Here is a 144,179-nt window from a genome sequence, read left to right as displayed (position 1 = left end):
TAGCCTGCGATAGCGGCTGCTACGCGCACTGCATCACTCTCACCATTTCCCACAGGCAGTGGCGATCCTAGAGTGATTTACTCCCCGGGCAAAAGCCCCTGCTGGCGCCCCCCCCCCGGCCCAACCTGACAACCACCTCCCACCCACCACCTAAGAAAACACTAACTTTGTCCAGAACACACACGACCTCATACACAAACTCACAACAGCTATTTTCAAGAACAAATTTCCAGTTGTAATGACTAGTGCAATAAAAAATACAAAGATAAACAATAAAAGATAAACAATAAACAAAAAGACTCAATGACTTCGCATTACAGCTATCCACAGCTATTTAAGAAAGCACAACTGCACTACAGCACCACCCGATGGTCAAAATATTGCACAAGTCAGTCAGTTTTACCAACAGAGTGCACAATGAATTATCATAGAGTACCATTCACCATTATTATTAACAAGAAGACTTAAACCTCCATTAAAGCCGCACCATATAAATAACAAAAGAAGCTAAACAGTTAATTACAATTACAGAATAACATGAAGTGACAAAAGATCTAAAAATACTATACATTAAAGTGGCAAAAATGGTAAAATGCAATCGTATCATAAATAAATGAACTAACGACAGAAGAGGTAAATCCTATACATATTACTGTGCACATAAGAAATAACAAACACTATTGTGTATCATAAATAACAAGAAGTAACAAATGAAGAAGTTAACACTCTTTAAAGTGGCAAAAATGGCAAACCACTATAATTTGTCATAAATAAGACGTGCAAAAGAAGTAAGAGGAAAACAGTCTATATACATTTAAGTGGCAATTATATTCAGGATGCAAAAGTGAAAGCACAACCTAAAAGTTGGCTTTTCTGGCCTTCCTGGATGCAAATTCTTCCACAATGTCTTCATATGAGATTTGTTCCCCTAAGGCGTGGTTTATGCTGATCACAGCAAGGCCACTGAACCGTTCCTGTGACATTGTAGACCTTAGGTACAGTGGTGCTTGAAAGTTTGTGAACCCTTTAGAATTTTCTATATTTCTGCATAAATATGACCTAAAACATCATCAGATTTTCACACAAGTCCTAAAAGTAGATAAAGAGAACCCAGTTAAACAAATGAGCCAAAAATATTATCCTTGGTCATTTATTTATTGAGGAAAATGATCCAATATTACATATCTGTGAGTGGCAAAAGTATGTGAACCTCTAGGATTAGCAGTTAATTTGAAGGTGAAATTAGATTCAGGTGTTTTCACTCAAGGGGATGACAATCAGGTGTGAGTGGGCACCCTGTTTTATTTAAAGAACAGGGATCTATCAAAGTCTGATCTTCACAACACGTTTGTGGAAGTGTATCATGGCACGAACAAAGGAGATTCCTGAGGACCTCAGAAAAAGCGTTGTTGATGCTCATCAGGCTGGAAAAGGTTACAAAACCATCTCTAAAGAGTTTGGACTCCACCAATCCACAGTCAGACAGACTGTGTACAAATGGAAGAAATTCAAGACCATTGCTACTCTCCCCAGGAGTGGTCGACCAGCAAAGATCACTCCAAGAGCAAGGTATGTAATAGTCGGTGAGGTCACAAAGGACTCCAGGGTAACTTCTAAGCAACTGAAGGCCTCTCTCACATTAGCTAAGGTTAATGTTCATGAGTCCACCTTCAGGAGAACACTGAACAACAATGGTGTGCATGGCAGGGTTGCAAGGAGAAAGTCACTGCTCTCCAAAAAGAGCATTGCTGCTCATCTGCAGTTTGCTAAAGATCATGTGGACAAGCCAGAAGGCTAGTGGAAAACATTTTTGTGGACAGATGAGACCAAAATAGAACTTTTTGGTTTAAATGAGAAGCATTATTGTAGCAGCGGGGGCGTGGTCAAGCGCCGGTCTGTGACAGGAGGGTGGAGTCAGGGAAGGTAAGTGGCAGAATCACTTCACTTGAGAGCAATTAACCTGTGTTTGTGTGTCTTCCCAGTGACCGCGCCCTATATGAGGAGGGAGAGTGAGAGCGGAGGGAGCTCATCCCTGAACCAGACGCCAGTTGCGTGTGTCTGTCTGTCTGAATGAATTATTGTTTAACTGAAAAGTCTAGCAATAAAACGCTATTTTGGAACCTGGTCTCTGTCCTGCCGTCCTCTGTGCTCCACCCACACATAGGGAGTCCTACAGTGGTGCCGAAACCCAGGAAAAGTGGAGCACCAACCCAGCAGCCCCATGCAATCCTCCCCGTTCACCGACCTGGTCCACGCCCCCGCTGCCACAATTATGTTTGGAGAAAGGAAAACACTGCATTCCAGCATAAGAGCCTTATTCCATCTGTGAAACATGATGGTGGTAGTATCATGATTTGGGCCTGTTTTGCTGCATCTGGGCCAGGACGGCTTGCCATCATTGAAGGAACAATGAATTCTGAATTATACCAGTGAATTCTAAAGGAAAATGTCAGGACATCTGTCCATGACCTGAATCTCAAGAGAAGGTGGGTCATGCAGCAACACAACGACCCTAAGCACACAAGTTGTCCTACCAAAGAACGGTTAAAGAAGAATAAAGTTAATGTTTTGGAATGGCCAAGTCAAAGTCCTGACCTTAATCCAATCGAAATGTTGTGGAAGGACCTGAAGCGAGCAGTTCATGTGAGGAAACCCACCAACATCCCAGAGTTGAAGCTGTTCTGTACGGAGGAATGGGCTAAAATTCCTCCAAGCCGGTGTGCAGGACTGAGCAGCAGTTACCGGAAACGTTTAGTTGCAGTTACTGCTGCACAAGGGGGTCACACCAAATACTGAGAGCAAAGGTTCACATACTTTTGCCACTCACAGATATGTAATATTGGATCATTTTCCTCAATAAATAAATGACCAAGTAGAATATTTTCGTCTCATTTTTTAAACTGGGTTCTCTTTATCTACTTTTAGGACTTGTGTGAAAACCTGATGATGTTTTAGGTCATATTTATGCAGAAATCTAGAAAATTCTAAAGGGTTCACAAACTTTCAAGCACCACTGTAAGTCTTGATCAGTTTTAGCTTCGAGAAGCTCCTCTCTGCCTGAGCCACAGTGACAGGCAGAGTGGCAGCAATTCTGAGTCCAGTCCAGAAATTGGGGTAGATCTCTGATAGCTCCTTCTCATGCATGAATGTGATCAGCTCAAGGGGGGTCACAGTTGCTGACGGCAAGTCAGGAAAGTTCCTGATCTCCTGCACGAGCTCTTTTTTTTTTTCGCGCCCACGCTCGTGCCGCCCCCCCCCCCCCCCCCCCCCCCCGCAATGCTGCCCGGTCGGACCGCCCCCAGGACCGCCCCTGCCCACAGGGGAATTGTCGGCTCTAGTTTTGTGTTTACTTCCCCCCCCGGCTGGCTACTTATTTGTCATGGCTGGCTACTATGAGCCTTAGTAGAAAGCCCTGGGAATGCGTAAATGTCAAGTTCGATTTTAGATTTACGAACCCGAAAAAAATGTCGAAAAACCGGCGTTAAAAAAAAAACTTCAACGGCACTCACCCGGCCGGTGGACGGACCAGAAACAGAACATTTTTTAATAATGGCCATAGGTGTTGATGGATATAAAGTTTTATCGTTCAATAGTATTTCTAATTGTGCCACTGTCATTATTTAAGTTTCTGTGTCTAGTTAGACAGGCACGTCTGAGGGGGTGAATTTGCTGAGCGCAGTTGACAACAGGTGGGGGTGGGGCCTCGGGGGGTGTCTGCCCAGGGCCTCGGCAAGGGTTAATGCGGCCCTGCCTACAGTGAGTCATTTCCATGACAATCTTTAATAGAATGGAGATAAAAGTTAGACTGGGGTTGGGACATCTTACTTTTTGTTCTGAAATGAGACCGATCTAAGTTTTCTCCAAATGACTGAAAAAAGTGAAGACCAGCCTAAAAGGAAAATTTTAGACAACTACTGTAACTTCTAAGACTAGTCTCAAACAGTTTATGCAACTGGCTCCAGGTTGCCAGTTAATAAACCAGATAAAACTATAAATATTTAAAATGTACCTCATACCTTCTATCATGATCTCAGCAGCAAATAATTTACTTTAACGGTTACAAAGGACACAGGAACAGGACATCCTCATTCTCTTATGTCTCTCTCTCTCTCACACACACACACTATAAAAACCCTGTTCATATAGACATTAGTGTTTGATGTAATGTAATAAGTTCTATAAACATGCTTTTATTGGCTTTAAACTGTCACTCTGAGTTAAATATTTACAGCTGACATCGCACTAAGCTAGACGATAGGGAGGACAGGAGGAGATGGAGGGACATTATTCCCTGTGGCGTCCCCTAACAGGAACAGCTGAAAGGTCATCACATTAACCTAATATTAAAGCAGCCGTGTGTGATCTTTTGACCCATCTGCTGTCCATCTGTCAAAAATAAAATACTGACACATCGTTCTCATCATCTCTTTTGTGAAAGTGTATTGCTGCCACATCAGAAAAAGAAAAATGGATCAGTATCACATTATAAGGTGAAAAGTTTATTGTGAAGATCAGATGTTTTTCATGTTTCAAGCAGATATTTTCAAGTTATTGCGACATGGAGAAAAGGCAGACAGTGCTGCTAAAGGAGCCCTGAATGAAGACATTTTTCAATGCCAAATCCCTGTCTCTGACATTAAACCTGTGCTTTGTTCTTACATAAGTGATATAGCAAGCCGAATGGGATGAATGTGCTGAAAATAAGCTGCATGACATATGTAATACAGTGAAACAAGTGATAACCCAGTCATTTTCATGCAGACATGATCAAGTTGTGTACACAAGGTGTAGAATTGGACATTCTAGACTCACCCATGTTTTTTTATTAACTGGAGGTGAACCTCCCCTTTGTGATCTTTGTGATAGTCTCTTATCAATTAAGCATATTTTATCTTGCTCTGCCCTTAGAGTAAAAAGACAGAAATTATTTAAAGATACTATATTTGATATTTTTAATAAGGTCCCACCTTTAAATGTTTTAAACTTTTTAAAGTGTATTAATGTGAACAAACTTATTTAATGTATTTATTTATTTGATTGTTGGTTTTGAATATGTTAAGTTAAATTTATTACCTGTATTTGCCATGAAATAGCCATAGCTGCTCAACTGGCATTAAACGAAAACAAACAAACAAATATTGCGACATAGAAACTTATCATATTATAACAAGAAAATTATCTTGTCATAATGTGAAAATATATAACAAACTTTTCAACTTATAACATGATACTCACCTGTTTTGCTTCTTCTGCCATAGTAACAATACACTGCCATACTCTGCAAACTCCATACCTTTTAAAGCAGGGCTTTTCAAAGTGTGGGGCGTGCCTCCCCTGGGGGGCGCCAGAGTTCTTAAGGGGGGGTGCAACATGAGGAAAAATAAACCAGAATAAGTTACTATTGCGGACATTTAGCGAACTTCAGCTAGCCTTTACCAGAGACAAAATGGATCGATTTTTAGTACCTAAAGCTACAGTGAGTGAGGAGACAGAGTCTGGGCCAAGCAAAAAAACAGAGCCTCCAGGATGTTGCAATTTGCAAATTCAACGCAAATTCAACCAATCCCTGCGAATTCAGGGCGGTGTTGCAATTATATCCAATCACCGCAACTTTCCCGCAAATTTGACCAATTGTTGGCGTCGTCTTGAGGTGACGTCGACAAACTACCTTCCACCTTACTTCCGTGTATACGTTCAAGAGAAGCAGCATGCACGCAGTGTTGCCAGATTGGGCGGTTTTAAGTGCATTTTGGCGGGTTTTGAACATATTTTGGGCTGGAAAACGTCAGCAGTATCTGGCAACCATTGCATGATGTGTGAGTCAGTGTTTATATAGGCTTAAATTCTGTTACTGAAAGTGTGTTATGTTTACAGTGAAGGACTGTGTGCACTTTATTATTTTTTTTACTTAATACAAGAAATTAATGGATGCCAACATTTTTGCCAAAATGGTATTTTATTTTCCATTGTTTAGGCAGCTTCAGCATCATACTGTGAGATTCTGTTCAAATTGTTTTTTTCTTCTATGAAGCCTGAGCCATTTATTTTATTAGTTTATAATTATTGTTTAATTTAGTCTTCAGGAGAGACTGCCTGCACACAGTACTAGTATTAATAGGTTTTTTTTTTTTCTTACATGAAAGCTGAGGCATTTATATTATATTTTAAGGTAACTTCATGTTGTGCTGTGAGGTTCTCTGCACTTTAACTTTTGAACCAACAGGTGCATTTGGATAAGTAAAGCCTATTTTTCTGCATTTTTGTAGTCCTGGTAATCTTTTATATTGGTAAAGTTGTTTATAGGACCATTTCTCAGTGTCTTTGTTTTTTTAATCAATAGTTTTTCAGTAATAACTTAATATTTAACATATCACTCAATTTTAATCACAAAAAGAGAAAATCGCAACAATTTCTTGCAACTTTCACTTCCTCCCGCAATGTAATCGCAACAAAAACCTAAAAAACACCGCAACTTTCATCGCAATTTTTTGGAAAACCCCCCTGCAACATCAGACATTTTATCCCGCAACAATCACAAAAAAGGCCCGCGAAATCCTGGGGGGACTGTAAAAAGAAGGAAGTATGACCACGATTATTTAAAGTTTGGATTTTCATGGACTGGATCTGAAGATGCTCCACTACCACAGTGTGTTGTCTGCCAAGAGGTGCTAGCTAACGATGCTATGAGATGTTTAAAATGTGTAAAACAAGATGTTTTAAAAAGCATAAATGTTTAAAATGTGAAAAAGAAAAAAAGAAAAATGTGTACAACAACCATTTTTTAAAAATACGAATGGAACATTAGGCCAAAAAAATATATATGTGTGTTTCCAGTTACAGAGATTTCAAAACTAGGGTAGGTAGGCAGGCATTTTTTTTTCAAGATGGCTGCCATAACCTATATTTAGACAGGAATAATTTCACAAAATATAATGAATTTCTTTGCAGGTCACCTGAGTTACCACCTTCTGATGAATCTGATGCAGCATGAGACACCTTTTTAACTAGTCTGGCTAACGTGACTGGAAAGCTCTACGAGCTATTGGTCTGGCCAAGATATTAAGCCCAACCGTTTCCCAAAGTGCGTGCTTGACCCGCCTCCCTGAAATGCCTCAGTTTCCTACTGGTCGAAGCCAGAAAAGGCTGTGACGAAGCTTAAACCAATCACATCACTCTTTCCTCTGACGTATGTGACGCGACGGGGCTAACTGGTAGATTAAACTCTTACCGAAGCCAGTCGGGAGCAAGGGGAAAGCGTCCTTCCTTTCAATAAATACCTCCAGGGCTGCTCTTTGCTCCGTTTTCAATGAGAACTTCCCGTTGAATGCTTTCAATACAGCATCTACCGCTGTGTTAAAGGCTTGCCGCTGCTCCATGTTTGTGATGTGAATGAAGCGCTTCCGGCATAGATTCTTGGAAGAGTTGTAGATAGCTTGCCTGGCCAGACTAAGCTCGCAACAGGCCCTCGTGTTGCGTCACACTTAGGATGGGCGGGCCCAGGCTACCTTTTAACATGAATTTTTCTGTAAATATAACAGCTCAATACACCATGAGAGAGAGAGAGCAGCCCCTCCCCTCTCTGCTCCCTGAGTGGAGCTCGTCACCTTGGTGACGGTGCAGGGAAAAGACACAATATAACAAGCAAAGAGGGCTTTTTCTCTCAGAGTTACCTCTCCTCGAACAACGCTGATTTACACGGAAACGGAAGGAGATATTCACAAAATTCTTTCACATTGAGTGCTACAAGGCTCCCATGAACACATTAATGTAATTTTTTTGTCCCTAGTGTAAAAAATGTGGACACTAGAGTGAGTTAAAAACAAGCGACTTTTCTGATTTTGCAGTAAAAGCGCTGCCACGTTTATAATGTGAGTCTATGGGGAAGCGCGCCTGTCCTCTCCTTACTTTCAGGCTTCTCATTCAAAAACTGTAAATCCTATCGCTCAGGGAGACACATTGTGTGAATCAAGACAAGTGTGACCAGGGCCGTTGACAGCTTTGGCTGGGCCCGGGACAAAATAATCTGAGTGGGCCCCCCCACACACACACGCGTGCACGCACATCGCCACACAGCAACCACCCACACCCAACCCCTCTTTTCACAGTCTCCATTCACTCCAACCCTTAAATAACAGGTATTCCAAGCCCATTATAACAGTCAACCATTTTATTTCAATAAAATTGGGGGCTGACACGTTTATTACGGATAAACCAAAAGGATTACAACGTTCCCTGGATATAGAACTGGACCGAGAAGATTTCAAAATCTTAACGTGTAAGCAACAACAATAAAACAGAGGTTGTTTTATTCATTTAGGGCTTATTAGGCTACTTTCATTAATTGCGCTTTTCATACAGGCCTATCATTTTTCACTTGAGCAAGGGAATTGTTTGAAGAGTATCCAGTCTAAGCGAAAGTTTAATGTTTTGCAACAGACTAACCTCAAAACACCCCATTTATAGCCCATTCGTTACATTAAACTCTATCTAGCTGGCAATTTCACATGCCGTCGTATCTACACGGGATGATTTCCAACAAAATAAGGTTTAATTAACAAGAGGCAGCATTCCACGGGCTTTCAGCTAACCAGAGTCCAGCTCAGCGCAGCTCAGCAAGCGTGCCTAAAACATTTGGATATGATTGCGGGCCAATGTGCTATTCTTTGCTTCATTGAGATATATGCAACACAGTGTTATTAAACCGATATGTTTATGAAATAATTCAATGCCCTGTGCATTTCAGTGTTCACTCAGTGTACCCTGCTATCCCCTACTTTATAATTATGAATGGTGCGTCGCGCGTGCTGGGGTTACATTACGGGGCTGGAAAAAAGTTATCTGTGTCTTACCTGGCTCAGCTGCCCCACTGCCTTCACCATCTGCTGCATCATCTGAATCTTTTCTAAAATATCTATGCAGTGAGCCCCTGAGGCTCTTGGCTTCTTCATCTCTTTTTCTCTTTTCTTTTCTTTTCTTTTCTTTTCTTTTCTTTTCTTTTCTTTGCTCCTGACTTGTGCATGTTGGCAAACGGGCTCGCACGCTTATTGTCGAAGCATTATGATGGAATAGTGCCGTGTTATTTGGTGCCTTAATCAAAGACCAAACCATTTCTGCATTAGGGGTGGTAGGTGGGTTCTTGAATCTGTTTTCGAAGACAATAAAGGCAAAAGAACCAGAAATCATTCATTGAATGCAAATATAGCACATTTTTCTCCCCCAGATCAACACATTTTGAAATGAAACAGAATGATTAATGGCATCTTCATGAGGGACCAGTTCTGGGCCCCCCCTCATGCCTGGGCCCAGGAAAAAATACCCGGTTGTCCCCCCCTGTCGACGGCCCTGAGTGTGACTACAACTTTTGAGAAAATTGTGTGTGTAGAGTGAAAATTGTGGCTGAGAAAACAGTTTAAATGAGAAAGTGAGAGCTTTTTTTTTTCAAGCTGCCTACACTCTAAACTCCTGAGCTCCACTGGTGTGTAACGCCATAGACACCCATTATAAAGCCTGAATTTCTCCAGATTTGCTTATGGTGTTTGATCTGGGACTGATCAAAAAGTATAGAGCCTAGCAAAAAAGTTGAATGCCAGATCCACACAGGAGAATTTTGTCTCTGTTTTAAAGTTTGAATCATGTCTCTAGGTGAAAGACAAAATAAGCGTTATCTCTGCTTCTGTTCCCTCCGACGGCCCCGACACACTACTGCCTCCGCCGAGTGCGCGCGCACACACCGCATGTCGGGGCCGCGGATGAGTTACTCTCCCTTGATCAACGAAGTCGGCGGGGAATTTGTGGTTATAATTGGTACAAACAGCGCGAATCACAACTTAAATGAGTGCGGTTCAGTTTGACATTATTCTCAGTCCGTTAGATAAACATTTAATTTTATTAAAATCGAAAATTAATATTTAGAGCCTGTGGGCTACAAAAATAATAGTCATTAAAGTAGCTAGCTGGACTTAATTGTGTACTCGGCTGTATGGCCGGCAGCTGGCGCTTGTGGAAAGCCCTGATTTTCCCAGTGAGTGACAAAAACTTCCGGTTCACGCGGTTGGGTTATATGTAAAAGTCGCGACTGGGAAAAAAACGAAAAAAAAGTTTAGGGTCGGGCGGTACGGATTAGGGTCGGTCGGGTAACCGGAAACACACTTTTTTTTGGCCTTAAGTATAGCAACAACAAAAAATTGTAGGGGGGGGGGGCGCTGTTGTTTATTTGCTCTCCAAGGGTGGCTGACTCTCCCACACTTTGAAAACCCCTGTTTTAAGGCAAAGAGACAGAGCTGAGCTGTGCCATTCAGGGGGTGGAGCTAATGTCCTCTCAGAGATTTTACATGATTACAGGCCCAGAAACACTTTGAAACACTAAAATATAGGCATGTCACAATATCTCTCATGCAACAATAAATCATGATACAAATTTATGATTTGAATCGATGAAATAAAAAATAAATGGTGATTTATCAGACTGTGTAATCTTAGTTTTTCCTCACTGTAATAGTGTGGTTTAGACAGCAGAGGGTGCAGTAATGTACAAGAGCAGGAATACATGTGACTTCACTGTAGGTCAGGGGTCACCAAACTTTTTTCTCTGGGGGCCACATTGTCCTTCCTGACTGTGATGGGGGGCCGGGGTCGGGTCAGCTATATAACATAGAATTGTATGACCCAGACAAATATGACTACCAGCAGGCCTCATTGTGTAGTAGAGATTACTAGCCTGGCACAGCCATCCACACTACTATATCAACACTTGATTCCTGGCACATATTTGTTTATCTTTACTAGTGGTTTGCAAAAGTAGTAATCGAGTCTTCACACTGTTTTAATTTGAAATACCACAGATATTCCATTTATTTTCTAATAAAAATAACATCAAAGCTGTCAAAGTAAGAAACATCTGCCTAGTTGAGGTGATTGACACTGGCAAAGGTGAGTGGAAAATTATAAATTGTAGGTAGGCCTGTTGATATTATTAATAATAATTGTGTGCAGCACTTAATAAAGGTCAAATAAATAGGCCTATAAAATAAATACCTTTTAAAAAAAGTGAAATTATAATAATATGATCAATAGATCACAGCAGTTGTGCTGTGTCCTGCACGTCATTGCTCTCATCCATGGCCAAAGCAAAAAACTCGAATTCTGACGCTTTCTCATTCAGATGGTCATACACGTTGTCCCCCAAATCTTCAGTTCACCTGGTCATAGAAGGTGCGGAGAGACTCACCACGTTGAGCGCATCCTTCTTGTCAGGACACACCTCCTCGGCCACAGCAAGCATGCATAGTTTAACAAAGTCCCCATCAGTAAACGGCTTTCCATGGGTAGCTAGTAGGTGAGCTACCTTATAGCTAGCTCGGACAGCAGCCTGATTGATCTGGGTTTGGCAAAGGAATACATTCTGTTGTGTAGCCAGTCCGCATTTCATCCTCCGAATCCTGTCTTCTCTTGTTTGCCCTCGCAAACTAGCATACTCTTTGTGGCGGGTTTCTTAGTGATGACGCAGACTATATTCTTTGAAAACCAACACACTTTCTTTACATACAAGACAAACTGTACGGTCCTTAGGCCATCCTTAAAAAAATCCGTTTCCTGTCCACTAGGTGAGCAAAAAATTTTCAGTCAGGAGGGAGGGATTTTTATTTATTTATTTATTTTATATATGGATGGATAAGAAATTGCAATGCTGTTTGCTTTTTCTTTCAGTACTTTTTTATTACAAAAGCAGACACATTTAATAAAATATGACAGTTTAATCAACTGAAACTTGTACAAAAACTAAGTTAGCATTTTAAATGCTGACTGCAACATTTGCAAAACTTTTACAAAGGTACTTAAAATGTCCGACACACGGACTTTTTGTAGTTCTAAATCGACTGTTAGGCCTAGTTCGGATGAAATTACACTATTAAAATGATCACTGAATGATTTGTTTTTCTGAATCTTTACTATTTTGTTGTTCGCTAGAATACCATTTTGCGATTTCACACTTAAGCAAATGTTTGAAAACTCCAGATCTCCTTCCTTCATGGTGGTTGCCATTTTTTTGTGCCGCACAGCGCATGCGCAGAACTGATTCAATTCTATATTCTGCGCGGAATGCAGGGCTTTCCACAAGCGCCGGCTGCTGGCCATACAGCCGACTACACAATTAAGTCCAGCCGGCTACTTTAATGACTATTTTTGTAGCCCACAGGCTCTAAATATTAATTTTTGATTTTAATAAAATTAAATGTTTATCTAACGGACTGACAATAATGTCAAACTGAACCGCATTCATTTAAGTTGTGATTCGCGCTGTTTGTACCGATAATAACCACAAATTCCCTGCCGACTTTGTTGATCAAGGGAGAGTAACTCATCCGTGGCCCCGACATGCGGTGTGTGCGCGCGCACTCAGCGGAGGCAGTAGTGTGTCGGGGCCGTCGGAGGGAACAGAAGCAGAGATAACGCTTATTTTGTTTCCGGTAAACTAGTCTTCTCAAGTTCAATTATGTGCTGGCATCAAAAGACACCGTTGGTTGTAAATGAAACCAAACTGAGTCGTTGGAGTGTATTTTCATACACAAATGGAGAAATGTTCGCTGAGTGTTTAATTGTGTAGCCACCACTGCAGACCGTTGTCGTTGTTAATTCATAGCATGCTCAGCTGTGTGAATGTGTCATGCATCAAAAATAAGAGATTTACAAGCCAGGAACGCCTCATGATGCAATACGCAAGAAAAGAAAGAAGATTTACTGCCATTTTACTTTGTATTTGAGTAAAGTGAATAAATAAATGGTCTGTGGAAAATACATTTAATCCTGGGAACTGCGTGCACAGGAGTTTTTTGTGTTTACTCCCCCCGCTGGCTACTTATTTGTCATGGCTGGCTAGTATGAGCCTTAGGCCCTGTCCACACGGCAGTGGATTCAGGTGAATCCGATAAAATTTTTTAGCATTTCGGCCTGGCATCCACACAGCACCGGCGTTTTGGGTGCCCCAAAACGATATTTTTTGAGAACGGTTTTCAGAGTGGAAAAATCTGGCAACGGCGCCGTTGCGAAGTCGTCTGGATGAGTAGAACGGATTTGTTTACGATGACGTCACAACCACATGACTAGAACAAGCAGCACGCCAGGTAGAAGAAGGGGTTTATGCGCATGCGTCCTACTTCTTCTATTGTTCTGGTGTCTCCGATGGGACTGTCTTACAGCGCACGTAGAGGTGTGGCATGTGTATTGCATCGTTTTCAGCAAGCGTTGCGTTGCCATATGTACCTGATATTTTACTGATCCGTTGCCCATGTGGACGCGATATTTTTTTTTACCCGCTAAAAAAAATCTCATTGTCGTGTGAATGTAGCCTTAGTGGAAAGCCCTGGGAATGCGTAAATGTCAAGTTCGATTTTAGATTTACAAACCCGAAAAAAATATCGAAAAACCGTCGTTAAAAAAAAAAAAAATTTCAACCGCACAAACGGCACTCACCCGGCCGATGGACTGGAAACAGAACGTTTTTTAATAATGGACTTACACTGAACCAAAAAATAATCGGTGGTCCACTGTTATTTAAAAACTCTGCACGCTCTGTCAACTTTTCACTTACCACTAGCCATTTTGCTGTCCTGAACACTGACAGTTCTCTGCACGTGTGCTGCCTGTCACTGCTTGATTGCGAGCATATGACAAAAATTCGGAAAATATGAATAGTTCATTTTATAACTAATATCAATTTTAATTGATAAAATCAACAAAATACAAGATGCAGACGTTATTATTTGCCAAAAAAGCAATTTAAAAAAATAGGCCATGACAACTTTTGGGGATTGCCTCATAGGGCCAGTTCAAGTGGTGGGGGGGCAGAGGGGCTGGGGGGCCGGTCAAAGGGGGGTGGCGGGCTGGAGTCGGCCCGCGGGCCGTAGTTTGATGACCCCTGCTGTAGGTGGAAGTAACACAGCTCTAATGCCATGAAAACACTAAAAACAGAGGTGAAAGAGCTGCTGTGCGACTGACTGTACAAATAGATTTAAGGCCCGGTCCCACTGCACTTACGGATGCAAAGAGGATGTAAAACGTAAAAAAATCTTTGCCATCCGTTGGAAAACGCTATGCATCCGTTGTGTACTCATTGCATACGTGCTTCATACGCTCTATCCATCGAGCATCCGTCCACTGTGATTTCATCTGCGCAAAAAGTTTTGAGCTGCACAAAACTTTTAGAATGGATGAACTTTCCGCCGTGTACGATGTAAATCCGCGACATATACGAGCAACAAACATTCTATGTCCGTTATCATCCGTTAAACGTCTGCTGTATCCTCTCTGCATCCTCTGGGCATCCTCGCAACTCACATCCACTGCAGCTGAAAACGGAAAGAGGGAGGAAAGATAAGGTACATGAAATGTCTATTCATCGTTAGTAGCACGGAAATAGAAAGGATGTAAGCGTATGCATCTCATATATAAAGTATTCAAAACGGACAAAGCGTTTATATCTGGGATGTATCTCGTATATTTAGGATGTCTGGAGTATGTCTAGAGTATGTAGAAGGACACCTAGCGGACAATCGATATTTTGTATAAAAAGGGGGAGAAAATCATCTGGATCTCTCGATTTAGCCGCCAGTACGTCTTTCCGCTTTATGCTGACGGCGTGCGTGCTGCATCCCTTTATATCCGTGGAGCAGACGCAATTCATACCCCCCGCATGCGCAGTGAACGGTCTGCATCCGATATACATCCGCGCAACATCCCCTTTGTTTCCGTTAGGCGTACGTGATGCATCCCCTTCATCCGCTATGCATCCGCTCTTTCTGCTATGCGTCCGCTTCTCAGTTACCACCGGTAACCCCTTCGGAGCTGTCATCCACTTCCATCCGCTTTCATCCGCTAGGCTTCCTATGAACATGCGTTTAACATCCCCGCTATATACTACCCACGTCCGTTCTTTTCCGTTCTGTTTTCGCAAATTTTCGCCAATTTTGTCCATTTCTGGAGCAGATGAAAATGGATAGAGCCACCCACGAAATTTTGCTCGTCCGCTGTGTCCTTTTTGCATACGTTTTGTGTCCATCGGCCAGTGGGACCGGGCCTTTAACAAGAAATCAGAGCTCTCTTTTTACAGGCTCCTGAAAGATAAAGAAAAGAGAAGCAAATGGAGGCAGAACAAATGTTCATGTTAATGCCCTAATGGTTTGCCTCCAACTTTTTTCCTCCCCATTTTACTCATCCTTCCCAAGTTGCATCTTCTCATTTCCTTCTTCCCTTCTTCCCTCAAGAGTCCCCATCCTTTCACCTCTGTGTTTCCTGACTTCCCTGTTTCAGCTTTCGCATATCTCTCCCTGACATACTCCCTTGTTTCCTTATTCCCTTACTTCCTTCATGATCTTCTTTCCATTTTTCCTCTTTGCTCAGTTTTCTTTGGAAAACTGATTTATAAAAATGTAAAAAAAAAAAATGTGTTAACATTTTCGCAGCTTCATCAATGTGACTCACCACAGACGATCCAGCCAGCTGAGCTCGAGTCATGGAAACATCCACCATGGCAACGATTAGGTACATAAACCCCAGGCACTGTAGGATAACCAGAATATGGAGGGTTTCCCAAGAAACACACACACACTTCACAGCTTTCACAAAACACTCCACAGATGTGTACAACAGTAGAAAGTGTGTGTGTGTGTGTGTGTGTGTGTGTGTGTGTGTGTGTGTGTGTGTGTGTGTGTGTGTGCTTTGTACAGTTACTGTGCATTTTCACATTTTCTAGATTTTTTTTTAAAAACATTGTTGTCATGGAAACACATTTACAATTTCCACAATAAGACTCCAACTTATAAGACAAATCAGTTCAGTAAAGTGAGTTCTGATTGACTGAAACCTGCAACACATAAGTGCTCTTGTGTATAAACATAACTGGACCATGGAGCAATGGAAGAAGGAGGATTTGTCTGATGAATCATGTTTTGTGCATCATGTGAACGGCTGTATGTGTGTCTTTTACCTGGAGAAGAGATGGTGCCAGGATGGACTCTGGGAAGAAGGCAAGCTGGTGGAGGCAGTGTGATTCTCTGGACAATGTTCTGCTGGAAACCTTGTCTTCTTCATCTGGATGTTACTTTGCCACGTATCCTACCTGAACACCTTTAGAGACCAAGTAAAAGTGTTCAGGAATGGTTTGAAGAACATGACAAAGAGTTCAAGGTGTTGAAGCATCTGTAGGATGTTCTGGACAAACAAATCTGATCCATGGAGGCCCCATCCATAACTTACAGGACTTAAAGGATCTGCTGCTGACATCTTGTGGTCTTGAGTTGTCTAGGTGATTCATGCTTAATCTGTTTGGACACTTAGTATATAATGAACACACTGAAGAGGAGTTCATGACTTCATTGGTGAATTATTATTTTTTTTTATTTTTTATTTCAGTCCGACCCATGTGACAATGAAGCCCATTTGCAAAACCGAGTTTGATCCCCTTTATTTAGAAGAAGGCAGTGTTTTACAGCTCCTGTATGGTTTTACGTAATGCTATTATAATATGATCAGGTAAAGGACCATCATGACAAGCTACAAGATCAAGATTTACTCAAACTAAAATAATTGCAGGTTTGTTCTTGTGCATGTGGTGAGAAGCATTATACAGACATCAGCAAGGATAGATAGATAGATAGATAGATAGATAGATAGATAGATAGATAGATAGATAGATAGATAGATAGATAGATAGATAGATAGATCGATCTTTATTGTCCCCTCAAGGATAATTTGTCTTCACCAACTGTCAGACTTGGAACACCTACAACATACTGTATAAGTACAATAAAGGCATAACCAACATTACACAGGTATAAAATGTGTACACACCGACAGAAGACATTCAGACAAAAACAAGCGACAGGCATCAAGACATTGAACAGATATCAAATCAAATATCCAGGGATGTGATTTTTCCACGAATTCACGGAATTCTGCTTTTTTCACCTCAAAATTTGAAAAAAATTTTTTTTCAGATTTTTCACTCAAAAATCCGCATTCATATCCTATTCGTTCTGACTTTCAGTAATTCCGTCATTGAGATGAAATGAGGTACGTGATTGGCCCATCGCTCTGTAACAACCAATGAACGCGCTTGTTAGATAGCTGTACGTAAGCTCGCTTCAAACAAAGAGTTGAAAGATGGCAGCCTCCGTGATCGAGCGTAAAGATGCACCTGATCATCAGTTTGGTGTGTGTGTGTGTGTGTGTGTGTGTGTGTGTGTGTGTGTGTTTAAAGTAAATAAACATGGGGAAGAAGAAAATAACAACCCAGCTCATTTCTTTCCCCATAATAAACCTGCGAGTGGTGATGGTGTCACTGCACGTGCGACAGTTGGGTATGTTTTCGTGGGGTGATGAAGGTTGCCGTGGCAACGGGGCCTCGCGCCATCTGTTGCTTCCTGGATGCGCATGCGCACGCTATGAAAGCTGTGGTGAAAAGGTTAGCATCGGAGGCTAAACCTTCTGAGGAGAAAAGAAGGGGCGGTTTTTATTTCAGTTTGTTTTAGTTACGTCCGAAGAAACAGCAGTTTAAATCACGGCTCTAGTTTACAAATCAAAATGGTTACTCAGTGAAAACAAAACAAAAGCTAGAGAGAGGGGGAGTGGTGGGAGTTTAACCCGGGAAAGTGAGTCTGTGAGGCGGCAGTGATGCTTGATCCCTCCCGCCTCCTCTCACTTTACCTCAGAGTCTCTGCCAACTTCATCACAGGTTATTTCACCTTTTTCACTCCAAGTTAGTTTTAATTTTCGCTCAAAACTTTTCCCACAGCGTGGATGTAAGGTAATTATACACAATTTTGATTTGTTTATTCAATATTAAAATGCTAGTGCAAATAATACATACTTGCCAACTTTTCAAAATTCTCATGAGGGAGAAAAGTGCATGAAAGACATTTTCAATTGGCCGAGGGTCTGATGCGCGGTTGAAATGATAAAAACAGTGGATCCCAATTAATTGCAAACACATTTTTTGTGAATGTTTAGTGAAAAAGTGATTTTTATTCTTGCATATGAAAATCCTCAAGTGAGCGAACACTGTACAGTTCTGTGTATGAGTCAATTTCACAGAAAACATATTTTTTTTGTCCAGATGTGTTTTGTTTACATTTTGAGATTTCTAAAACCTTTTTATGGTCTCATATGATAAAACATTATCAGTTCTACCTTGCATTTCAAAATTTGACTACTTTGGTTCATAAATGTGTATTTTGTAGCAAATTTTAGGGTCGAAAATGAGCAAAAATGGCTGTCTCACTGAAAAGAGACTTTTTTTCAGACATGATTCTTAATGTTAGACAAAGGTGGAATTGAAACTTTTTCATGTTCAACGACAAGACTGTGGAAACCACAATGGACATATGATGTCACAAATTGAAAATGCCATTAAGAAAAGATATTTTTTCGATGTTTTGTTAATTTTTGTACCTGTCCCAGAGGTTTGTGTCAATTCTGTTACCGTGATTAATCACATAACAAAAATAAATGCTCCCAAAAACTATTATTGAAATTATTTGTTGCCAAGGATCTACATATTCTCACCTTTTATATGGATGGCAGAATGAACTGAATCTGAGAATATTTACTTAAAAAGTTCAGTTTTGGTAAGTAGTCTATGCATGACTAATTTTTTTGTCAATCCTGTTACCCTGTCTAAACGGGGTGTGCAGTAACTTAACCAAATATTAAGTTGCCATACATAAGAAGCAAACCGGGAGACTACCAGGAGCAATAGAGTTTAATAAATAATGGTGGATGAATTCTTATGTTGCATCATGTTTGTTTGAAAAGGCACATTTAGGTATGTTCAACTTCTACAGTAATTGAAAGTATAAATTTTGTTTTTCCTTATACAATTTTCTATTTATTCTAATGCAGATGATTAAATTTAGAATGACATTTTTAGGTTTTATGTTTTGGCTTTTTGTCAGTTAAGAATCATTGAATTTACTATAGGGGCTCAGAGTTGCATGTTGACCATTAAATTGGCTTGAATTTGTTAAACATGACAAGTTTTTTCTTGTGTGTTTGCTTGCCATTTTAGTGCAATTTTTAAGTCAGAAAACCCCAGAACCCAGGAGCTTCAGGGGGCTTCGCCCCCCTTGTCCCCCCACCAGGGCGCTGCCCTGGACCAGCTGGGGGCCTGTGGCCCCCAGACCCCCGGCTAAAATTTTCAGATAATTTCACCAGCCCCAAATCACATCCCTGAATATCAAATCAAATATACTCAGACAAGAAACCATTCAGACAGTAGACCTACAACATTTATATCTGCATCAGACAGTCCGTCACTATTTACCCAGTCCAGGAAAGTCCGTACAGGGTTACTGTGGGAGGCAGTTCAGTGCATAGATGGCAGACGGTACAAAACTCTTCCTAAAACATGCCCGTCTCCATCTTAAAGTCCTATACCTGCGACCAGATGGGAGCAGTGTGAAAAGTGGGTAAAGAGGGTGATTGTGGTCTTCAATTATTGACACTGCGAGGCATGTGACAGCTTTGAGGTTGAGCTCAGTAAGGTTGCGTGTGGGGTGGTGAATGATTTTGGATGCTGTGTGTGTGATTTTTGTCAAATTGTTTCTGTTGGAGGTGGAGAGCATATTATAGAAGCAGGGTGAACAGTACAATAGAATAGGCTGGATGATGCTGGAGTACAGAAGGGACAGGAGATGAGGGGCGACAGAGAGAGCACTGAGCTTGCGGATGACATAGAGCCTTTGTTGAGACCTCTTGTGGATGTTAGTGATGTGTTGATCAAATGTCAGCTTATTGTCTATAGTGAGTCCCAGGTACTTGAAATGGCTGACCTGTTCAACCTTCTGATTATGGATGAGGGTGGAGGGCAGAACAGTGGTGTCTGAATTGTGAAATACCATTTCCTTTGTTTTTGCCACATTGAGTTCCAGAAAGTTATCTGTGCACCACTGGGTAAAAAGAGAGATGGATGATTGGTAGGCCGTGATGGAGTCATTGTCGCTCAGCAAATCTAGGATGGCAGTGTCGTCAGAATATTTAAAGTATGTGGTGACGGGTGAGGGACTGTTTATTACTAAAACTTTCATCAGTTAAATCATTCTGCAAATAAATCACTGACCAACATCCAAGAGCAATGCTCAAAACTTTATTATGTCATAAAATCAGGATTCAGGACAGAATTGAGGAGAGACACGTCTAACTCCGTCAGCAGAAATGGAAAGGAGTAAATGCAGATAAATCCAAAAGTAATACAAGAAACTGTAACTGCTTTCATCATATAATGAGGATTGAACTTGATTATCATCCTGTAATAGTGCATCATTTTTTGTAAATTTGCTCCAAATCAGAAGAGAGAGAGAAAAACATGACCTGCACCAAACATCCGGAAATAAATTCTGAAAAATTTGGTAAATTCTATGGGAATTAACTTTATAAATCTTTTGCACACCCAGTCATGCAGTAATTAAGGCTATACTGATGTGTGTATTGTGTGCTGTTGGTTCTGCAACGTTCTCTCTCAGCGGTAGAAGATGAGCACCGCCGCCTCGGTCACCTGCTTACTGGCGCTTGAGCCTGTGTGAGTGCCGTAACCGACCCAGTCGAAAGCAGTGAAATCTCCACACTGCCTCGGAGACTCTTCAGGAAAATATCCACCTTCTTCAATACAGAACTACACACACACCAGCTTTACATTTAATACATGGACTATTGAGTGTGTGTAATCATTCTGGATCCTTTGAGTTTGTTTTTCCTCTTCTGCTTTTTTTTTTCATGGAAGCTAAATAATCATCATATTGTGATCTTCTGACATTAAATGAGGTGATATCATGACTAATTATGTACATTCCAGTTTTCTACCCTTCGCAACTTCATGATACATCAACTTTTTCACCAAATAATGATAAAGTGTATGGTTTTAAAAATTATGGCCCCTCCAGGTGATCCGGATGTATGAATTGATTCTACAGCACTTACAGCAAGAAACAGCCCTGACAGACACCATAAACATGATTCACTTGTGTTTGTAAATTACTTCCAGGCTGATTCTCTTATTTTTACAAATTATTTCTCGCATTTGATTCAGTTGCGTGTGTAAATGATTCCAAATTGATTAATTTACATGTATAAATGACTCCTCAGGTGAAGTGGTGCTTTAGTCGTGGTGTCTGTGAATGTTGCCTTTAAATGTGGACAGAATAAGGATCTCATGGGGCAGATATCTTCCTAAAGAGACAGACTTTATCTCAGAAACACCCTGGAGCTTCAATAATATTAATTAGAGCCTCATAAATACCAGTCTCCTGGTTTAAAGTCTTCTTTTAATCGCTGTGTGAACAGAACAGATTTAATTCTCACGTGTTCAGTGTGGCAGGCTTTGGGTTTGAGTCCTGAGCAGATTGCCGTCGCTGCCCTTTCCGTGTTTATCGCTCGGAATGTGATGAATCCAGGTTCAGAATACCCTGGAGAGACATTAAGATATTTATTTTAATTCATTAAAATATACAGTGGAAAATAATGACCTTTAATCCCTAGGGTTTATGAATAAATATGAATATTCCATTAAATTAAGAAGTGTCCCCATGTCCTCCCTCCAGTCCTAACAGCCTATTTACAAAAATATTAGCTAAATTAGCTAGTTATTTAAATAACTGCTGATAAACTAGCTAAATCTGTCAGAATACAATGTTACCATGGCAACAACCATCTAATATTTGTGATGTTAAAGCAAAACATTTCGAACAGAGCATTTGTTTTAGTGCTGCATTATTTTCACATACTTTCTAGTTTGATGGTTTGGGAGGCAATGGTCTGGTTGTCATGGTAACCAGGAAAATTTCACTGAGAGTCTTAATGCTTTGCTATCGAGCTAACAGTCTGCACTAAACAAAATATCTCACAATATGTAATACTCTGATATATTTCTGTGCTTCCTGTTGAGTGCAGTATTGTGGTGGTTCGAAGCTTAGCCCAACTGGCATGTAAATCATTCTTCCTGCTAAAGCTATGCTAGAAAACACCACTTCCTTAATATAACATACTTCTTCATGTGTTTAGTTCATAGCCTGCTGCTGTTTGACAATTAACTGAAAATGTGATGAAGGGCAGTAAAATGTATTTCTTGGAAAATAAATTGTGGTTCTCATCAGTCGGGGTGCAACTTGTGTCCCCATTGTGGATTTTTATTTTCTATACCCACCTCTGCTGAGGGGTCCGTACAGGTTAAGGTTGGATTTGGTGTCTCCAACATCGTACACTACAGGAACAGCGGGGCCGTGGTTAGCAGGACAGCTTCTGACATTGTACTTCACTGTGAATCGCTGGAAACCAGAGAATACTGAATTAATGTAAGTATTAGAAATATACTGTGATATAAATTCATGGGAAATATATATAGTTATATAACTGTTAGACAAACATTGTTTATATAAACATTATTATCCAAGTTTTAGATTAATGCTATATAAGGTTAAATAAAGTGTTAAGTGAGTGTTAAATGAAGGTTAAATGCATGTGTGGGGAGCCTAAGAGCCTTAGAGGAATGTTAGATGAACGTGAGACTGGTGTTGGATTAGAGTTAGATTAGCATCAGAAGACATTACATCAGAGCTAATGGCAACAGGACACAACATTTCTAAAGTGAACCGTCCAGGAATGAATGTTCTGTTACCTTGAAGAGATTGTAGAAGTTTCCTCCGTAGTTCTTGAGGAATCTGTTCTCCGTGTGGTAGCGCAGGAATGATGTTGGTTTCCAATGATCCACTCGCTCGTTATTTGGAACGTGCCACACTGCCACGTCTTCCGCTGCGATGTCATAATACCCAGGATTCTGTGGGATAAAGTACAAAGACGAGGAAGAAGAATCTTCTCATCATGTCAGAATTTCCTCATAACGATGGAAGATATTTGTATTTAACATTAAGTGTATTTATGGAACTCACTGTTGTTACCTCGCCTGGGACGGAGTCCACCAGGCGGTGAGGTATTGGTTTCAGTGGGGTTTCTTTGTTTTGTTTTGTTTTGTTTTTTGTCAACGATATTACGGGAAAACAGCTGGAACAATCTTCATTTAACTTTCAGCATAGAAGGCCATTGGTCTCAAATAGAACCTCCAACTTTTTGGGGGTCATTTGGTCAAGGTCAAGGTTTTTGTGGTTACTGTCTCATATAGAGGCGGTAGCTACTATGTCATCATGCTGTAAGAATGTAAGAGTGTAACAATCGTGCACTGCGCATCACCAGAACGGGGAACTGTGATCTCACTTTATCGTTGTGTTGTAAGAATGAGTGTAACAATAGCACACTGCGCATGCGCACAAGTATTACAGTTATTACCTCACCTGGGACGGAGTCAACCGAGGGCGAGGTATTGTTTTCAGTCGGGTTTCTTTGTTAACGATATTACGGGAGAATGGCTGGACCAATCTTCATGAAACTTTCAGGATATATGGGCATTGGTCTCATATAGACCCGCCAACAGTTTAAGGGTCATCTGGTCAAGGCCACAGTGACCAAAAAGTTTTAAAAAAAAAAAAGCTCTGACCTCAGACTGCAGGAGCAGTGCCTCAGAAAGACTCCTCCCACAAACACTGATTGGATCACTACCTGGCTCGTTTGCATATGCAGTGCTGTCATTGGATGGTTTCTTGGTTCATTTACATCCGCAAGGAAGGGGTTTTGTCCATGCCCACTTTTAAACCCCATTGATGATAACTTCACTGCTGTGATTTGTTATAAATTAATTATAAATAAATGGACGAGACTAAAGAAATCACTTTCAGACATGTTTATGCTTCTTACAGAGGGAAAATGTGTTCCACTGAGCTCTAGCGCCGGGCCATTTCTGTGAAATAAGAGTTTGGGTCATGGCGACAGTGTGTGTATGTCAGCCTCGGTTCGAAGGTTTCAGTTTTGAAAACTGTAAGAGTAGAATAATATAAAGTACAGACAGGGCCGGAGTGGGCCCTGTTTTCAGTCCGGGAGTTTAATTCACATTCAGGCCACTTTGAAATGGAGGAGGAATTTGAGTACATTAAAAATGATAAAACAAATAACTGTTCTTTCACAATGCTTTTTATTTGGTTTAAATTCAGGTAAGCTTCACTTCACTTCACTTTAACAATATAGGTTATAATTCAAATTAACATAAAACGAAAGATAAAAATTAAGAATAAAAGTTGTTTGTACAGTTATTTAACCAATCAAACTGCTGGTGTTCTACTGTAGCTTCACTACACATATTTAGGATGTTAAAACATCAAAAGCCTCTTCAGCAAAGCACTTCTCTCTGCAAGTTTGTTGATGACAATGTCATTATCAATGGACATTAGAATTTCCTTTTCAGCATACATTAGCATGAATGCCTCAAGGAGCTCCTGTGACATTGAGCTTCATAGCCTAGTTTTTACACATTTTAAGGCAGAGAAACTCCGCTCACACGCAACCTGAGTGGTTGAAAGGGTCAACAGAAACTTATATGCCAGCCCGATTACATAGTAAGCATCTGTGAGGAGATAGTATTGTGTGAGGGTCAAGTAAACACAGATAACACAGTTTTTGCAAGCAGAGCATGTCCTGCTCTCCAGCTCAAATTCTGGCTCCATGTATGAAAGTCCACTACCCTCCTCATCTATCTGCGTGACCTCTCTTCCTGTCCTGACAACATAATCCTCCAGAGGAGACCTTTTCAGTCTCTCCCACTGGGATGCCAGGCTATACAGCTCGTCATGCAATCTACTAACAGTTGCTCTGGCCCGGGTGTGGGAATGAACTTTTACGTCGGGGGCGAAATCCAGCTGACTGCCACTCCAAATAGCAAAGCAGCGAGTATGGCTGATTGTTTCGCGTTATTTAAGACGAATTACACAACACATTTTTAGTCACATAGTCTTAAAATAACGAAAGCACCCATCTCGCGTGCATTTGAACCAATGCTTGTGCATTACATGCCGCATACGCCTCGAAAATAATGGCAAATCAACAATGCTGGGTACTCAGCAACCGGCAGATAAAGCGTGAGGGCGCATTAGGCAACTCAAAAATGGTTAAATGAAATGTAGGTTAAAGCAAGTGTTCGATTCTGCTTAGAATATTGGCATACGCATACACCTCTTCTAAGTTATATATTTAACAACAATTATTTAACATCAAATATGACTTCTAGGCCTATGTGTGCATAACCACAATGTGTGCACGCCTGTGGAAATGCACGGTGTGACAGCGAGATGAAATAGGCTGGATGAGGAAATAACGCGCAACAGCACATTTGGGACCTCGTCTCGTCTCGTCTCGTCTCGTCTCGTCTTCTTCCGCTTTATCCAGGACCGGATCGCGGAGGCAGCAGTCTAAGCAGGGAAGCCCAAACTTCCCTTTCCCCAGACACCTCGGCCAGCTCCTCGGGAAGAACACCGAGGCGTTCCCAGGCCAGCCGAGAGACATAGTCCCTCCAGCGTGTCCTGGGTCTTCCCCGGGGCCTCCCCCCAGGGGGACATGCCTGGAACACCTCCCCAAGGAGGCGTCCAGGAGGCATCCGAAAAAGATGCCCAAGCCACCTCAGCTGATTCCTCTCGATGTGGAGCAGCAGCGGCTCTACTCCGAGCTCCTCCTGAGTGACTGTGCTTCTCACCCTATCTCTAAGGGAGCGCCCAGCCACCCTGCGAAGGAAACTCATTTCGGCCGCTTGTATCCGCGATCTTGTCCTTTCGGTCATTACCCAAAGCTCATGACCATAGGTGAGAGTCGGAACGTAGATCGACCGGTAAATTGAGAGCTTCGCCTTTTGGCTCAGCTCCTTCTTCACCACGACGGACCGGTAAAGCGACCGCATCACTGCGGAAGCTGCACCGATCCGCCTGTTGATCTCACGCTCCATCCTTCCCTCACTCGTGAACAAGATCCCGAGATACTTAAACTCCTCCACTTGAGGCAGAACTTCTCCACCAACCTGGAGAGGGCAAGCCACCCTTTTCCGGTTGAGAACCATGGCCTCGGACTTGGAGGTGCTGATTCTCATCCCAGCCGCTTCACACTCGACTGCAAACCGCCCCAGTGCATGCTGAAGGTCCTGGTTTGAAGAAGCCAACAGGACAACATCATCCGCAAAAAGCAGAGATGAAATCCTGTGGTTCCCAAACAGGATTCCTTCTGGCCCCTGGCTGTGCCTAGAAATTCTGTCCATAAAAATTATGAACAGAACTGGTGACAAAGGGCAGCCCTGCCGGAGTCCAACATGCACTGGGAACAGGTCTGACTTACTGCCGGCAATGCAAACCAGACTCCTGCTCCGTTCGTACAGGGACCGGACAGCCCTTAGCAAAGAGCCCCGAACCCCATACTCCTGAAGCACCCCCCACAGAATACTACAGGGGACACGGTCGAATGCCTTCTCCAGATCCACAAAGCACATGTGGACTGGTTGGGCAAACTCCCATGAACCCTCGAGCACCCTATGAAGGGTATAGAGCTGGTCCAGTGTTCCACGACCAGGACGAAAACTGCATTGTTCCTCCTGGATCCGAGGTTCGACTATTGGTCGAATTCTCCTCTCCAGTACCCTGGAGTAAACCTTCCCTGGGAGGCTGAGAAGTGTGATTCCCCTATAATTGGGGCACACTCTCCGGTCCCCTTTCTTAAAAAGAGGGACCTCCACCCCAGTCTGCCACTCCAGAGGCACTGTCCCTGACCGCCACGCGATGTTGCAGAGGCGTGTCAACCAAGACAGCCCCACAACATCCAGAGACTTGAGATACTCAGGGCGGATCTCATCCACCCCCGGTGCCTTGCCACCGAGGAGCTTGCAAACCACCTCAGTGACTTCGGCTTGGGTAATGGACGAGTCCACCTCTGAGTCATCAGCCTCAGTCTCCTCAGTGGAAGACATGACGGTGGGATTGAGGAGATCCTCAAAGTATTCCTTCCACCGCCCGACAATGTCCCCAGTCGAGGTCAACAGCTCCCCACCCGCACTGTAAACAGTGTTGGCAGAGTACTGCTTCCCCCTCCTGAGGCGCCGGACGGTTTGCCAGAATTTCTTCGAGGCCGACCGATAGTCCTTCTCCATGGCCTCCCCGAACTCCTCCCAGTTCCGAGTTTTTGCCTCCACAACTGCCCGAGCTGCAGCACGCCTGGCCTGCCGATACCCGTCAGCTGCCTCGGGAGTCCTGGAGGTTAACATGGCCCGATAGGACTCCTTCTTCAGCTTGATGGCATCCCTTACTTCCGGTGTCCACCACCGGGTTCGGGGATTGCCGCCACGACAGGCACCGGAGACCTTGCGGCCACAGCTCCGAACAGCTGCGTCCACAATGGAGGTAGAGAACATGGTCCACTCAGACTCAATGTCCCCCGCCTCCCTCGGAAGCTGGGAAAAGCTCTCCCGGAGGTGGGAGTTAAAGACCTCCCCAACAGAGTGCTTGGCCAGACGTTCCCAGCAGACCCTCACCATACGTTTGGGCCTGCCAGGTCTGTCCAGCTTCCTCCTCCGCCAGTGGATCCAACTCACCACCAGGTGGTGATCAGTTGACAGCTCAGCCCCTCTCTTCACCCGAGTGTCCAAGACATAGGGCCGGAGATCAGATGAAACGACTACAAAGTCTATCATTGACCTCCGACCTAAGGTGTCCTGGTGCCACGTGCACTTATGGACACCCCTATGCTCGAACATGGTGTTCGTTATGGACAAACCATGACTAGCACAGAAGTCCAATAACAAAACACCACTCGGGTTCAGATCGGGGAGGCCGTTCCTCCCAACCACGCCCCTCCAGGTGTCACTGTCATCTCCCACGTGAGCATTGAAGTCCCCCAGTAACCCAATGGAGTCCCCAGTCTGAGCACTCCTCAGTACCTCTCCCAGGGACTCCAAGAAGGCCGGATACTCTATACTGCCATTTGGGCCGTAGGCACAAACAACAGCAAGAGCCCTCTCCCCAATCCGAAGGCGCAGAGAGGCGACCCTCTCGTTCACTGGGGTAAACTCCAACACATGGCGGCTGAGCTGGGGAGCTATAAGCAAGCCCACACCAGCCCGCCGCCGCTCACCACGGGCGACTCCAGAGAAGTGGAGAGTCCAGCCCCTCTCGAGGAGCTGGGTTCCAGAGCCCAAGCTGTGCGTGGAGGTGAGCCCGATTATCTCTAGCCGGTACCTCTCAACCTCCCGCACAAGCTCAGGCTCTTTCCCCCCCAGCAAAGTGACATTCCATGTCCCAACAGCCAGCCGCTGTGTCCGGGGATCAGGTTGTCGAGGCCCCTGCCTTCGACTGCCACCCAATCCACATTGCACCAGTCCCCTACTGCTACCTCTGTGGGTGGTGAACCCACAGGAGGTCGGGCCCACGTCACCTCTTCGGGCTGAGCCCGGCCGGGCCCCATGGGCAAAGGCCCGGCCACCAGGCGCTCGCATACGAGCCCCAACCCCGGGCCTGGCTCCAGGGTGGGGCCCCGGCTGCGTCATCCCGGGCGACGTCACGGTCCTCGGATTTTTCTCCATAGGGGTTTTGGTGAACTGCTCTTAGTCTGGCCTGTCACCTAGGACCTGTCTGCCTTGGGAAACCCTGACAGGGGCATAATGCCCCCGACAACATAGCTCCTAGGATCATTCAAGCACACAAACCCCTCCACCACAATAAGGTGGCAGTTCTAGGAGGGGACATTTGGGACCTGTTCATCTAAAATTGTTAATAATGTAAAGCAATGTCCGGTTCTTCTTAGAATTAAGACATACACCACATCTATACCGTGTGAATTGCGAGATTTCACATGACATCAAAAAGCTGAATTGACATCGCAAACTATCGACACATTATAGGCCTAGCATAGACTGATAAAATCGACAAACAGGGTTATCATACTCCATATCTTTCGTAACCTACCAGCTGGTCTTGAGAACATATCTGTCAATTTGGCACATTTTGCTGCCACCTGCTTCCTTTTTTTAAGCTTCGCCCTTTCGGTTCCACCTGGCCTCTTTCTGCCCTCCATCACTGATGCGCGCTGTTTCGCACCAATGTTGTTTAAGTTCCCCGCAATACAGAGGAGGAGTCTTGGACCAAACCAACTGCAATAGAGGGGAGGGGAGAATTTCCTTATTTGGTAGCGCCTATTTAATCTGCTGCGATGCTGTCGGCGTCTGGGCTGCCATGTGAAAATGCAGAGTGCAGTTGAATTGATGATTAATGCAAGAATAAGATCAGTGACCAAAATTAGTGAAAATTATTTTCCCCATGCTCCAAGCAGGCCACCATTGATGGTTTGGGCCGGGGATGGTCCCGGCTAAATATAGGGCCACCCCGGCATTGAGTACAGACACTTGGTATATTTTACTTCTGTGATATTTTTCTTAAATTGTTCATTTTTGGTTTACCCTTCATTTATGTGGCTACTGCCTCATAGTGTAAATATATATGCAAGGCCGGATTAACTATATGGGCCTGCGGCACAGTGCCCAGGGGCACAGTGCCCAGGGGCACTAACCACTCACAGCCAGTGGGGGGGCACCACATGACAGAAACTTTAAAAATATTTTTCGTGAATGTTTGTACACTTAAAATGGTTATACACTTGACATTGTTAAATAGTCATATATAATTCATTATGAACACTAATTTCATAAGAACAACAACAATAATCATAATTCTGAGCAAGAGTGGCCTGTGACCATTAAGCCCCCTTTCCTCAACCTGTCAGTTGAGCCAGTCCACCTACGGTGAAATGTATCATTTTTTTAAAAACCGCGGTAGAAATGAAAAATGGACAGACATCAATTGAGTGGTTGTGCGAAGAGAAAATTAAAAAAAGAGACTCCAGGCGTGTAGCTGCAATTAAAAATGTTCCAGTGTTAGATCGTTTTTTTAATAAAAACATCGACAACTGCTGTCACTACCAGCGCTGAAGCCGGGGAGGAGGATATGTGCGAAGCCACTTTAAGCCAGGTAGAGATCAGTTCACACCATGGTGACGAGAAGGAAGACAAGGGTGTTATGGATGTCAACCCAGCGCAGCCGACGCCAGTAGAACACTTCTCTATTTCAACTGATCCTGCGCTATGGGGAAAACATGTCAAGGTTCATACAGAACAGATACTCTTTGAATTGATATACATATGTACATTGTACATCTGAATATGCCGTACTGGATTTTATTTGAATTTATATTTCGAATTGAGACATTTGAATATGTTGCCTAGATCGATGCTATTTTAATTGATACACATTTTGAATTGACACATTTGAATATGCTGTATTGTATATAGATGGATGCTGTTTAAATTGCTGATACCGTTTGACTTGATACACATTTTGAATTGAGACATTTTAATATGGATAGAATAGAGTATGGATGCTTTGAAGGTTTTTATTGAGACATACAAATATATGCTGCTCATTTTTGAATAAGACATTTCAGTATGCCTACATGCATATCGTTGGTTGTTTTCAGTGAATTTGATGGGCTGATGTAGCCTACTTAATAAATTTTCATTGAGGAAGAATGACCTTGTTTATGTGTACTATTGTTTATGTATATGCTACTATTTTTGACAGCAAAGGGCAAGGTTTGTGAGTGTGTGCAGGAGGTTACTGAACGCGTGCGCACAGGATGGTGGTGGTGGTGGGGGGGGCACTTGAGGCATAGTGCCCAGGGGCACCGCATTGGTTTAATACGGCACTGTATATATGCTATATTTACTGTCTGGACATGGGATCAGAAAACAATTTTATTTATAAGCAGTAGCCACATGTACCCATAGGGTACCTATTTTTTTTTTCGTGATATCTTCCTTCATATTCATCATAAGTGCTACCAGCTGAGGTTTGTTTTGCCTGGCAACACTTATTATTGTAAATTTTATCATACTTTAATGATATTTATTCCATATTCTCATTTGTTTAGGTTTGTGTGTTTTCTTTCTTTTGATTTGGACCTTGAAGTCATCACTGGTTGCAGCTTCTGCAGTGCCGAATGTGACGGTGTTACTCCACGATCCGTCTCCCTCAGGTACCTGTGGACTTCCACCCTGCTGACTGGACCAGCGATCACCTTTACATTAGAGTTAGATAAACGTTACAGGAACATTAGATCAAGGTTAGATGAACATTAGATAAATGTTAAAGGAGGGTTAGTTCAAGGTTAGATAAATGTTAGATGAGCATTAGATGAAGGTGAGAAGAACATTAGAACATTGAGGAATTTTAGATGAAGGTTAGATGAACATGAGATAAACGTTAAAGGAGGTTGAGACGAACATTAGATAAATGTTAGAGGAGCATTAGACAAACATTAGATAAATGTTAGAGGAGCGTGTGACAGCGAGGGTGTGGTCGAGCATCGGCTGTGAACGCCAAGGAATCAGGTCGAACCAGCAGGTAACATGTGACGAGTTACACCTGTGTCTAATTCCTGGCTGTCCATGAATGTGTGTCTGTGTGTCTTTCAGATGGCCAGTAGAGAGGTCATTCTGCAACCTCTGCATGTGTGTAAATGTATTCAGTGCTGCTTGAAAGTTTGTGAACCCTTTAGAATTTTCTATATTTCTGCATAAATATGACCTAAAACATCATCAGATTTTCACACAAGTCCTAAAAGTAGATAAAGAGAACTCACTTAAACAAATGAGACAAAAATATTATACTTGGTCATTTATTTATTGAGGAAAATGATCCAATATTACATATTTGTGAGTGGCAAAAGTATGTGAACTTTTGCTTTAAGTATCTGGTGTGACTCCCTTGTGCAGAAATAGCTGCAACTAAACATTTCCGGTAACTGTTGATCAGTTCTGCACACTGGCTTGGAGGAATTTTAGCCCATTCCTCTGTACAGAACAGCTTCAACTCTGGGATGTTGGTGGGTTTCTTCACATGAACTGCTCGCTTCAGGTCCTTCCACAACATTTCGATTGGATTAAGGTCAGGACTTTGACTTGGCCATTCCAGAACATGAACTTTATTCTTCTTTAACCATTCTTTGGTAGAACAACTTGTGTCCTTAGGGTCGTTGTCTTACTGCATGACCCACCTTCTCTTGAGATTCAGTTCATGGACAGATGTCCTGACATTTTCCTTTAGAATTTGCTGGTATAATTCAGAATTCATTGTTCCATCAATGATGGCAAGCCATCCTGGCCCAGATGTAGCAAAACAGGCCCAAACCATGATACTACCACCTCCATGTTTCACAGATGGGATAAGGTTCTTATGCTGGAATGCAGTGTTTTACTTTCTCCAAACATAACGCTTCTCATTTAAACCAAAAAGTTTTATTTTGGTCTCATCTGTCCACAAAACATTTTTCCAATAGCCTTCTGTCTTGTCCACATGATCTTTAGCAAACTGCAGACGAGCAGCAATGTTCTTTTTGGAGAGCAGTGGCTTTCTCCCTGCAACCCTGCCATGCACACCATTGTTGTTCAGTGTTCTCCTGATGGTGGACTCATGAACATTAACATTAGCCAATGTGAGAGAGGCCTTCAGTTGCTTAGAAGTTACCCTGGGGTCCTTTGTGACCTCTCCGACTATTACACACCTTGCTCTTGGAGTGATCTTTGTTGGTCGACCACTCCTGGGGAGGGTAACAATGGTCTTGAATTTCCTCCGTTTGTACGCAATCTGTCTGACTGTGGATTGGTGGAGTCCAAACTCTTTAGAGATGGTTTTGTAACCTTTTCCAGCCTGATGAGCATCAGCAATGCTTTTTCTGAGGTCCTCAGAAATCTCCTTTGTTCGTGCCATGATACACTTCCACAAACGTGCTGTGAAGATCAGACTTTGATAGATCCCTGTTCTTTCAATAAAACAGGGTGCCCACTCACACCTGATTGTCATCCCATTGAAACACCTGACTCTAATTTCACCTTCAAATTAACTGCTAATCCTAGAGGTTCACATAGGTTTGCCACTCATAGATATGTAATATTGGATCATTTTCCTCAATACATAAAAGACCAAGAATAATATTTATCTCATTTGTTTGACTGGGTTCTCTTTATCCACTTTTAGGACTTGTGTGAAAATCTGATTGTTTTAGGTCATATTTATGCAGAAATATAGAAAATTCTAAAGGGTTCACAAACTTTCCAGCACCACGGTAAATATTAAAATTAAAAGTGCACCTTGGATTGTAGTGCCTGTCTCCAGTTCCTCATTATTCCACCTCAGGGAAGTGTGACAGTGTTAGATGGAAGTTAGACGAACATGAGATAAAAGTTAGAGAAATGTTCGATGAAGGTTAGATGAACATTAAGAAGAAGAAACCTTTATTTGTCACATGAACACTTCAAGCACAATGAAATTCATCCTCTGCATTTAACCCATCTGAAGCAGTGAACACACATCTCGCACTCTAACATTAGTTAAATGTTAGAGGAGCATTAGACAAACATTAGATAAATGTTCGAGGACAGATAGATGAAAGTTAAATAAAAATTAGACAAATGTTAGAGGAGCATGAGATGAACATTTAATAAATGTTAGAGGAGCGTGAGATGAAGGTTAGACAAACATTCGAGGAACATTAGATGAAGGTGAGATGAATGTTAGAGAAGTTTTGGATGAAGGTTAGATAAAAGTAACCCTCTCTGACGTGCTGAAGCCTCCCTACACATCCAGGTACTCTGCGTTATGTTTTATTGTTGTGATGGGTTGATGAGTGGGGAGAGAATGAAGCACCGGAGACGGGGGTTCTGGATTGTGGCTGAGACTTGTCGACACTTTATTGGCTGCTGGCTCCACCACCCATTCAGATCAATATACAAAAAAAATTTTTTCCCTATAGAAATAATATTCATGTGCTTGAATGAATGAATGAATGAACCTACGGTCTCAAAATAATACTCCAAGACTGAAAATAACACATTATGTCACATGCACATTAACTAAGGCATTCAAAATATATGACGTGGTGAGAAAATAACTTAAATGACATAAAACAACTGATTGAAAGAATATTTCACCCAACACTATTCCCGTGGAATGTGTGCTCTACTCACGGCACAAAAAGCTAGCCAACCTTACTGCCAACATATTTTTCATAAAGATATTAATGTGTTTGCTTCTCAAACCTACACCAAATTGTAGATAACCATCTTAATTAACACTTTGATGAACAAATAGATTAGAGGGCCGATTTTTAGTTGAATTATTTTAAAGGAGTTACGCAGAACCATGGCCTCTCTTTTTGTTTATAAATGCCTTGAGACCTCAAGAATGGCATAGAAATAGTTTTAAGCATTAATAATAAATCTAATATTGTAATTTTTATGATTAAAATGATTCATATAGGTAGCAGTCTGAGTGAATGACCTTGACATCTGCGACGTCACTGCAGGAAGGCTATCGGTCTCATTGCCATTTTTGCTATTCTAAAACACAGAGCTGACTGCAACTTTGAGCTTCCATTTTGAGCTAATTTATCGCCATGCCACGTAGATGTGTTGCTGGCGGGTGCAGCAACACGACAGAAGATGGATTTACGTTGCATTAATGGCCCAAGAATGTTCAAACTGCAAAGATTTGGATGCGTTTTGCGAGAATTTCACGAGCACATTGAGCACCTCTGAAGTGGTCTCTCCTCTGCTCTGCACATTTTACTGAAGACTCGTACGACACCTCTGATCTGTTGAGGAGTGTTGGCTATAAGCCCGTATTGAAAGAGGGTGCAGTACCAACAATTAAGGGAAAAGAAAACTACAAGAAAAGGAAAGTAAGTTCAGTTGCACCAGTTCTCCCAGAGTGTGAGCTGAGGGTTGTTGCTAAAACCGAGGATGGAATGGGACGGGATGGAACGGGGCATATCACTTGAGCAGTGACCTCCCCGTGGTTGTTGCTAAAACCGGTGGCGTCCCGTCCCATCCCGGGTTTTAGTAATTGCCTGAGCCGAGCAGTAATAACGGAGTAATCAGTATGGAGAAGATGGAGAATGAGTGGAGCAGCCGTCTGATTTCTCCACTGGATATGCTTGCCTCAGCAACAATATCTTGCCCTTGCGTGGAAGAAGCGAATGAACGGAGAACTGAACAAACAACTGAAAGTCAGATTGTTTCAAAACAATCGGCCACAAGGTCGGCCTTCAAGAAGTGAGAGCACTGATGGGTAAGACCGACTCTCATTTGGATACAAAACAACAAAAACAACAACACTCGTTTACCTGCATTTAGATTAATACATGTAACTTGTATTGTGTATTTCAGTTACCGGTATAAGATTATTTAATTTGCTTCAGAATGTGATTCTCAGTTCAGCTGATTATTTAATTAGCCTTTTATGTTTCATCAGTGAAAATGCATGCATGCACATGTATGTTGCATAAGTTATAACACCTATCCTGTTTTAATGAGAATCAACCCACAATCAATGAAGTCAAATCAGTCTTAGTTGAGCAAGTCGGTGACGGTATTTCTTACTTTCACCATAAATTATTTATATGACTTTATCTTTTGCTGTAAAAGGCCTCGACCCTAAAATCGGTTACCGCAGTGACGTCACGCACTCAGGGCTGGCTGGCTCAGCGGGGCAGCTCGAATTCCAACTTTGCGGTCGATTTTTAACTCAAAAATATATATATTTTGAATCCCCATTTATGCAGTGTACAAGAGTCAAGGATGGAGAGACTATCCACTCAGAAATGTATTTAAAAATAAAGGTTTTGCGTATCTCCTTTAAGATTATGCCGACTGCCACTACCATTGCTTACCTTTCAGATCAATATACAAAAACATTTAACCAAGATGCCGTCCCACACAACAGGAATCGCCGAACTACAGTCTCAAAAAATACAGATCAAAAAATTACACAATATTCCACACTGTAGTGCAGAGTGAGGCTCTGACACTGTTCGGAATTTTCTTTAATGAAATGTCAGCTTGTTTAGCACGTACCTTCATTGACTTTAAATTTTTCCTTGAGCTCTTTGCAGCTTTGGGGAGTGGAATATTCCATTTCTGCAGAAATAAATATGGGTTTACACCATTGTGTTTTATTCTACATGAATTAAACTCTGAATTAATTGGGACACATACGGTACCTACTGCAACACAGAACATGTTTTTGCAGCCAAGTGGTTTCTTGTGTTTTATTACAGTTTAAACAACATAGATCCCAAATGGAAGTAAATAAGGAGCTGAATGTATGGGGAAATGATTGACAGCTCACTCTGTGCATTTTGAGGGTCACGTTTTGAAACCTGACAGTGCTGTAAATCATTAATACATGGTGTGTATAGAGTGTGCAATTAAAGCAATAAGGATTTGGGGCTTTTATACATCACTAAACTTTTAATAATACCAGTGTTTTGGTGTTTATCCATCATTTTTAACAAAACCCTTCAGCTCTGCCCTTTACTGACTCGCTTAGTTTACATTTTAGGGATGTTTCATTCCACACTCACACTGCAGGGTCACAGCATTCTGTAGGACAGGTGAAGATACTCCTCCATCTCACCGTTACTGGCTAGAGACTTTAGAGAGAATTTGGTACTCGCTCAGGTCTGGCTTACTTTTCTTCTTCGATCACTGACATATTATATTTAATAAAAAATGTATTTGATTTATTTAATTCTCCCTTCACCCTTGGGTGAGCTTTGTGTATTTGTACAGTATACAGTCTGTATTCAATTGAAGAACTATTCTGCAATTTCTCTTTTTGCTTAAAATGTGTTTGTTAATTACTTAATTAATTAACTAACTAACTAACATGTTAGTTAATTAATTAACACATTAATCTTTTGGCATTCTTCCATGCAAGCTGCACTGTTGATCAGTCCCTAAAATTTGTCACCTCGTTATACACATACTAGTAAATACTTGCAGTGTGTGTATGTTCGAAATACCCGTCTGCAGTCTGCATTTTGCAGAATGATTTTCAAGATAGCACACTGTAAAAAATGTCCGTAGAATTAACAGTGAATTTATGTAAAATCATGACATAAAAAAACTGCAAATACAAAAACAATGAAGCAGTGTGTATAATTTACATCAATATACTGTAAAACTCCTAACCAAATACCACTGTTAATTTAACAGTAAGAATATGTTGAATTGATCATATTTTTTTGTAGAATTTACAAATTGTTGTAGTTTAAACACAGACAAACTGTAATACTAAAACAGAATGTGATAGTTAAAATTACATCATTGCCCTGTTAAAAAAATTAAAATATGCCCACCGTCGTGGCTCAGTCGACTAAGGCATCATACCATGAATCCGGGAACCCGGGTTCGATTCCGACCTGCGGTCATTTCCTGATCTGTCTCTGCACTGTCCTATCCAATAAAGGTGAAAAAAGCCCCCCAAAAATTCTAAAAAATATATATATCTGTCTAGTAGATCATTGCTTGTAACCATCATTTTGAATCATTGTTTATTGTACAATGAATATCCGTAAAATTAACAGTTATGTATTGATTATTGTACATTGAATACCTGTAAAATTGAACATTTTCAAACTGTTGTTTTTACAAGTGTTGATATTCCTTACCGTAAAGCCATATACACTGTCACTGTATTTTTTACGGTGAAAAAATGGCAACCACAGCTGCCAGTTTTTCACTGTAAATTTGACAAGATTTTTTTTTACAGAAGAAAAATTAAACAACCTGCAATTTTGCAGAATGAAAAAATCAGGGTCGGGATACAATGGTTCTCAATTTAGCAAACTAGCGGCGCTGTAAATAAACTGAAACCTGCGCCGCGCGAACCTGACGGCGTTTTCCAGGTCAAAGTTGAGCAATATTTACGTAATACTGATGAAAGGCGACGATAACCAAATAAGAGCAGTTGCCATTTTCCGATGTAAGCTTTCGTCACTTTTAATACCTGCCGGGAGGACCCGACAACTACCTTGGCAGTGTTCGGCAGTTTCCGCCATGCATCTCCCAGAATTCAATGCGGCACAACAAACATGGCTCCCAAGAAGAGGATTGTTTCTTCGGGGCAGGAGTCCGAAAAAAACGCCAAGAAAACAAGGATGATTTTGTTGTATCTCGGCAAAACCGGCAGCCAGTGTGACTCCAACAACAACAGCGACAGATCGCGGGTCCGCGAGGGGGACAAAAATGAAGACGGTTGCTGTTATAGTTGCATACATATATATTGGTAAATTGCATAGGTTTGTATATATTGTATTGTTGAATCATGCAAAATTGTAGTGATATTGTATCCCTTTTGAAGACAGCAACAGTATTTTACCTTTATTCATAGATACTTTTGAATATTTTGTTTTCTCATACCAAGCTACACTAATACATGTTTTGTGTACATATTCTAATTTTTTTTTACTAGTGCTGTCTTGCCTGTGGTGCAGACTAGCACAAAGTAAAACAGTTGCCCTGTAAGACAAAGCTCATAGGTTCAGTTCTGTAGCTCTCAGTTCTGCCATGATTAGTTTGTACCCAGTTCTCTGTTGTTAGTTTAAAGCAGTGAAGCCCCTGCAGTAGTTCTCAGTTCAGTTCATGACCTTGCACTTTAGAAGCCAGGCAAACACAATGAACCCAAACGTCTTTCCATTTGCCAGTTGGGTTTTATTCCTTAATGGCATCAATTCTTTGCATCATCGTGAGATGTAACAGAGTGTAGAATTGAAACCTTGCTTTCAATTTAAAACTATAGGTTGCAGATGCAAACACTATGAATGAAGTACATTTTGGGTAACAATCTATTGTTCAAGCTATAAACTTAATCTTGACAAAATACAACATGATGTGTAACATAAAAATGAATGTTTTGTTTCTTGAAGAACAATTGTGTTCTATTTTTTATTGTGGTGATACCTTTATTAGTATGTTGTGTGGAAGGATAATGTGTGGGCATGATAACTAGTACATTTATGAATTAGTAGCCTGTAGTGTCAGGGCAAGGGGGATGAAATACCTGTGGAGGTATCATGGAATGATAACTTTGCTGCAGAGAAGGATCTGTGAAGACTGAAATTAAAAATAGAGTGAGAGAACAAAGAATTACAGTAATGCTATGAGTTGTAAAGCTAGATATGATGTAATTAAAGGCATTATTAGGTTGAGAAGGGTGTAGTATGGAGGCTTGTGTATTTGCAGAAAATATTTCCAAATTGCAGAACAAAATTTTGACATTCTGCAATATTGCAGAACACTGGAAAAAAGTATTTCGACCACTGTATGTGTGTGTATATATATATATATATATACACACACACACACACACAGCAGCACAGGGGCTCCACAGGGTACAGTGCTCTCTCCTTTCCTCTTTACACATCTGACTTCAGACACAACACAGACAGCCGCCACCTCCAGAAGTTCTCAGATGATACAACCATCGTTGGACGTGTGTCAGAGGGGGACGATCTGGAGTACAGAGAGGTCATCACCAATTTTGTCGCCTGGTGCAAACTGAACCACCTGCGCATCAACGCCAACAAGACAAAGGAGGTGGTGATCGATTTCAGAAGGACGGTTCCTCAAATTGCACCAGTGAACATCCAGGGTTTGGACATTGAGATCGTGGAGGAGTACAAATACCTGGGTGTTCACCTTAACAACAAACTGGACTGGACTAACAACACAGGTGTCCTGTACAAGAAGGGCCAAAGATGTCTCCACCTCTTGAGAAGACTGAGGTCTTTTGGTGTGTGCAGGACACTGCTTAGGACTTTTTATGACTCTGTGGTAGCATCAGCGACTTTCTACGCTGTGGTCTGCTGGGGCTGTGGAAGTTCAGAGAGGGACAGGAAGAAACTTAAACTGGTCAGAAGGGCTGGCTCAGTCTTGGACTGTCCTCTGGACTCCATTGAGGTGGTGGGTGAGAGGAGGATGTTAGCCAAGCTGACCTCAATCATGGATAACCCCTTTCACCCCCTACATGAGGCTGTGGGGGCTTTAAGCAGCTCTTTTAGTAGTAGACTGCTACACCCACAGTGTAAGAAGGAGAGATACCACAGGTCATTCATACCTGCTGCTGTCAGACTGTATAACACCCACAACTTGTAACGTAGCACCAATAACCTGTTTGTCGTTATATTTGCACTACACTACATCACCACTACTACCTCTGCCATCTCTCATCGATGCAATTATGTGCAATAATATAGGACTTAAACTATTTTTATGCATACTTATATATATATATATATATATATATATATATATATATATATATATATATATATATACACCGTAAAATACCAAATAATAGCCGAGTTCCAATTAACCGCCGAGTTCCCTTTAACGGCCGGGTGTACGCGTGTGTTGTGACAAATAAAGTCCGGTTCCGAATACTCGCCGGGGTCTAAAAAAAAAAAAGCGTCCGAACGTTCTATCTAGAATCTTGAGGCCCAGCACTTTTCTGGTGTTTAAACGATTTTGCATTGCATAGTTTTCTACCGAAACAATATGAATGAATGAATGAATGAATGAATGAATGAATGAATGAATGAAATTATTTCTATAATACTGTTTACAACATTTTGTTACGTGATAATAAACATGCCATTTCAATGTTATAATCTTGGTCTACCGTAATATTTCTTGAGGAATGCAACTCCGTAACTTTTGACAGATGTCTTAGCCACCCCTTTGGGTATACCCAACGAAAGCCAGCGTGTGTGGTGACATTGAGGACTGCGGGTTTCCAAGGTTGGACTGCTGCTTCTGTTAAACGACCTAAATTGCCGAATGCATGCGTCAAAGCACACACTGAGTTTTATTAAAGACCTTAGTTATACCATTTCACTTGCCCTTACCCATTCGGATCTGGAAGACGCTTTACAAAAAAGGTGAGAGCGTTCTAACATGCATTTCAGTCTGCTCGCGGCCAATCTAATCCAAGGGCCCTTTTCAACAAGTAATCTGTCGTGCAAGTTGGGCAGAAGCACGCGTCAGGCAGGCAACATGTAGGCCTACAAGTCAGTAACCTATTCAACTAACTTTCATCCGAACTTTAAGTTTTCTACGGGGTCGAGCCACCGTACCAACTCACTCGGGGAATAGGCTCATATCGGCCAAATAGGGAGACGTCTTGGAGAGAAACGTGATGCAAGATGACAGTATGTAGCCACTGCAGGTCACTTATTTTTCAGCATAAGAAAAAACCCTTTGGTTTGACACTTCGCACCCTAATTATGTTGCTTCAACGTCGCGCCCTCCATGCAATTTCAGATTGACAGACATCGCGAAGCGCAAAGGGTGGAGGCTGCATGGGTGAGGGTGATAGCAAGTGACCATAACTTTGCAGAGTAATTAAATCACAGTGCTGCGCACAGACAATGGTGTGGTTTCTTGATTATTTTGTAAAGCATGCGCTTAACTAGTCATTAACAGGAAAAGGTGTGTGATTTATCCTTTATCCACCCCGACTGTGCCATGCGAAGATGCATTCTGCGTCTTCAAAATTCCCCGAAGTCGGCACCGTGCTATCTGTAATCTAACTCTAAACAAACTGTAAGTTATACTGGTTAAAAGTAGGCCTATCTGAGAATGATTTTTTTTCCCGTTTTGAGGTAGATTTTGGGGAAGGTGTTTGTGAAGAAGGAATTAATCGCCTGTTCCAAATAGCCGCCTAGTCTCTAATACGCGCCGGGTCTCTTACGTGATTGAGACAAATAATAGCCCGGGCTATTATTTGGTATTTTACGGTGTATATATATATATATATATATATATATATATATATATATATATATATATATATATATATATATATATATATATAGTGTGTGTGTGTGTGTGTGTGTGTGTACACACACAGAGTCTACCTGTAATGTGCAATTTTTCCGAGCCTCTCAATAAGGCAATTTTTCTATACTTTTTCATGGTAGATAATGCAAATAGCACTTTGTATTTAATCCTTTGTTTGTCTAATTTTTATTTCAGTTTTATTTGTTATCTGTTTGACATTTTCTTGCTGCTGTAACACGTGAATTTCCCCAATGTGGGATGAATAAAGTGAATCTAATCTCATCTCATTATCTCTAGCCGCTTTATCCTGTTCTACAGGGTCGCAGGCAAGCTGGAGCCTATCCCAGCTGACTACGGGCGAAAGGCGGGGTACACCCTGGACAAGTCGCCAGGTCATCACAGGGCTGACACATAGACACAGACAACCATTCACACTCACATTCACACCTACGGTCAATTTAGAGCCACCAGTTAACCTAACCTGCATTTCTTTGGACTGTGGGGGAAACCGGAGCACCCGGAGGAAACCCACGCGGACACGGGGAGAACATGCAAACTCCACACAGAAAGGCCCTTCCGGACCTTCTTGCTGTGAGGCGACAGCGCTAACCACTCCTACCTACCTATCTACCTATCTACATAAAATTAGGCAGTAATGCATACATCACACAATTACAGGGAATTATGTGGTTATGATCATTCAAGCTTCATATTCAAAGAGTCTTTCAATCCCATTTTGGTCAGTCATTTCTGTCCATAATTGAATGACAATTTTCTAGAGCTAAAACCAGTTCTGTGCAGAAAACTTAAAGAGGGTAGCTTATTCCAAAATATGAAGCCCTAGTAAACTAAGAATAATTAATTGAAATAGCACAAAACAAAAATGCAGACTGGACTTAATGATAAAAGCAATCTCAATATTTATTTATAGTCAACAGTAAAATAGAAAATGTTTCATCAAAGTTTTAAAACAACTATATAAAAAGGATAAAAAATGAAAGAAATGGTTGTATAAAACATAGTGAAATTGTTCTGAATTACGTCGTGTTCTGTATTTTTCTTCGCCTCAGTTTTTGACAAATATTGAGTTTTGCACCCATGGTTTCCTTAATCATCTTTTCTTCACTCCCTGGATGAAGTCTCTTAAAGTCTAAAAATAGATAAAGAGAAATAGCTTTATAAGTAAGTGTCATCTGTTCCTGTTTGTTATTTTTTAACTTGTTTGGTCAAATAAATTTTATGATCTAGGCAATTTCTGGGCATAGAGATTTGTTACATACTTTTTTGACACATTTTGGCACTCAAGATTTCAATTATATGACAAAGACTGGTTCATGCCTTTATGTGAGGAAAGCTGTGGGCAATACCCTCAAAAACCCATGTAAACATCTGGATATATAGACGACCATCTCATTTTAGACTGGAGGGAAACTCGAGCTGGATTACTTGGCACTCAATTTTGAAAAGCCACAAACACTGGGTACATGTTCATAACCCTTGGCTACAAAGGGCTACCACTTGTTTAGTTGATTTGTTTGATTGGGAATTGAATTGCATTAATTTGAACTTGCAACCTCGAGGCTTTTGATGGATTTAACACAGCATGGTTGCCCCCAGAGCCTCTGAGGCCCCATTCTTGTTTTATTTTTATGAAAAATGTAATTATGCACGTCCTTCTAATGTCGTTCAAGAAATTAGTTTCAAAGAAACATTCGACATGACTTCTCAATGCTTTTCAGCAGAGTTGCATCTTGTTTTTAACTATAGTATTTCTGTCAGTAAAGAAAAAACTATACGTACGTATGACAGCAGAAACTTTGTTTTCATCCAACATGGGTCTTTCAGTTTGATCCTTGAAGGCATTGGACTTCTTCCCCGTTACACTACAATTGGCCAGCTCATTTCTGGAAAACACTGCTTCACATATGGTATATGTAGTTTTCCTTAAATCTACTCTGCTCACATACTGTAAATTTGAAGCATTTACAGACACCCCAAATCCAAGGTCAACCTGGAAATATAAAAGAAAAAGAATTCAAATTCACATAATATTCCTGTTGGCTTGGTGTTTGTCACTCGCGTACATAACGGTAATGCAATCATAATTGGGAGATCTAGAAAGAGGTGCACAGAGTAGAAATTTCCGACCTTAGAATCAAATTGTCAGTTGTTAGCACTCTTGTCACACTGGAGGCCAAGCAGCTAGATGCTGCTATTAATAATTATCAATTCTTCAGCAATCAATCTAACTTCAAGTGAGATAGTACTGAAAAAAATTGTGAAAGTACTTCTCAAACTCCCTTTCAAACACTGAGTCTCAACACTATTTTCATATTTTAGAGATATATGATATCTTACCTGACCATTTGCATCAACTGGGTAGTCAAAAACTTTCTGCTGGCTAACTTGGGGCTGTGGCAGCTGCCTCAGTGGGGTTGCAGGCCGAGATGAAGTGGGCATCACTGCCAAAGACTGTGATGAGCAGAGAGTGTTCTGTGCTCAAACATGTACTGGTGGTATTGATATGAACTCTGTAAGGGGCTCCTGTCTTTCATTACTGGTAGCAGGGGAATGGGCTACTATCAATCTCTTCAAATCTTCCATCTTTTGAAGGATGTCGGGTAAACCTACAAAGAAATTAAATACAAAATAAACTATAATTGTGGCTAGTGCCAGGTGCACAGCAAGAATTAAAATATGTGTGAAAAAATAAAAATATGCATGCATGATTTTGATTATGCTTATAGTTTCAGTGAAGCAGTTAGTACCTATCTCTTTTGAGCATGAATACTAGATCTGGTCCAGTATAAATTCAAAACAAATCTATATAGTATATATAGCTTATATACCAATGCCACATTTTTACACCAAAATATTATGTACTTTTAATAGCATCAAAATTCAATAAATAGTTACATACCCTCGACGATACATAGGCTGTTTCTCAAAGCCTCCTTTTCCTCTTTAAGCCTCTTGACTTCTGACCACAGGGTAATTGTCTCCTCCGTATCACCATCATTGCTGGCTTGAGCACTACAGGAACTGGCCAATTCTCTAAAAAGGGTTTTCTATAATGACAATACACAAGATATATAATGTTTTGAACAACTTGATTAAATTTGCATTTAAAGGAGCACACTTTTATTATTCTTGTAGATGGATATAATATGCCTTGTACAAAACAAGTGATATACTTTGGGCTGTTAAAATATAAAAGTATACTCCTTCAATATTGATATTGATTCCTTAAAGTGACATGATCACCCAACAGATTAGTTATTTTTGAGTTATTACAGACCCACACAATAATACATATATTTCACAAGAAGTAAAATAGAAGTTTTTCATTCATTCCACCCTTACCTCTGTAGGTTAGGTAAATAATTAGCAAAAAACATTAACTGAAAATTCTGCCAGAATATTTAAATGAGGAGTTGGAAGCAGAGCAACACAGAGAAGCTGATTCATTGTACTACAGAAGGACAAGAACAAAGAATGAACTATTGATACCAGACCTTTAGCCAAAGTTCAATGTATTTGACCTTCGCAGAGTTGTAATAATAACTGAACCGGTTAGTGACTGCAGCCCACGCAGTATTTCAAAGAGAAAAGATGACCAGATCCCTTTTCCCTTTCTCAACGTTGACGGACTATAAACAAGATTCCTTCCAGATCATTGGATGACCAATGGCACACTGAGGATCTTCAGCTGATGAGCTAAAAGTGAAAGGAACGACTGCTTTCTCCCTAGATCTGCGCCCCGCGCTGTCTTCGGATATGGAGAAAGCACTTCAATCACTAACAAGAACGATCTTGAGTAAGGCTGGCATCTGGGCAATTGTTAGTCTTAGTTGTGACTAGTTAATGTGAAGAGTGTTGTTCATTTGAATTCATTTATGGTTTAAATGTATGCATTTTGATTCGCATGAAAGTCGGTCTTAGGCCGTGTGTTGTTTGATTTACTTTATTTACTATCTGTGTTTAATTAGATCATGCATACTCTCTCTCTCTCTCTCTCTCTCTCTCTCTCTCTTTTAACTCCCTCCGTCGACCATCCCCCTTCTAGGCGCGGCTGGTACGGATATCGCATTCCATTCGCATTCCATACACATGCTCACACACCCACACCTCTACTCATACACACACACACACACACACAAACACGTGATTTACCTATCACATTTTAACATCCACTCACCCCTGCACTGTAACACTGGCTATAGCTTATTACTTCTGATCACCATTAGGGCCTTAATTATCATATACACTACTGATTCTTATTTGTATATATTGTATCACCATTTATATTGAATTATTCCTTGGCTGCTATTGTTGCTATATCTGATCAGTTTTAGTTTGCTCATTCACGTCAGTTATTTCAATAAATGGTACCTTTGGAATAAACTGTGTCCTGTTTATTGTTACAATATTCACTCAAGGCATTTATAAACAAAAAGTGAGGCCATGGTTCTGCGTATCTCCTTTAAAATAATTGAACTAAAAATCGGCCCTCTAATCAGTTCATCACTGTAGTGCATACACAGGAAAAATGGCTGAGTAATATTTCCAGAGTTAAAAGTATTTTCCTCAAAAATAGTTAATTTTGCTCTATTTTGAGTTTAGAGAGTAAAATTTGGAGTTGGAGAGGGAGCAAAATTAGAGAGTAATTGTGTAACAGAGTGACAGAGTTGGTTGTGGTTCTGAACTGAGTGAAATAGTACAAGAGTTAATTTCAAGACACATTAAATTGAGTCAAATACCAAAATAAAGTCAAATACCAGATAAATGAAGCTGTTGTAAAAAGCAGTTTTAAACTGTGTTGGAATGTGTTAAAAAACCTTACCTTAACCATTGTGACTTGACCTGATGGGATTAAGAGTTAATCCGATGGGATTAAGAGTTGGCAGTTGGAGGGGCTTTCACTCTTCACATTTAATGGAATGGAAATTTTTACCCTTCTCATTGACTACCCCTCCCACTGCCAACCCTTTATCCCAAAACAATAGGACATAATTTTTTTGATGGCCAGTTAATTGTCCAAATCAATGGAGCAGATTTAAATTTTTGTGCTTGATACATTCCTAGGAATGAACAGAATCACCTCAAGTGACCAAAACAGTTCAGCACAATGGGTAAGGTCATGTTTTTTCACACATTCCAACACAATTCTAAAACTTCTTTTTACATGTTCATTTATCTTTCTTTTTAAGTACAATCATGATATACATACTACATAGATGTTATTGTAGCTGAACTTGTGCTGAATACAAAAAAGTGATATGACTTTGAAAATACTGCTTAGATTTGTTGAAATTGACAACAAAATCGGAGTGTGCCAAAATCATTAGAGTACCAGAAAATACCTTCAGACCCCAGAGGGTTAAAATTATCTCCCAAGTTGGGATTCCCAAAGAAATCCTGACTCGCCAGGGCACTACATTCATGTCGCATGCACTTCACGAACTCTATGGAGTACTAGAGGTTAAATCAATCTGCACCAGCGCTCATCATCCACAGATGGATGGCTTGGTTGAATGGTTTAACCAAACTCTTACAAACTTGATTTGTAAGTTTGTAAGTGAAGACGCACGTAATTGGGATAAATGGCTCAAGCCCCTGTTATTCTCAGTACGAGAGGTCCTGCAATCCTCCATGGGGTTTTCCCCATTCAAATTATTATACGGGTGTAAGCCTCATGGCATCTTGGACATGCTGCATGAAAATTGGGAGGAGGGACCTTCGAGCAGTAAAAACAAAAGTTGATACATTCTTGACCTGTGTGCGAAACTCCACTCACTCCATCACCTAAACCAGGACAATTTGCGGCAGGCACAAGAACATCAGGCCTGGCCATACAACAGGGGTGCGCACCTTAAAGAATTCACACCAGAAGATAAAGTGCTTATATTATTACCCACATCAAGGTCAAAATTACTCGCTAAGTGGCAAGGGCCCTTTGAGGTCACACGGCAAATTGGGGATGTCGACTATGAGGTGAAGCAAATGGATAGGGGCAGGGCTATACAGATAGACAACCTCAATCTGCTAAAACATTGGAATAAGGGGGTCCCTGGTGTATTGGTGCCAGTAGTTCCAGATAGGGCAGAGCTAGGGCCGGAGCTAAAAATGAAAATAACCACTCAAGCCACTCCAGTCCCCTGTGGAGACCATGTCTCGCCGGCCCAACTCACAGGAGTTGCCATGTTGCGAGTGGAGTTTTCCAACATGTTCTCACCCCTCCCTGGCCACACGCACCTCATAGAACAGTACATCGAGACACCCCCAGGGTGGGGGGGTGTAGCCACCCATACCACTTACCTGAACACAAGAAAGCTATGGTTCGGGATGAATTAAAGGTCATGCTCGAAATGGGAAGAATCAAGGAGTCACACAGTGACTGAAGCAGCCTGGTAGTCTTGGTCCCTAAGACTGACGGGTCTGTCCGGTTCTGTGTGGACTACAGAAACGTCAATGCGGTCTCTAAATTTGACGTGCAACCAATGCCTCGCATTGATGAGTTGCTTGATTGGTTAGGCACTGCTTGTTTTTACTCAACACTGGATTTAACAAAGGGATATTAGTGGATCTCCTTGTCTTCTGTATCCCAAGAAAAAATGGATTTTTCTACAACATTTGGCTTATACCAGTTTATCACCCTTCCTTTCGGGTTATTCAGGGCTCCCGCAAAGTTCCAGCAGCTCATGGAAAAAATCCTCCATCTGCATGCTGCAACCTATCTAGATGATATCATTATATATGTGACCGCTCACCGAATCCAGGGACACATGTTGGCTGAAACGAATCCGAGATAATCGCAAAAGAAGCATTTTTTTTTTTAATTTGTGATTTTTGTTTTTTTCCATCATTTGCAAGTTGAGATCTTGAAGAATGCAATCAGTATTTCAGATAATAGATTGTTTTGTTGGAAAAGCATACATTTTTTGTTGCAAATTGTCTTGTTTTTGTCAGGACTGTAGCCTGCTGGGGGGTGTGGGTAAATTACCATATGGGCCATTCACATGAAGATTTAAGTCATTTGGGTTTTTTTTCCGCGAATCAGCTGTATGATGCGGGCTGAGTGCATGGCTACTTAACCTGCATACAGGCGTGTGATTTCACTATGGAATGAGTTACTAAACAGAGCGCAGAGGAGCAAACACTGCGAAGCAAACAGACACTCGGTATTTACATCGGAGATAACCATTTCTAGCAAAAAAAAAAACGCAACCTCGTTTTCCAGATTGAATGGAATACTTGAATGATCGGATGATACACGGACCGTTCTAGGACTACATTGCATCGGAGGCATTGGTGTGTGCAAGGTGCCATTTCTCTTTCTGATAGGGTAAGTTTATTAATCTAAGGCTGTGTGGTCTGCAAGCTCTCTATGCGAGAGAGTAAGTACAGCACTATCAAGAAGGAGTGTCTGGCCATCAAGTGGGCGGTCCTCACCCTCCAGTATTACCTGCTGGGGCACTCTTTCACCCTCTGTTTGGATCATGCCCAGCTCCAGTGGCTCCACCACATGAAAGATGCCAATGTGCAGCTCACCCATTGGTATCTCGGCCTCCAGTCTTTCAAGTTCAAGGTGGTCCACAGGCCGGGGGTGCAGATGGTGGTGGCAGACTTTTTTTCTTGTTGGTGGGGAGTCAGCTGCAGGCTGGACAGCTCTCTGGCCTGAGTTGGGCGGTGGGGGAATGTGGCAGCAAAAGCATGGTCAAGCATCAGTTTGTGACTGGAGGGCGAGGCCGGGGAAGGTGAAGGTGGGGGTATGTGGCAGCGGGGGTGTGGTCAAGCATTGGTTTGTAAATGGAGGGAAAGGCCAGGTCAGTAATTGATTCTGTGGGTGTGTGTTTGTTTTACAGTAATGGCAGAGGGCTGATAAGGAGGGAGAGAGAGGAGCGGTGGCCATCTCCCGACCGGAGTGTGTGTGTGTAAAATAAAACATAACTCTGAACTGGATGTCTCTTCATAACTCCAATAAAACATAACTCTAAACGCTATTTATCTGTGGTGTTGAAATTTGTCCTTCCAGCAGCACCATAGTTTGCACAAAGGGAGATGAGCTTTTTAAAAGAGAAGCCAGCAGCTAGTGAAGATGTAGTCTACATGCTTGCTTGGGCCTACATGAGTTTTATTTCAGACTGTGAACTTTGTTTGGACTTGATGCCTGTTTAATGATGGAAGAAAGGATTATTGTATCATATTCCTTGGTGAGTGCAGCAAGGTATGGTGTAGTTTATTAATTTACAATGATTTATTTTTACGTATGTACGAGTTGTGTTTTGTGTAATTTTGTCTCATCTAATTTAATGTGGTTCTTTGTAGTTTTTAATATGATGAAGCTTGTATCCGTGAACCCAGATTGTAAAATGTTTGTTTATATGTCCTGGTGCAGTTTTCACTGTGCTGTTAGGTGAACGGACTAAGGTTGCTGCATCCTACCTTTGTACATCCTGGCTTAAGTGGTGAATGTAGCCCTGTGGGAATTTGGGGTTATTGAATTCCTAAGTGATACTTTTATTTTCATTTTTATTTTGTTTATTGACTTAAAATGTGAATGTTATTATGTTAAAACTGTGAAAACTATGTGTACATGTGAAAAGAATTAAATTTGTAAAGCACTTACCTGTTATGTTGGCCAATCAGAGTTGGGGTTGGAGGTCAAGAAGGAACAGGAAGTGGTGGTAATGAGAAGAGCAAGCGGGAGAGAACGAGAGATGAGTAAGCAGTTACACTGGTGAACTGTAGAGTTGGCAAAATGCTAATTTTATGTAAGGGTAAATGTTTAGTGACAAACGGACAGTGAGTCGCATATGGGCATTCTGCCTGAGCATAGTAGTGTCACACACGATTTATATGGAATACTTTGGCTAAAAGTTTCCCGCGAGGATACCGTGAGTGCTAGTCAACCCGACTTAGCTCGTTGGAGTTCTACTTGGACTGTGCAAGCGAGTGGCCTGTCCAGCCCTACTTCAGTGTTCAGACCAGCGGATTCCGATCCTCAGAGGCACATTCGTTTGGCTGTAACGACGACAGCAGCAGTGAGTTTTATTTCATGCGCCATGGCATGAAGCAGCCATGTTGTTTTAGGTCTCTCCGCTCCCAAGCCACGCTACAGGCCTGCTTGTCTCTCTCTGACTGACACCTTGCTTTGGTTGGGTACCCTTTTCGTTTATTTGGTAATATTTCAGTTTAGGTTTATAAACTGCCAGCTTTAGGATAAGGTTTAGCCTAGGGGTTTTATTTTTGCTATCGCTACTGAAGTGAAACTTTTGAGTTGATTTGCAATTGAAAGTGAACTGAGCCATTTTGAAAGAACTGAACTGAAAAGGAAAAATATTTTGTTTTGAAGCATTTTGCTTGAATGCATATATGTGAATCTAATTTTAAGTAAATAGTTAAACTTTGTTTTTGTGCATATGTGCATATTTTATTTGGGTAATTCATACAGCAGTAACATTTGAATACTAAGTTTAAAGTGCACCTGACAGCAAAATTATGTTCTAAAATAGGTTTCTGTAATAAAACTACAAACACCACTGATCACTTTCATGATAGAACTAACCACCAACAGAACGAAACTCTGTGTGCAGTTGCATCAATCTGGCCAAGCACCAAGCCGCTGTCAGTGGCCACCATATTTGCCGTGACGTCACATGCAGAACGACTGCTCGGCCTTCTATGCAGCTATGGCCGATGAAACAGAGTGATTTTCTGACCAATCTTCAGAAACTGAGGCCCTTTTTGAGGTTGACACTGGACATGTTGGATTACATGAAGACGAAGCAGTGGGTGGCATTTTGCCTTATAAATCTGGACGATTTGCCTGCAGAAGGCGAGATTTCCGACTCGGACACAGAATACATGTGAATAATACCTCCGACTTCATTCAATCTGTAATTTGTGACAATATAACAGGATTACTACATATAATAAATATTTTGGAGTATCTTTCATTATATTTTCATGACCAAAGGCTCTGTATACAGTTCAGTAAAGTTGGAAAGATATTGGCAGATTCGAACTTCCGGGATCAATAACTCTTAAGTGAAATGTTGTTAAAACACAAAACACGCGTATTTTCAACCGTAGTAAGATAGACAACGAGCTACAACCTAACTTTCATCAAAACGAGCCATCCTCGGAGCCACACCAACAACATTAGTGTTTACGTGCAGCCGGCTGTGAGAGCAGCGCGCAGGGACCGTCTACAAAGTGCAACACCAAAAAGAGACATTAGAAAAAATATTCAATAACTTCACTATGATACAGTGTAGTGTCACCAAACTCACTACACACTTCGAGCAACGAGCTCCACTCAGGGAGCAGAGAGGGGAGGGGCTGCTCTCTCTTTCACACACACACAGGCTCATAGCATCGGAGCCTCATAGCCTGCGATAGCGGCTGCTACGCGCACTGCATCACTCTCACCATTTCCCACAGGCAGTGGCGATCCGAGAGTGATTTACTCCCCGGGCGAAACCCCCTGCTGGCGCCCCCCGGCCCAACCCGACAACCACCTCCCACCCACCACCTAAGAAAACACTAACTTCGTCCAGAACACACACAACCTCATACACAAACTCACAACAGCTATTTTCAAGAACAAATTTCCAGTTGTAATGACTAGTGCAATAAAAAATACAAAGATAAACAATAAACAAAAAGACTCAATGACTTCGCATTACAGCTATCCACAGCTATTTAAGAAAGCACAACTGCACCACCCGATGGTCAAAATATTGCACAAGTCAGTCAGTTTTACCAACAGAGTGCACAATGAATTATCATAGAGTACCATTCACCATTATTATTAACAAGCAGACTTAAACCTCCATTAAAGCCGCACCATATAAATAACAAAAGAAGCTAAACAGTTAATTACAATTACAGAATAACATGAAGTGACAAAAGATCTAAAAATACTATACATTAAAGTGGCAAAAATGGTAAAATGCAATCGTATCATAAATAAATGAACTAACGACAGAAGAGGTAAATCCTATACATATTACAGTACATATAAGAAATAACAAAACACTATTGTGTATCATAAATAACAAGAAGTAACAAATGAAGAAGTTAACACTCTTTAAAGTGGCAAAAATGGCAAACCACTATAATTTGTCATAAGTAAGACGTGCAAAAGAAGAGGAAAACAGTCTATATACATTTAAGTGGCAATTATATTCAGGATGCAAAAGTGAAAGCACAACCTAAAAGTTGGCTTTTCTGGCCTTCCTGGATGCAAATTCTTCCACAATGTCTTCATATGAGATTTGTTCCCCTAAGGCGTGGTTTACGCTGATCACAGCAAGGCCACTGAACCGTTCCTGTGACATTGTAGACCTTAGGTACAGTGGTGCTTGAAAGTTTGTGAACCCTTTAGAATTTTCTATATTTCTGCATAAATATGACCTAAAACATCATCAGATTTTCACACAAGTCCTAAAAGTAGATAAAGAGAACCCAGTTAAACAAATGAGACAAAAATATTATAATTGGTCATTTATTTATTGAGGAAAATGATTCAATATTACATATCTGTGAGTGGTAAAAGTATGTGAACCTCTAGGATTAGCAGTTAATTTGAAGGTGAAATTAGATTCAGGTGTTTTCAATCAATGGGATGGCAATCAGGTGTGAGTGGGCACCCTGTTTTATTTAAAGAACAGGGATCTATCAAAGTCTGATCTTCACAACACGTTTGTGGAAGTGTATCATGGCACGAACAAAGGAGATTTCTGAGGACCTCAGAAAAAGCGTTGTTGATGCTCATCAGGCTGGAAAAGGTTACAAAACCATCTCTAAAGATTTTGGATTCCACCAATCCACAGTCAGACAGATTGTGTACAAATGGAAGAAATTCAAGACCATTGTTACTCTCCCCAGGAGTGGTCGACCAGCAAAGATCACTCCAAGAGCAAGGTATGTAATAGTCGGTGAGGTCACAAAGGACTCCAGGGTAACTTCTAAGCAACTGAAGGCCTCTCTCACATTAGCTAAGGTTAATGTTCATGAGTCCACCTTCAGGAGAACACTGAACAACAATGGTGTGCATGGCAGGGTTGCAAGGAGAAAGTCACTGCTCTCCAAAAAGAGCATTGCTGCTCGTCTGCAGTTTGCTAAAGATCATGTGGACAAGCCAGAAGGCTATTGGAAAAAATTTTTGTGGACAGATGAGACCAAAATAGAACTTTTTGGTTTAAATGAGAAGCATTATGTTTGGAGAAAGGAAAACACTGCATTCCAGCATAAGAACTTTATTCCATCTGTGAAACATGGTGGTGGTAGTATCATGATTTGGGCCTGTTTTGCTGCATCTGGGCCAGGACGGCTTGCCATCATTGAAGGAACAATGAATTCTGAATTATACCAGCGAATTCTAAAGGAAAATGTCAAGACATCTGTCCATGAACTGAATCTCAAGAGAAGGTGGGTCATGCAGCAAGACAACGACCCTAAGGACACAAGTCGTTCTACCAAAGAATGGTTAAAGAAGAATAAAGTTAATGTTTTGGAATGGCCAAGTCAAAGTCCTGACCTTAATCTAATCAAAATGTTGTGGAAGGACCTGAAGCGAGCAGTTCATGTGAGGAAACCCACCAACATCCCAGAGTTGAAGCTGTTCTGTATGGAGGAATGGGCTAAAATTCCTCCAAGCCGGTGTGCAGGACTGAGCAGCAGTTACCGGAAACGTTTAGTTGCAGTTACTGCTGCACAAGGGGGTCACACCAGATACTGAGAGCAAAGGTTCACATACTTTTGCCACTCACAGATATGTAATATTGGATCATTTTCAATAAATGATCAATAAATAAATGACCAAGTAGAATATTTTCATCTCATTTTTTAAACTGGGTTCTCTTTATCTACTTTTAGGACTTGTGTGAAAACCTTATAATGTTTTAGGTCATATGCAGAAATCTAGAAAATTCGAAAGGGTTCACAAACTTTCAAGCACCACTGTAAGTCTTGATCAGTTTTAGCTTCGAGAAGCTCCTCTCTGCCTGTCACTGTGGCTCAGGCAGAGTGGCAGCATTTCTGAGTCCAGTCCAGAAATTGGGGTAGATCTCTGATAGCTCCTTCTCATGCATGAATGTGATCAGCTCAAGGGGGGCGTCACAGTTGCTGACGGCAAGTCAGGAAAGTTCCTGATCTCCTGCACGAGCTCTTTTTTTTTTTTCTCGCGCCCCCCCCGCGATGCTGCCCCAGGCGGCTGCCCGGTCGGACCGCCCCCAGGACCGCCCCTGCCCACAGGGGAATTGTCGGCTCTAGTTGTGTGTTTACTTTCCCCCCGGCTGGCTACTTATTTGTCATGGCTGGCTACTATGAGCCTTAGTGGAAAGCCCTGGGAATGCGTAAATGTCAAGTTCGATTTTAGATTTACGAACCCGAAAAAAAATGTCAAAAAAACGGCATTAAAAAAAACTTCAACGGCATTCACCCGGCCGGTGGACCGGAAACAGAACATTTTTTAAAAATGGCCATAGGTGTTGATGGATATAAAGTTTTATCGTTCAATAGTATTTCTAATTGTGCCACTGTCATTATTTAAGTTTCTGTGTCTAGTTAGACAGGCACGTCTGAGGGGGTGAATTTGCTGAGCGCAGTTGACAACAGGTGGGGGTGGGGCCTCGGGGTGGTGTCTGCCCAGGGCTTCGGCAAGGGTTAATGCGGCCCTGCCTACAGTGAGTCATTTCCATGACAATCTTTAATAGAATGGAGATAAAAGTTAGACTGGGGTTGGGACATCTTACTTTTTGTTCTGAAATGAGACCGGTCTAAGTTTTTCTCCAAATGACTGAAAAAAGTGAAGACCAGCCTAAAAGGAAAATTTTAGACAACTACTGTAACTTCTAAGACTAGTCTCAAACAGTTTATGCAACTGGCTCCAGGTTACCAGTTAATAAACCAGATAAAACTATACATATTTAAAATGTACCTCATACCTTCTATCATGATCTCAGCAGCAAATAATTTACTTTAACGGTTACAAAGGACACAGGAACAGGACATCCTCATTCTCTTATGTCTCTCTCTCACACACACACTATAAAAACCCTGTTCATATAGACATTAGTGTTTGATGTAATGTAATAAGTTCTATAAACATGCTTTTATTGGTTTTAAACTGTCACTCTGAGTTAAATATTTACAGCTGACATCATCGCACTAAGCTAGACGATAGGGAGGACAGGAGGAGATGGAGGGACATTATTCCCTGTGGCGTCCCCTAACAGGAACAGCTGAAAGGTCATCACATTAACGTAATATTAAAGCAGCCGTGTGTGATCTTTTGACCCATCTGCTGTCCATCTGTCAAAAATAAAATACTGACACATCGTTCTCATCATCTCTTTTGTGAAAGTGTATTGCTGCCACATCAGAAAAAGAAAAATGGATCAGTATCACATTATAAGGTGAAAAGTTTATTGTGAAGATCAGATGTTTTTCATGTTTCAAGCAGATATTTTCAAGTTATTGCGACATGGAGAAAAGGCAGACAGTGCTGCTAAAGGAGCCCTGAATGAAGACATTTTTCAATGCCAAATCCCTGTCTCTGACATTAAACCTGTGCTTTGTTCTTACATAAGTGATATGGCAAGCCGAATGGGATGAATGTGCTGGAAATAAGCTGCATGACATATGTAATACAGTGAAACAACTGATAACCCAGTCATTTTCATGCAGACATGATCAAGTTGTGTACACAAGGTGTAGAATTGGACATGTTTTTTTATTAACTGGAGGTGAACCTCCCCTTTGTGATCTTTGTGATAGTCTCTTATCAATTAAGCATATTTTATCTTGCTCTGCCCTTAGAGTAAAAAGACAGAAATTTTTTAAAGAAGATACTATATTTGATATTTTTAATAAGGTCCCATCTTTAAAGGTTTTAAACTTTTTAAAGTGTATTAATGTGAACAAACTTATTTAATGTATTTATTTATTTGATTGTTGGTTTTGAATATGTTAAGTTAAATTTATTACCTGTATTTGCCATGAAATAGCCATAGCTGCTCAACTGGCAATAAACGAAAACAAACAAACAAACAAATATTGCGACATAGAAACTTATCATATAACAAGAAAATTCTCTTGTCATAATGTGAAAATATATTACAAACTTTTCAACTTATAACACGAAACTCACCTGTTTTGCTTCTTCTGCCATAGTAGCAATACACTGCCATACTCTGCAAACTCCATACCTTTTAAAGCAGGGCTTTTCAAAGTGTGGGGCGCGCCTCCCCTGGGGGGCGCAACGTGAGGAAAAATAAACCAGAATAAGTTACTATTGTGGACATTTAGCGAACTTCAGCTAGCCTTTACCAGAGACAAAATGGATCGATTTTTAGTACCTAAAGCTACAGTGAGTGAGGAGACAGAGTCTGGGCCAAGCAAAAAAACAGAGCCTCCAGGATGTTGCGATTTGCAACTTCAACGCAAATTCAACCAATCCCTGCGAATTCAGGGCGGTGTTGCAATTATATCCAATCACCGCAACTTTCCCGCAAATTTGACCAATTGTTGGCGTCGTCTTGAGGTGACGTCGACAAACTACCTTCCGCCTTACTTCCGTGTATACGTTCAAGAGAAGCAGCATGCGCGCAGTGTTGCCAGATTGGGCGGTTTTAAGTGCATTTTGGCGGGTTTTGAACATATTTTGGGCTGGAAAACGTCAGCAGTATCTGGCAACCATTGCATGATGTGCGAGTCAGTGTTTATATAGGCTTAAATTCTGTTACTGAAAGTGTGTTATGTTTACAGTGAAGGACTGTGTGCACTTTATTTTTTTTTTTACTTAATACAAGAAATTAATGGATGCCAACATTTTTGCCAAAATGATATTTTATTTTCCATTGTTTAGGCAGCTTCAGCATCATACTGTGAGATTCTGTTCAAATTGTTTTTTTTTTCTTCTATGAAGCCTGAGCCATTTATTTTATTAGTTTATAATTATTGTTTAATTTAGTCTTCAGGAGAGACTGCCTGCACACAGTACTAGTATTAATAGGTTTTTTTTTTTCTTACATGAAAGCTGAGGCATTTATATTATATTTTAAGGTAACTTCATGTTGTGCTGTGAGGTTCTCTGCACTTTAACTTTTGAACCAACAGGTGCATTTGGGGGCGGCACGGTGGTGTAGTGGTTAGCGCTGTCGCCTCACAGCAAGAAGGTCCTGGGTTCGAGCCCCCGGGGCCGGCGAGGGCCTTTCTGTGTGGAGTTTGCATGTTCTCCCCGTGTCCGCGTGGGTTTCCTCCGGGTGCTCCGGTTTCCCCCACAGTCCAAAGACATGCAGGTTAGGTTAACTGGTGACTCTAAATTGACCGTAGGTGTGAATGTGAGTGTGAATGGTTGTCTGTGTCTATGTGTCAGCCCTGTGATGACCTGGCGACTTGTCCAGGGTGTACCCCGCCTTTCGCCCGTAGTCAGCTGGGATAGGCTCCAGCTTGCCTGCGACCCTGTAGAAGGATAAAGCGGCTAGAGATAATGTGATGTGATGTGTGAGGTGCATTTGGATAAGTAAAGCCTATTTTTCTGCATTTTTGTAGTCCTGGTAATCTTTTATATTGGTAAAGTTGTTTATAGGACCATTTCTCAGTGTCTTTGTTTTTTTAATCAATAGTTTTTCAGTAATAACTTAATATTTAACATATCACTCAATTTTAAATCACAAAAAAAGAAAATCGCAACAATTTCTTGCAACTTTCACTTCCTCCCGCAATGTAATCGCAACAAAAACCTAAAAAACACCACAACTTTCATCGCAATTTTTTGGAAAAACCCCCACAACAGACATTTTAGCCCGCAACAATCACAAAAAAGGCCCGCGAAATCCTGGGGGGACTGTAAAAAGAAGGAAGTATGACCACGATTATTTAAAGTTTGGATTTTCATGGACTGGATCTGAAGATGCTCTACTGCCACAGTGTGTTGTCTGCCAAGAGGTGCTAGCTAACGATGCTATGAGATGTTTAAAATGTGTAAAACAAGATGTTTTAAAAAGCATAGATGTTTAAAATGTGAAAAAGAAAAAAATAAAAGTGTACAACAACCATTTTTTAAAAATACGAATGGAACATTAGGCCAAAAAAAAAGTGTGTGTGTTTCCGGTTACGGAGATTTCAAAACTAGGGTAGGTAGGCAGGCATTTTTTTTTCAAGATGGCTGCCATAACCTATATTTAGACAGGAATAATTTCACAAAATATAATGAATTTCTTTGCAGGTCACCTGAGTTACCACCTTCTGATGAATCTGATGCAGCATGAGACATCTTTTTAACTAGTCTGGCTAACACGACTGCAAAGCTCTACGAGCTATTAGTCTGGCCAAGATATTAAGCCCAACCGTTTCCCAAAGTGTGTGCTTGACCCGCCTCCCTGAAATGCCTCAGTTTCCTACTGGTCGAAGCCAGAAAAGGCTGTGACAAAGCTTAAACCAATCACATCACTCTTTCCTCTGACGTATGCGACGTGACGGGGCTAACTGGTAGATTAAACTCTTACCGAAGCCGGTCAGGAGCAAGGGGAAAGTGTCCTTCCTTTCAATAAATACCTCCAGGGCTGCTCTTTGCTCCGTTTTCAATGAGAACTTCCCGTTGAATGCTTTCAATACAGCATCTACCGCTGTGTTAAAGGCTTGCCGCTGCTCCATGTTCCTGATGTGAATGAAGCGCTTCCGGCATAGATTCTGTAAACAATCTATGGCTTCCGGTCGCAGTTCTACTACGTCAGTGCCTTGAACACGCCTCTACCCAGGGCCGTTGGAGATGCTCAAAGTTGATTGGTTCCCGATTTTTCGGGAGCTTGGAAGAGCTGTAGATAGCTTGCCTGGCCAGACTAAGCTCGCAACAGGCCCTCGTGTTGCGTCACACTTAGGATGGGCGGGCCCAGGCTACCTTTTAACATGAATTTTTCTGTAAATATAACAGCTCAATACACCATGAGAGAGAGAGAGCAGCCCCTCCCCTCTCTGCTGCCTGAGTGGAGCTCGTCACCTTGGTGACGGTGCAGGGAAAAGACACAATATAACAAGCAAAGAGCGCTTTTTCTCTCAGAGTTCCCTCTCCTCGAACAACGCTGATTTACACGGAAACGGAAGGAGATATTCACAAAATTCTTTCACATTGAGTGCTACAAGGCTCCCATGAACACATTAATGTAATTTTTTTTGCCCCTAGTGTAAAAAATGTGGACACTAGAGTGAGTTAAAAATAAGTGACTTTTCTGATTTTGCAGTAAAAGCACTGCCATGTTTATAATGCGAGTCTATGGGGAAGCGCGCCTGTCCTCTCCTTACTTTCAGGCTTCTCATTCAAAAACTGTAAATCCTATCACTCAGGGAGACACATTGTGTGAATCAAGACAAGTGTGACTACAACTTTTGAGAAAATTGTGTGTGTAGAGTGAAAATTGTGGCTGAGAAAACAGTTTAAATGAGAAAGTGAGAGCTTTTTTTTTTTCAAGCTGCCTACACTCTAAACTCCTGAGCTCCACTGGTGTGTAACGCCATAGACACCCATTATAAGGCCTGAATTTCTCCAGATTTGCTCATGGTGTTTGATCTGGGACTGATCGAAAAGTATAGAGCCTAGCAAAAAAGCTGAATGCCAGATCAACACAGGAGAATTTTGTCTCTGTTTTAATAACCCTTTGGTGACTGACCCCTTGAAAATGGTTCCTCCAGGAACCATGACGTTTCAGTTGTCAAGACAACGGAAAAACTAAAATACAAATACAAATACAAGAGCATTTTGTTTTGTGCACAAGAGCATTGTGACGTATCTTTCTGTTTTTGTATTTTAGTTTTTCCGTTGTCTTGACAACTGAAACGTCATCGTTCCTGGAGGAACCATTTTCAAGGGGTCAGTCACCAAAGGGTTAAAGTTTGAATCATGTCTCTAGGTGAAAGACAAAATAAGCGTTATCTCTGCTTCTGTTCCCTCCGACGGCCCCGACACACTACTGCCTCCGCCGAATGCGCGCGCACACACCGCATGTCGGGGCCGCAGATGAGTTACTCTCCCTTGATCAACGAAGTCGGCGGGGAATTTGTGGTTATTATCGGTACAAACAGCGCGAATCACAACTTAAATGAGTGCGGTTCAGTTTGACATTATTGTCAGTCCGTTAGATAAACATTTAATTTTATTAAAATCGAAAATTAATATTTAGAGCCTGTGGGCTACAAAAATAATAGTCATTAAAGTAGCTGGCTGGACTTAATTGTGTACTCGGCTGTATGGCCGGCAGCCGGCACTTGTGGAAAGCCCTGATTTTCCCAGTGAGTGACAAAAACTTCCGGTTCACGCGGTTGGGTTATATGTAAAAGTCGCGACTGGGAAAAAAATGAAAAAAAAAAAAGTTTAGGGTCGGGCGGTACGGATTAGGGTCGGTCGGGTAACCGGAAACACTTTTTTTTTTGGCCTTAAGTATAGCAACAACAAAACTTGTAGGGGGGGGGGGCGCTGTTGTTTATTTGCTCTCCGAGGGGGGCTGACTCTCCCACTTTGAAAACCCCTGTTTTAAGGCAAAGAGACAGAGCTGAGCTGTGCCATTCAGGGGGTGGAGCTAATGTCCTCTCTGAGATTTTACATGATTACAGGCCCAGAAACACTTTGAAACACTAAAATATAGGCATGTCACAATATCTCTCATGCAACAATAAATCATGATACAAATTTATGATTTGAATCGATGAAATAAAAAAATGGTGATTTATCAGACTGTGTAATCTTAGTTTTTCCTCACTGTAATAGTGTGGTTTAGACAGCAGAGGGTGCAGTAATGTACAAGAGCAGGAATACATGTGACTTCACTGTAGGTCAGGGGTCACCAAACTTTTTTCTCTGGGGGCCACATTGTCCTTCCTAACTGTGATGGGGGGCCGGGGTCGGGTCAACTATATAACAGAATTGTATGACCCAGACAAATATGACTACCAGCAGGCCTCATTGTGTAGTAGAGATTACTAGCCTGGCACAGCCATCCACACTACTATATCAACACTTGATTCCTGGCACATATTTGTTTATCTTTACTAGTGGTTTGCAAAAGTAGTAATCAAGTCTTCACACTGTTTTAATTTGAAATACCACAGATATTCCATTTATTTTCTAATAAAAATAACATCAAAGCTGTCAAAGAAAGAAACATCTGCCTAGTTGAGGTGATTGACACTGGCAAAGGTGAGTGGAAAATTATAAATTGTAGGTAGGCCTGTTGATATTATTAATAATAATTGTGTGCAGCACTTAATAAAGGTCAAATAAATAGGCCTAGAAAATAAATGCCTTTTAAAAAAAAGTGAAATTATAATATGATCAATAGATCACAGCAGTTGTGCTGTGTCCTGCACGTCATTGCTCTCATCCATGGCCAAAGCAAAAAACTCGAATTCTGACGCTCTCTCATTCAGATGGTCATACACGTTGTCCCCCAAATCTTCGGTTCGCCTGGTCATAGTAGGTGCGGAGAGACTCACCACGTTGAGCGCATCCTTCTTGTCAGGACACACCACCTCGGCCACAGCAAGCATGCATAGTTTAACAAAGTCCCCATCAGTAAACGGCTTTCCATGGGTAGCTAGTAGGTGAGCTACCTTATAGCTAGTTCGGACAGCAGCCTGATTGATCTGGGTTTGGCAAAGGAATACATTCTGTTGTGCAGCCAGTCCGCATTTCATTCTCCGAATCCTGTCTTCTCTTGTTTGCCCTCGCAAACTAGCATACTCTGTGGCGGGTTTCATAGTGACGACGCAGATTATATTCTTTGAAAACCGACACACTTTCTTTACATACAAGACAAACTGCACGGTCCTTAGGCCATCCTTAAAAAAAATCCGTTTCCTGTCCACCGGGTGAGCAAAAAAATTCAGTCGGGAGGGAGGGATTTTTATTTATTTATTTAATATATGGATGGATAAGAAATTGCAATGCTGTTTGCTTTTTCTTTCAGTACTTTATTACAAAAGCAGACATTTAATAAAATATGACAGTTTAATCAACTGAAACTTGTACAAAAACTAAGTTAGCATTTTAAATGCTGACTGCAACATTTGCAAAACTTTTACAAAAGGTACATAAAATGTCCGACACACGGACTTTTTGTAGTTCTAAATCGACCGTTAGGCCTAGTTCGGATGAAATTACACTATTAAAATGATCACTGAATGATTTGCTTTTCTGAATCTTTACTATTTTGTTGTTCGCTAGAATACCATTTTGCGATTTCACACTTAAGCAAATGTTTGAAAACTCCAGATCTCCTTCCTTCATGGTGGTTGCCATTTTTTTGTGCCGCACGGCGCAATGGCAGAGCTGATTCAATTCTATATTCTGCGCGAAATGTAGGGCTTTCCACAAGCGCCGGCTGCCGGCCATACAGCCAACTACACAATTAAGTCCAGCCGGCTACTTTAATGACTATTTTTGTAGCCCACAGGCTCTAAATATTAATTTTTGATTTTAATAAAATTAAATGTTTATCTAACGGACTGACAATAATGTCAAACTGAACCGCACTCATTTAAGTTGTGATTCGCGCTGTTTGTACCGATAATAACCACAAATTCCCTGCCGACTTCGTTGATCAAGGGAGAGTAACTCATCCGCAGCCCCGGCATGCGGTGTGCGCGCGTGCACTCAGCGGAGGCAGTAGTGTGTCGGGGCCGTCGGAGGGAACAGAAGCAGAGATAACGCTTATTTTGTTTCCGGTAAACCAGTCTTCTCAAGTTCAATTACGTGCTTGCATCAAAAGACACCGTTGGTTGTAAATGAAACCATACTGAGTCGTTGGAGTGTATTTTCATACACAAATGGAGAAATGTTCGCTGAGCGTTTAATTGTGTAGCCACCACTGCAGACCATTGTCGTTGTTAATTCATAGCATGCTCAGCTGTGTGAATGTGTCATGCACCGAAAATAAGAGATTTACAAGCCAGGAATGCCTCATGATGCAATACGCAAGAAAAGAAAGAAGATTTACTGCCATTTTACTTTTTATTTGAGTGAAGTGAATAAATAAATGGTCTGTGGAAAATACATTTAATCCTGGGAACTGCGTGCACAGGAGTTTTTGTGTTTACTCCCCCCGCTGGCTACTTATTTGTCATGGCTGGCTAGTATGAGCCTTAGGCCCTGTCCACACGGCAACGGATTCAGGTGAATCCGATAAAATTTATCGTTTCGGCCTGGCGTCCACACAGCACCGGCGTTTTGGGTACCCCAAAAAGATATTTTTTGAGAACGGTTTCCAGAGTGGAAAAATCTGGCAACGGCGCCGTTGCGAAGTCATCTGGATGAGTAGAACGGATTTGTTTACGATGACGTCACAACCACATGACTAGAACAAGCATCACGCCGGGTAGAAGAAGGGGTTTAGGCGCATGCGTCCTACTTCTTCTATTGTTCTGGTGTCTCCGATGGGACCGTCTTACAGCACACGTAGAGGTGTGGCATGTGTATTGCATCGTTTTCAGCAAGCGTTGCGTTGCCATATGCACTTGATATTTTACTGATCCGCTGCCCATGTGGACGCGATATTTTTTTTTACCCGCTAAAAAAAAAAAAAAACTCATTGTCGTGTGGATGTAGCCTTAGTGGAAAGCCCTGGGAATGCGTAAATGTCAAGTTCGATTTTAGATTTATAAACCCGAAAAAAATATCGAAAAACCGGCGTTAAAAAAAAAAAAAATTTCAACTGCACAAACGGCACTCACCCGGCCGATGGACTGGAAACAGAACGTTTAATAATGGCCTTACACTGAATGAAAAAATAATCGGTGGTCCACCGTTCTTTAAAAACTCTGCACTCTGTCAACTTTTCACTTACCGCTAGCCATTTTGCTGTCCTGAACACTGACAGTTCTCTGCACGTGTGCTGCCCGTCACTGCTTGATCATGAGCATATGACAAAAATTCGGAAAATATGAATAGTTCATTTTATAACTAATATCAATTTTAATTGATAAAATCAACAAAATACAAGATGCAGACATATTATTTGCCAAAAAAGCAATTTAAAAAAATAGGCCATGACCACTTTTGGGGATTGCCTCATAGGGTCGGTTCAAGTGGTGGGGGGGCAGAGGGGCTGGGGGGCCGGTCAAAGGGGGGTGGCGGGCTGGAGTCGGCCCACGGGCCGTAGTTTGATGACCCCTGCTGTAGGTGGAAGTAACACCGCTCTAATGCCACGAAAACACTAAAAACAGATGTGAAAGAGCTGCTGTGCGACTGACTGTACAAATAGATTTAACAAGAAATCAGAGCTCTCTTTTTACAGGCTCCTGAAAAATAAAGAAAAGAGAAGCAAATGGAGGCAGAACAAATGTTCATGTTAATGCCCTAATGGTTTGCCTCCAACTTTTTTCCTCCCCATTTTACTCATCCTTCCCAAGTTGCATCTTCTCATTTCCTTCTTCCCCCAAGAGTCCCCATCCTTTCACCTCTGTGTTTCCTGACTTCCCTGTTTCAGCTTTCACAGATCTCTCCCCGACATGCTCCCTTGTTTCCTTATTCCCTTACTTCCTTCATGATCTTGCTTCCATTTTTCCTCTTTGCTCAGTTTTCTTTGGAAAACTGATTTATAAAAATGTAAAAAAAAAACAAAACGTGTTAACATTTTCGCAGCTTCATCAATGTGACTCACCACAGATAATCTGCCCAGCCGAGCTCAAGTCATGGAAACATCCACCATGGCAACGATTAGGTACATAAACCCCAGGCACTGTAGGATAACCAGAATATGGAGGGTTTCCCAAGAAACACACACACACTTCACAGCTTTCACAAAACACTCCACAGATGTGTACAACAGTAGAAAGTGTGTGTGTGCTTTGTACAGTTACTGTGCATTTTCACATTTTCTAGATTTTTTTTTAAAAAACATTGTTGTCATGGAAACACATTTACAATTTCCACAATAAGACTCCAACTTATAAGACAAATCAGTTCAGTAAAGTGAGTTCTGATCGGCTGAAACCTGCAACACAAGTGCTCTTGTGTATAAACATAACTGGACCATGGAGCAATGGAAGGAGGATTTGTCTGATGAATCATGTTTTGTGCATCATGTGAACGGCTGTATGTGTGTCTTTTACCTGGAGAAGAGATGGTGCCAGGATGGACTCTGGGAAGAAGGCAAGCTGGTGGAGGCAGTGTGATTCTCTGGACAATGTTCTGCTGGAAACCTTGTCTTCTTCATCTGGATGTTACTTTGCCACGTATCCTACCTGAACACCTTTAGAGATCAAGTAAAAGTGTTCAGGAATGGTTTGAAGAACATGACAAAGAGTTCAAGGTGTTGAAGCATCTGTAGGATGTTCTGGACAAACAAGTCTGATCCATGGAGACCCCATCCATAACTTACAGGACTTAAAGGATCTGCTGCTGACATCTTGTGGTCTTGAGTTGTCTAGGTCAGTGGTTCTCAAACTTTTTTCACCAAGTACCACCTCAGAAAATACTTGGCTCTCCAAGTACCACCATAATGACCAACATTAAAATACAGTAGCGTAGTAGGCCTAAGTATTCATTAAAAACAAGGTGGAGGTTTTATTTAACAAGTATATTTAATATTGTTGGCCACTGTAACATTACACACAGTACTTTGAACAGTAACACTGTTTAAATATAGGAAAATAAAAACACTGTACTTAAATAATGAATCAAATAAATTGGCCAAATCTGCAACATCTGTATTCTCATCAAGCTGTATGGTAAAATATCTACTGTTCTTAATGCGCTCAATCAGTGTCTTTTTAACATCGTCAGCCATGTCATTTATTCTCCTTGACACGGTGTCATTTGAAAGCGGCACCAAGTTTAACTCTCTGGCAGCTTTCTCTCCACACATGATACGTGTCATCTCTTTGGCTAATGGTAAACACAGCAGTTCCCCAATTGTGTGCGGCTTACCGGCTCTGGCGATCAGGAGGCTGGCACGATATGAAGCTTCCTGTGCTTTGGCTACGGGTGTACCATAGGACAGAATGGTGGACTTGGACTGCTTCAGTTCATCACGTTTTCGTAAAAAAAAAAAATCCATTGGTTTGTCCTTTAGTGCTGTGTGTTTAGTTGTAAGATGCCGTTTGAGATGCGATGGTTTCATGGACTCATTGCTCAATACTTCCCCGCATACAACACACTGCAGCCTGGGCAGCTCCTCTGTCCTGCTCCAAATGAATCCCAGTTTTGTGTATTTTTCGTCATACTTCCTCCTCACTGGTTTCTGCCGTTTGCTAGCAGTTCTGGGGCTGGTTTTGCCACTGTCGTTAGCATCCGTGCTCGGCTCACACACGTCCTCTTCAGTTCTCTCTCTCCCCTGATCCACGCTCCCATTCGCGGATTTAAGCCAAGACAGTAATTTTGTTGTACTCGTCATAATTAGCAAAGCCACCTCCACCTTTTCCCATCACAGCCTAGTCTACCAATGACGGATAACCGTCTGTCAGCGGAACCAGCGGGAATGCGTACGTACGCTACGTATGGCTACCCAGAAGCACTTGCAAACTTTTTAAAATTATTAACTTAATTTGTATCTCCTTTCATTTTCTTGTCATCGGTTGATAAGATATTTTCATCCATTCGGATATTATGGATAGTATTTCACGTTTTATTTTATTTTTTTAAATTTTATTTATATTTAATTAAGTGATTCTTTGGCGTACCACTAGAATGGAGCCCGCGTACCACTAGTGGTACGCGTACAGGGTACCACAGTTTGAGAATCACTGGTCTAGGTGATTCATGCTTAATCTGTTTGGACAGTCAGTATATAATGAACACACTGAAGAGGAGTTCATGACTTCATTGGTGAATTATTTATTTATTTATTTTTTTTATTTCAGTCCGACCCATGTGACAATGAAGCCCATTTGCAAAACCGAGTTTGATCCCCTTTATTTAGAAGAAGGCAGTGTTTTACAGCTCCTGTATGGTTTTACGTAATGCTATTATAATATGATCAGGTACAGGACCATCATGACAAGCTACAAGATCAAGATTTACTCAAACTAAAATAATTGCAGGTTTGTTCTTGTGCATGTGGTGAGAAGCATTATACAGACATCAGCAAAGATAGATAGATAGATAGATAGATAGATAGATAGATAGATAGATAGATAGATAGATAGATAGATAGATAGATAGATAGATAGATAGATCTTTATTGTCCCCTCAAGGGACAAATGTTCACCAACTGTCAGACTTGGAACACCTACAACATACTGTATAAGTACAATAAAGGCATAACCAACATTAAACAGGTATAAAATGTGTACACACCGACAGAAGACATTCAGACAAAAACAAGCGACAGGCATCAAGACATTGAACAGATATCAAATCAAATATCCAGGGATGTGATTTTTCCGCGAATTCGCGGAATTCTGCTTTTTTCACCTCAAAATTTGAAAAAAAATTTTTTTTCCGATTTTTCACTCAAAAATCCGCATTCATATCCTATTCGTTCCGACTTTCAGTAATTCCGTCATTGAGATGAAATGAGGTACGTGATTGGCCCATCGCTCTGTAACAACCAATGAACGCGCTTGTTAGATAGCTGTACGTAAGCTCGCTTCAAACAAAGAGTTGAAAGATGGCAGCCTCCATGATCGAGCGTAAAGATGCACCTGATCATCAGTTTGGTGTGTGTGTGTGTGTGTGTGTGTGTGTGTGTGTGTTTAAAGTAAATAAACATGGGGAAGAAGAAAATCAACCCAGCTCATTTCTTTCCCCATAATAAACCTGCGAGTGGTGATGGTGTCACTGCACGTGCGACAGTTGGGTATGTTTTCGCAGGGTGACGAAGGTTGCCGTGGCAACAGGGCCTCGTGCCATCTGTTGCTTCCTGGATGCGCATGCGCACGCTATGAAAGCTGTGGTGAAAAGGTTAGCATCGGAGGCTAAACCTTCTGAGGAGAAAAGAAGGGGTAGGTTTTATTTCAGTTTGTTTTAGTTACGTCCGAAGAAACAGCAGTTTAAATTACGGCTCTAGTTTACAAATCAAAATGGTTACTCAGTGAAAACAAAACAAAAGCTAGAGAGAGGGGGAGCGGTGGGAGTTTAACCCGGGAAAGTGAGTCTGTGAGGCGGCAGTGATGCTTGATCCCTCCCGCCTCCTCTCACTTTACCTCAGAGTCTCTGCCAACTTCATCACAGATTATTTCACCTTTTTCACTCCAAGTTAGTTTTAATTTTCGCTCAAAACTTTTCCCACAGCGTGGATGTAAGGTAATTATACACAATTTTGATTTGTTTATTCAATATTAAAATGTTAGTGCAAATAATACACACTTGCCAACTTTTCAAAATTCTCATGAGGGAGAAAAGTGCGTGAAAGACATTTTCAATTGGCCGAGGGTCTGATGCACGGTTGAAATGATAAAAACAGTGGATCCCAATTAATTGCAAACACATTTTTTGTGAATGTTTAGTGAAAAAGTGATTTTTATTCCTGCATATGAAAATCCTCAAGTGAGTGAACACTGTACAGTTCTGTATATGAGTCAATTTCACAGAAAACATATTTTTTTTGTCCGGATGTGTTTTGTTTACATTTTGAGATTTCTAAAACCTTTTTATGGTCTCATATGATAAAACATTATCAGTTCTACCTTGCATTTCAAAATTTGACTACTTTGGTTCATAAATGTGTATTTTGTAGCAAATTTTAGGGTCGAAAATGAGCAAAAATGGCTGTCTCACTGAAAAGAGACTTTTTTTCAGACATGATTCTTAATGTTAGACAAAGGTGGAATTGAAACTTTTTCATGTTCAACGACAAGACTGTGGAAACCACAATGGACATATGATGTCACAAATTGAAAATGCCATTAAGAAAAGATATTTTTTCGATGTTTTGTTAATTTTTGTACCTGTCCCAGAGGTTTGTGTCAATTCTGTTACCGTGATTAATCACATAACAAAAATAAATGCTCCCAAAAACTATTATTGAAATTATTTGTTGCCAAGGATCTACATATTCTCACCTTTTATATGGATGGCAGAATGAACTGAATCTGAGAATATTTACTTAAAAATTTCAGTTTTGGTAAGTAGTCTATGCATGACTAATTTTTTTGTCAATCCTGTTACCCTGTCTAAACGGGGTGTGCAGTAACTTAACCAAATATTAAGTTGCCATACATAAGAAGCAAACCAGGAGACTACCAGGAGCAATAGAGTTTAATAAATAATGGTGGATGAATTCTTATGTTGCATCATGTTTGTTTGAAAAGGCACATTTAGGTATGTTCAACTTCTACAGTAATTGAAAGTATAAATTTTGTTTTTCCTTATACAATTTTCTGTTTATTCTAATGCAGATGATTTAATTTAGAATGACATTTTTAGGTTTTATGTTTTGGCTTTTTGTCAGTTAAGAATCATTGAATTTACTATAGGGGCTCAGAGTTGCATGTTGACCATTAAATTGGCTTGAATTTGTTAATCATGACAAGTTTTTTCTTGTGTGTTTGCTTGCCATTTTAGTGCAATTTTTAAGTCAGAAAACCCCAGAACCCAGGAGCTTCGGGGGGCTTCGCCCCCCTTGTCCCCCCACCAGGGCGCTGCCCTGGACCAGCTGGGGGCCTACGGCCCCCAGACCCCCGGCTAAAATTTTCAGATAATTTCACCAGCCCCAAATCACATCCCTGAATATCAAATCAAATATACTCACTTAGACAAGAAACCATTCAGACAGTAGACCTACAACATGTATATCTGCATCAGACAGTCCGTCACTATTTACCCAGTCCAGGAAAGTCTGTACAGGGTTACTGTGGGAGGCAGTTCAGTGCATAGATGGCAGACGGTACAAAACTCTTCCTAAAACGTGCCCGTCTCCATCTTAAAGTCCTATACCTGCGACCAGATGGGAGCAGTGTGAAAAGTGGGTAAAGAGGGTGATTGTGGTCTTCAATTATTGACACTGCGAGGCGTGTGACAGCTTTGAGGTTGAGCTCAGTAAGGTTGCGTGTGGGGTGGTGAATGATTTTGGAGGCTGTGTGTGTGTGATTTTTGTCAAATTGTTTCTGTTGGAGGTGGAGAGCATATTATAGAAGCAGGGTGAACAGTACAATAGAATAGGCTGGATGATGCTGGAGTACAGAAGGGACAGGAGATGAGGGGCGACAGAGAGAGCACTGAGCTTGCGGATGACATAGAGCCTTTGTTGAGACCTCTTGTGGATGTTAGTGATGTGTTGATCAAATGTCAGCTTATTGTCTATAGTGAGTCCCAGGTACTTGAAATGGCTGACCTGTTCAACCTTCTGATTATGGATGAGGGTGGAGGGCAGAACAGTGGTGTCTGAATTGTGAAATACCATTTCCTTTGTTTTTGCCACATTGAGTTCCAGAAAGTTATCTGTGCACCACTGGGTAAAAAGAGAGATGGATGACTGGTAGGCCGTGATGGAGTCATTGTCGCTCAGCAAATCTAGGATGGCAGTGTCGTCAGAATATTTAAAGTATGTGGTGACGGGTGAGGGGCTGTTTATTACTAAAACTTTCATCAGTTAAATCATTCTGCAAATAAATCACTGACCAACATCCAAGAGCAATGCTCAAAACTTTATTATTTCATAAAATCAGGATTCAGGACAGAATTGAGGAGAGACACGTCTAACTCCATCAGCAGAAATGGAAAGGAGTAAATGCAGATAAATCCAAAAGTAATACAAGAAACTGTAACTACTTTCATCATATAATGAGGATTGAACTTGATTATCATCCTGTAATAGTGCATAATTTTTTGTAAATTTGCTCCAAATCAGAAGAGAGAGAAAAACATGACCTGCACCAAACATCCGGAAATAAATTCTGAAAAATTTGGTAAATTCTATGGGAACTAACTTTATAAATCTTTTGCACACCCAGTCATGCAGTAATTAAGGCTATACTGATGTGTGTATTGTGTGCTGTTGGTTCTGCAACGTTCTCTCTCAGCGGTAGAAGATGAGCACCGCCGCCTCGGTCACCTGCTTACTGGCGCTTGAGCCTGTGTGAGTGCCGTAACCGACCCAGTCGAAAGCCGTGAAATCTCCACACTGCCTCGGAGACTCTTCAGGAAAATATCCACCTCCTTCAATACAGAACTACACACACACCAGCTTTACATTTAATACATGGACTATTGAGTGTGTGTAATCATTCTGGATCCTTTGAGTTTGTTTTTCCTCTTCTGCTTTTTTTTTCATGGAAGCTAAATAATCATCATGTTGTGATCTTCTGACATTAAATGAGGTGATATCATGACTAATTATGTACATTCCAGTTTTCTACCCTTTGCAACTTCATGATACATCAACTTTTTCACCAAATAATGGTAAAGTGTATGGTTTTAAAAATGATGGCCCCTCCAGGTGATCCGGATGTCTGAATTGATTCTACAGCACTTACAGCAAGAAACAGCCCTGACAGACACCATAAGCATGATTCACTTGTGTTTGTAAATTACTTCCAGGCTGATTCTCTTATTTTTACAAATTATTTCTTGGTTAATTCATTTCCATGTGCAAATGACTCATTTGATTCAGTTGTGTGTGTAAATGATTCCAAATTGATTAATTTACATGTATAAATGACTCCTCAGGTGAAGTGGTGCTTTAGTCGTGGTGTCTGTGAATGTTGCCTTTAAATGTGGACAGAATAAGGATCTCATGGGGCAGATATCTTCCTAAAGAGACAGACTTTATCTCAGAAACACCCTGGAGCTTCAATAATATTAATTAGAGCCTCATAAATACCAGTCTCCTGGTTTAAAGTCTTTTTTTAATCGCTGTGTGAACAGAACAGATTTAATTCTCACGTGTTCAGTGTGCTTTGGGTTTGAGTCCTGAGCAGATTGCCATCGCTGCGCTTTCTGTGTTTATCGCTCAGAATGTGATGAATCCAGGTTCAGAATACCCTGGAGAGACATTAAGATATTTATTTTAATTCATTAAAATATACAGTGGAAAATAATAGCCTTTAATCCCTAGGGTTTAGGAATAAATATGAATATTCCATTAAATTAAGAAGTGTCCCCATGTCCTCCCTCCAGTCCTAACAGCCTATTAACAAAAATATTAGCTAAATTAGCTAGTTATTTAAATAACTGCTGATAAACTAGCTAAATCTGTCAGAATACAATGTTACCATGGCAACAACCATCTAATATTTGTGATGTTAAAGCAAAACATTTCGAACAGAGCATTTGTTTTAGTGCTGCATTATTTTCACATACTTTCTAGTTTGATGGTTTGGGAGGCAGTGGTCTGGTTGTCATGGTAACCAGGAAAATTTCACTGTGAGTCTTAATGCTATGCTATCAAGCTAACAGTCTGCACTAAACAGAATATCTCACAATATGTAATACTCTGAGATATTTCTGTGCTTCCTGTTGAGTGCAGTATTGTGGTGGTTCGAAGCTCAGCCCAACTGGCATGTCAATCATTCTTCCTGCTAAAGCTATGCTAGAAAACATCACTTCCTTAATATAACATACTTCTTCATGTGTTTAGTTCCTAGCCTGCTGCTGTTTGACAATTAACTGAAAATGTGATGAAGGGCAGTAAAATGTATTTCTTGGAAAATAAATTGTGGTTCTCATCAGTAGGGGTGCAACTTGTGTCCCCATTGTGGATTTTTATTTTCTATACCCACCTCTGATGAGGGGTCCGTACAGGTTAAGGTTGGATTTGGTGTCTCCAACATCGTACACTACAGGAACAGCGGGGCCATGGTTAGCAGGACAGCTTCCGACATTGTACTTCACTGGGAATCGCTGGAAACCAGAGAATACTGAATTAATGTAAGTATTAGAAATATACTGTGATATAAATTCATGGGAAATATATATAGTTATATAACTGTTAGACAAACATTGTTTATATAAACGTTATTATCCAAGCTTTAGATGAATGCTATATAAGGTTAAATAAAGTGTTAAGTGAGTGTTAAATGAAGGTTAAATGCGTGTGTGGGGAGCCTAAGAGCATTAGAGGAATGTTAGATGAATGTGAGACTGGTGTTGGATTAGAGTTAGATTAGCATCAGAAGACATTACATCAGAGCTAATGGCAACAGGACACAACATTTCTAAAGTGAACCTTCCAGGAATGAATGTTCTGTTACCTTGAAGAGATTGTAGAAGTTTCCTCTGTAGTTCTTGAGGAATCTGTTCTCCGTGTGGTAGCGCAGGAATGATGTTGGTTTCCAATGATCCACTCGCTCGTTATTTGGAACGTGCCACACTGCCACGTCCTCCGCTGCGATGTCATAATACCCAGGATTCTGTGGGATAAAGTACAAAGACGAGGAAGAAGAATCTTCTCATCATGTCAGAATTTCCTCATAACGATGGAAGATATTTGTATTTAACATTAAGTGTATTTATGGAGCTCACTGTTGTTACCTCGCCTGGGACGGAGTCCACCAGGGGGTGAGGTATTGGTTTCAGTGGGGTTTCTTTGTTTTGTTTTGTTTTTTGTCAACGATATTACGGGAAAACAGCTGGAACAATCTTCATTTAACTTTCAGCATAGAAGGCCATTAGTCTCAAATAGAACCTCCAACTTTTTGGGGGTCATTTGGTCAAGGTCAAGGTTTTTGTGGTGACTGTCTCATATAGAGGCGGTAGCTACTATGTCATCGTGCTGTAAGAATGTAAGAGTGTAACAATCGCGCACTGCGCATCACCAGAACGGGGAACTGTGATCTCACGTTATCATTGTGTTGTAAAAATGAGTGTAACAATAGCACATTGCGCATGCGCACAAGTATTACAGTTATTACCTCACCTGGGACGGAGTCAACCGAGGGCGAGGTATTGTTTTCAGTCAGGTTTCTTTGTTAACGATATTACGGGAGAATGGCTGGACCAATCTTCATGAAACTTTCAGGATATATGGGCATTGGTCTCATATAGACCCGCCAACAGTTTAAGGGTCATCTGGTCAAGGTCAAGGCCACAGTGACCAAAAAGTTTAAAAAAAAAAAAAGCTCTGACCTCAGACTGCAGGAGCAGTGCCTCAGAAAGACTCCTCCCACAAACACTGATTGGATCACTACCTGGCTTGTTTGCATATGCAGTGCTGTCATTGGATGGTTTCTTGGTTCATTTACATCCGCAAGGAAGGGGTTTTGTCCACGCCCACTTTTAAACCCCATTGATGATAACTTCACTGCTGTGATTTGTTATAAATTAATTATAAATAAATGGACGAGACTAAAGAAATCACTTTCAGACATGTTTATGCTTATTACAGAGGGAAAATGTGTTCCACTGAGCTCTAGCGCCGGGCCATTTCTGTGAAATAAGAGTTTGGGTCATGGCGACAGTGTGTGTATGTCAGCCTCGGTTTGAAGGTTTCAGTTTCGAAAACTGTAAGAGTTGAATAATATAAAGTACAGACACTTGGTATATTTTACTTCTGTGATATTTTTTTTAAATTGTTCATTTTTGGTTTACCCTTCATTTCTGTGGCTACTGCCTCATAGTGTAAATATATATGCAAGGCCGGATTAACTATATGGGCCTGCGGCACAGTGCCCAGGGGCACTAACCACTCACAGCCAGTGGGGGGGCACCACATGAAAGAAACTTTAAAAATATTTTTCGTGAATGTTTGTACACTTAAAATGGTTATACACTTGACATTGTTAAATAGTCATATATAATTCATTATGAACACTAATTTCATAAGAACAACAACAATAATCATAATTCTGAGCAAGAGTGGCCTGTGACCATTAACCCCCCTTTCCTCAACCTGTCAGTTGAGCCAGTCCACCTACGGTGAAATGTATCATTTTTTTTAAAAACCGCGGTGGAAATGAAAAATGGACAGACATCAATTGAGTGGTTGTGCGAAGAGAAAATTAAAAAAAGAGACTCCAGGCGTGTAGCTGCAATTAAAAATGTTCCAGTGTTAGATCGTTTTTTTTATAAAAACATCGACAACTGCTGTCACTACCAGCGCTGAAGCCGGGGAGGAGGGGATGTGCGAAGCCACTTTAAGCCAGGTAGAGATCAGTTCACACCATGGTGACGAGAAGGAAGACAAGGGTGTTATGGATGTCAACCCAGCGCAGCCGACGCCAGTAGAACACTTCTCTATTTTAACTGATCCTGCGCTATGGGGAGAACATGTCTAGGTTCATACAGAACAGATACTCTTTGAATTGATACACATATGTACATTGTACATCTGAATATGCCGTACTCAGGGGTGTAGCACCAAATTCTGGGCCCTATGCACAAGCAGTGGCCATGGGCCCCCCCAAAAAAGCTCAGCAGTTAACAATGCTGAAAGTATCTAACAACAAGGGCGTACTACCAGTCCAGTCAGTTATGTAGCCACACATTAATCTAATAACTCTTAAATGAATAAAAAACCCTAATCACACAATACTTCACTGAATCTTTGTTTTATTTGCAGAATGATTAAAAGTTGTAACAGTAAATGCCACCAAAGGTCACCAAACACCTATGACATTGAGACTAAATTAGGCTATTAGCCTAATTATGTTATGGCCCAATAATAAATATTAATTTAATTTTCGATTAGTATACTATTGGAATGTAAACAAAAAAGGCATCATGTTATTTCTAATTTTGTGTTGTGCAGTTTTTAGCACTGACAATCGCCGTGGTATTGAAGCATTTATAACCATGGGTGTTCATTTAATGTAGGCTATTTGCTTTCACATTTGGACTCACCTTTCTTGGGAAAGAAGTTTGTGAGCAGTTGCTTTCCCTCATTTCTTTTCTTGTCTCTTTCCTGCCTCTCTTTTTGTTTCTGAAAACCGGATTTTGTTTTCTTGTGCATCATCTTCCATAGCACAGATAGCCTACAACGCGCAGCGCTGCTTCAGCAGAATGAACGCTACGTTAAATGCGCCGAGTTAAAGAGGCCGGTGAAAGCAGACTAAACCATTTCGTGCAAAGGGTGGGGGGCCTGTCCCCGGACACTATATGTAGGCTAGGACACACAATTCAATCCATTAATCAAACGATTTATTTACCCAAAACATTACATTTACATTAGTTAGCAACATATATTGTGATCTTTAAATGGTATTGACATTTAAAGGAAAATAAAATTACAGACTCCTCAAGGGCCCTCCCCCCACTTGGGGCCCTGGTAACTCAGTCCCCCTTTTCCCCCCACTACGACGCCCCTGGCCGTACTGGATGTTATTTGAATTTATATTTCGAATTGAGACATTTGAATATGTTGCCTAGATCGATGCTATTTTAATTGATACACATTTTGAATTGACACATTTGAATATGCTGTATTGTATATAGATGGATGCTGTTTAAATTGCTGATACCGTTTGACTTGATACACATTTTGAATTGAGACATTTTAATATGGATAGAATAGAGTATGGATGCTTTGAAGGTTTTTACTGAGACATACAAATATATGCTGCTCATTTTTGAATAAGACATTTCAATATGCCGACATGCATATCGTTGGTTGTTTTCAGTGAATTTGATGGGCTGATGTAGCCTACTTAATAAATTTTCATTGAGGAAGAATGACCTTGTTTATGTGTACTATTGTTTATGTATATGCTACTATTTTTGACAGCAAAGGGCAAGGTTTGTGAGTGTGTGCAGGAGGTTACTGAACGTGTGCGCGCAGGGTGGTGGTGGTGGGGGGGGACTTGAGGTATAGTGCCCAGGGGCACCGCATTGGCTTAATACGGCACTGTATATATGCTATATTTACTGTCTGGACATGGGATCAGAAAACAATTTTATTTATAAGCAGTAGCCACATGTACCCATAGGGTACCTATTTTTTTTTCGTGATATCTTCCTTCATATTCATCATAAGTGCTACCAGCTGAGGTTTGTTTTGCCTGGCAACACTTGTTATTATTGTAAATTTTATCATACTTTAATGATATTTATTCCATATTCTCATTTGTTTAGGTTTGTGTTTTATTTCTTTTGATTTGGACCTTGAAGTCATCACTGGTTGCAGCTTCTGCAGTGCCGAATGTGACGGTGTTACTCCACGATCCGTCTCCCTCAGGTACATGTGGACTTCCACCCTGCTGACTGGACCAGCGATCACCTTTACATTAGAGTTACAGTAGATAAACATTACAGGAACATTAGATCAAGGTTAGATGAACATTAGATAAATGTTAAAGGAGGGTTAGTTCAAGGTTAGATAAATGTTAGATGAGCATTAGATGAAGGTGAGAAGAACATTAGAAAAATGTTTGAGGAATTTTAGATGAAGGTTAGATGAACATGAGATAAACGTTAGAGGATGTTGAGACGAACATTAGATAAATGTTAGAGGAGCATTAGACAAACATTAGATAAATGTTAGAGGAGCGTGTGACAGCGAGGGTGTGGTCGAGCATCGGCTGTGAACGCCAAGGAGTCAGGTCGAACCAGCAGGTAACATGTGACGAGTTACACCTATGTCTAATTCCTGGCTGTCCATGAATGTGTGTCTGTGTGTCTTTCAGATGGCCAGTAGAGAGAGAGAGCTGCATTCTGCAACCTCTGCATGTGTGTAAATGTATTCAGTGGTGCTTGAAAGTTTGTGAACCCTTTAGAATTTTCTATATTTCTGCATAAATATGACCTAAAACATCATCAGATTTTCACACAAGTCCTAAAAGTAGATAAAGAGAACCCAGTTAAACAAATGAGACAAAAATATTATACTTGGTCATTTATTTATTGAGGAAAATGATCCAATATTACATATTTGTGAGTGGCAAAAGTATGTGAACTTTTGCTTTAAGTATCTGGTGTGACTCCCTTGTGCAGCAATAACTGCAACTAAACGTTTCCGGTAACTGTTGATCAGTTCTGCACACTGGCTTGGAGGAATTTTAGCCCATTCCTCTGTACAGAACAGCTTCAACTCTGGGATATTGGTGGGTTTCTTCACATGAACTGCTCGCTTCAGGTCCTTCCACAACATTTTGATTGGATTAAGGTCAGGACTTTGACTTGGCCATTCCAGAACATGAACTTTATTCTTCTTTAACCATTCTTTGGTAGAACAACTTGTGTCCTTAGGGTCGTTGTCCTACTGCATGACCCACCTTTTCTTGAGATTCAGTTCATGGACAGATGTCCTGACATTTTCCTTTCAAATTTGCTGGTATAATTCAGAATTCATTGTTCCATCAATGATGGCAAGCCATCCTGGCCCAGATGTAGCAAAACAGGCCCAAACCATGATACTACCACCACCATGTTTCACAGATGGGATAAGGTTCTTATGCTGGAAAGCAGTGTTTTACTTTCTCCAAACATAATGCTTCTCATTTAAACCAAAAAGTTTTATTTTGGTCTCATCTGTCCACAAAACATTTTTCCAATAGCCTTCTGTCTTGTCCACATGATCTTTAGCAAACTGCAGATGAGCAGCAATGTTCTTTTTGGAGAGCAGTGGCTTTCTCCCTGCAACCCTGCCATGCACACCATTGTTGTTCAGTGTTCTCCTGATGGTGGACCCATGAACATTAACATTAGCCAATGTGAGAGAGGCCTTCAGTTGCTTAGAAGTTACCCTGGGGTCCTTTGTGACCTCTCCGACTATTACACACCTTGCTCTTGGAGTGATCTTTGTTGGTCGACCACTCCCGGGGAGGGTAACAATGGTCTTGAATTTCCTCTGTTTGTATGCAATCTGTCTGACTGTGGATTGGTGGAGTCCAAACTCTTTAGAGATGGTTTTGTAACCTTTTCCAGCCTGATGAGCATCAGCAATGCTTTTTCTGAGGTCCTCAGAAATCTCCTTTGTTCGTGCCATGATACACTTCCACAAATGTGCTGTGAAGATCAGACTTTGATAGATCCCTGTTCTTTCAATAAAACAGGGTGCCCACTCACACCTGATTGTCATCCCATTGAAACACCTGACTCTAATTTCACCTTCAAATTAACTGCTAATCCTAGAGGTTCACATAGGTTTGCCACTCATAGATATGTAATATTGGATCATTTTCCTCAATAAATAAAAGACCAAGTATAATATTTTTCTCATTTGTTTGACTGGGTTCTCTTTATCCACTTTTAGGACTTGTGTGAAAATCTGATTGTTTTAGGTCATATTTATGCAGAAATATAGAACATTCTAAAGGGTTCACAAACTTTCCAGCACCACGGTAAATATTAAAATTAAAAGTGGACCTTGGATTGTAGTGCCTGTCTCCAGTTCCTCATTATTTCACCTCAGGGAAGTGTGACAGTGTTAGATGGAAGTTAGATGAACATGAGATAAAAGTTAGAGAAATGTTCGATGAAGGTTAGATGAACATTAAGAAGAAGAAACCTTTATTTGTCACATGAACACTTCAAGCACAATGAAATTCATCCTCTGCATTTAACCCATCTGAAGCAGTGAACACACATCTCGCACTCTAACATTAGTTAAATGTTAGAGGAGCATTAGACAAACATTAGATAAATGTTCGAGGACAGATAGATGAAAGTTAAATAAAAATTAGACAAATGTTAGAGGAGCATGAGATGAACATTTAATAAATGTTAGAGGAGCGTGAGATGAAGGTTATATAAACATTCAAGGAACATTAGATGAAGGTGAGATGAATGTTAGAGAAGCTTTGGATGAAGGTTAGATAAAAGTAACCCTCTCTGACATGCTGAAGCCTCTCTACACATCCAGGTACTCTGCGTTATGTTTTATTGTTGTGATGGGTTGATGAGTGGGGAGAGAATGAAGCACCGGAGACGGGGGTTCTGGATTGTGGCTGAGACTTGTCAACACTTTATCGGCTGCTGGCTCCACCACCCATTCAGATCAATATACAAAAAATTTTTTTTCCCTATAGAAATGATATTCATGTGCTTGTATGAATGAATGAATGAATGAATGAATGAATGAATGAACCTACGGTCTCAAAATAATACTCCAAGACTGAAAATAACACATTATGTCACATGCACATTAACTTAGGCATTCAAAATATATGACGTGGTGAGAAAATAACTTAAATGACATAAAACAGCTGATTGAAAGAATATTTCACCCCACACTGTTCCCGTGGAATGTGTGCTCTACTCGCGGCACAAAAAGCTAGCCAACCTTACCCCCAACATATTTTTCATAAAGATATTAATGTGTTTGCTTCTCAAACCTACACCAAATTGTAGATAACCAGCTTAATTAACACTTTGATGAACAAATAGATTAGAGGGCCGATTTTTAGTTGAATTATTTTAAAGGAGTTACGCAGAACCATGGCCTCTCTTTTTGTTTATAAATGCCTTGAGACCTCAAGAATGGCATAGAAATAGTTTTAAGCATTAATAATAAATCTAATATTGTAATTTTTATGATTAAAATGATTCATATAGGTAGCAGTCTGAGTGAATGACCTTGACATCTGCGACGTCACTGCAGGAAGGCTATCGGTCTCATTGCCATTTTTGCTATTCTAAAACACAGAGCTGACTGCAACTTTGAGCTTCCATTTTGAGCTAATTTATCGCCATGCCACGTAGATGTGTTGCTGGCGGGTGCAGCAACACGACAGAAGATGGATTTACGTTGCATTAATGGCCCAAGAATGTTCAAACTGCAAAGATTTGGACGCATTTTGCGAGAAGTTCACGGGGACATTGAGCGCCTCTGAAGTGGTCTCTCCTCTGCTCTGCACATTTTACTGAAGACTCGTACGACACCTCTGATGTGTTGAGGAGCGTTGGCTATAAGCCCGTATTGAAAGAGGGTGCAGTACCAACAATTAAGGGAAAAGAAAACTACAAGAAAAGGAAAGTAAGTTCAGTTGCACCAGTTCTCCCAGAGTGTGAGCTGAGGGTTGTTGCTAAAACCCAGGATGGAATGGGACGGGATGGAATGGGACATATCACTTGGGCAGTGACCTCCCCATTGTTGTTGCTAAAACCGGTGGCATCCCGTCCCATCCCGGGTTTTAGTAATTGCCTGAGCCGAGCAGTAATAGCGGAGTAATCAGTATGGAGAAGATGGAGAATGAGTGGAGCAGCCGTCTGATTTCTCCACTGGATATGCTTGCCTCAGCAACAATATCTTGCCCTTGCATGGAAGAAGCGAATGAACGGAGAACTGAACAAACAACTGAAAGTCAGATTGTTTCAAAACAATCGGCCACAAGGTTGGCCTTCAAGAAGTGAGAGCACTGATGGGTAAGACCGACTCTCATTTGGATACAAAACAACAAAAACAACAACACTCGTTTACCTGCATTTAGATTAATACATGTAACTTGTATTGTGTATTTCAGTTACCGGTATAAGATTATTTAATTTGCTTCAGAATGTGATTCTCAGTTCAGCTGATTATTTAATTAGCCTTTTATGTTTCATCAGTGAAAATGCATGCATGCACATATATGTTGCATAAGTTATAACACCTATCCTGTTTTAATGAGAATCAACCCACAATCAATGAAGTCAAATCAGTCTTAGTTGAGCAAGTCGGTGACGGTATTTCTTACTTTCACCATAAATTTTTATTTATATGAGTTTATCTTTTGCTGTAAAAGGCCTCGACCCTAAAATCGGTTACCGCAGTGACGTCACGCACTCAGGGCTGGCTGGCTCAGCGGGGCAGCTCGAATTCCAACTTTGCGGTCGATTTTTAACTCAAAAATATATATATTTTGAATTCCCATTTATGCAGCATACAAGAGTCAAGGATGGAGAGGCTATCCACTCAGAAATGTATTTAAAAATAAAGGCTTTGCGTATCTCCTTTAAGATTATGCCGGCTGCCACTACCATTGCTTACCTTTCAGATCAATATACAAAAACATTTAACCAAGATGCCGTCCCACACAACAGGAATCGCCGAACTACAGTCTCAAAAAATACAGATCAAAAAATTACACAATATTCCACACTGTAGTGCAGAGTGAGGCTCTGACACTGTTCGGAATTTTCTTTAATGAAATGTCAGCTTGGTTCGCATGTACCTTCATTGACTTTAAATTTTTCCTTGAGCTCTTTGCAGCTTTGGGGAGTGGAATATTCCATTTCTGCAGAAATAAATGTGGGTTTACACCATTGTGTTTTATTCTACATGAATTAAACTCTGAATTAATTGGGACACATACGGTATCTACTGCAACACAGAACATGTTTTTGCAGCCCAGTGGTTTCTTGTGTTTTATTACAGTTTAAACAACATAATGATCCCAAATGGAAGTAAATAAGGAGCTGAATGTATGGGGAAATGATTGACAGCTCACTCTGTGCATTTTGAGGGTCACGTTTTGAAACCTGACAGTGCTGTAAATCATTAATACATGGTGTGTATAGAGTGTGCAATTAAAGCAATAAGGATTTGGGGCTTTTATACATCACTAAACTTTTAATAATACCAGTGTTTTGGTGTTTATCCATCATTTTTAACAAAACCCTTCAGCTCTGCCCTTTACTGACTCGGTTAGTTTACATTTTAGGGATGTTTCATTCCACACTCACACTGCAGGGTCACAGCATTCTGTAGGACAGGTGAAGATACTCCTCCATCTCACCGTTACTGGCTAGAGACTTTAGAGAGAATTTGGTACTCGCTCAGGTCTGGCTTACTTTTCTTCTTCGATCACTGACATATTATATTTAATAAAAAATGTATTTGATTTATTTAATTCTCCCTTCACCCTTGGGTGAGCTTTGTGTATTTGTACAGTATACAGTCTGTATTCAATTGAAGAACTATTCTGCAATTTCTCTTTTTGCTTAAAATGTGTTTGTTAATTAATTAACTAACTAACTAACTAACTAACTAACTAACTAACTAACTAACTAACTAACTAACGTGTTAGTTAATTAATTAACACATTAATCTTTTGGCATTCTTCCATGCAAGCTGCACTGTTGATCAGTCCCTAAAATTTGTCACCTCGTTATACACATACTAGTAAATACTTGCAGTGTGTTTATGTTCGAAATACCCGTCTGCTGTCTGCATTTTGCAGAATGATTTTCAAGATAGCAGAAGAAAAATTAAACAACCTGCAATTTTGCAGAATGAAAAAATCAGGGTCGGGATACAATGGTTCTCAATTTAGCAAACTAGCGGCGCTGTAAATAAACTGAAACCTGCGCCGCGCGAACCTGACGGCGTTTTCCAGGTCAAAGTTGAGCAATATTTACGTAATACTGATGAAAGGCGACGATAACCAAATAAGAGCAGTTGCCATTTTCTGATGTAAGCTTTCGTCACTTTTAATACCTGCCGGGAGGACCCGACAACTACCTTGGCAGTGTTCGGCAGTTTCCGCCATGCATCTCCCAGAATTCAATGCGGCACAACAAACATGGCTCCCAAGAAGAGGATTGTTTCTTCGGGGCAGGAGTCCGAAAAAAACGCCAAGAAAACAAGGATGATTTTGTCGTATCTCGGCAAAACCGGCAGCCAGTGTGACTCCAACAACAACAGCGACAGATCACGGGTCCGCGAGGGGGACAAAAATGAAGATGGTTGCTGTTATAGTTGCATACATATATATTGGTAAATTGTATAGGTTTGTATATATTGTATTGTTGAATCATGCAAAATTATAGTGATATTGTATCCCTTTTGAAGACAGCAACAGTATTTTACCTTTATTCATAGATACTTTTGAATATTTTGTTTTCTCATACCAAGCTACACTAATACATGTTTTGTGTACATATTCTATTTTTTTTTTTTTTTTTTTACTAGTGCTGTCTTGCCTGTGGTGCAGACTAGCACAAAGTAAAACAGTTGCCCTGTAAGACAAAGCTCATAGGTTCAGTTCTGTAGCTCTCAGTTCTGCCATGATTAGTTTGTACCCAGTTCTCTGTTGTTAGTTTAAAGCAGTGAAGCCCCTGCAGTAGTTCTCAGTTCAGTTCATGACCTTGCACTTTAGAAGCCAGGCAAACACAATGAACCCAAACGTCTTTCCATTTGCCAGTTGGGTTTTATTCCTTAATGGCATCAATTCTTTGCATCATCGTAAGATGTAACAGAGTGTAGAATTGAAACCTTGCTTTCAATTTAAAACTACAGGTTGCAGATGCAAACACTATGAATGAAGTACATTTTGGGTAACAATCTATTGTTCAAGCTATAAACTTAATCTTGACAAAATGCAACATGATGTGTAACATAAAAATGAATGTTTTGTTTCTTGAAGAACAGTTGTGTTCTATTTTTTATTGTGGTGATCCCTTTATTAGTATGTTGTGTGGAAGGATAATGTGTGGGCGTGATAACTAGTACATTTATGAATTAGTAGCCCGTAGTGTCAGGGCAAGGGGGATGAAATACCTGTGGAGGTATCATGGAATGATAACTTTGCTGCAGAGAAGGATCTGTGAAGACTGAAATTAAAAATAGAGTGAGAGAACAAAGAATTACAGTAATGCTATGAGTTGTAAAGCTAGATATGATGTAATTAAAGGCATCATTAGGTTGAGAAGGGTGTAGTATGGAGGCTTGTGTATTTGCAGAAAATATTTCCAAATTGCAGAACAAAATTTTGACATTCTGCAATATTGCAGAACACTGGAAAAAAGTATTTCGACCACTGTATGTGTGTGTGTGTATATATATATATATATATATATATATATATATATATATATATATATATATATATATATATACACAGCAGCACAGGGGCTCCACAGGGTACAGTGCTCTCTCCTTTCCTCTTTACACTTTACACATCTGACTTCAGCTACAACACAGACAGCTGCCACCTCCAGAAGTTCTCAGATGATACAGCCATCGTTGGACGTGTGTCAGAGGGGGACGATCTGGAGTACAGAGAGGTCATCACCAATTTTGTCGCCTGGTGTGAACTGAACCACCTGCGCATCAACGCCAGCAAGACAAAGGAGGTGGTAATCGATTTCAGAAGGACGGTTCCTCAAATTGCACCAGTGAACATCCAGAGTTTGGAAATTGAGATCGTGGAGGAGTACAAATACCTGGGTGTTCACCTTAACAACAAACTGGACTGGACTAACAACACAGATGTCCTGTACAAGAAGGGCCAAAGATGTCTCCACCTCTTGAGAAGACTGAGGTCTTTTGGTGTGTGCAGGACACTACTTAGGACTTTTTATGACTCTGTGACATCAGCGATTTTCTATGCTGTGGTCTGCTGGGGCTGTGGAAGTTCAGAGAGGGACAGGAAGAAACTTAAACTGGTCAGAAGGGCTGGCTCAGTCTTGGACTGTCCTCTGGACTCCATTGAGGTGGTGGGTGAGAGGAGGATGTTAGCCAAGCTGACCTCAATCATGGATAACCCCTTTCACCCCCTACATGAGGCTGTGGGGGCTTTAAGCAGCTCTTTTAGTAGTAGACTGCTACACCCACAGTGTAAGAAGGAGAGATACCGCAGGTCATTCATACCTGCTGCTGTCAGACTTTATAACACCCACAACTTGTAACGTAGCAACAATAACCTGTTTGTCGTTATATTTGCACTACACTACATCACCACTACTACCTCTGCCATCTCTCATCGATGCAATTATGTGCAATAATATAGGACTTAAACTATTTTTATGCATACTTATATATAATTTGTGTATGTGTGTGTGTGTATGTATATATATATATATATATATATATATATAAAATTTATGTATATGTGTGTGTGTGTGTGTGTGTATATACACACACACAGAGTCTACCTGTAATGTGCAATTTTTCCGAGCCTCTCAATAAGGCAATTTTTCTATACTTTTTCACGGTAGATAATGCAAATAGCACTTTGTATTTAATCCTTTGTTTGTCTAATTTTTATTTCAGTTTTATTTGTTATCTGTTTGACATTTTCTTGCTGCTATAACACGTGAATTTCCCCAATGTGGGATGAATAAAGTGAATCTAATCTCATCTCATTATCTGTAGCCGCTTTATCCTGTTCTACAGGGTCGCAGGCAAGCTGGAGCCTATCCCAGCTGACTACGGGTGAAAGGCGGGGTACACCCTGGACAAGTCGCCAGGTCATCACAGGGCTGACACATAGACACAGACAACCATTCACACTCACATTCACACCTATGGTCAATTTAGAGCCACCAGTTAACCTAACCTGCATGTCTTTGGACTGTGGGGGAAACCGGAGCACCTGGAGGAAACCCACGCGGACACGGGGAGAACATGCAAACTCCACACAGAAAGGCCCTTCTGGACCTTCTTGCTGTGAGGCGATAGCGCTAACCACTCCTACCTACCTATCTACCTATCTATATAAAATTAGGCAGTAATGCATACATCACACAATTACAGGGAATTATGTGGTTATGATCATTCGAGCTTCATATTCAAAGAGTCTTTCAATCCCATTTTGGTCAGTCATTTCTGTCCATAATTGAATGACAATTTTCTAGAGCTAAAACCAGTTCTGTGCAGAAAACTTAAAGAGGGTAGCTTATTCCAAAATATGAAGCCCTAGTAAACTAAGAATAATTAATTGAAATAGCACAAAACAAAAATGCAGACTGGACTTAATGATAAAAGCAATCTCAATATTTATTTATAGTCAGCAGGAAAATAGAAAATGTTTCATCAAAGTTTTAAAACAACTATATAAAAAGGATAAAAAATGAAAGAAATGGTTGTATAAAACATAGTGAAATTGTTCTGAATTACGTTGTGTTCTGTATTTTTCTTCGCCCCAGTTTTTGACAAATATTGAGTTTTGCACCCATGGTTTCCTTAATCATCTTTTCTTCACTCCCTGGATGAAGTCTCTTAAAGTCTAAAAATAGATAAAGAGAAATAGTTTTATAAGTAAGTGTCATCCGTTCCTGTTTGTTATTTTTTAACTTGTTTGGTCAAATAAATTGTATTATCTAGGCAATTTCTGGGCATAGAGATTTGTTATATACTTTTTTGACATATTTTGGCACTCAAGATTTCAATTATATGACAAAGACTGGTTCATGCCTTTATGTGAGGAAAGCTGTGGGCAATACCCTCAAAAACCCATGTAAACATCTGCATATATAGACGACCATCTCATTTTAGACTGGAGGGAAACTCGAGCTGGATTACTTGGCACTTAATTTTGAAAAGCCACAAACACTGGGTACATGTTCATAACCCTTGGCTACGAAGGGCTACCACTTGTTTAGTTGATTTGTTTGATTGGGAATTGAATTGCATTAATTTGAACTTGCAACCTCGAGGCTTTTGATGGATTTAACACAGCATGGTTGCCCCCAGAGCCTCTGAGGCCCCATTCTTGTTTTATTTTTATGAAAAATGTAATTATGCACGTCCTTCTAATGTCGTTCAAGAAATTAGTTTCAAAGAAACATTCGACATGACTTCTCAGTGCTTTTCAGCAGAGTTGCATCTTGTTTTTAACTATAGTATTTCTGTCAGTAAAGAAAAAACTATACGTACGTATGACAGCAGAAACTTTGTTTTCATCCAACATGGGTCTTTCAGTTTGATCCTTGAAGGCATTGGACTTCTTCCCCATTACACTACAATTGGCCAGCTCATTTCTGGAAAACACTGCTTCACATATGGTATATGTAGTTTTCCTTAAATCTACTCTGCTCACATACTGTAAATTTGAAGCATTTACAGACACCCCAAATCCAAGGTCAACCTGGAAATATAAAAGAAAAAGAATTCAAATTCACATAATATTCCTGTTGGCTTGGTGTTTGTCACTCGCGTACATAACGGTAATGCAATCATAATTGGGAGATCTAGAAAGAGGTGCACAGAGTAGAAATTTCCGACCTTAGAATCAAATTGTCAGTTGTTAGCACTCTTGTCACACTGGAGGCCAAGCAGCTAGGTGCTGCTATTAATAATTATCAATTCTTCAGCAATCAATCTAACTTCAAGTGAGATAGTACTGAAAAAAATTGTGAAAGTACTTCTCAAACTCCCTTTCAAACACTGAGTCTCAACACTATTTTCATATTTTAGAGATATATGATATCTTACCTGACCATTTGCATCAACTGGGTAGTCAAAAACTTTCTGCTGGCTAACTTGGGGCTGTGGCAGCTGCCTCAGTGGGGTTGCAGGCCGAGATGAAGTGGGCATCACTGCCAAAGACTGTGATGAGCAGAGAGTGTTCTGTGCTCAAACATGTACTGGTGGTATTGATATGAACTCTGTAAGGGGCTCCTGTCTTTCATTACTGGTAGCAGGGGAATGGGCTACTACCAATCTCTTCGAATCTTCCATCTTTTGAAGGATGTCGGGTAAACCTACAAAGAAATTAAATACAAAATAAACTATAATTGTGGCTAGTGCCAGGTGCACAGCAAGAATTAAAATATGTGTGAAAAAATAAAAATATGCATGCATGATTTTGATTATGCTTATAGTTTCAGTGAAGCAGTTAGTACCTATTTCTTTTGAGCATGAATACTAGATCTGGTCCAGTATAAATTCAAAACAAATCTATATAGTATATATAGCTTATATACCAATACCACATTTTTACACCAAAATATTATGTACTTTTAATAGCATCAAAATTCAATAAATAGTTACATACCCTCGACGATACATAGGCTGTTTCTCAAAGCCTCCTTTTCCTCTTTAAGCCTCTTGACTTCTGACCACAGGGTAATTGTCTCCTCCGTATCACCATCATTGCTGGCTTGAGCACTACAGGAACTGGCCAATTCTCTAAAAAGGGTTTTCTATAATGACAATACACAAGATATATAATGTTTTGAACAACTTGATTAAATTTGCATTTAAAGGAGCACACTTTTATTATTCTTGTAGATGGATATAATATGCCTTGTACAAAACAAGTGATATACTTTGGGCTGTTAAAATATAAAAGTATACTCATTCAATATTGATACTGATTCCTTAAAGTGACATGATCACCCAACAGATTAGTTATTTTTGAGTTATTACAGACCCACACAATAATACATATATTTCACAAGAAGTAAAATAGAAGTTTTTCATTCATTCCACCCTTACCTCTGTAGGTTAGGTAAATAATTAGCAAAAAACATTAACTGAAAATTCTGCCAGAATATTTAAATGAGGAGTTGGAAGCAGAGCAACACAGAGAAGCTGATGCATTGTACTACAGAAGGACAAGAATGAAGGACAAGAATGAGCTATTGATACCAGACCTTTAGCCAAAGTTCAATGTATTTGACCTTCGCAGAGTTGTAATAATAACTGAACCGGTTAGTGACTGCAGCCCACGCAGTATTTCAAAGAGAAAAGATGACCAGATCCCTTTTCCCTTTCTCAACGTCGACGAACTATAAACAAGATTCCTTCCAGATCATTGGATGACCAATGGCACACTGAGTATCTTCAGCTGATGAGCTAAAAGTGAAAGGAACAACTGCTTTCTCCCTAGATCTGCGCCCCGCGCTGTCTTCGGATATGGAGAAAGCACTTCAATCACTAACAAGAACGATCTCGAGTAAGGCTGGCATCTGGGCAATTGTTAGTCTTAGTTGTGACTAGTTAATGTGAAGAGTGTTGTTCATTTGAATTCATTTATTGTTTAAATGTATGCATTTTGATTCGCATGAAAGTCGGTCTTAGGCCGTGTGTTGTTTGATTTACTTTATTTACTATCTGTGTTTAATTAGATCAAGCATACTCTCTCTCTCTCTCTCTCTCTCTTTTTAACTCCCTCCGTCGACCATCCCCCTTCTAGGCGCGGCTGGTACGGAATTCGCATTCCATTCGCATTCCATACACATGCTCACACACCCACACACACTCTCTCTCACACACACACACCTCTACTCATACACACACACACACACACACACATATAAACACGTGATTTACCTATCACATTTTAACATCCACTCACCCCTACACTGTAACACTGGCTATAGCTTATTACTTCTGATCACCATTAGTGCCTTAATTATCATATACACTACTGATTCTTATTTGTATATATTGTATCACCATTTATATTGAATTATTCCTTGGCTGCTATTGTTGCTATATCTGATCAGTTTTAGTTTGCTCATTCATGTCAGTTATTTCAATAAATGGTACCTTTGGAATAAACTGTGTCCTGTTTATTGTTACAATATTCACTCAAGGCATTTATAAACAAAAAGTGAGGCCATGGTTCTGCGTATCTCCTTTAAAATAATTGAACTAAAAATCGGCCCTCTAATCTGTTCATCAGAAGTGTTAATTAAGCTGGTTATCTACAATTCAGCATGGGTTTGAGAAGCAAACACATTAATATCTTCATGAAAGTTGGCAGTAAGGTTGGCTAGCTTGCTGTGCCGCGAGTCGAGTGCACATTCCACGGGAATAGTGTGGGGTGAAATATTCTTTTAATCAGTTGTTTTATGTCATTTAAGTTATTTTCTCACCACGTCATATATTTTGAATGCCTTAGTTAATGTGCATGTGACATAATGTGTTATTTTCAGTCTTGGAGTATGATTTTGACACAGTAGATTCATTCATTCATTTTAACACATGAATATCATTTCTATAGGGAAAAAATGTTTTTGTATATTGATCTGAAAGGGTGGTGGAGCCAGCAGCCAATAAAGTGTCGACAAGTCTCAGCCACAATCCAGAACCCCCGTCTCCGGTGCTTCATTCTCTCCCCACTCATCACCCCATCACAACAATAAAACAATGCAGAGTACCTGGATGTGTAGGGAGGCTTCAGCACATCAGAGAGGGTTATATTTACCTAACCTTCATCCAAAACTTCTCTAATGTTTATTTAACCTTCCTCTAACATACAGGTACAAGAACTCATACGAAGACTGCAAACAACAAGGTCAATATAAAGCCCCCTACTCGATGTAACAACATTAGAATCGCAACCATTAATGTGAGGACCTTACAAGATGATATAAAGTTAGTAACAATAGTGAAGACAGCAAGTGATCTTGGTCTTGACATTTTAGCAATGCAAGAAGTAAGACATACATCCTCTGGATTGTTGATATTTGACGATGCTTCTCTGAAGGGATGGAAACTTGTATGGAGTGGACTTAAACAAAAACATGAATATGGAGTGGGCATACTCTTAGCACCACATGTGAAAATTAAAAGTTACCAGGAACACCTACCAGCAAGGATAATATCTGCTACCATAAAGGTTAAAGGCATGAGAATGGCAGTATTGGATGTGTACGCTCCAACAGATTCTACCAAATCAGTTACAGCTAAATCTGTATTCTACTCAGCTCTAAGCAAAGCAAAGGTTGACCTAGATGATAATCCGAAATATAAATCAATAATACTCGGCAATTTCAATGCTACAATATCTTCACGCAGTAAAGAGACAGACACATGGAACTCTATTATTGGACATAACTCAGATAGAGTTGAAACTAATGATAATGGGGAACACTTATTGATGTGGTGTTTAAAGAATCAGATGAAAATCATGCACACGATTTTAAGAACAAAGAGAATCCACCGTGAAACATGGCGACATGCTCGAACTGGGAAATGGAAAAGAGTGGATTACATATGCACCACCAAGTGGGTTTCAAGATTTGTCCATTCTTGTCGAGTGTATATTGGACCCTCATCCTTATTTGATACTGATCATCGGTTACTAGTGATGAATATTGAATTCCCAAGTACAAAACGAGAATTACATCACCAATTGAACAAGATGTACACGTAATAAAAAGCCACTGGTTGATTTGCAGGCAGTAAGGATCAATCTAGATATCCAACAAAGATTAACAGAGACACTGGATAGAGCATTCCAGGGACTTGAATGTAACGAGCTGAATGAGCGAATAGTAACAACGGTAATCAAAAAAGTTGATGAGGTTTGCCCGAAAATTGATCCAGTAATGAAGAAAGAACCTTGGGAAGATATGATCCTTCAACAACAGATGAGAAGTTTACGAAATTGTACTAAACATGATGATATGAGAAAGCTTCAGAAAACGATCAAGAAGCAAAGAAGAGAGTTGAAGAATAATTATTACAAGGAAATGGTGGAGAACATCAACACAGCAGCAGAAGCAAGGATGGTTGAGAGAGAATTTGCAATTGCAAAAAAGTACTTTGTACTAAATCCAAGTTATTGATATCAAATGAAAAACTGAAGATACACTTTGAAGATAATTTCAAGGCATGACAATTACCACTCCCACCTGAGCTTGCAAACCCAGATGAGTACCCACATCTGAGGGATGAAGTAGTATATATCAACAAAGATCCTCCTGATGAACAGGAAATAAGGGTTTTGAAGAGTTTTAAGAACAACAAAAGTGCTGGGACTGATAACCTGAAAACGGAGGGACTGAAATACAATGAAAGTAAGAACTTGGTGAGCATGATCCTGACGTTGATAAAATTGATCTGGACTTGTGTTCAGGTCCCAAACTCATGGCTACACTCCAGCATCACCTGTCTCTATAAAAAAGGCAAGAAGAGCATAGCAGCGAACTATCGTGGATTATCTATTGGAGCAAATATGAGCCGTATCCTTGCAAAAATTATTATTAACAGATTATAAGGTGCATATGAAACACACATCAGTGAGTGTCAGTATGGATTTCGTCACAATCAATCTACGTCAGATGGAATCTTCACTGTAAAGACAGTGATTGAGAAATATGGAGGACCCCTGATCATAGGGTATGTTGATCTTAGTGCAGCATATGACCATATACCATGTAATTTTCTTTTCCGAGTACTGCAGATACGAACAGGAGCCACTCATTTGGTAGCCATACTACAAAAATTATATGAAGGTACCACCACGTCGATACAGGGAATGAAAGAAAAGTTTGATGTGCTCATAGGATGTAGACAAGGTGGACAAGAATCTCCATGCTTGTTCAACTACTACTTTGACTATGTTCTGAAAGTGGCCACCTATGAAATTGACAAAGCCTTTCCTGATGGCTGGGGTATCAATCTCGAATTCAATATCCCGTATATGTGCACCAACAGGGAGCAGTGAAGTGGTGGAAGAATGCGTGGAGTGGAGATAATGAGGTGGATACTTTATGCAGATGATGCTGCTCTTTTCTGTAAAACAACGAGTGAGGCACAGCAACTTCTCACCATAATAGATAATGTGTGCCAACAATTTGGGCTTCAAATTTCATTCAAGAAGACCAAAACACAGGTATTTAGTGATGACGATCTTGCAAAACAGCCAACACTATTCAGCATTAACAGTCAAGTCGTGGAAAATGTCAGAGAATTCATGTACCTAGGGCAAATGATAACAACTGAGGAAAAGGGATGTTTCACTGAAATTCGTGTGACCAGGGCAAATGCAAAATTCAATGAGCTTTGCACTGTCTTAACGGACAACAATGTCAACCTGTGCACAAGACGGAAAATCCTGGAAGTGTGTGTTAGATCGCGGTTAATTTATGGTACACAAGCATGGTTTCCTAACGAACAACAACTAAATGGACGAAGTTTGTTAGCACCAGATACTACGGAGCATGGTAAAAGGAGGGTGGAAAAGAAAGAAAGCATCAGAAGATTCAGAAGAAGTTTACAGCTTTGTCTACACAAATGATGAAATCCAGAATATCATGAAGTACATTGCACATATATGTAGAGCTGACAACACTGCAATCACAAAGAAGGTCCTATTTGCGAAGCCGAGTAGGAGATATTACAAGGATCCATGGATAAAGATCGGACGGTTGTTGGGAACATCAGTGGACCAGGCAAAGAGATTGACACAGTCCAAAAAGGAGTTCAGCAGAGTGATCCACCAGCAATTCACTCTGGCTCTTCGTTAACGAGGTCAACAACAGAGAAAATAAACTGTAACTGTGCCTTGCAAAAGTATTCATACCCCTTGAACTTTTTCACATTTTTCCACCTTACAACCACGAACTTAAAAGTTTTTTATTGAGATTTCATGTGATAGACCAACACAGAGTAGCACATAATTATGAAGTGAAACGAAAATGATAAATCGTCTTCAAAATTTTAAACAAATAAAAATCTGAAAAATGTGGTGTGCATTAGTATTCAGCCCCCTGTACTCTGATACCTCTAAATACAATCCAGTGCAATCAATTGCCTTCAGAAGTCATCTAATTAGTTAATAGAGTCCCACTGTGTGTAATTTACTCTCAGCATAAATACACTTGTTCTGTGAAGGCCTCAGTGGTTTGTTAGAGAATACTGAAGAACAAACAGCATCAGAAAGACCAGAGAACTCACCAGACAGGTCAGGGATAAAGTTCTGGAGAAGTTTAAAGCAGGGTTAGGTTATAAAAAACTATCCCAAGCTCTGAACATCTCAAGAAGCACTGTTCAATCCATCATTCAAAAATGGAAAAAGTATTGCACAACTGCAAACCTACCAAGACATGGCCGTCCACCTAAACTGACAGAGCGAGCAAGGAGAGCACTGGTCAGAGAAGCAACCAAGAGGCCCATGATCAATCTGGAGGAGCTGCAGAAATCCACAGCTCAGGTGGGAGAATCTGTGCACAGGACAACTATAAGTCGTACACTCCACAAATCTGGCCTTTTTGGAAGAGTGGCAAGAAGAAAGCCATTGTTGAAAGACAGGCATAAGAAGCCATGTAGGGGACACAGCAAACATGTGGAAGAAGGTGCTTTGGTCAGATGAGACCAAAGTTGAACTTTTTGGCCTAATTGCAAAGCGCTATGTGTGGCGGAAAACTAACACTGCTCATCACCCTGCACACACCATCCCCACTGTGAAACATGGTGGTGGCAGCATCATGCTATGGGGATGCTTTTCTTCAGCAGGGACAGGGAAGCTGGTCAGAGTTGATGGGAAGATGGATGGAGCTAAATACAGAGCAATCCTGGAAGAAAACCTGTTGGAGGCTGCAAAAGACTTGAGACTGGGAAGGAGATTCACCTTCCAGCAAGACAATGACCCTAAACATACAGCCAGAGCTACAATGGAATGGTTTAGATCAAAGAATATTCATGTGTTAGAATGGCCCAGTCAAAGTCCAGACCTAAATCCCATTGAGCATCTGTGGCAAGACTTGAAAATTGCTGTTCGCAGACGCTCTCCATCCAATCTGGCTGAGCTTGAGCTATTTTGCAAAGAAGAATGGGCAAAAATTTCAGTGTCTACATGTGCAAAGCTAGTAGAGACATACCACAAAAGATTTGCAGCTGTAATTGCAACAAAAGGTGGCTCTACAAAGTACTGACGCAGGGGGGCTGAATACTAATACACATCACATTTTTCAGATTTTTATTTGTTTAAAATTTTGAAGACCATTTATCATTTTCGTTTCACTTCATAATTATGTGCTACTCTGTGTTGGTCTATCACATGAAATCTCAATAAAAAAACTTTTAAGTTCGTGGTTGTAAGGTGGAAAAATGTGAAAAAGTTCAAGGGGTATGAATACTTTTGCAAGGCACTGTATATCTAGCTTTCATCTAATGCTCCTCTATCATTTATCTAACATTCATCCAACACTCCTCTAAAGTTTATCTCACCTTCATCTAATGTTCCTCTAATGTTTATCTAACCTTCATCTCACACTCCTCTAACATTTATTGAATGTTCATCTCATGCTCCTCTAACATTTGTCGAATTTTTATTTAACTTTCATCTATCTGTCCTCTAACATTTATCTAATGTTTGTCTAATGCTCCTCTAACATTTAACAAATGTTCATCTAACCTTCATCGAACATTTCTCTAACTTTTATCTCATGTTCATCTAACTTCCATCTAACACTCTGTCACACTTCCCTGAGGTGGGATAATGAGGAACTGGAGACAGGCACTACAATCCAAGGTGCACTTTTAATTTTAATGTTCACTTTTCAGTGCCTACTATATCTACACACACACACACACACACACACACACGCAGAGGTCACAGGATGCAGTTCTCTCTCTCTCTCTCTACTGGCCATCTGAAAGACACACAGAGACACACGTTCATGGACAGCCAGGAATTAGACACAGGTGTAACTCGTCACATGTTACCTGCTGGTCGACCTGACTCCTTGGCATTCACAGCCGATGCTCGACCACACCCTCACTGTCACACGCTCATCTACCATTTATCTAATGTTTGTGTAATGCTCCTCTAATATTTATCTAATGTTCATCTAACTTTCATCTAAAATTCTTCTCACATTTTTCTAATGTTCTCACCTTCATCTAACGCTCATCTAACATTTATCTAACCTTGAACAAATGCTCCTTTAATGTTTATCTAATGTTCATCTAACCTTGATCTAATGTTCCTGTAACGTTTATGTAACTCTAATGTAAAGGTGATCGCTGGTCCAGTCAGCAGGGTGGAAGTCCACAGGTACCTGAGGGAGACGGATCGTGGAGTAACACTGTCACATTCGGCACTGCAGAAGCTGCAACCAGTGATGACTTCAAGGTCCAAATCAAAAGAAATAAACACACGAACCTAAACAAATGAGAATATGGAATAAATATCATTAAAGTATGAAAAAATTTACAATAATAACAAGTGTTGCCAGGCAAAACAAACCTCAGCCGGTAGCACTTATAATGAATATGAAGGAAGATATGGCGAAAAAAAAATAGGTACCATATGGGTACATGTGGCTACTGCTTATAAATAAAATTGTTTTCTGATCCCATGTCCAGACAGAAAATATAGCATATATATTTACTCTCTGAGTCATTAGCCGCAAAAATGAAGCATAATCCAAAATTGAACAATTTAAAAATCACAAAAGTAAAATATACCAAGTGTCTGTACTTTATATTATTCTACTCTTACCTCTTACAGTTTTCAAACTGAAACCTTCGAACTGAGGCTGACATACACACGCTGTCGCCATGACTGAAACTCTTATTTCCAGGAAATGGCCCGGCGCTAGAGCTCAGTGGAACACATTTTCCCTCTATAATAAGCATAAACATGTCTGAAAGTGATTTCTTTAGTCTAGTCCAATTATTTATAATTAATTTATAACAATAAATCAACAGAGCGGTGACGTTTTTATCAGTAGGATTTAAAAGTGGGCGTGGACAAAACCCCTTCCTTTGCATATGTAAATAAACCAAGAAACCATCCAATGACAGCACTGTGTATGCAAATGAGGCAGGTAGGGATCCAATCAGTGTGTTTGTGGGAGGAGTCTTTCTGAGGCACCACTCCTGCAGTCTGAGCTCAGAGCTTTTTTTTTCCCTTTTTGGTCACTGTGGCCTTGACCTTGACCGGATGACCCTTAAAATGTTGGAAGTTCTATTTGAGACCAATGCCCACCTATCATGAAAGTTTCATGAAGATTGGACCAGCCGTTTTCCCCTAATATCGTTAGCAAAAAAACCCAAATGAGATAAAGCGGCTAGAGATAATGAGATGAGATGAGAAAACAATACCTCACCCCCCTGGTGGTCTCCGTCCCAGGCGAGGTAACAACAGCAGTGAGTTCCATAAACACATTTATTAACCCTTTGATGCAAAACATGGGTCAAAAGTGACCCGGCCGAGTTTTTATCTTCTATATCTTTGCAATAAATTAATTCCATCATTCAGTATTCAAGGTATTCCTCAATTAACTTGTTTTTGATCATCATACATCCTTATTTTATTTTTTCCTTTCTTACTTTTTAAATAAAAACCCTTTTTGTATCACTACCCTTCTAATGCACAACATGGGTCAAAAACGCCCTGCATTCATTTTCCAGGTTATTTCATGAGTGTTTCTATGATATACTTTTGAAATAAATTCATTTTGTCATTTACTTTTCCAAATATGCAGTAAATATCTTGTTTTTGTTTAGCACAAATCATCATTTTTTATTTTATTTTTTATAATTGATTTATGTTTAGGTTACCTTGAGAGTGAGTAGATTACTTGTCAGAATGTTAAGTAATTACTATTAGCTACCCAGCTGTTGATATATTCTACTTTAGTTAGCTAATTTTATTGTAGTTGGCTTAGCTAACTACATAGTTAATAAATAAATAACTGGCCCCATTCACTGCTAAAGTAATTACTTGAAACAAATTATTATTAGAGTATTAAGACATTTAATTTTAAATCACACTTGGATGACCCATGTGTAGTAATATAAAAAGTATTTTTGTTCATAAAGTAGGAAAGAAAAAATTTAATTAATGATTTGTGGTAATTAAAAACAAGATATTTAAAGAATACTTGGAATATTCAATCATAAAATAAATTGATTTCAAAAGATAGAGCAAAGAAAAACTCAGTCAGCATCAAATAACCTGGAAAATGAATGCGGGTCATTTTTGAACCATGTTGTGTATTAGAAGGGGTGTGCAAATGTTTTGCATCAAAAGGTTAATGTTAAATACAAACATCATTCCATCATTATGAGGAAATTCTGACATGATGAGAAGATTCTTCTTCCTCTTCTTCATCTTTGTACTTTATCCCACAGAATCCTGGGTATTATGACATTGCAGCGGAGGACGTGGCAGTTTGGCACGTTCCAAATAATGAGCGAGTGGATCGTTGGAAACCAACATCATTCCTGCACTATCACACTCTCTCTCCCACACACACACACACACTATAAAAACCCTGCTGAAATCCACCTCAGTGCCCGACGCTGCTGTTCAACCTTCTGTGTGTAAAATAACTCAAGATCTGAAAACTTCAGGACCAAAACAACACCTTCTGGTGAGTGACACTAATCTCCCTGGGACTGGTTTGGTTTCAGCAAATGTAATTTTTTAATTTATTCATGCAAAAAAAGAAATAAAATAAAATAACCTGTTTAATTCTTTTGGCCTGATAGACACTTAGCAGTGTGTTTAAAAGGCATTATTACAGTTTCTGATGGAATTATTCCACAGAAATATTGCACTTTATAATGATAGAATTTTCCATAAAATATTGCTGAACTTTTATGTTGTCTGATTGATAAGAGAGCATATATCTGAATTATATCTGTGTGTAGATGCATGAAGCAAACAGTCGCTTGTTATTTACAGCCATTTCTTATTGAGAGTTCTGCATTTGATTTGATTTTCCCCACAGTGATGGCGAACTGCTGGATCGTTGCGTTTGTGGTGTTTGCGTCGATAAATGTCTCTCTATCTGTTCGAGGTATGATTTCACTGATGCTGTTTTATTGTATATTCTGATCATAATGATAAGATCAAAACCAGCAGAAACAGCTTTGTGCCACACAGATTTGGAAATGTATATGTGTTTAATTAATTAAAAAACACATACATTTTAAGCAAAAAGAGAAATTGCGGAATAATTCTTCAATTGAATACAGACTGTATACTGTACAAATACCCATAAAGCTCACCCAAAGGTGAAGGGAGGATTAAATAAATCAATAAATACATTTTTGATTAAATATAATGTCAGTGATCGAAGAAGAAAAGTAAGCCAGACCTGAGCGAGTACCAAATTCTCTCTAAAGTCTCTAGCCAGTAACGGTGAGATGGAGGAGTATCTTCACCTGTCCTACAGAATGCTGTGACCCTGCAGTGTGAGTGTGGAATGAAACATCCCTAAAATGTAAACTAACCGAGTCAGTAAAGGGCAGAGCTGAAGGGTTTTGTTAAAAATAATGGATAAACACCAAAACACTGGTATTATTAAAAGTTTAGTGATGTATAAAAGCCCCAAATCCTTATTGCTCTAATTAACACACTCTATACACACCATGTATTAATGATTTACAGCACTGTCAGGTTTCAAAACGCGACCCTCAAAATGCACAGAATGAGCTGTCAATCATTTCCCCATACATTCAGCTCCTTATTTACTTCCATTTGGGATCATTATGTTGTTTAAACTGTAATTAAAGATAAGAAACCACTGGGCTGCAAAAACATGTTCTGTGTTGCAGTAGGTACCGTATGTTTCCCAATTAATTCAGAGTTTAATTCATGTAGAATGAAACACAATGGCGTAAACCCACATTTATTTCTGCAGAAACGGAATATTCCACTTCCCAAAGCTGCAAAGAGCTCAAGGAAAAATTTAAAGTCAATGAAGGTACGTGCGAAACAAGCTGACATTTCATTAAAGAAAATTACGAACAGTGTCAGAGCCTCACTCTGCACTGCCGTGTGGAATATTGTGTAATTTTTTGATCCATGTGACTGTAGATGGTCTTTATTACCTGACCACGCCTAACGGTGTTGTGTATCAGACGTACTGTGATATGACGAGTGCAGGAGGAGGATGGACTCTGGTGGCCAGTGTTCACGAGAACAACATGTACGGGAAATGCACCATCGGTCAGTGCTGTAGCTTTACCTCATTATTTTTAATAACATTAATCGAATGTTCATCTAACCTTCATCTCACACCCCTCTAACATTTTTCTAACCTTCATCTAACACTCCTTTAACATTTATCTAACCTTCATCTAACACTCTGCTAATGGTGATCTGACCTTCATCTAACATTTAACTAATATTCATCTAATCTTGATCTACTGTTCCTCTAACATTTATCAAATGTCCATCTCACCTTGATCTAATGCTCCTCTCATGTTTATGTAAGGCAGTAGCCTAATTACTATCACTGTTGCACTGTCTATTACTTTGGTAAACCTGATCCTTGTCCGTTACGGGAGACTGTAGTTCGGCGATTCCTGTTGTGCAGGACGCCATCTTGGTTAAATGTTTTTGTATATTGATCTGAAAGGTAAGCAATGGTAGTGGCAGCTGGCATAATCTTAAAGGAGATACACAAAACCTTTATTTTTAAATACATTTCTGAGTGGATAGCATCTCCATCCTTGACTCTTGTATGCTGCATAAATGGGAATTCAAATATATATTTTTTTGAGAATTAAAATCAACAGCAAAGTTGGCATTCAAGGTGCCCCGCTGAGCCAGCCAGCCCTGAGTGTGTGACGTCACTGCGGTAACCGATTTTAAGGCAGAGGCCTTTTACAGCAAAAGACCAAAGTCATATCAATAAAAATTTATGGTGAAAGTAAGAAATACCGTTACCGACTTGCTCAACTAAGACTGATTTGACTTCATTGATTGTGGGTTGACTCTCATTAATAGAATAGAATAGAATAGAATAGAATAGAATGCCTTTATTGTCACTATACACATGTACAATGAGATTAAAGCATCTCCAATAACAGCGCTAAACAGCGTGTATAGTGAGAGAGAGAGAGAGAGAGAGAGAGAGAGAGAGAGGAAGGGGGGAGAAAAAAAGGGGGGGAGTGCGTCAGGGGGGTAAGGTGCACAGTCCTGAGGTGTATGTGTTGTGTTACACATTATGGAGTGAGGTATTGCTCATTGCACATATAAATTATTGCACAGAGAGAGTCACATTATAAATTATTGCACGAGAGATTCACATTATAAAATAAAATATTACACATTTATGAAGTATTGCTAGGTAAGGTAGGTGCACAGACTTGAGGTGTGTGTAAGGTGCACAGTCCTGAGGTGCATGTGCTGTATGTAAGGTGCACAGTCCTGAGGTGAGGTGAATGTGTTGTGTTTCACATTATGGAGTGAGGTATTGCACATTATAAAAGTATTGCACATAGAGAGTCCCTTATAAAGTACTGCACATTATAAATTATTGCACGAGGAGAGTCACATAGTAAAATACACTACCGTTCAAAAGTTTGGGGTCACCCAGACAATTTTGTGTTTTCCATGAAAAGTCACACTTTTATTTACCACCATAAGTTGTAAAATGAATAGAAAATATAGTCAAGACATTTTTCTGGCCATTTTGAGCATTTAATCGACCCCACAAATGTGATGCTCCAGAAACTCAATCTGCTCAAAGGAAGGTCAGTTTTATAGCTTCTCTAAAGAGCTAAACTGTTTTCAGCTGTGCTAACATGATTGTACAAGGGTTTTCTAATCATCCATTAGCCTTCTGAGGCAATGAGCAAACACACTGTACCATTAGAACACTGGAGTGATAGTTGCTGGAAATAGGCCTCTATACACCTATGTAGATATTGCACCAAAAACCAGACATTTGCAGCTAGAATAGTCATTTACCACATTAGCAATGTATAGAGTGTATTTCTGATTAGTTTAAAGTGATCTTCATTGAAAAGAACAGTGCTTTTCTTTCAAAAATGAGGAAATTTCAAAGTGACCCCAAACTTTTGAACAGTAGTGTAAATAGACTATGAAGTCAGAGCATATCCAAGTTCAGGGCGGTTATGGCTTTTGGAAAGAAGCTGTTTTTGAATCGGTTTGTCTTTGTCCTGATGCACCTGTAGCGCCTCCCTGAGGGCAACAGGTCGAACAGATCAAAGCCAGGGTGGGAGTGGTCCTTGATAATGTTTTTAGCTCTGCTAAGGCAGCGGGAGGTGTAAATGTTTATCAGGGAGGGGAGAGGGCAGCCAATGATCTTCTGTGCTGCCTTAACTACCCTCTGGAGCCTCTCCCTGTCTACAGCAGTGCAGCTGCCGTACCATACTGTAATACAGTACGTCAGCAGGCTCTCGATGAATGAGCGGTAGAAGGTCAGCAGCAGGTTGGAATTTAGGTTGTACTTCCTGAGGACTCTCAGGAAGTGTAGCCACTGCTGAGCCTTCTTAATAACTGCTGTGATGTTTACTGACCAGGAAATGTTGACGGAGATGAGGACGCCGAGAAACCGGAAGGTGTGGACCCTCTCCACATACACGTTGTTGATGTAGAGGGGGGCTAGGTCAGTGCTGTGCTTCCTGAAGTGAACAATGAGCTCTTTGGTTTTCTTGGTGTTCAGAGCGAGGTTATTTTCTGAACACCAGGCTGCCAACTTCAGGACCTCCTCTCTGTAGGCTGCCTCATCTCCCTTTGAGATGAGTCCGACCACTGTGGTGTCGTCAGTAAACCTGACGACGAGGTTGTTGTTGTGGGTCGAACTACAGTCATGGGTGTAGAGGCAGTACAGGAGGGGGCTCAGCACACAGCCCTGTGGAGAGCCAGTGCTCAACGTGCGGGTGGAGGAGAAGTGCGGGCCAAGTCTCACAGTCTGGGGCCGGTTAGTAAGAAAGTCCTTTAACCAGGCACATGTGAGAGGGGGGAGGCCGAGAGTGTCCAGTTTCCTAATAAGGATGTCCAGGATTATTGTATTAAAAGCTGAACTGTAATCCACAAAGAGTATGCGGACGTAGCTCTGCTGCTGCTCCAGGTGATTTAGTGCAGAGTGGAGAGCTAGGGCAATGGCGTCCTCTGTGGATCTGTTTGTGCGATATGCGAACTGGTAGGGGTCGAAGTCTGCGGGGAGGTGGTCCTTGATGTGCTGAAGAACTAGTCTCTCGAAGCACTTCATGATTACCGGGGTGAGGGCCACAGGACGGTAATCATTCAGGCTGGTGACGGGAGACTTCTTTGGCACTGGGATTATTGTTGCAAATTTTAGGCAGGGCGGGATGACTGCCTGAGCCAGGGAGAGGTTAAAGATCCTGGTGAAGGTAGGGGCGAGCTGATGGGCGCACGCTCTGAGCACCTTACCAGGTACACCATCTGGGCTGGCAGCTTTCTTGGGGTTCACTGCCAGGAGCACCCGTGTGACATCGTGCTCCTGTACAGTGAAAGGAGTGGTGTGGGAACTGTGTGGTGGTGGGGGCAGGGCAGGAGCAGATGAGTGCTACTGAGATGTTTCAAAGCGTGCAAAGAAGCGATTTAGCTCCTCTGCTAGTGGCGCACTCCAGTCTCCTGTTGGCGCATCACAGTCTCTGAAGTTTGTGATGTCCTGAATGCCCTGCCACACCTCCCGTGTGTTGTTGCTGGACAGGTGGGATTCTATGCGCAGCCTGTGGTCCGCCTTGGCTTTAATTATTCCTCTTTTCAGATCAGCTCGAGCAGCTCTGTACAGAGCTCTATCACCTGACCTGAAGGCAGCATCGCGAGCCCTGAGGAGTGAGCGGACCTGGCTGGTCATCCAGGGTTTCTGGTTTGGGAAGACCCGGATGTTTTTATCCACCGTCACATTCCCGATGCAGAACTTGATATAGTCCAGCACCGTTCCTGTGAATGTCTCCAGCTCCTGGTGTTCAAATAAGTCCCAATCTGTCTGTTTAAAGCAGTCCTTTAGTTTAGAGAGTGCATTGTCAGGCCAGGTTGTGATAGTCCTTGTGGTGGGCCTGGCTCTGCGTCTGAGGGGGGTGTAGGCTGGGGAGAGCAGGAGGGAAAGATGGTCTGACTGGCCGAGGTGAGGGAGGGGTATGGCTCTGTACGCATGCTTGATATTGGAGTAAACATGATCCAGAGTGTTCTCCCCTCTAGTAGAACACTTAACATGTTGGTAAAACTTCAGCAGTACAGTCTTCAAGTTGGCCTTATTAAAGTCTCCTGCTATTATGTGAACACCGTCAGGGTGGGCCCGCTGCTGTTTGTTAACGGTGTTCAGCAGGAGAGAGAGTGCTGTGTTTACACTGGTGTCAGGTAGAATATACACAGCTGTGACAATCAGCACAGTTAGCTCTCTTGGTAGAAAAAAAGGCCGGCATCTTACAGACATATACTCAACGTCTGGGGAACAGTGTTTATCTATAATTGTTCCGTTGTTACACCAATTGTCATGCATGTAAATACAGAGCCCCCCTCCTCTACTCTTACCAAAGTTCTCATTTCTATCCCAGCGGAGCAGAGTGCGGCCTACTAGCTGCAAGCTAGCATTGGATATTTCCTGATGAAGCCAGGTTTCTGTGATAATTAAAACACAGCAGTCCCGAACATAGCGATTTCCAGCGAGTTGTAATTCCAGATCATCTGTTTTATGTACCAGGGATCTAGCATTGGAGAGATACAGGCTCGGTAGAGGTGGCTTGTGTGGTTGTTTTCTTAGCATAGCATCGGACCTGCAGCCCCGCTTCTGCTTCCTCTCCCTCCTCCGTCTGCGCTGCCTCCTAGACCCAACAACAATCCACGGAGAGCCCGGCGGTCTCGCTATGTCATCTGGGATGTTATGCGTGAAGAGAAAGTCGCTCGAAACAGATATCTGGTGTTGGTCACCGATGGCTAAAAGTGTCTGGCGGGTGTACTGGATGTTCGCAGAACCGATGGTGCACAAACAAGCAAGAAAGAAATACAAAAACAAACAAAAAAAAGAGCACTGAAAAGGAGAGCCATAAGCTGCTGCAACCACGCACGCCGCCATCTTGACCATGAAAAACAGGATAGGTGTTATAACTTATGCAACATACATGTACATGCATGCATTTTAACTGATAAAATGTAAAAGGCTAATAAAATAATCAGATGAACTGAAGCAAATTAAATAATCTTATACCAGTAACTTAAATACACAATACAAGTTACATGTATTAATCTAAATGTAGGTAAACGAGTGTTGTTGTTTTTGTTGTTTTGTATCCAAATGAGAGTCGGTCTTACCCGTCAGTGTTCTCGCTTCTTGAAGGCCGACCTTGTGGCCGATTGTTTTGAAACAATCTGACTTTCAGTTGTTCATTCAGTTCTCCGTTCATTCGCTTCTTCCACGTAAGGGCAAGATATTGCTTGAGGCAAGCATATCCAGGGGAGAAATCAGACAGCTGCTCCACTCATTCTCCATTTTCTCCATACTGAGTACTCCACTATTACTGCTTGGCTAAGGCAATTACCAAAACCCGCAATGGGACAGGACGTCACCGGTTTTAGCAACAACCACGGGGAGGTCACTGCCCAAGTGATATATCCCGTTCCATCCCATCCCATTCCATCCTGGGTTTTAGCAACAACCCTCAGCTCACACTCCGGGAGAACTGGTGCAGCTGAATTTACTTTCTTTTTCTTGTAGTTTTCTTTTCCCTTAATTGTTGGTACTGCACCCTCTTTCAATACGGGCTTATAGCCAATGCTCCTCAACAGATCAGAGGTGTCGTACGAGTCTTCAGTAAAATGTGCAGAGCAGAGGAGCGACCACTTCGTAGGTGCCCAATATGCCCGTGAACTTCTCACAAAACGCGTCCAAATCTTTGTAGTTTGAACATTCTTGGGCCATTAATGCAATGTAAATCCATCTTCTATCGTATTGCTGCACCCACCAGCAACACATCTATGTGGCATGGCGATAAATTAGCTCAAAATGGAAGCTCAAAGTTGCAGTCAGCTCTGTGTTTTAGAATAGCGAAAATGGCGATGAGACCGATAGCCTTCCTGCGGTGACATTGCAGATGCCAAGGTCATTCACTCAGACTGCTACCTATATGAATCATCTCATCTCATCTCATTATCTCTAGCCGCTTTATCCTTCTACAGGGTCGCAGGCAAGCTGGAGCCTATCCCAGCTGACTACGGGCGAAAGGCGGGGTACACCCTGGACAAGTCGCCAGTTCATCATAGGGCTGACACATAGACACAGACAACCATTCATACTCACACTCACACCTACGGTCAATTTAGAGTCACCAGTTAACCTAACCTGCATGTCTTTGGACTGTGGGGGAAACCGGAGCACCCGGAGGAAACCCACGCAGACACGGGGAGAACATGCAAACTCCACACAGAAAAGCCCTCGCCGGCCCCGGGGCTCGAACCCAGGACCTTCTTGCTGTGAGGCGACAGCGCTAACCACTACACCACCGTGCCGCCCTATATGAATCATTTTAATCATAAAAAATTACAATATTAGATTTATTATTAATGCTTAAAACTATTTCTATGCCATTCTTGAGGTCTTAAGGCATTTATAAACAAAAAGTGAGGCCATGGTTCTGCATATCTCCTTTAAAATAATTTAACTAAAAATCGGCCCTCTAATCTATTTGTTCATTGGAAGTGTTAATTAAGCTGGTTATCTACAATTCGGCGTTGGGTTTGAGAAGCAAACACATTAATATCTTTATGAAAAATACGTTGGCGGTAGGCGGCACGGTGGTGTAGTGGTTAGCGCTGTCGCCTCACAGCAAGAAGGTCCTGGGTTCGAGCCCCGGGGCCGGCGAGGGCCTTTCTGTGTGGAGTTTGCATGTTCTCCCCGTGTCCGTGTGGGTCCCCTCCGGGTGCTCCGGTTTCCCCCACAGTCCAAAGACATGCAGGTTAGGTTAACTGGTGACTCTAAATTGACCGTAGGTGTGAATGGTTGTCTGTGTCTATGTGTCAGCCCTGTGATGACCTGGCGACTTGTCCAGGGTGTACCCCGCCTTTCGCCCGTAGTCAGCTGGGATAGGCTCCAGCTTGCCTGCGACCCTGTAGAAGGATAAAGCGGCTAGAGATAATGAGATGAGTGTCATTCATTCATTTTAGCACATGACTATCATTTCTATAGGGAAAAAATGTTTTTGTATCTTGATCTGAAAGGGTGGTGGAGCCAGCAGCCAATAAAGTGTCGACAAGTCTCAGCCACAATCCAGAACCCCTGTCTGTGGTGCTTCATTCTCTCCCCACTCATCACCCCATCACAACAATAAAACACAATGCAGAGTACCTGGATGTGCAGGGAGGCTTCAGCATGTCAGAGAGGGTTACATTTATCTAACCTTCATCCAAAACTTCTCTAACGTTTATCTAACCTTCCTCTAACATATATCTAACTTTCATCTAATGCTCCTCTATCATTTATCTAACCTTCATCCAACACTCCTCGAAAGTTTATCTCACCTTCATCTAATGTTCCTCGAATGTTTATCTAATCTTCATCTCACACTCCTCTAACATTTATTGAATATTCATCTCGTGCTCCTCTAACATTTGTCAAATTTTTATTTAACTTTCATCTATCTGTCCTCTCACATTTATCTAATGTTTGTCTAATGCTCCTCTAACATTTAACTAATGTTCATCTAACCCTCATTGAACATTTCTCTAACTTTTATCTCATGTTCATCTAACTTCCATCTAACACTCTGTCACACTTCCCTGAGGTGGGGTCCTTAGCCTGGGCCCGCCCATCCTAAGCGTGACGCAACACGAGGGCCTGTTGCGAGCTAGTCTGGCCAGGCAAGCTATCGACAGCTCTTCCAAGCTCCCGAAAAATCGGGAACCAATCAACTCTGAGCATCTCCAATGGCCCTGGGTAGAGGCGTGTTCAAGGCACTGACGTAGTAGAACTGCAACCGGAAGCCATAGATTGTTTACAGAATCTATGCCGGAAGTGCTTCATTCACGCTTCCGCATCTATTACGCATAGATGCTGTATTGAAAGCATTCAATGGGAAGTTCTCATTGAAAATGGAGCAAAGAGCAGCCCTGGAGGTATTTATTGAAAGGAAGGACGTTTTCGCCTTGCTCCCGACCGGCTTCGGTAAGAGTTTAATCTACCAGTTAGCCCCATCGCGTCGCATACATCAGAGGAAAGAGTGATGTGATTGGTTTAAGCTTCGTCACAGCCTTTTCTGGCTTCGACCAGTAGCAAACTGAGGCATTTCAGGGAGGCGGGTCAACCACGGGCTCTGGGAAACGGTTGGGCTTAATATCTTGGCCAGACCAATAGCTCGGAGAGCTTTGAAGTCGCGTTAGCCAGGCTAGGGGTAATGAGGAACTGGAGACAGGCACTACAATCAAAGGTGCACTTTTAATTTTAATATTTACAGTGGTGCTGGAAAGTTTGTGAACCCTTTAGAATTTTCTATATTTCTGCATAAATATGACCTAAAACATCATCAGATTTCCACACAAGTCCTAAAAGTAGATAAAGAGAACCCAGTTAAACAAATAAGATAAAAATATTATACTTGGTCTTTTATTTATTGAGGAAAATGATCCAATATTACATATCTGTGAGTGGCAAAAGTATGTGAACCTCTAATTTGAAGGTGAAATTCAAGTCAGGTGTTTCAATGGGCTGACAAGCAGGTGTGAGTGGGCAACCTGTTTTATTTAAAGAACAGGGATCTATCAAAGTCTGATCTTCACAGCACATGTTTGTGGAAGTGTATCATGGTGCGAACAAAGGAGATTTCTGAGGACCTCAGAAAAAGCATTGTTGATGCTCCTCAGGCTGGAAAAGGTTACAAAACCATCTCTAAAGAGTTTGGACTCCACCAAGCCACAGTCAGACAGATTGTGTACAAATAGAGGAAATTCAAGACCATTGTTACCATCCCCAGGAGTGCTCGACCAACAAAGACCACTCCAAGAGCAAGGTGTGTAATAGTCGGCGAGGTCACAAAGGACCCCAGGGTAACTTCTAAGCAACTGAAGGCCTCTCTCACATTGGCTAATGTTAATGTTCATGAGTCCACCATCAGGAGAACATTGAACAACAACAATGGTGTGCATGGCAGGGTTGCAAGGAGAAAGCCACTGCTCTCCAAAAAGAACATTGTTGCTCATCTGCAGTTTGCTAAAAATCACGTGAACAAGCCAGAAGGCTATTGTAAAAATGTTTTGTGGACAGATAAGACCAAAATAGAACTTTTTGGTTTAAATGAGAAATGTTATGTTTGGAGAAAGGAAAACACTGCATTCCAGCATAAGAACCTTATCCCATCTTTGAAATATGGTGGTGGTACTATCATGGTTTGGGCCTGTTTTGCTGCATCTGGGCCAGGACGGTTTGCCATCATTGATGGAACAATGAATTCTGAATTATACCAGCAAATTCGAAAGGAAAATGTCAGGTCATCTGTCCATGAACTGAATCTCAGGTGGTGGGGAGGGCCCGCAGCGGTGGAGGTGGTGGACCCTGCTGATGCGAGTAGGTGCCGGAATGCCTGACGATCTTCCTGCTGCACTAGCACCAGGGCCTCTAACCTTTGCTCCTGCTCCTTCCGGAGGGTGACTAATGACTGGTGCTGGCTCTACTGGGCCGTGGTGAGGGCGTGGACCAGGTCCACAAAAGGGGAGGACTCCATGGGGCTGTTCTTCTCCATGCTCCGACCCCCAGGTTTCGGCACCACTGTAGAAATTCGGAAAGGTGGGTGGAGCACAGAAGGACGGCAGGCCAGAACTATGTTCAAAAAACCTCTTTATTGGCACTTTTCAGTGATTTTTACACTCTCCCAGCCACACACGCACGCACATACACACAGGTCATCTAGTTGGGGAGAGAGCTCTCTTCCTCTCCTCTCTCTCTCTCGTTATATAGGGCGCGGTCACTGGGGAAGACACACAAACACACGTTAACTGACATCAGGTGTAGTGATTCTGCCACAAAGTATTGTATAAAGTCTCATCTCATCTCATTATCTCTAGCCGATTTATCCTGTTCTGCAGGGTCGCAGGCAAGCTGGAGCCTATCCCAGCTGACTACAGGTGAAAGGCAGGGTACACCCTGAACAAGTCGCCAGGTCATCACAGGGCTGACACATAGACACAGACAACCATTCACACTCACACTCATGGTCAATTTAGAGTCACCACTTAACCTAACCTGCGTGTCTTTGGACTGTGGGGGAAACCGGAGCACCCGGAGGAAACCCACACGGACACGGGGAGAACATGCAAACTCCACACAGAAAGGCCCTCGCCGGCCCCAGGTCGGTAAACGCGACCGCCATTTTGGACATGTAGTGGACTTCGGCTCAAATCGGTTTGAATGCGAGGAAGGCGACAAACATAAAAGAAAAAGGAGCGAGATGGAGAAAACTGTATTTACTAGTTTACTGTAATTATGATCTGGCAGCTACTTACACCGGATCCAGTGTAAATAGCTGCCGCGAGCTAGCAGCCGGAGCCGCGCGCTTCGCGGCCAGAGCCGCGAGCTAGCTGCCGGAGCCGCGCGCTACGTGGCTGGAGCCGCGAGCTAGCGCGCGCGCGCTCTTCCCGGCCGGAGCCACGAGCTATCGCACTCTCCCTCCCCGGCCGGAGCCGCGAGCTAGCGCACGCGCTTCGCGGCCGGAGCCGCGAGCTAGCGCGCTCTCCCTCCCCGGCCGGAGCCGCGAGCTAAATAGCTCGGATACCCCGGATCCGGTGTAAATAGCTGCCAGATAATAATTACAGTAAACTAGAATGGAATGTTAACAGCAATGTAATGCCTTTTCTGGCTAATTTTATTCGTCTTACCTCCAACAAAGTGGTCACTACACAACCGTTGGTATGCCGCTATCCATCTTCTCCGTCGGTCAGCATCTACCGGGATCCGATAAAATGATAACCCTTGCCTTGTTTGTTGATGGTTACTACATCCAGGTGCACAACAATATAGTGGCATGATGGAAGTCTTGCTGAAAATAAACACTTTCTTTGCTGCCGTTCCTCAATGTTGGCTGTGGTAAACTACTGGTAGTACATGTCCAAAATGGCGGCCGTGTTTGTCGTGACATCACGTGAAAAGGGTCCATACATTCACACACATGCAGAGGTCGCAGGATGCAGGTCTCTCTCTCTCTCTCTCTCTCTCTCTCTCATTACTGGCCATCTGAAAGACACACAGAGACACACATTCATGGACAGCCAGGAATTAGACACAGGTGTAACTCGTCACATGTTACCTGCTGGTTCGACCTGACTCCTTGGCGTTCACAGCCGATGCTCGACCACACCCTCACTGTCACATGCTCATCTAACATTTATCTAATGTTTGTGTAATGCTCCTCTAACATTTATCTAATGTTCATCTAACTTTCATCTAAAATTCCTCTCACATTTTTCTAATATTCTTCTCACCTTCACCTAACGCTCATCGAACATTTATCTAACCTTGAACTAATGATCCTTTAACATTTATCTAATGTTCATCTAACCTTGATTTAATGTTCGTGTAACGTTTATCTAACTGTAATGTAAAGGTGATCGCTGGTCCAGTCAGCAGGGTGGAAGTCCATATGTACCTGAGGGAGACGGATCGTGGAGTAACACTGTCACATTCGGCACTGCAGAAGCTGCAACCAGTGATGACTTCAAGGTCCAAATTAAAAGAAATAAACACGCAAACCTAAACAAATGAGAATTTGCAAAAAATATAATTAAAGTATGATAAAATTTACAATAATAAAAAGTGTTGCCAGGCAAAACAAACCTCAGCCGGTAGCACTTATGATGAATATGAAGGAAGATATGGTAAAAAAAATAGGTATCCTATGGGTACATGTGGCTACTGCTTATAAATAAAATTGTTTTCTGATCCCATGTTCAGACAGTACAGATAGCATATATATTTACTCTCTGAGGCATTAGCCACAAAAATGAAGCATAATCCAAAAATGAACAATTTAAAAATCACAAAACCAAAATATACCAAGTGTCTGTACTTTATATTATTCTACTCTTACCTCTTATGGCCCTTTTCCACTACCCTTTTTCAGCTCACTTCAGCTCACTTCAGCTCACTTCAGCCCGACACGGCTCGCGTTTCGACTACCTCAGAGCAGCGCGACTCAGCTCGCTTCAGCCCTACTTAGCACCCAAAACTCGCACGGTTTTGGAGTGGGGCTGAAGCGAGCCAAACCGAGCCGAGTGGGGCTAGGGGCGTGAGGAGACACTCCCCTGTGCACTGATTGGTGAGGAGGAGTCTCCTCACATGCCCACACACGCCCCGCAAGCAGGCTGGGATCTGTAAACACCGTAAACCCGGAAGAAGAAGAAGAATTACACGAATTTCTGAAGCCTTATGCGCCTCGCCTCATCTATACGCTCTTGCCAGTATCTGTTGGCGTTGTCGGTGACAACAAGCCACAGCACCAAGACCAGCAACACTAACGACTCCATGTCCTCCATGTTTATTGTTTACTCTCCGGGTCGTGAGACTACCGCTTAAAAGGTCACTGATGTCACTGTTTGCACCGCCTAACGACATCATGTGACATCCACCCACTTTCGCTAACTCCACCCAATGTGTCCACCCACTTCCAGCCAGCACGGTTCAGCGCGGTTGTAGTCGAAATGCAACTCCAACAGCCCCACTCAGCTCGACTCAGCCCAACTCAGCACGGCACGGCTCAGCCCGACTCAGCCGCGTTGGTAGTGGAAAAGCGGCATTACAGTTTTCAAACTGAAACCTTCGAACCAAGGCTGACATACACAAGCTGTTGCCATGACCAAAACTCTTGTTTCCAGGAAATGGCCCGGCACTAGAGCTCAGTGGAACACATTTTCCCTCTGTAATAAGCATAAACATGTCTGAAAGCGATTTCTTTAGTCTAGTCCATTTATTTATAATTAATTTATAACAATAAATTAACAGAGCGGTGAAGTTTTTATCAGTGGGATTTAAAAGTGGGCGTGGACAAAACCCCTTCCTTTGCGTATGTAAATGAACCAAGAAACCATCCAATGACAGCACTGTGTATGCAAATGAGGCAGGTAGGGATCCAATCAGTGTGTTTGTGGGAGGAGTCTTTCTGAGGCACCACTCCTGCAGTCTGAGCTCAGAGCTTTTTTTTTTCCCTTTTTGGTCAGTGTGGCCTTGACCTTGACCGGATGACCCTCAAAATGTTGGAAGTTCTACAACCCCGATTCCAAAAAAGTTGGGACAAAGTACAAATTGTAAATAACAACGGAATGCAATAATTTACTAATCTCAAAAACTGATATTGTATTCACAATAGAACATAGCCAACATATCAAATGTCGAAAGTGAGACATTTTGAAATTTCATGCCAAATATTGGCTCATTTGAAATTTCATGACAGCAACACATCTCAAAAAAGTTGGGACAGGGGCAATAAGAGGCTGGAAAAGTTAAAGGTACAAAAAAGGAACAGCTGGAGGACCAAATTGCAACTCATTAGGTCAATTGGCAATAGGTCATTAACATGACTGGGTATAAAAAGAGCATCTTGGAGTGGCAGCGGCTCTCAGAAGTAAAGACGGGAAGAGGATCACCAATCCCCCTAATTCTGCACTGACAAATAATGGAGCAATATCAGAAAGGAGTTCGACAGTGTAAAATTGCAAAGAGTTTGAACATATCATCTACAGTGCCTAATATCATCAAAAGATTCAGAGAATCTGGAAGAATCTCTGTGCGTAAGGGTCAAGGCTGGAAAACCATACTGGGTGCCTGTGATCTTCGGGACCTTAGACGGCACTGCATCACATACAGGCATGCTTCTGTATTGGAAATCACAAAATGGGCTCAGGAATATTTCCAGAGAACATTATCTGTGAACACAATTCACCGTGCCATCCGCCGTTGCCAGCTTAAACTCTATAGTTCAAAGAAGAAGCCATATCTAAACATGATCCAGAAGCGCAGACGTCTTCTCTGGGCCAAGGCTCATTTAAAACGGACTGTGGCAAAGTGGAAAACTGTTCTGTGGTCAGACGAATCAAAATTTGAAGTTCTTTATGGAAATCAGGGACGCCTGATGTCATTCGGACTAAAGAGGAGAAGGACGACCCAAGTTGTTATCAGTGCTCAGTTCAGAAGCCTGCATTAGAGGTCTGCACGGGACAGAATTTTCAGTCCCGCTCCCACATTGTGCAGTCCCGCTCCCGCAAAGAATTATGATTTTCAGTCCCGCTCCCGCCCGCGCCTGTCATATTTTGTCCCGCTCCTGCCCGCAAATCCCGCATGATGCAGACATTCGCGTTATTTCTCATGAAAGTTCTTGTCATTGGCTTGGGGAATTAAACATGCTGAGCTTAGCTGAGCTCTCCAGGCCTGATGTACCTGATTTATGGCCGTTGTATGTCAGAACCTTTTGGCACTTATCACAGCAAGCAAAGGGCAGCTGATTTCCCTCTGTGTCGTACACGAGTGAGAATGACTTCCAAATGTCTGATTTCAGGACTCTTGACTTTTTAACGGTAAATGTACCTCTTTTTAAAGCAGCACTTACTTCTGAAGCACTGTGAGCTTCACTAGAGGAGCTCTGCTCTTCTGCCATGATCGGAGATCTCAAACACGGAAGAGCGGAAAGGAATCGGAAACGTACGCGAGATTAGACCACATCAGCAAATTTATGCATCTTAAAATGTTTTTATTAATGCCAAATAAAATATCCAGCACAAATTATATATGATAGACATAAATTAATAATTTATAAATTTTATTTTAAACACGTTTTTAGTTAGCGGGACTGCAGCTTATCACCTCTCCCGTCCGCTCCCGCATTGTGCACTCCCCCTCCCGCCTGCGCCCGCAATGAGCTTTCAAAATTTGTCCCACGCCGCACTGCTTTGCGTTGGGTCCCGCGGATCCCACGGGACTCCCGCGGGAGTGCAGGGCTCTAGCCTGCATCTCTGATGGTATAGGGTTGCATTAGTGCATGTGGCATGGGCAGCCTACACATCTGGAAAGACACCATCAATGCTGAAAGGTATATCCAGGTTCTAGAGCAACATATGCTCCCATCCATATGATGTCTCTTTCAGGGAAGACTTTGCATTTTCCAACATGACAATGCCAAACCACATACTGCATCAATTACAGCATCATGGCTGCGTAGAAGAAGGGTCCAGGTACTGAACTGGCCAGCCTGCAGTCCAGATCTTTCACCCATAGAAAACATTTGGTGCATCATAAAATGGAAGATACAACAAAAAAGACCTAAGACAGTTGAGCAACTAGAATCCTACATTAGACAAGAATGGGTTAACATTCCTATCCCTAAACTTGAGCAACTTGTCTCCTCAGTCCCCAGACATTTACAGACTGTTGTAAAGAGAAAAGGGGATGTCTCACAGTGGTAAACATGGCCTTGTCTCAACTTTTTTGAGATGTGTTGTTGTCATGAAATTTAAAATCACCTAATTTTTCTCTTTAAATGATACATTTTCTCAGTTTAAACATTTGATATGTCATCTATGTTCTATTCTGAATAAAATATGGAATTTTGAAACTTCCACATCATTGCATTTTGTTTTTATTTACAATTTGTACTTTGTCCCAACTTTTTTGGAATCGGGGTTGTATTTGAGACCAATGCCCATCTATCATGAAAGTTTCATGAAGATTGGACCAGCCGTTTTCCCATAATATCATTAACAATAAAACCCAAACGAAAACAATACCTCACCCCCTGGTGGTCTCCGTCCCAGGCGAGGTAACAACCACAGTGAGTTCCATATATACATTAATTAATGTTAAATACAAACATCATTCCATCATTAGGAGGAAATTCTGACATGATGAGAAGATTCTTCTTCCTCTTCTTCATCTTTGTACTTTATCCCACAGAATCCTGGGTATTATGATATTGAAGCAGAGAACGTGGCAGTGTGGCACGTTCCAAATAACGAGCGAGTGGATCGTTGGAAACCAACATCATTTCTGCGCTACCACACGGAGAACAGCTTCCTCAAGAACTACAGAGGAAACCTCTACAATCTCTTCAAGGTAACAGAACATTCACTCCTGAAAGGTTCACTTTAGAAATGTTGTGTCCTGTTGCCATTAACTCTGATGTAATGCCTTCTAATGCTAATCTAACTCTAATCCAACACCAATCTAACGTTCATCTAACATTGCTGTAATCAAATCAAATCAAGTTTATTTGTACAGCGCTTTTAACAATAAACATTGTCGCAAAGCAGCTTTACAGAATTTGAACGACTTAAAACATGAGCTAATTTTATCCCTAATCTATCCCCAATGAGCAAGCCTGTGGCGACGGTGGCAAGGAAAAACTCCCTCAGACGACATGAGGAAGAAACCTCGAGAGGAACCAGACTCAAAAGGGAACCCATCCTCATTTGGGCAACAACAGACAGCCTGACTATAATATTAACAGTTTTAACAGGTATAACCCTCAACTGTCCTCATGGGGCCGTCCTTCACAGGAGTGGGGCGATAAAACTCCGACCAGACACAGGGCACCAGGATGGATCAAGCAGGTCCGAGGGGCAGAAGAGGCCAGCATCTCAATCCCAGGATCAACATGTAACTCAGAGGGACAGATGGGGGGGGGGGGGGGGGGAGAAAGAAAACACGTTGTTAGGTATGCCCTAAAAATGACAAGTATTAAATCTGTGTGGTAGGCTCGCAGAGACGAGAGTCTTTACATCAGGCATGACGCACAATGGCATGTTAATATGGTAAAAAATATATCATGACCTGCTCTGGCTGGATGCTTGATTGGGTGATGGGAGCACACTCCTCAGCAATGATGAGATGCAGATGGGACTCTTAGGCCTGGCCAAGACAATTCAGTTACATTTCACCGGGTCTGGGACATGCGACAGAATGTCTGACGGCCGATTCCCTGCAGGCTACGATAGCCAGTCGAGGTCCCCACCGTCTCCACCAAAAGATTTCCTGTTGACTCCATGTAACTCAGAGGGACAGATTTGGGGTGGGGGGGGGAGAGAAAGAAAACACAGGTGGTTAGGTATGCCCAATGTCACCTGAATAAGTAGGAACAGTATACATATTGCACCGAGTACAAGCAGGGACTCCGGCAACTAACTATGACAGCATAACTAAAAGGAGAGAGCCAGAAGGTAACACAGGCATGAGGGAGCCCCGGGACATAAAGCAGCCAGCCACTGCACCGTCAACAAACTCGAGTGAGCAAGCGAGTGGGGACTGACAGCATCCATACATCCCAGTTTACCAAAACACTCTATGTCTGAGGACCCTCCAGATCTACTCCTTTACCTCATAAACACCATTAACAAAAGGCTTGACTAAACAGATATGTTTTCAGCCTAGACTTAAATGCTGAGACTGTGTCTGATTCCCGAACATTACTTGGAAGGCTGTTCCATAACAGTGGGGCTTTGTAAGAAAAGGCTCTGCCCCCTGATGTAGCCTTCAATATACGAGGTACCAGCAGATAGCCTGCACCTTTTGATCTAAGTAGGCGTGGCGGGTCATAGAGGAGCAGAAGTTCACTCAGGTACTGTGGTGCGAGACCATTTAGTGCTTTAAAGGTCAATAGTAGTATTTTATAATCAATACGAAATTTGATTAATACGAAATTTGATTGGGAGCCAATGCAGTGTGGATAAGACAGGCGTGATGTGGTCATATTTTCTAGTTCTAGTAAGGACTCCTGCTGCAGCATTTTGAACTAACTGGAGCTTGTTTATGCACTTATTGGAACATCCAGACAGTAAGGCATTACAATAATCCAACCTGGAGGTAACGAAAGCATGAACTAGTTTTTCTGCATCATGCAATGACATTAAATTTCTTATCTTTGCAATATTTCTGAGATGAAAGAAAGCTATCCGGGTGATGTTATCAATGTGAGTTTCGAATGAAAGACTGGGGTCAATAATCACTCCGAGGTCTTTTACTGCTGCACGTGAAGAAACAGAAAGGCCATCCAGAGTTACTGTGTAATCAGAAAACTTACTTCTAGCTGTATGTGGTCCTAGCACAAGTACTTCAGTCTTGTCAGAGTTAAGCAGAAGGAAATTAACGAGCATCCAGTGTCTAATGTCCTTAACACATTCCTCAATTCTATTAAGCTGGTGTCTCTCATCAGGTTTTGCAGAGACATACAACTGTGTGTCATCAGCATAACAGTGGAAACTAATACAATGTTTACGAATAATATCGCCCAGAGGTAACATATATAGAGAAAAAAGCAGTGGACCCAAGACAGAACCTTGTGGAACACCAAACTTTACCTCGGTACGTCTAGAAATATCACCATTTATATCGACATACTGATAACGATCAGTTAGATAAGACCTGAGCCAGGAGAGGGTCATTCCCTTAACTCCCACAACATTTTCTAGTCTATCCAGAAGAATGGAATGATCAATGGTATCAAATGCTGCACTAAGGTCAAGCAACACAAGTAGCGAGACACAGCCCTGATCAGACGCCAACAGTAGGTCGTTTACTACTTTAACCAGTGCTGTCTCTGTGCTATGATGAGGTCTAAATCCTGACTGATACATTTCATGGATGTTATTCCTATGTAAATATGAGCATAACTGCTGTGCCACAGCTTTTTCAAGGATCTTGGAGATAAAGGGGAGGTTTGATATTGGCCGATAATTGGACAGCTGACAGGGATCAAGGTCAGGTTTTTTAATCAGGGGTTTGATAACTGCTAGTTTAAAGGATTTGGGTACATAGCCAATCATAAGAGAAGAATTTATTATTTTTAGAAGCGGTTCAATTACTCCAGGCATTATCTGTTTGAATAGATGTGTCGGTAAGGGATCTAGTACGCAAGTTGAGTGTTAGGACTAGGACTGTTTTGGCCTCTAGAGGCCGCTGTTATTTCCTTTTCATGTCGTGTTTATTTTGGCCTCTAGAGGCCGCCACTGTTCCTGTGTTTTGTGTTTGTGTTAATTGCCTAATTATCTTCACCTGTGTCCTTAATTAGTTTGTCTATTTATACCCCTGAGTTCAGTCCTCTTGTCACGGAGTCTTTGTGCTGTTATGTTTATCTCCAGTTTCCTTTGTACTGTGTTTTTTTATCTTCTTAGCTTTTGTATTTTTGCACTTTGCTTTTCTTTTGGATTATACTCTTTGGTTTTTTTTTGTCTTTTGTTTTGCCCTGTATATAGTGTATATAGTTTAAATAAACCTTTTGATTCTTTTTCTACTTCCGCCTCACGCCTCTGCATTTGAGTCATCCCCCTGGTGGCCTAGTGGGGGTTTGCTGGATTATCACACCAACGAACCAGGTTCGAATCCCAGCAAAAACCCTAACAGAAAGACTCCGTCATGACCGACTCAGCAGAGGCTGCTTCAACTGTCTACCCGGCCAACCTTCAGGGAATTATGGCAGCTTTGACACGCTTCGGAGCGATCATGGACGCTCATGGACGTACGCTCACCAGCCAACGTGAGGCCCTCGCTCGCCACGAGGAACTGCTTCAGCAAATTGGGAAAACCCTGGCACAGCTGACATCTCTGCCTGCATCTCCTGCTCCTGATCCAGTTCCTGCTCCTGATCCAGCTCCCACTCCTGCTCCAGTGCCTCCTGCAATGCTGCCTTCTTCACCTCGCGAACCCAGCCTTCCTGCACCACAGAGGTATGACGGCAAGCACAGTGAGTGCCGAGAGTTCCTTACCCAGTGTCAACTCACCTTTGAGCTTCAGCCTACCACCTACACTACGGATCGCCGCAAGATTGCCTTTGTGATCACCTTATTAGCTGGTAAGGCGCGAGCCTGGGCTACTGCTATCTGGCAAAGACAGGGACCTGAGTGCTTTGATTTCCAGCTGTTTTCTGAAGAGATGCTTCGGGTCTTCGATCAGGCAGACATGAGTACCGACGCAGCCCGAAAGCTCATGTCCATCCGGCAAGGAGGAAGCGTCGCAGATTACGCCATCTCGTTCCGAACACTCGCAGCAGTAAGTGGATGGAACGAGACTGCCCTGGTGTCAGCCTTCCACCATGGTCTGTCTGACCCCATCAAGGACGGTCTGGCCTCTATTGGATGCCCAAGTGACCTCGAAACCCTCATCTCACATGCTATTCGTCTGGACAACAGGATGAGAGAACGCCACCAAGCCTTGAGCCCCCCCAGCCTCCCTACCTCTACCTGGAGACCGTCTACCTCCTTCAGTGACTGTCCAGAACCCATGCAAGTGGGTCGTACTCGCCTCTCCGCATCTGAGAGGGAGCGCAGAAGGAGGGACAAGTGCTGCATCTACTGTGGCAAGCCTGGTCACTTCCGAGCATCATGTCCCGAACTCTTGGGAAAAGGACCGCCCCGTCCAGCCGAGGGAGGGTTGTGACGGGGCCTACCCTCTCTCCCGGACTCCCTGGCCAAGGAATCTACATCCCGGTCTCCATCTCCTGGGGTGAGTCTGTCCACTCTTGTCAAGCTTTGATAGACTCGGGGGCGGCTGGGAACTTTATGGATATTCACTTCGCCCAAAGCATCAATATTCCGACTGCACCTCTTGAAGTCCCACTGTCTGTGTCTGCCCTCGATGGCCAAGCGTTAGGTGATGGAAGAGTCACCCAAGTTACTTCTCCAGTTTTCCTCCAGTCTCAAGGTCACAAGGAAGAAATATCCCTGCACCTGATTCCTTCACCTGAGTTCCCAGTTATTCTAGGCCTTCCTTGGCTTACTCGCCACAACCCTCGCATAGACTGGGTAACAAGCCAGGTTGTGGAATGGGGCCCTGCATGCCATGCCTCTTGTCTGCTCTCTAGCTCTCCTGTGTCTCCTGCCGAGCCCCCTGATCTCACCGAGTTATCTCAAGTTCCCACAGAGTACTGGGATCTCAAGGAGGTATTCAGCAAGAGCAGGGCCGCCGTTCTTCCTCCGCACCGGGCCTACGACTGTGCCATCGACTTGCTCCCTGGGACTACCCCTCCTCGTGGCAGACTGTTTTCACTCTCTCAGCCAGAACGCAAGGCCATGGAGGAATACCTCAAAGATGCCCTGGTCTCTGGGTTTATTCGACCCTCCACTTCACCTGCTGGAGCCGGCTTCTTCTTTGTCAGCAAGAAGGATGGGGGGCTCCGACCATGTATTGATTACAGGGGCCTGAATAAGATCACTGTGCGCAACCGATATCCCCTTCCGCTGATGTCCACAGCTTTCGACCTGCTCCAAGGCGCCACCGTCTTCACCAAGTTGGACCTACGGAACGCATACCACCTCATCCGTATCCGACAGGGAGACGAGTGGAAGACTGCCTTTAACACCCCGTCTGGGCACTACGAATACCAGGTGATGCCCTTCGGACTCACCAACGCACCAGCTGTTTTTCAGGCCCTAATCAACGACGTCTTAAGGGACATGATTAACCTATACGTTTTTGTCTACCTCGACGACATCCTTATCTTTTCCAAGACCGTGCAGGAGCACCGCCACCATGTCCGCCAGGTTCTCCAGAGGCTGCTACAGAACAATCTGTTCGCCAAGGCCCAGAAATGCGAATTTCATGTTCCCGAGGTCTCCTTTCTGGGATTTATTGTACGGACAGGCCAACTCCAAATGGACCCTGCCAAGACCCTGGCCGTCCGGGATTGGCCTACTCCCAAGTCCGTTAAGGAGGTTCAGCGGTTCTTAGGATTCGCTAACTTCTACCGCAAGTTCATCAGGAACTTCAGTTCTGTGGCAGCACCCATGTCTGACCTCACCAAAGGGACAGGTGGATCTTATGGCTGGTCTCCTCAGGCAGAAAAGGCGTTCAAAGACCTCAAGGACCGCTTCTGCACGGCACCCATTCTGGTTCTCCCGGACACCTCCCAACCATTCATCGTGGAGGTGGATGCCTCGGACAGTGGTGTCGGCGCGGTGCTCTCTCAACGTTCGGAAGGAAAGCTGCACCCCTGCGCTTACTTCTCCCACCGCCTGAGTCCTGCTGAGTCCCGGTACGATGTGGGGGATCGAGAACTGCTAGCGGTCAAACTGGCCCTTGAGGAGTGGAGGCACTGGCTGGAGGGAGCACAACATCCATTCCTGGTTTGGACTGACCACAAGAACCTGGAGTACCTCCAGCAAGCCAAGAGACTGAACCCTCGACAGGCTAGGTGGGCCCTGTTTTTCAGTCGGTTTGACTTCACCCTCTCATACCGCCCCGGCTCCAAGAACACCAAACCTGACGCACTGTCCAGACTGTTCTCTGCCACTAACAGGGAGAATGAAGTCGGGCCTATTATCCCTGTGTCCCGGATTGTGGCCCCTGTCCGCTGGGGTATTGAGGAGGCTGTCCGACGAGCCCAACGCCAGGACCCCGGTCCTGGGATGGGGCCACCAGGCCTCTTGTACGTCCCACATCAAGCCCGGGCCAAGGTTCTCCAGTGGGGTCACTCTTCCCCTCTCACCGCCCACCCGGGAGCTCGGAGGACCCTGGACTTCCTGAAAAGACGCTTCTGGTGGCCTAACATGGAGAAGGAAGTAAGGTCATTTGTCCTGTCCTGTGAGGTTTGCACCAGAACCAAGAACCCATGACAGCGTCCCCAGGGTCTCCTGCATCCTCTGACCATTCCCCGGCGTCCCTGGTCCCACGTGGCAGTCGACTTTATCACGGGTCTCCCTGAGTCACAAGGTAACACGGTCATTTTGGTCTTAGTTGACAGATTCTCCAAGGCCTGCCGCTTCATACCACTGTGCAAACTCCCCTCTGCTCTTGAAACTGCGAAACTTTTGTTTAATCATGTCTTCCGAGTCTTTGGTCTTCCACAGGACATCGTCTCAGACCGAGGGCCCCAGTTCTCCTCCCGAGTGTGGCACGGGTTCTGCAAGGTCATCGGAGCCACTGCCAGCCTCTCCTCTGGGTTTCACCCACAGTCCAATGGTCAGACGGAGAGGCTCAACCAGGACCTGGAAACCACCCTGCGAGGCCTGGCTATGGATAACCCGACATCGTGGAGCACCTGGCTGCCATGGGCGGAGTACGCCCACAACACCCTGCAGTCATCGGCCACCAAGCTGTCGCCATTCCAGTGCCAATTCGGGTTCCAGCCACCTCTGTTCCCGGACCAGGAGGAGGACGCGGGGGTGCCCTCGGTCAACCAATATGTGAGACGGTGTCGCAAGACCTGGAGCAAGGTCAGGAAGACCCTCATACAGACCTCCAGAACCAACCAGACTCAGGCCAACCGCCATAGAAGACCTGCACACGCTTTCCACCCTGGGCAGCGTGTTTGGCTGTCCACTAAGGACCTTCCACTGCGGGTGGAGAACCGCAAGCTTGCTCCTCGCTACATTGGCCCCTTCAAGGTGGTGCGCAGGGTGAACCCTGTCTCCTACCGGCTCCAGTTGCCCCGGACTCTGAGGATCAACCCCACTTTCCATGTTTCCCTGTTACGGCCCGTACTGACGTCTACGTATGCCCCTGCCCCTAGGAACCCCCCACCCCCCCGCATCTTCCAGGGGCAGACTGTGTTCACTGTGAATCGCCTGCTTGACTCCCGCCGGGTCCGCGGCGGGTTGCAATATCTGGTGGACTGGGAGGGCTATGGTCCTGAGGAGCGCTGCTGGGTTCCTGCTCGGGATGTCCTTGATAAAGAACTATGTCGGGACTTCCATTCGGCCCATCCGGATCGCCCTGGGAACGTCAGGAGACGCTCCTAGAGGGGGGGGTCCTGTTAGGACTAGGACTGTTTTGGCCTCTAGAGGCCGCTGTTATTTCCTTTTCATGTCGTGTTTATTTTGGCCTCTAGAGGCCGCCACTGTTCCTGTGTTTTGTGTTTGTGTTAATTGCCTAATTATCTTCACCTGTGTCCTTAATTAGTTTGTCTATTTATACCCCTGAGTTCAGTCCTCTTGTCACGGAGTCTTTGTGCTGTTATGTTTATCTCCAGTTTCCTTTGTACTGTGTTTTTTGATCTTCTTAGCTTTTGTATTTTTGCACTTTGCTTTTCTTTTGGATTATACTCTTTGGTTTTTTTTTTGTCTTTTGTTTTGCCCTGTATATAGTGTATATAGTTTAAATAAACCTTTTGATTCTTTTTCTACTTCCGCCTCACGCCTCTGCATTTGAGTCATCCCCCTGGTGGCCTAGTGGGGGTTTGCTGGATTATCACACCAACGAACCAGGTTCGAATCCCAGCAAAAACCCTAACATTGAGGCTTTTGATGTAGAGATTAATGAGAGTAATTCAGTTTCTTTTAGGGGAGTAAAACATTCTAACTGATGATCTGATACAGTTATATTGTTAACTACAAGGTCACTTTCATTGTCTAACCTTAAATTAGTAGTTTGAATTTTTTGTCGGATATTCTCAATTTTGTCATTAAAAAAATTCATGAAGTCGTTGCTACTACATACTGCAGGTGTGCATGTGTTGATAGTGGACTTATTCCTGGTTAATTTTGCTACAGTATTAAATAGGAATCTAGGATTATTTTTGTTATCTTCTATTAGGGAGGAGAGATATGTTGATCTCGCAGCACTAAGAGCTTTTTTATACTTCAGGAAGCTCTCCTTCCACGCCAATTTGAACACTACCAATTTTGTTTGACGCCATTTACGTTCCAATTTTCGAGTGGTCTGTTTTAATGTGCGAGTGTCATCATTATACCAGGGTGCTAATTTTTTGTCTCTGACCATTTTCCTTTTTAGAGGAGCTACATTATCTAAAGTATGGCGGAATGTTGACTCTAAGCATTCAGTTGCCTGATCGAGTTCTGCAGGGGCTGACAGTGACCCAATCAAAGTTGACAGCTCTGGGAGATCATTTATAAAGCTCTGTGCAGTAGTTGACGTGAAAGTACGTTTAATACAGTAGCGTGGTGAGGTGCATATATTATTACTCAGACATATTTTGAATGAGATGAGACAATGATCTGAGATAACTTCAGACTGTGGAAGTATGACTATATTGTCTACGTTTAATCTGAATGTTAGTATTAGATCAAGGGTGTGACCACCATTATGGGTCGGTCCTATGACATTCTGCTTAATCCCGACTGAATCTAAGATGGACACAAACGCTGTTTTAAAAGGGTCTTCTGGGTTATCAAAGTGAATATTAAAATCTCCGACAACTAAAGCTTTGTCTAAGGAAATAACCAAATCTGAGATAAAATCTGCAAATTCAGAAAGAAACTCAGAATATGGCCCCGGGGGCCTGTAAATAATAAGCAATGGAATTAACTGGGTAGACTTATTTTTTGAGGCTACATACATTATATGAGTATGAAGAACTTCAAATGTATTAAATTTATAACCAGGTTTGTGTGTTACACCTAGATAATCGTTATAAATTACCGCGACGCCTCCTCCTCTGCCAGTTAGACGAGGCTGGTGTATATAACTGTATCCAGGAGGACTCGCTTCATTTAATGCTATATATTCATTTGGCTTAATCCATGTTTCTGTTAAACACAGTACATTAAACTCCTGATCAGTAATGAGTTCATTAACCATTAGCGCTTTAGATGTAAGAGATCTAATATTTAATAGCCCTACCTTTAGATCAAAGGTGCTGGCAGCAGCTGTACAGTCAGTCTGATCTAATTTTATATTGATTAGGTTACTGGAACAAACTCTCTGAAAATTTCTACCTTTTTGTTGAGCTCGGGGAACAGACACAGTCTCGATGTAGTGGGCCCTGAGTGACGACTCTGTGCAGCTAGCAGACAGTCGGTTTAGCCTGTTCGTCTGCTCCCTGGCCTTGGCTCTGGATTGTCAGAAATTAACTAGGCCTGTTCTGAGACTATGACCTATGCTGCAGGAAATGAGAGCAGCACCTTCCCGAGTGGGATGGATACCGTCCCGCCCTAACAGGCCAGCAGTGCCCTCAAAATTAGCCCAATTATCTATAAAGCCCACACTGTTTTCAGAGCACCACCTGGACAGCCAGCAGTTCAGCGACCATAACCTGCTGTAAGCTACATCGCCACGCCGCATTGGGATGGGGCCAGAGCATACTACAGCATCGGACATCGCCTTCGCTAATTTAAACACCTCTACAAAGTTACTCTTAGTAACCTCAGACTGACGAAGGCGTATATCATTAGCTCCTGCATGGATAACTATCTTTGAGAACCTATGCTTGCCTAGGACCCTAAGATTACCTGCTATGTCCGGCGCCCTGGCTCCCGGTATACACCTGACTAAAGCTGCTGGTGCCCCTAAAGGCTGAGCTAATTTCACGTGCCGTATGATAGAGTCCCCTATAACCAGAGCTCTTTCAGGTTTCTCAGTGGGTGCATCACTAAGGAGAGCAAACCTGTTCGACACGTGACGCGGAGAGGAGTGGTGCTCCCGTGGGCGAGCCTCAGTGGTAGCTTTGGCTCTACGCTTATGCCGCCGAGCCGTCACCCATTCGCCCCGCTGTAAGGGCTCTAATGCCGGAGTTGGGGGATTGCTAACTCCACCTAGGGCGTCCAGACTTTCCCTAACAGAAACTACACTGTTCTCACGCTCACTAACCTGCTCTAAAGCCTGGACACGTGCTTCTAGCACTGTAATCTTCTCCGTCAGAGAGCTAACTAATCTGCACTTATCACAAGTAAAGCTAATAGAGCTATCGCTAGTGACGGAGGAAGAATGACTAAACATCCTGCACTCAGCACACTGAACAGGCTGAAGGTGTGCCATGATGAAAAGATTCACGTACCTTAAATGAAGATCTGTTGATATTAAAGCAGATCAGATGGCCTCCGCTTGTGGAGGAGAAAAAAAGAAAGCTTCCGGTCTCGGGATTCTTCCGAAAAAAGAAAGAGAAAAAACCGGAAAAAGGAAAGCGAAAGTGAAAAGTACAAAAATGAAAGCGACAGTATGATAAAAATGAAGACGATCATTGTAATGCTCTTAGCCTCCCCACACATGCATTTAACCTTCAATTAACACTCATATAAACCTTATATAACATTCATCTAACACTCATATAACTTTCATCTAACACTTATATAAACCTAATATAACATTCATCTAAAATTCAGATGATAACTTTCATATAACACTTATATAATGTCTGTCTAACAGTTATATAACTATATATATTTCCCATGAATTTATATCACAGTATAGTTCCAGTATTTACATTAATTCAGTATTCTCTGGTTTCCAGCAATTCCCAGTGAAGTACAATGTCGGAAGCTGTCCTGCTGATCACGGCCCCTCTGTTCCTGTAGTGTACGATGTTGGAGACGCCACATCCAATCATAACCTGTACGGACCCTACATCAGAGGTGGGTATAGAAAATAAAAATGGAAAGTAAATGAAAAACCACAATGGGGAAACAAGTTGCACCCCGACTGATGAGAACCACAATTTATTTTCAGAGAAATACATTTTACTGCCCTTCATCACATTTTCAGTTAATTGTCAAACAGCAGCAGGCTACAAACTAAACACATGAAGTATGTTATATTAAGGAAGTGATGTTTTCTAGCATAGCTTTAGCAGGAAGAATGATTTACATGCCAATTGGGCTGAGCTTCGAACCACCACAATACTGCAATCAACAGGAAGCACAGAAATATATCAGAGTATTACACATTGTGTGAGACATTCTGTTTAGTGCAGACTGTTAGCTCGATAGCATAGCATTAAGACTCACAGTGAAGTTTGCCTGGTTACCATGACAACCTGACCACTGCCTCCCAAACCATCAAACTAGAAAGTATGTGAAAATAATACAGCACGAAAACAAATTTGCTCTGTTCGAAATGTTTTGCTTTAACATCACAAATATTAGATGGTTTTTGCCATGGTAACATTGTATTCTGACACATTTAGCTAGTTTATCAGCAGTTATTTAAATAACTAGCTAATTTAGCTAATATTTTTGATAATAGGCTGTTAGGACTGGATGGAGGACATGGGGATGCTTCTTAATTTAATGGAATATTCATATTTATTCCTAAACCCCAGGGATTAAAGGTCATTATTTTCCACTGTATATTTTAATGAATTAAAATAAATATCTTAATGTCTCTCCAGCATATTCTGAACCTGGATTCATCACATTCCGAGCGATAAATACGGAAAGGGCAGCGACGGCAATCTGCTCAGGACTCAAACCCAAAACCTGCAACACTGAACACGTGAGAATTAAATCTGTTCTGTTCACACAGCAATTAAAAGAAGTCTTTAAACCAGGAGACTGGTATTTATGAGGCTCTAATTAATATTATTAATATTATTGAAGCTCCAGGGTGTTTCTGAGATAAAGTCTGTCTCTCTAGGAAGATATCTGCCCCATGAGATCCTTATTCTGTCTAAATTTAAAGGCAACATTCACAGACACCACGCATAAAGCACCACTTCACCTGAGGAGTCATTTATACATGTAAATGAGTCTGGAATCATTTATGGATGCAACTGAATCAAATGAGTCATTTGTACACATAAATGAATAAATTTGGAATCACTTGCACATGTAAATGTATCAAATGTGTCATTTGCACATGTAAATGAATGTCCCAAGGAATTATTTGCATACTTGATAGTCCATGTATTAAATGTGAAGCTGGTGTGTGTGTGTGTGTGTGTGTGTGTGTGTGTGTAGTGCTGTATTGGGGGAGGTGGACATTTTCCTGAATGGTCTCCAAAGCAGTGTGGAGATTTCACGGCTTTCGACTGGGATGGTTATGGCACTAATGTCGGCTGGAGCGCCAGTAAGCAGGTGACCGAGGCAGCGGTGCTCATTTTCTACCGCTAAGAGAGAACATTCCAGAACTAACAGCACACAATACACACATCAGTATAGCCTTAATTACTGCATGACTGGGTGTGCAAAAGATTTATAAAGTTCATTCCCATAGAATTTACCAAATCTTTGAGAATTTATTTCCGGATGTTTGGTGCAGGTCATGTTTTTCTCTCTCTCTTCTGATTTGGATCAGATTTTAAAAAATGATGCACTATTACAGGGTGAGAATCAAGTTCAATCCTCATTATATGATGAAAGTAGTTACAGTTTCTTGTATTCTCTTGGATTTATCTGCATTTACTCCTTTCCATTTCTGCTGACGGAGCTGACACTGAGACGTGTGTCTCCTCAATTCTGTCCTGAATCCTGATGTTATGAAATAATAAAGTTTTGAGCATTGCTCTTGGGTGTTGGTTAGTGATTTATTTACAGAATGATTTAACTGGTGAAAGTCTGAGTAATAAACTTGTTGTTGTTTGTATTAATAATGTTTCTCACCACATGCACAAGAACAAACCTGTAATTATTTTAGATCGAGTAAATATTGACCTTGTAGCTTGTCATGATGGTCCTGTAACTGATCATATCATTACAATAGCATTATGTAAAACCATACAGGAGCTGTAAAACACTGCCTTCTTCTAAATAAAAGGGATCAAACACGATTTTAGTCATGGGCCTCATCGTCGCATGTGGTCAGTCACATGACTTTTCTTTTGAACAAGGTCTTTTTATTAATAATTCAAAATTGCAGCAAAAAGAAGAACATACAGGGACCGTCCCAGAGTTTACCAGACATCATGAGCATGAATGAATGCAAATCAAATAGAGACTGTCCCAGCCACCCCTTGACATACAAAAAAAAACAAACAAAAAAAAAACATCCAACCAGACCAGTCCATTACAAACAGAAATTAATTACATAAATAGATGTGCATGTAGGGGAGCACTGTGTGCCTCATGAGAGTTTTTTCTCATCTCATCTCATCTCATCTCATTATCTCTAGCCGCTTTATCCTTCTACAGGGTCGCAGGCAAGTTGGAGCCTATCCCAGCTGACTACGGGCGAAAGGCGGGGTACACCCTGGACAAGTCGCCAGGTCATCACAGGGCTGACACATAGACACAGACAACCATTCACACTCACATTCACACCTACGGTCAATTTAGAGTCACCAGTTAACCTAACCTGCATGTCTTTGGACTGTGGGGGAAACCGGAGCACCCGGAGGAAACCCACGCGGACACGGGGAGAACATGCAAACTCCGCACAGAAAGGCCCTCGCCGGTCCCGGGGCTCGAACCCAGGACCTTCTTGCTGTGAGGCGACAGCGCTAACCACTACACCACCGTGCCGCCCGAGAGTTTTTTCAGCTTCCATATTTTCCACAAAAGACAGGAATGGTTGCCATGTAAGAAAAGAAGCATACAGTTGACCCTTTTATAAAGCAGCAGATCTTCTCCAGTTGCAAGTAATACACATCATTCTTAATCCAATGTCCATAAGTTGGAAGTGAAGAGTATTTCCGTTTATACAAGATGAGCCTCCTGGCCAGGAGGGAGCAGAAAACAACAATGTCAGTTTGGTCCCTGCTTAAGTTGACATCCTGAGGGGTTACTCCAATTATCGCCATGGCTACAAATGGAGTGATTGATCGGCCACAGGTTTTTGAAAAAGCTTCAAATATCAGGCCCCAGTAGTTTGATATTTTCGGGCATGTCCATAACATATGGCATAAAGTGGCTGGGGCCTGTTTACATTGATCGCAGGTAAGGTCAGCATCACCGTATGTTAGAACTAGTCGAGCCTTAGACCAATGGAGCCAATGTACGTGTGGCAGCGGGGGCGTGGTCAAGCGCCGGTCTGTGACAGGAGGGCGGAGTCAGGGAAGGTAAGTGGCAGAATCACTACACCTGACAGCAATTAACCTGTGTTTGTGTGTGTCTTCCCAGTGACCGCACCCTATTTAGGGAGGGAGAGTGAGAGCAGAGGGGCTGATCCCAAAACCAGATGCCGGTTGTGTGTGTGCATCTGTGTGAAGCATATTGTTAGACTGAAAAGTGTGGCAATAAAAGCCTTAATTTACAAACCTGATCTCTGTCCTGCCGTTCTCTGTGCTCCACCCCTAGTCGAAACCGTTACAGTGGTGCCGAAACCCGGGAAAGTGGAGCACCAGCCGATCAGCCCCATGGAGTCCTCCCCGTTCACCGACCTGGTCCACGCCCTCGCCACGGCCCAGCAAAGCCAGCACCAGGTGCTCGTCACCCTCCGGAAGGAACAAGAGCGACGCTTTGAGGCCCTGGTGCTGGCCCAACAAGAAGACCGAGAGGCGTTCCGGCACCTCCTCGCATCGGCGGGGTCCACCAGCGCTCCTACCGTGGGCCCATCTCCCCTCACCGTCACCAAGATGGGCCCGCAGGACGACCCCGAGGCGTTCATCACGCTCTTCAAGCAAGTTGCAGAAGCCTTGGGGTGGCCGATGGAGCAGCGCGCGGAGTGCCTCCTCCCCCTGCTAGCGGGAGGGGTGCAGCTAGCCGCGCTACAGCTCCCCGCCGACCAGCCTACGCGGACCTCCGCTGGGCCGTCCTCCAGCACGTGGGGCGCACCCCAGAACAGCAGCGCCAGCGCTTCCGCGCATTGCGCTTGGAGGAAGTCGGCCGGCCGTTCGCGTTTGGCCAGCAGCATTGGGCTGACAACCGTGACACCGAGGGAATCATCGACCAGGTGGTGCTGGAACAGGTCATCGCTCTCTTGCCAGCAGGAACCGCGGAGTGGGTCCAGTGCCACCTCCCAGCATTGCTGGATCAGGCAGTCGAGCTGGCGGAGGACCATTTAGCGGCTGTCCCGGTGGCAGGACAGCAGATGGCATCTTCTCTTCTCTCTCTCTCTCCCCCTCCTCCTGTGTCCCGTCCTCGCCCCATTCCCCCACCGCGGAGGCGGGGGCCAGCACCACCCCAGCCGGCCCGCCGCACCCGGGGTGCCCTCCTGTTTCTCCCTTCTGTGTCTGTCTCTCCCCCCCTCAGGTGAGTGAGCCCCAGAACACCGGTGCAGAGGGAAAGCCCGGGCCGGTTTGCTGGCACTGCGGGGAGCCGGGCCACTTTCAACAGCAGTGCACGGCGATGGAAGTGGGCGCGGTGGTTCGGATCCCTGACGCGCCAGAGGCCGCCCTCGATCGGGCTGGAGCCTATCGCATACCAGTGAGTATCCAAGGGGATACATATCAGTCGTTGGTGGATTCTGGCTATATTCAGACCTCAATTCACCAAAGCCTGGTGCAAAACGAGGTATTGGGGGAGCACAGGGGGTGAAGATGTTGTGTGCGCACGGGGATGTTCACAGCTACCCTTTGGTGTCGGTCCACATTTTTTTCAGAGGGGAAAAAGTTATAGTGAAGGCGGTGGTTAATCCTTGCCTTACCCACTCTTTAATTTTGGGGACTGATTGGCCGGGATTTCGGGATTTAATGACGCACTTAGTCAAGAGTGGGTCCTGCCAGTTAACGGGGGGAGGTCCCGGTGTCGCTTTGGCGGGAGCAGCTGTCACAGAGCCGTCTACGTCATCTCCGCGTCAGAATGAGGAGCCACCGGCCCCTCCTCTCTCTCTTGGGGAATCCCTTGCAGATTTCCCATTAGAGCAATAGCGGGACGAGACTCTGCGACATGCGTTTGACCAAGTGAGAGTAATCGATGGTCAAACGCTCCAGCCGAACGCCACCCCGTCCTTCCCCTACTTCACGATTATGAAGGATAGGTTATACCGAGTGACGCAGGACACTCAAACTAAAGAACGAGTCACGCAGCTTTTGATTCTGAAGAGCCGCCGGGAATTGGTATTCCAGCCGGCTCAGTTTGATCCCATGGCTGGACACTTAGGGCAGGATAAGACACTAGCCCGAATAATGGCCCGATCCTATTGGCCATCGGGCCATTGGCCATCGGGCCCATTGGATTCGCGGCGATGTTCGTAGGTGGTGTACGGCATGCCGCGAATGCCAGTTAGTAAATCCAGTGGCCATTCCAAAAGCGCCTTTGCACCCTCTTCCATTGATCGAGACCCCGTTTGAGAGAATTGGGATGGATCTCATCGGGCCATTAGATCGGTCAGCACGGGGGTACCGCTTTATATTAGTTCGGGTGGACTATGCAACGCGATACCCGGAAGCAGTGCCTCTGCACAATATCTCAGCATGCGGTATTGCAGAGGCACTCTTCCGCGTCATCTCCCGAGTCGGAATCCCGAAAGAGATTCTGACTGATCAAGGCACTACATTTATGTCATGGACACTGCGTGAACTGTATGGGTTATTGGGGATTAAGCCGATCCGCACCAGTGTGTATCACCCACAAACAGACAGTTTAGTGGAACGGTTCAATCGCACCCTCAAAAATATCATTAAAAAATTCGTAAGTGAGGACGCACGTAATTGGGATAGGTGGCTCGAGCCCTTGTTGTTCTCAGTGTGAGAGGTTCCCCAAGCCTCCACGGGGTTCTCCCCGTTCGAATTATTATATGGGCGTAAGCCGCGCGGCATCCTAGACGTGCTGCGGGAAAATTGGGAGGAGGGACCTTCACAAAGCAAGAATGAAATTCAATACGTTATGGACCTGCGCGCAAAACTCCACACGCTCACCCACCTAACCCAGGAGAATTTGCGGCAGGCCCAGGAACGGCAAGCCCGCCTGTACAACAAGGGTACGCACCTTAGGGAGTTCACCCAGGGAGATAAAGTACTCGTACTGTTGCCCACTTCAAGCTCCAAATTGATTGCCAAGGGGCAAGGACCCTTTGAGGTCACATGGCGAGTCAGGGACGTTGACTACGAGGTAAGGCGAATGGACAGGGGTGGGGCGCTACAAATTTACCACCTCAATCTGCTTAAACTCTAGAAGGAGGAGGTCCCCGTGGCATTGGTGTTGGTGGTTCCGGAGAAGGTGGAGCTGGGGCCAGAGGTTCAAAAAGGGGCATTGACATCACGTACCCCTCCGGTCCCCTGTGGAGACCACCTCTCCCCGACCCAGCTCACGGAGGTTGCCCAGTTGCAGACTGAGTTTTCGGATGTGTTCTCGCCCCTGCCCGGTCGCACTAACCTCATAGAGCACCACATAGAGACGCCCCCAGGGGTAGTAGTGCGTAGCCGCCCTTACAGACTACCCGAACACAAAAAAAGGTGGTTCGGGAAGAACTTGAGACCATGCTCGAAATGGGCATCGTCAAGGAGTCCCACAGTGACTGGAGCAGCCCGGTGGTCTTGGTACCCAAGGCCGATGGGGCGGTCCGGTTCTGTGTGGACTACAGAAAAGTCAACGAGGTGTCTAAATTCGATGCATACCCAATGCCTCGTATTGATGAGTTGCTCGATCAACTTGGCACTGCTCGCTTTTATTCGACACTGGATTTGACGAAGGGATATTGGCAGATCCCCTTGACTCCCCTATCCTGAGAAAAAAATGACCTTTTCCACACCGTTTGGTTTACACCAATTCGTCACCCTTCCGTTTGGGCTGTTTGCGGCGCCCGCTATGTTTCATCAGCTGATGGATAGAGTCCTCTGCCCCCACGCCACTTATGCGGCCGCGTATCTAGATGATATCATCATCTATAGTAATGACTGGCCGAGGCACCTTGAACATCTGAGGGCCGTCCTTAGGTCGCTGAGGCGAGCGGGGCTCACAGCCAGCCCAAAGAAGTGTGCGATTGGGTGGGTGGAAGTACGGTATCTGGGCTTCCACTTGGGCAATGGGCAGGTGCGTCCCCAAATTAATAAGACGGCAGCGATTGCGGCCTGCCCGAGGCCCAAGACCAAAAAGGGGGTGAGACAGTTCCTGGGGCTGGCTGGCTATTACCGTAGGTTTATACTTAATTATTCGGATGTCACCAGCCCGCTGACTGATCTCACTAAAAAGGGGGCCCCAGATCCGGTCCAGTGGACGGAGCAATGCCAGCGGGCTTTTTCAGAGGTAAAGGCTGCACTGTGTGGGGGGCCACTTTTACATTCCCCTGACTTTTCTCTCCCCTTTGTGTTGCAGACCGATGCGTCAGACAGAGGGCTGGGGGCAGTTTTGTCCCAGGAGGTGGAGGGGGAGGACCGCCCCATCCTCTACATCAGTAGGAAGCTGTCAGTGCGTGAGGGGCGCTACAGCACCATTGAAAAGGAGTATCTGGCGATCAAGTGGGCGGTCCTTGCCCTCCGTTACTACCTGCTGGGGTGCCCTTTCACCCTCTGTTCGGACCACGCGCCCCTCCAGTGGCTCCACCGCATGAAAGATGCCAATGCGCGGATCACCCATTGGTATCTGGCACTCCAACCCTTCAATTTTAAGGTGGTCCACAGGCCGGGGGCGCAGATGGTCATGGCGGACTTCCTCTCCCGTCAAGGGGGGGCGAGTCGGCTGCGGGCCGGACAGCCGCCCGGCCTGAGTCGGGCGGTGGGGGTATGTGGCAGCGGGGGCATGGTCAAGCGCCGGTCTGTGACAGGAGGGCGGAGTCAGGGAAGGTAAGTGGCAGAATCACTACACCTGATGGCAATTAACCTGTGTTTGTGTGTGTCTTCCCAGTGACCGCACCCTATTTAGGGAGGGAGAGCGAGAGCAGAGGGGCTGATCCCAAAACCAGATGCTGGTTGTGTGTGTGCATCTGTGTGAAGCATATTGTTAGACTGAAAAGTGTGGCAATAAAAGCCTTAATTTACAAACCTGATCTCTGTCCTGCCGTCCTCTGTGCTCCACCCCTAGTTGAAACGGTTACAGTACGATCTTAAACTGAACAACAATGTGCCTTAGACAGATAGAGGATGAGTACATTCTCTGAATAGCTTTGTGCCACACATCATCCTGAATCCGTTCCCCAATATCTTCTTCCTACCTTTGTTTCAAAGAGTTCAAAGGTTCAGGATAATAAACATTCAGCAGTTCATAGATTTTACTTATGGTCTGTTTTTCCTCTATGTTGCATCTAAGGACAGAGTCTGAAAGGTATTGGGTAGGGCAGAAAGGAAAGTAACTGGAGTGAAAGGCCATAAAGCTCCTGAGCTGTAAATACCTATATGTGCTCTGGGGATGCCAAATTTCCCCATTCACTGTTCAAAAGAGGCAAAGGTTCCATCAATATGGAGGTCACAGCCAGGGCCGGATTACGGACCGGGCCAGTCACCCAGGGGCCCAGGGGGGCCCATAGTGATGCCGATGCCAATTGTGACATCAGAGGGCCTCTATTCTCTAGGATCTTATGACTACTTACACTGTTATAGGGCATATCTGAAGAAAACAGAGGGAAGGGGTGGGTTGGTGGGCGGCGGGGGACAGCAATCAGAGGGCCCCTGGCCCTGCTGTAGTGCCTCTCATGAAAACTCCTGAGGCCGTAACGTCTGCCAACTTGGGGTTCAAGGAAGTAGGGGGAATGCTTTCAGAGGATCCTATGATTATGAAAGCCCCTGCTAAGGGTCGTGACTTCTGGCTATCTGGGGGCACCTAGAGAGAGCCCTAATGGGAAAGCGTACTGTTAAGAGTAGCACCAAATTCTGGGCCCTATGGACCTAGCTCAAATGGACCACCCCCTACAAAAAAAAAAACTGACTCCCTATGGGGCCCCTGATACGTAGGGCCCTGGTGACTGAGTCCCACTTCCCCCCTACTTCGACGTCCCTGAAGAGAGCCCTCTGATTACAAATGTCCTTACAAAGGGCCTCTGATTTACCAAGGGTTTTGGTGTTGGGGTTCGTTTTTGTTCCTTACTTCATGTCATGTCATAGGCAGATAACAACATGCCTTGTGTGCCTCAAGCCGGGGACATGTACACGCGAATTTGGCAAAGCAAAGCGAAATTCGCCATTCATTCCTATGAGGGAAGCAAAGTGGGGCAAAGGCAAGCGAACAGGGCGAAGCGAAGTGAAAATATTTGGCCAAGTTTAATATTATGCAAATGAGGAGTGAATTTCGCCTGCGGCGGCCAATCAAATCAATAACATAAATGTTTTAATCGATTTGATTCGCCGCTACGACCTCAAAGCCGTTGCAAGGACTAGTGTAATTTCAGTGAGAAATTTCAGAAGTCTAAGTGAAAATCTAATATCGATTTTCCAATGGACTGACCAGAAAGGGCAGAGACTTGGGCTCTCTCTCTATATATAGGCTCCCTGCTTCAGTACTCCTCACAACATTCTGACCATTCAGCTTGACAACTTGCTCTGTGTTCAGCCTGTTCAACCAGACTTGTTCAGCAGTTTAGCATCCAACAGCCTTTTTAAAGGCTTATATCCATTTATATATTATCTCATCTCATCTCATTATCTCTAGCCGCTTTATCCTGTGCTACAGGGTCACAGGCAAGCTGGAGCCTATCCCAGCTGACTATGGGCGAGAGGCAGGGTACACCCTGGACAAGTCGCCAGGTCATCACAGGGCTGACACATAGACACAGACAACCATTCACACTCACATTCACACCTACAGTCAATTTAGAGTTACCAGTTAACCTAACCTGCATGTCTTTGGACTGTGGGGGAAACCGGAGCACCCGGAGGAAACCCACGCAGACACGGGGAGAACATGCAAACTCCACACAGAAAGGCCCTCGCCGGCCACGGGGCTCGAACCCGGACCTTCTTGCTGTGAGGCGACAGCGCTAACCACTACACCACCGTGCCGCCCTTTATATATTATATTATATTATATTATATTATATTATATTATATTATATTATATTATATTATATTATATTATATTATATAACACATCACTGCACATTCAAAGGTTCAAAGCCTTTCTTAAAGGCTAGTGCATTTCCAACAGCCTTTGTGAAGGCTCATTGTCTTTAATTATTATATTATATTATATTATATTATATTATATTATATTATATTATATTATATTATATTATATTATTAGAAACAACACTGCACCTTCAAAGGTTCAAAGCCTTTTTCAAGGCTCATTGACTTTAATTATTGTATTGCGTGTGCGTTTGTGTGTGTATATATATATATATATATATATATATATATATATATATATATATATATATATATTATAATCAGTTGTGAGAAATTTAGGAAGTCCCAGTGAAAATTCAATCGATATAACACTTCCACATTACACTTGGCATCAGTAATATGGATTGCAAACAAAAAAGTGGGGCTTGCTTCAAAACGAAAAGCCAAAAAAATTAGGGAGGCAAAGCAGGCTGATTTTTTTTAAATGTGCCTTTTATTTCTAACTTTTTCGACAAGCCTCAAGATTCAAGTATTGATAATGTCATCAGTGGCCCGAGTTGTAGCAATGAAGAGATCGCTACTGGCTTGATCATACAGGAGCCCTCACAGACCCAATCAAGCGTAGACCCGACCTGTCAGGCTCAGGCCTCAGGCCCACAATCATCGCCTGAGAAAGTGTTTCCAAGTGAGGAGGAGTGCACGGAGCCCAGTTTCACACCAGAAGCTTGGGACTCCAACTCCAGTTGTGAAACACTTAATGACCCTGCTTTATGGCCAAATACCACAACCGACCAAGACTGTACTCTTGTTAGTACAGGAGACTCACTGTCAGACCAGGCATCGCCTGAGAAAGTCTTGTCAAGTCAGAAGGGGTACACCGAGACCAGTATCACACCAGAAGCTGGGGGCTCAAACTCCTGGTGTGAAACAGATAATGACCCTGCTTTATGGCCAAGTTCCATTACTGAACAAGCCAAGTCGATTCTGGTTAGTAGAGGAGCAGCTGCTTTTCAAAATCGAAGTGAAAAGTACCCTGCTTCAAGTAGGGATAGGACAATGGGGGGCATGACTAGGAGTTTCACAAATTCCTTACTCAAATGTTCTCTACCTAATGGCCAATCTGTGACTAGGCAGTGGCTACTTTACTCCCCTTCAACTGGTTGCATCTTTTGTTTTGCTTGCAAGCTATTTTCAAGTAAGCACAATGCGTTTGTCCACGGGTTTTCTGATTGGAAATATTCTGAGTGTATCGGTGAGCATGAGAGGAGTGAGGAGCATAGGGCTTGCATGCTAGCATTACACAATCGCTCCAAAAACACAGGAAGAGTTGATTCTGATTTTGTCAAACAAATGGATGCAGAGAGGCAATACTGGTGGGAAGTTTTGAAAAGAGTTGTTGCTGTAATCCAGTTTTGGGGGGAGAGGGGCCTTGCTTTCAGGGGAGACAATGAGCAGCTGGGATCACCTCACAATGGTAATTTCTTGGGCATTGTCGAACTGTTGGCCAAATTTGATCCTTTTCTAGCCGACCATCTCCAAAGGTTTGGAGGCAAGGGCAAAGGCTCTGTGTCCTACCTCTCATCAACAATCTGTGAGGAATTTATCCACTTAATGGGAGAAAGAACAAAGGAAGCAATTATCAGTGAGATTAAAGAGTCCAAATACTTTTCTGTTATAGTTGACTCCACTCCAGACCTTGCTGATGTGGACCAACTCACTTTTATTTTCAGGTTTGTAAATAATGGTGGAGAAGTAGTTGAGCGTTTTCTGGCTTTTGAGCCTATTGGAAATCATAGTGGGAGCAGTTTGGCTGAGTGTGTTGTTGCTATGGTGGAGAACCTGGGCCTAGACTTAACTAACTGTAGAGGCCAGTCTTATGACAATGCAAGTAATATGTCAGGAAAGTACAATGGAGTCCAAGCTCATCTGAAATGAATAAACCCATTAATTTGTTATGTCCCCTGTGCAGCACATTCGTTGAATTTAGTTGGTGTCAATGCTGTTGACAGTTGCCCAGAAGCTGGCCGTTTCTTTGACTTTGTGCAATCACTATACACATTTTGTACCTCATTAACACACAGGTGGGGAAAGGTGTTTCGTGATACAGATGTGAAACTCACATTGAAATCGTTGTCAGGTACTCGCTGGAGTTCAAGAGCTGAATCCACAAAGGCTCTTTGGAAATATTATCCACAATTGAGAGAGGCACTGAACAATATTTCCAAAGATTCACAGGAGAAACGTGAAACTAGAAGCGAGGCCTCTGCACTCCGTGGCAAGCCGGACACCCTAGAGATAGCCTTCATGGCACACTTTTGGGATACAATACTGCAGCGGTTCCAAGCCACAAGTCTGCAGTTGCAGAAACATAACATTGACATACACACGGCTACACGGCTTCTCCTTTCACTTCGTGACTTTGTGGCAGAACAGAGAGACAATTTCGCCTTTTTTGAAGGGTCAGCTTTAAATGTTACCCATTCAGTCTCCCAAGACTACAGGCATGACCTCCAGCGCACAAAGAAGCGCAAACGTATGGCTGATGAAAGTGAAGAGCCAGGTGTTGAATTTAGTGGAAAAGAAAAGTTTCAGATTGAAACATTCAATGTTCTAATTAACAAACTTGTGTCCTGTCTTAACCATCGGTTAACTGCATACACACACTTGACCAATCTTTTTCATGTTCTTTTCATGCCTGACAATATGTCCAACAGTGAGCTCACTTCAAGGGCCAAATCACTTGCTGCAGCATATCCCACAGATTTGGACATGAGCCTGGCAGATTAACTTGTACAATACAAATCATTCATGTCAGAAAATCAAAAATGCCCAAGTACAATGCTGAAGACCATGGTGGATTTGGATCTACAGTCCACTTTTCCAAATGTCTACATAGCACTCAGACTTTTTTTGATCCTGCCTATTACAAATTGTGAAGGGGAACGTTCATTCTCCAGACTGGCTCGTATTAAGAATGAAATCAGGATGACAATGTGCCAAAACCGCTTGAATTCACTTTCTCTTCTGGCAATTGAATCAGAGTTGGTCCGACAGCTTAACTTTGATGAATTAGTGGATGACTTTGCAAGAAGGAAGAGTAGGAAAAAACTTATATAGACTTATATAGCCTAGAATGAATTATTCCTTAGGTACGGCTTAATTATTGACATATCCTAATCAGTTTCCTGAATGAATGAATGAATGAATGAATGAATTTATTTTATTTTTGAACATGTATAAAAAAATGTATGTAACTATTTGTACATACAAAAGAAAGAAAACAAGAAAGTGACAAAAAAAGAATAGATGAAATAACATAAAGAGCTAAGACATTACAATACACCGCACATTGTTTGAAAAAGGAGTGGGAAGAAGTACAATACTTTTTTAATTTCCCACCCCTTTTTAACTACCCCGAAATCCAAACTACATTAATACTCCTATAAAAATATATACCATATATACACTTCATGAATATCTATATAAATATATAATTACAAAAATAAATATATACTACATACCATATATATACACTTCATAAATATCTATATAAATATTTAATTACAAAATTAAATATATACTACATTCCATATATACACTTCATAAATATCTATATAAATATATAATTACAAAAATATATATATACTATATACCATATATACACTTCATAAATATCTATATAAATATATAATTATGAAAATAAATATCTACTACATACCTATCCCTGTAAATATGAAGATATAAACTGTCCCCATAAATAAATATATACCATATACTAAGTTAGTTCTAATATAACAATCAACCCTATTCTATTTATCCTTCATCATCCTCCGTTAACATACTTCCTCTTCTATATACTTGTTTAAAAAAAAATTTTTGTACCTTTTTTTAAACAGATTTATATTTGCACTTTGTTTTATTTCTGTCTCCAGTCTGTTCCATAAAGTCACCCCACAGCTCGATACGCACATGCTTTTCATATTTGTTCGAACCTTTGGTTTTTTAAAATTTAGGTCTCCCCTTAGATTATATCCCCCCTCTCTCTCACTAAACATTCCTTGTATATTTTTCGGCAATAGATTGTTTCTCGCTTTGTACATTATTTGTGCTGTTCTGAATTTGACCAGATCCATAAATTTCAACACGTGTGATTTTATGAATAGTGAATTTGTGTGATCTCTGTATCCTGTTTTGTTTATTGTCCTTATTGCTCTTTTCTGTATTGTGCATATCGGCTGTAGAGTGGTTTTGTAGGTGTTTCCCCAGACTTCGACACAGTAAATCAGATATGGCAAAAATAATGAGTAATATCGAGTATGCAAAGATTTGCAATCAAGAATATGTTTTGCTTTCCATAGAATTGCCAAGCACTTTGCCAGTTTTGCTCGTACATATCCTACATGAGGTTTCCAGCAGACTTTATGATCCAAAATCACACCAAGAAATTTAATTTCCTGTACCATTTCTATCTTAGTATTGTCTATTATCAATTCTACATTACAATCTATTTTGTGTCTCCCAAACAACATGATCTTTGTTTTGCTTAGATTTAATGATAATTTATTTTTGTCAAACCATAGTTTTAGTTTATTTATTTCAGTTGTGATTGTCTCCAAAGTCTGCTGCAAATCCTCACCGGAACAAAAAATATTGGTGTCATCTGCAAACAAAACAAATTTCAGTACTTGCGAAATTCTACATATGTCATTGATATATATTATGAATAATTTCGGACCTAATATTGACCCCTGTGGTACCCCGCATGTAATGTTCATGAAATCAGATTTATGTTCACCTATCTGCACAAACTGTTGCCTGTTTCTTAGATAGCTCCACCCAACTCCCCTAACACTACACTTTTCTAGTTTACTTAATAATATATTATGATCAATGGTATCGAATGCTTTTTTTAGGTCCACAAATACTCCAATTGCTATTTTTTTATTGTCTATACATTTTGTGATTTCCTCTATTAGTTCCATTAGTGCCATCGATGTTGATCTGTCCGTTCTGAATCCATATTGACTGTCTGTAAGGAGGTTGTGTTTTTCAATGAATTTATCCAGTCTATCTGAAAAAAGTTTTTCGAGTATTTTGGAGAATTGGGGGAGTAAAGAAACAGGCCTGTAGTTTGTGAAATGGTGTCTATCTCCGGTTTTAAACAATGGTATCACTTTTGCAATTTTCATTTTGTCTGGAAATGTACCTGATCCTTGTTAACTTCTTGACACAATACATATATCTTTAATCACTAACATTGTATGCCTTAATGTTCTAAACATACAGTATGTTCACATCACTTTATTTACTTCATTCACATGTTGCCCTCTGCTAGTTTGCAACCTCAGTAGCCTTTGTGTGTGTGTGTGTGGGGGGGGGGCTTTACGAACTCCTGGCTTCGGGGCCCAGACCCCCCATAATCCGGCCCTGCTCACAGCGAGATGAGGCCCATTTTCGACCATATCTCAAATGCTGTATCTATTGTAGTGGGGATAAACATAAAGTTTTTTGCAATTAGTGTAATGAGTGGACGGTCATTAAGTTTGAAATGGCATCTAAATTGATACCAAATCTGAGTGGTGTATTTCACAATTGGATTTGTTGTGACACCAGATATAGGTCAACAGCTGTTCAGCACACAACAGTGACAGCAGAGAATACAAAGTAGATTTCCTTTCCATAGTTACCCAACTTGTGGTAAAGTCTATTTGGATCCAGTATAACATTGCTCTAATACTTGTATTGGCTGACCAATAATAATATAAAAAGTTTGGAAGTGGCATTCCCCCTGCTTTGTGAGGCCGTTGCAATATTCTTTTCTTGATCCTAGGCCTCTTTTTATTCCAAATAAAAGTTGAAATTTGAGCATCTAGAGTGTTGAAGAATGATTTTGTAAGGAATATTGGTAAACTCTGAAAAAAAATACAGAAATTTGGGTAAGACAGTCATCCTGACTGAGTTAATTCTGCCACTAAGAGAAAAAGTTAATGAATCCTAGTGGTCAAAGTCTTGTTTCACACGCAATAAAAGAGGTAGGTAGTTGGCTTTATATAGATCATATATAAAGGATATTTATGTGTTATCCAGACCCCCAAATATTTAAATTTTTAAGGCTGATCTTAAAAGTAGATGAGAAAGAGGGAGCATCTGAGGTTCCTGTACCAATTAGCATTAATTCACTTTTCTGAAAGTTG

General features: G+C 42.1%; 2 protein-coding genes and 1 pseudogene across 2 annotated transcripts; 1 reads left to right on the top strand and 2 right to left on the bottom strand.

The window, feature by feature from the left end:
• Positions 1-20,404: 20,404 nt before the first annotated feature.
• Positions 20,405-44,086, bottom strand: LOC132882547 (intelectin-like). Its single transcript, XM_060915645.1, has 7 exons — positions 43,985-44,086; positions 43,427-43,637; positions 30,908-31,023; positions 22,661-22,819; positions 22,190-22,310; positions 21,349-21,452; positions 20,405-20,662 (listed from the first exon to the last, which is right to left on the bottom strand). The coding sequence occupies exons 1-7, from the start codon at positions 44,084-44,086 to the stop codon at positions 20,510-20,512; spliced, it is 966 nt and encodes a 321-aa protein (XP_060771628.1). The 3' UTR covers positions 20,405-20,509.
• A 27,403-nt stretch (positions 44,087-71,489) lies between these two features.
• LOC132882546 (intelectin-like) lies at positions 71,490-88,674 on the bottom strand (annotated as a pseudogene).
• Positions 88,675-99,121: 10,447 nt separating this feature from the next.
• LOC132882786 (intelectin-like) lies at positions 99,122-129,286 on the top strand. Its single transcript, XM_060915895.1, has 9 exons — positions 99,122-99,200; positions 99,561-99,629; positions 100,476-100,538; positions 100,652-100,783; positions 112,138-112,253; positions 116,472-116,630; positions 127,690-127,810; positions 128,566-128,669; positions 129,134-129,286. The coding sequence occupies exons 2-9, from the start codon at positions 99,563-99,565 to the stop codon at positions 129,284-129,286; spliced, it is 915 nt and encodes a 304-aa protein (XP_060771878.1). The 5' UTR covers positions 99,122-99,200; positions 99,561-99,562.
• Positions 129,287-144,179: the final 14,893 nt, after the last annotated feature.

This window comes from Neoarius graeffei, chromosome 3 (genome assembly GCF_027579695.1).
Source record: "Neoarius graeffei isolate fNeoGra1 chromosome 3, fNeoGra1.pri, whole genome shotgun sequence".
Taxonomy (NCBI): Eukaryota; Metazoa; Chordata; class Actinopteri; order Siluriformes; family Ariidae; genus Neoarius; species Neoarius graeffei.
This window is presented reverse-complemented; position numbering and strand designations above follow the sequence as displayed.

Coding starts and splice junctions, on each gene's coding strand:
- LOC132882786 (XM_060915895.1), top strand. CDS start 99,563: ATGGCGAACTGCTGGATCGTTGCGTTTGTGGTGTTTGCGTCGATAAAT. Junction 100,539..100,651: donor AAAATTTAAAGTCAATGAAG/GTACGTGCGAAA, acceptor ATGTGACTGTAG/ATGGTCTTTATTACCTGACC. Junction 100,784..112,137: donor GTACGGGAAATGCACCATCG/GTCAGTGCTGTA, acceptor TGTAATGTAAAG/GTGATCGCTGGTCCAGTCAG.
- LOC132882547 (XM_060915645.1), bottom strand. CDS start 44,086: ATGCCCACTTCATCTCGGCCTGCAACCCCACTGAGGCAGCTGCCACAG. Junction 43,638..43,984: donor CAGTTGATGCAAATGGTCAG/GTAAGATATCAT, acceptor TTATATTTCCAG/GTTGACCTTGGATTTGGGGT. Junction 31,024..43,426: donor CAAAGTTTCTGCTGTCATAC/GTACGTATAGTT, acceptor TCTAATGTAAAG/GTGATCGCTGGTCCAGTCAG.